Source organism: Peromyscus maniculatus, chromosome 6, assembly GCF_049852395.1.
Source record: "Peromyscus maniculatus bairdii isolate BWxNUB_F1_BW_parent chromosome 6, HU_Pman_BW_mat_3.1, whole genome shotgun sequence".
NCBI classification, from domain to species: Eukaryota; Metazoa; Chordata; class Mammalia; order Rodentia; family Cricetidae; genus Peromyscus; species Peromyscus maniculatus.
In genome coordinates, this window is record NC_134857.1 from 74,569,319 (window position 1) to 74,712,821 (window position 143,503).

A 143,503-nucleotide genomic window follows, 5' to 3' on the forward strand; every position below is an offset into this window, starting at 1 on the left:
CTACATAGAGAAAGCAGTGAAAATATTCAAGACACAAAGCAAAATGATTTTGTTCAGCTTGAAAGCTGTGTTAGTGCACGGCTGTCTCCAACAGCGTTTATGCCGAACTTCACCCACCTTCACCTGTGAATGAGAACCACTTACCGGCCTTAGCCATTGCTTGTTTCCAGCCTGCACCATCGTCCCCTTTCCTCAGACCCTCAGGGGGGTTTCATGGGCTTTTTGATTTCTTATTTTTTTGTTTATTTATTTTGTTTATTTGAGACAGGGTTTTTTGTGTGTATCCCTGGCTGCCCTGGAACTCCCTCTGTAGGCCAGGCTGGCCTTGAACTCACAGAGACCCACTTGTCCGCCTCCCTAGTGCTGGGATTAAAAATTTGTGCCACCAAGCCCAGCCTTTATTTTTTTAATGTATTTACTGGTAGAGTTTCTCTGTTTAAACTTGGCTGACCTGGCACTGACCATGTAGACCAGGTTGATCTCAAACTCATGTTGAACCTCCAGCCTCCGCCTCTTGAGTGCTAGGATGTGGTGGTTTGAATTTGAATGGCCCCTAGAAACGCATATGTTTCAATACTTGGTCCCCAGGTGGTGGAACTGTTTGGGAAGGATTAGGAGGTGTGGCCTTGTTGGAGGAGGCGTGTCACTGGGGGTGGGAGTTGAGATTTCAAAAGGCCATGCCATTCCTAGTTAGCTCTCTCTGCCTTGAGGTTGTGTCTCGAGATGTGAGCTCTCTCTGCTATTGCTCCAATGCCATGCCTGCCTGCCTGCTGCCATGCTCTCCACCAGGATGGTCGTGGACTCTAGTCCTCTGAAACCGTATGCCTCAAATAAACTCCTCTTTTATGGGTTGCCTTTGTCATGGTGTTTTGTCATAGCAGTAGAAGTGTAACTAAGACATGTGGTTTATTATCATTATTATAGACTTATTTTACTTTTACTTATGTGTTTGTGTGTGGGTCTCTCTGTGAATATATGCATGAGTACAGTGCCAACAGAGGCCAAAGGCATTAGATTTCCCTGGAGTTAGAGTTACAAGTGATTATGAGTTGCATGACATGGGTGGTGGGAATTGAACCCAGATCCTCTGGAAGAGCAGCAAGTGCTCTTAACAACTGAGCCATTTCTCCAGCCCTAGGGTTGTTTTTCATTATTGTTTTTATTATTATTATTACTGGAATCATTATTAATCTTATTTGAGATAGGTTCTCAATGGCTTCACAATCTTTTGCTGGAATCATCCTCCTGCCTCAGCCTCCCAGGTGCTGGGATTACAGGTGAGTGCTACCATACCCAGTTACATTTCCAGAGTTGTTTTGACTGATACAATTCAAGAACCACCCTTAAAATTAAATAATAATAGTAATAAAATCATTGTAAGGGAATGTTGTATGCAGACTGGAATCAACTGCCATATCCACTTCAATTCCCCTTGAAGGTCACCTGCTCATTTATTCCTTTGTTTTCTGTCCTCTTTCAACATAGCTGGCTCACTTCCTATCTATGCCAAGAGCCTTTGGGACAGGCAGGCAGAGAGGAAGTCTCCAAGCCACAAAGAAGCCCAGGCACAAAGCCTGAGTGGGTGTTTGCAGCTCCCGAAAAGTCTGTTTACTGACAACATCTATGTATTCATGCTTACAGTCCCTCAGATGTTTGCACATGAGGCAAAGCTGTAGAGCCGTACTGAGAATGGCCGTGAGGGTCTGACCCCTGCACAAATGGCTCAGCGGTTAAGAGCACACACTGTTATTCCAGAGGATCTGGGTTCAGTTCCCACCACCCATGTCAGGGAGCTTGAGGACACTCCAGACCACACTACTGAAACCCAGCCTGTGTCCCATATCCAGAGCTCAGCAAAATGCCTATCTGGCTCAGTCTATAAACCTGGAATTAGACATTGTTTACTTCAATTCAGTAATTCCAGGCAATTTTCCTAGAAAATATCATTGACTAAGACTTCCCCAACCCCTCAAACCCAAGCCCTGGTGCTTACTCTGAGAAGCTTTTTTTAGTTTTTTGGGGGGGTTTTTTTTGGGGGGGGTTGGTGGGTTTTGTTGTTGTTGTTTTGTTTGTTTTTTTTTTGTTTTGGGGTGGTTTTTTTTGTTTTTGGTTTTTGGTTTTTCAAGACAGGGTTTTTCTACGTAGCCCTGACTGCCCTGGAACTCGATTTGTAGACCAGGCTGGCCTCAAACTCACAGAGATCTGCCTCCCTTTGTTGGAATTAAAGGCGTGTGCCACCACGGCCCAGCTTTGGGTTGTGAGCCACTGTGTGGGTTCTGGGAATTGAATCCAAGTCTTTTGGAAGAGCAGCCAGCACTCTTAACCACTGAGCCATCTCTCCAGCCCCCAAAAGTTCGTTTAAATCTCTTCTGGAGTTAAAATGGGTTTCAATCAGCTTCTATCAAGTTTTCTGCTTGGTTTGGCTCTGGTTTTCCAAGACCGTGGGGCCCTGGCTGGCCTGGAACTCACTGTGTCACACTAATCTGGCACTTGGTTTTGGTTCGTGAGAGATTCTCACTACGTAGCCTAGGGTGGCTTGGAATTCATAACCACTGTGTCTCCCAACTCCCTACCCAGCTCCATCATTTCTAAATAATATGTACCCTCCAGTGCACAGACATGAAATATCGGCACTCAGGTCTCTCCATTCAGCCCCTGGTGCCAGGCAAGTGCGCCAGGGCTCCCTCCAGGAGCGATTATCTTTTCTTCAGTGATCCAGGACAGCCACCTTGTAAACATCCTGCTAGTCCCAGACAGTTCACTGTGGCTCTCCCAACACTGGTGCGGTACCCACCAGCTACTAGGTACTGGACCAATGCTGAGAGAGGGTGACAAATCACCTCTGCCATTTACGACTTCTCCTCGGCCTGGGCTAGAGGCAGACAAGACAACAAACAGGTACTGTGGAGTTGGAGACTATGTACCAGGTGCTGAGGGAGTACTGTAGAGGATGATAAACACTGTCCGGCATCCTGGGGGTGGGGTGGGGGTTCACCAACAGGCATCAGCTGTCGGGGTGTTCTTTGGTTTTGAAACAGGGTCTCACATTTACCAGGCTAGCCTCAAACTTGTCACGGAGCTTGGTTTTATGTGGTGCCAGGGATTGAACCCAGGGCTTTGTGCATGCTAGGCAAGTACTCTATCAATTGAACTGCGTCCACAGCCCTTGTTTTGTTTTTGGGGATGGGGTTTCCTGTGGCCTAAGCTAGCTTCCAACTTAGTTTGTAACCAAGGCTGACCATGAAATCCCGATCCCACTGCCTTCCCTTCTCAAGGACTGGGATTACAGGCATGCGCCATTACTGCTCAGGATTGTTTGGGTTTTTTTTTTTTTTTTAACATTATTTATTTGGGAGGGGTGTTCCTGCCGTGTGCATCTGCGGAGGTCAGAGGGCAACGTTTGGGAATCGCTTCTCTCCACCATATGGGTCCCAGGAATTGAATTCTAGTTGCCTGCCTTGGCAGCAAACACCTTTCCCTGCCCGCTACCTTGCTGGCCCAGGGTTTTGTTTGTTTGTTTTGTCTTATAGTATGAGTGTGGAGGTTAAAATTAGGACAACTTTCAGGAGTCAGTTCTCTCCATCACAAGGGTCCCCAGGATCAAACTCAGGTCACTAGCCTTGGTAACAGATTCCTCACCTCCAGCCCCCTACCCCAACCATCTCTCCTGGCCTCTGGATTGGGAGAAGGCAAAAGCATACAGCAGAAAAAAAGTGAGGAAAGGTAAACGGTATCTCAGAAAACGAGCCGCACAGTAGCAGAAGTCCGGAAAGCTTAATCGCAGCTGTCACATCTCCATGGCCAGGGGAGGGGAGCTCAGCCGTGGTTGCTGAGTGAGCAACATTATCTTTCTATACAGCTGTCACGTCCTTAAGTCTGTCCTGTGGTCTCTACAAGATTACAAGGCAGCGTAGTAGAGGAGAACTTCTCAGAGTTGCTTCTCTCCTTCTGCTTTTACGTGGATGCCAGGCATTGAACTCAGGCGGCCACACCTTTTGAACAGGTGTTTATTATTTCTTCCTTTATTTGGGAGGGGCAGGCACATGTGGAGAGCAGAGGATAAGTGATTTGACCCACTAGTCCAACCTGGAACTCCTTTTTTAAAAAAAAAAAAAAATGTATTTTTTGGTTTTGTTTTGTTTGTTTTTTGAGAGACAGGGTTTCTCTGTGTAGTCCCAGCTGTCTTGGAATTCGATCTGTAGATCAGGCTGGCCTCCAACTCACAGAGATCTGCCTGCTTCTGCCTGCCGGGTGCTGGGATTAAAGGCGTGTGCCACCACCGCCGCCGCTGCCGCCGCCGCCGCTGCCACCACCAAGCTAAAATATGTATTTATTTGTGTGTGTGTGTGTGTGTGTGTGTGTGTGTGTGTGTGTATGCATGTGTTTGCACACATGAATGGGAATGCCCACGGAGGCCTCTAGAAGGTGTTGGATCCCCTATAGCTGGAGTTACAGGCAGTTATGAGCCACCCTACATGGACGCTAAGAACTGAACTCAGGTCCTCTGTAAGAGCAGCAGATGCTCTTAACTACTGGGCCATCTCTGCAGCCCCCAACCTTAATCTTTTGATCCTCTGACCTTCGCTCCCTCACGTGCTGGCGTTACAATTATGTACGTGCCACCACACCCAGCTTGAGCTCTCAGACAGCTTGTGATTATACAAAATGTGACAGTTGATGACTGGAACTCAGACAACCTGCTATTTGAGAGAAGCAGGACCTGGGGTTCAGATTAGTGAAATGCCTTACCACGTCCCCGCGGGGTAAGCCACGCCAGCGCCCCGCCCTCCTGACCACCCACGCTGAGCTTTCCCCTAGGCATGCTTAGGCTGTGATCTGCATCCAGCGAGCGCAAGAGAATCCCGGCTACAGCATCCTCTCCAGAAAAGAAAGGGGGGCGGGGGAGCTTGACCGAGCTTTCTAGAAACCTCCAGAACCGATTCTTTCATGAATTCATTTAACATGAGCAAATGAACTAACATTTATCCAGGAACTCTAAGAAGAGGAGGTTCAACACCAAGCCTTATTAATGAGATTTTTTTTTTTTTCTTTTCTTTCTCTATGTAGCCCTGGCTGTCCTGGAACCCACTCTGTAGACCAGGCTGGCCTCAAAGTCACGGAGATTCACCTACCCCTGCTTCCCGAGTGCTGGGATGACAGGCATACACCACCACTACGCAGCATATATGAGACCTTTTTTGTCGCTTTTTTGAGACAGGGTATCATATAACCCAGCTGTCTTCCAATGTGCTGTGTAGTTGGGGATGTCCTTGAATTCTGAATTCCCCTGCCTCTACCTCTACTGCCTCCCAAGCACTAGATTACAGGCATGTCCCATCTTGTCTAGCTATAAATGAGATCTTAAAATCAGCTTTCATTGTATCAAAATGTTTGCAGCCTCTAGAATGTTCCCAGAGGGCTGCCTCTGACGGCACACGTAACCAAGCAAAACCAGCACAGGGGGACGCGTGCAGTTTTTAAATAAAATTTACTTCCCTATAATCCAGCTTCTTTTTAGGCCTGGCCTTTCTTCTTCTGGTGCTGGACCTAATTTGTAAAAATCCCTCATTTCACCCTAATTCAGCTGTTGCCCTTTGCTAAAAAATATTTTAAAGAATTAATTTGTATTTATAGCATGAAAACTACTGAGGCCTCCGGCTTGTCCCACGGGGCTCCTAGTGGCCATCTGCCCAAGGTGCTCGAGGACATGCTGCCCTCTACTGGTTTCAACCTGGAGGTGCAGGGTCCCTCCACTGGGCTCACCAAACTCTTAAATGGGACTTCAGTCTCACCCTCACCCTCTACCCTCTCCCCCCACCACCATTTTTTTTTAAATAGTAGAGAATCTGAAGCTCAGAGAGGTTAAGACTTTTGAGTATGGACACACTGAAGTTAGAGAAGGAGCCAGGCAAAGAGCCCACACTCAACAGAGGACAGGGAAGGAGAAACAGTCACCTCTTCAAATGTGGAAAGGCACAATGGCACTTAAGGACTCGGGACTTGAGGGCTGGAGAGGTGGTTCAATAGGTAGGGGCGCTTCCTGCCTTGGCAGAGGACTGGGGCTGGGTTCTCACCACTCATGTTCGGGGCTCACCCGTAACTGCAGCTCCAAGAAGATCCAATGCCCGCTTCTGGCCTCTGCAGGCACCTGCACTCTTATATACATGGGCGCGCGCGCGCGGATGCGCGCGCGCGCACACACACACACACACACACACACACACACACACACACACACACACACACAATCTTTAAAAAACAAAAACAAGGGGGTGGAGAGATGGCTCAGCTGTTAAGAGAACTGGCTGTCCTTCCAGCGCACCCAGGTTCAATTCCCAGAATCCACATGGTGGCTGACAACCATCCTTAACTCCAATCCCAGGGGATCTGTCACCCTCTTCTGGACTCTGAGGACACTGCACGTATGTGGTACGCAGACATGCACACAAACAACAAACCACTGAGACACATAAGATGTAAATAAGACCTCAAAGGAAAAAAGTTTAATGTGGTGTCACTGGGGATACAGCTCAGTAGTAAAGCTCCGCCCAGAATGTGTGAGGGTGCTGGGAACTGAACCCAGCACCCTCACACACACACAACTGTGAACTCAGGTGAGTCAGGTGATCCGAAAGGCTCAGGAGGAGCTTGGGGAAAGCAGGACATCTCCCCATCTCTCACTCTCCACACCCCAATCTTCTACAAGGGACAGTACTCTAAGCTATCCCAGAACAGGGCCAGTGAAGATTAGACAGTTATAGTTACAGTTTTCCTTGTTAAGAATTTCAGGGGCTGGCTCAGAGGTTAAGAGCACCGACTGCTCCTCCAGAGGTCCTGAGTTCAATTCCCAGCACCCACATGGTGGCCCACAACCATCTGTAATGAGATCTGGCGCCCTCTTCTGTGTATATAATAAATAAATAAATAAATCTAAAAAAAAAAGAAAGAAAGAAAGAAAATCCCTCACTGATGTGCCCAGCTGCTTGAGTTTAAAAAAAAAGAATTTCAGAAAAGAAATTCACTAAAGAGGTGTAAAATGTATAAATTTGAAAGACATTATAAGATAGTTAGTAATATAAGTTAGGATAGTGTTGATATATTTATATTTTAAATATATATATATTTTTCTTATATTAGTTATAACTTTTTTATTCTTTTTTATTTTTATTAGAAAAAAGGGGGAAATATGGTGATATTTTATTTGTATGTTAATAAATAAAGTTTGCCTCGAGATCAAAGGTCATAGCTAGCCATAAACAGAAGTCAGGCAGTGGTAGCACACACCTTAATCCAATCACATGGCAGGCAGAGTCTCTGTGTGTTCAAGGACACAGCCAAGCATGGTGACACATGCCTTTAATCCCAGTACCAACCATAGAGACCTGGAGGTCTGTATAGGCAGGCAGTGATGAGGAGGTGAGGTGGCTAGGCTAAGAGCCAATGAGAAGGCAGAACAGCAAGGCAATAAAGGCACAGGTTAGACAGGAAGTCCTGGGAAGCTATGGCACAACATGGTGAGCTAAGGTTAGTTGGCGGCTATTGCTCTGATCTCTACCGCTTTCACCCCTATATTTGACTCTGTGTTTCTTATGTTAAAAGACTGTTTAGAAATTCGTCTACAGGTCAGGACTTCTCTCCAGCTCTTTCTAGGATGCTCTTCCCAGAACGAAAACCAAGCCCCTACTGTGGATCCCAACTCTTGTCCCAACTCTAACCTAAAGTAGCCCTCAGTTGCCCATGCCCACCTGTACCCACACCCACCCTTGTGCCCTGTTGCCTTAAATCTAGATCGTATGCTTTCTGAGCTTTCTTTTAGAAATGATGTGTGACTACTTGCCTGCTGGCACACAGATGTCTTGTGGTACTACTTAGATTAATAGCAATTTAAGGACAGGTTCGCTGAATTTCCCTTGCAGCCCTACAGTTAAGCCCTATATATTAAATGCTCAGAAATATTTACTCACAATAAATCACATATTCAGTGTCCACAGTGTGCCAGACATGCTCCATGCTACACAGTGAGAGCTCAGAGAACCATCATGGGCTTTGGCTCCTACTTACTGTGTTATATCTTCTTCACCAGCTCTGCTAGTTGGAAAAGTTATTCGAACTCTCTAAGCTTTAATTTCCCCATCTGTAAAACCAAGATGATAATGTCTACTTACTAGGAATATTTACTGAGTGCTTAGAGTGAACTAGGCACCATCTAGTTCCCATTTGACAGAGGAAGAAATTGAGACACAAGAGAGCAAGTCAAAGGATGCAGATAGACAGAATGGATGGAGCTAGGTCACGGGCAGTCTGGTCCCATAGCTCCATGTGTAATGCTGTGCTTTACTCCCTCATAGCTGAAGCAATGGTCTGAACAGAGACATTTAAGGGGGCTGGAGAGGTGCCTCTGTGCTTTACAGCACTTGTTCTTGCAGAGGACCAGCATACAGTTCCTAGAACCCACATGGAGCTCACAATCATCTACAACTCCAGTTCCAGATGATCTGATGCCCTCTTTTGGTCCCTGTGGGTACTGCACACGTGTATATAAGCATACATATAGGCAAAAGCACTTGTACACATACAATTTTTTTTAAATGTCTAAATCACTGCTGCTAGATGACCAAATACAAGGACAGTGAGTGACAAATGAGTGCCCCGGCAAGCAGGGTCTTCAATGGGGACCTAAAGGGAGGGTTGGCGAATGAGAGGGACGAGATACAAAGAATGAGAGCAAGACAGGACGTCTGATCAAGTTCTGAAATTTTGTTTTCCTCTCAAGGCATATATAGGTAGGCAAAGGGGGTTGAGACCAGGAAGAGACTTAATTATGGGGGTTGCAAGCAGGAAGGGACTTAGTGATGGGGGTTGCGAGCAGGAAGGGACTTAATTATGGGCTGTTGGGCCAGCAGGGAATGTTGCCCTGAAGGTTATCTATCTACTCTTGTCTAACTGCCCAATTGCTTGACTGCAGCTCATTCACCTGATATCTGAGAAGAGGTTCTGGTATCTGTGAGAAGAGGTTCTGGTATCTGTGAGAAGAGGTTCTGGTGCTATGGAGACTTAAGCAAGGCCTAGATCTAAGAAAAGAGGAGAGAAACCCAAATATGGCAGCATGTGTGTCAAGGGTCACTTAGGCTTATGGCTCCCATCAAATGAGATTCTTTATTGCTGGTGCTTGCCACTTGATTCTTCCATAAGCATATTGGGACACACAATCTACCTGTTTCTCATCCCCTGGGATCAACTAAGAGTAGACAAAATTCTTTATCGTTTTTTGTATGTGTATGAGTGTTTTACCCACATGTATGTACACTATTTGCATGCCTGGTACCCTCAGAGGCCAGAAGAAGGCGTCAGATCCCCTGGGACTGGAGCTGAAGGCAGTTGTGAGCCACCATGTGAGTGCCGGGAATCAAACTCAGGTCCTCTTGAAGAACGACCAGTGCTCTTAACCACTGAGCCATCTCTTCAGCCCAAGAACACTCTTTTTTTTTTAAAAAAATAATCTATTTTTATTTTATGTGCATTGGTGTTTTGCCTGCCTGTATGTCTGTGTGAAGGTGTCAGAAGCCCTGGAACTGGAGTTAAAGGCTGGTGTGAGCTGCCATGTGGTGCTAGGAATTGAACCTGGGGTCTCTGGAAGAGCAGCTAATGCTCTTAATTGCTGAGCCATCTCTCCAGCTCCCAACAAAGTATTTTTTTAAAACAGGGTCTCCCTATTGGGCCCAGGCTGTTTTCCTGCCTCAGCCTCCTAAATGCTGGAATTTCAGGGATGTATCACCATGCCCAGCTGAAAAGAATTATTTAAAAAGGAAACTGAAGCTGGGCATGGTGACACACGGATCCCAGCAGTTCAGAGATAGAAGTGGGTGGATTAGACATTATGGTCAAAGCTATACTCTACATAGTTCAAGAACTGACCAGTCAGAACTATACGAGACCCTTAAAAAAAAAAAAAAGGTGTGTGGTGTGGTGTGTACCCACAATCCTAGTACTTGGGAGGCTGGGGCACGTGAGGTCTTTCTGGCTATCCAGAGAGACCCTGTTAGAACCAAAGCGGAAGAGGGAGCTGGAGGAAGGGGAGGAAAACAGGGTGGTGCAGGTGCTGAGGCACGGCTCAGCTGTTAGGAGAATCAGCTGCTCTTGCAGAGGACCCAGGTTTGGTTCCCAGCACCCACATGGCGTCCCAGGGGATCTAATGCCCTCTTCTGACCTCTTCAGTCACCAGGTATGCACCCAGTGCCTATACGGACATGCAGGCCAAACACTCATACATATCAAAATATCAATAAATCTGAAAAAAAAAAAAAAAACAAGTGGTGCCTTTGGCACAGAAAAATCCTGGTTTCTTCTAAGTCATGTGTGGCTGGGCACTGTGTGGACTAATGATAGGCTTAGTGTTTAATCACTTGCAGTCTAATTAGGGAAAGAAACAAGCAAGGTCTGGATTATAACGCAAAACAGTGTTACTGTGTTCTACAACAGGATGGTCCAGATGGTGTGCATGAACTGGGTGGGTTCCAGAGGACACAGCACAGGTTTGAGGATTCTGGCAGGACCTCAAAGAAGAAAACTCAGGCCAGGCATAGTGGCACATGCCTTTAATGCCAGCACCCGGGAGACAGAGGCAGGTGGATCTATGGGAGTTTGAGGCCAGCCTGGTCTACAGAGTGAGTTTCAGGACAGCTAGGACTACACAGAGAAACTCTGTTTCAAAAATACAAAATCGAAAAAAGGAGAAGGAGGAGGAGGAGGAGGAGGAGGAGGAGGAGGAGGAGGAGGAGGAGGAGGAGGAGAAGAAGAAGAAGAAGAAGAAGAAGAAGAAGAAGAAGAAGAAAAGGAGAAAGAGGAGGAAGAAGAAAGAAAAAGAAAAATCAGAATCTGGCATGGTGCCACACACCTTTAATTCCAGCATTCAAAAGACAGGGGTGGGAATGTGTAAGTCTGAGGCAGTCCTGATCTACATAGGGAGTTCCAGATTAGTCAGGGCTACACAGTGAGACTCTGTCTCAACAACAAACGATTCTTTTTAAATGCCTAAGAATCAATGGGCAAGGAGTGAATCTGAGCTAAGATTGATGGGTTTTGACGTGCAGTGAGACAAGGGAACTCAGGAATGTTCGTTTGCACTTATGTGTGCCCTGCTCTTTCTCACGGCTGTACAGCCGCTGACTTAGCATACTTACAACTGTGCACATATAATTTCATTTAAAAATATATTTTAATACTTTGTATAAAGGAAAATTTGGTGCATTATGGGACTTTTAATTTATACTTGTATTCTGACATACAATGATAATTTAAATTGCTTCCTCAAACTATACACACACAAATTTTAAAACAAAAACAAAAATAGTCTCCTTGAATGGAAAAGGTTAAATTATAAAGCTCTTGAATTTTTTAAAAATTTATTTATTTATTTTTTGGTTTGTGTAATTACAGTCAATTATGTTTTAATTCAATATAATATTTTTAGGGTTAATTAGGATATCATTATTTAAAATTCATCTGGAAAAATAAACAGGAAAAAAGGAGCAAAGCTTAAAGACAGTGGGACACACCGCCTCTTGCAGAGCCTTTGCCTCAAGGGTCTGAAACCCTGGCTTTGCCCACCACACAGAAGGCAGCGTAAGCAAAGCAAACCCTTTGATAAGAGCTTAAGTGGCAGAGAGCTGGGCTTGACAAACAGACATTATGCAGCCTGCACATCAATTTAGCACTCTAGCTAGACAGAATAGACCCAATTTCATATTAATACTGCAGCTCAGTGGGAGGAAAGGCATTTGAACAGTGGCTTACAATTTTGGGAAAAAAGATATGCCAATTACCTTGATCAGTACACCTTGTAGGCATGTGTTGAAATACTGCATTAAGCAACGTGAATGTATACTATTCTTATATACACAGAATTACTATTTTAGAGTTCTATGTGTATTATGTACACACAGGACTTAGCCTTAACCACACACCTAAATAAACTCTAGATAGGTTGATTAAATACTTAAATTAACTGCAGAAAACTAGAAGGAAATACAATTACATATATAAAGGTGATATATATTTAGAATGTTTATATTAAAGATCACAAAGGGGAGCTGGAGAGATGGCTCAGTGGTTAAGGGCACTTCTGGAGGAAGATGGCTGCTCTTCTGGAGGACCTGGGTTCAATTCCCAGCACCCACATGGCAGCTCACAACTGTCTGTAACTCCAGCTCCAGGGGATTTAACACCCTCTTCTGGTCTCTATGGGCACCAGGCACACACATGGTGCACAGACACACATGCAGGTAAAACAACTATATACAGAAACTAAAATAAAAAATTGTTTTATCAAAATCACAAAGGAAAACATTTTAGCCCAAAAATATAAAAATTGAGTTTTTAAATTATTTTTAAATAATGAAGTTAAAAAGACAGTTACAGGGGTTGGAGAGATGGCTCAGTGGTTAAGAGCACTGACTGTTTTTCAAGAGGACCGGAGTTCAATTTCCAGCACCCACATGGCAGCTCATGACTGTCTGTAACTCCAGTTCCAAGGGATCTGACACCCTCACACAGACATACATGCAGGCGAAACACCAATGCACTAAAAAGAAAAAGGCATCGGCAACATTTAGTTAACAAACACAAACAAGTTAATAGGAATACTAAGGATCCACTAAGAGAGGTCACAGTCTTTCTCTGCACATATTTATTAAGCTCCTCCCATCTCTGTGAGGCACCATGCCTTGAAGACTTAGGAAGGGCCCTAGCTGTAAAACAAGTGTGGGCCTGCCCCTGGGGATCTGTGTCAGGTGGGATAAGGTAGGAGGCAATTCAGAGAAAATGTCAGAACAATTGGCCTGGGAAATAAAAGCTGTCTTACTGGCTCAGAGATACTGAAGGGCTCATCAAAGACTCAGTTTCTTTCCATTTCTCTCAGCACAACAGGTTTGTTGTATGTTTATCACAATATCATAAGTAAATAGATTAATTAATTAATTAAAATGTGGTATGTTTGCTGGGGGATGGTGGCGCACACCTTTAATCCCAGCACTTGGGAGGCTGTGGCAGGTGAGTTCAAGGCCAGCCTGCCTGATCTGCAGGGCAAGTTCCAAGACAGCCAGGGATACACAGAGGAAACCATGTCTCAAAAAAAAAAAAAAAAAAAAAAGGAAACATACAAAAAAATTAACATGTTCCACAATAGGGAAATGGGTAAGTGAGGATGAACTGCGCTTGAGTATTTTGTATCCAGTACAAATGCCTGTTCTGAAGGCTACACTGCATCTGGGGAATGGTAAAAGTCAGGCATGAAATCTTATGGACACTTGCAACAGCTTTGCCAAAGGAAAAAGACTGTTTCTAACCAGGCTGAAATAAACACTCGGGTGTGTTACCCATGCTGCTGAAGTGAGTGTGTCTTGGTGCCTGGCTACTCTCAGTCTTCATCATCCTGGTTTTCCTCTCTCCAGGCTGTATTCCCCACGCCTCCTGCAGAGTCCCATCAACACATCTGCTGGTACCATCCCTTTCACCTCAAATGCCCTCCCCTTTGACCTATCAATCCATCAAATACTTGTGCATGGTAGTACATGATTTTAATCCCAGCACTAGTTCGAGGTCAGCCTGGTTTACACAGTGAATCCCAGGACAGCCAGAGCTATGTAGTAAGACTGTCGCCAAAAACACAAACCAAAACAAAACGAAAACAAAAAACTTACTTGTAGTTGATAAAAAGTATACTGTAAACCACAGCACTTTCAAGACGGAAGCAGCTAGATCTCTGAATTCAAGGCCAGCCAGGTCTATGTAGTGAGACCCTGTCTCAAAAAAAACAATAAAAATAAAAATAAAGATCAAGAGTCCTAAAGAAGGCCTATGGTCACTTCCCCCAAAGACCTTCAGCTGGCCTCCCTGTCCCCCAGGGATGCCAGCTGATTTCCACTGTGGGCTTTCCTTCATGCTTCCTCCCAGGCTCAGCTCCTCCAGGCTCAGCTCCTCCTCCAGGCTCAGCTCCTCCTCCAGGCTCAGCTCCTCCTCCAGGCTCAGATCTAGGGTCGAATCCTTTCTTGTCTCTTGGCTTTCCTCATGTTTCACTATCACCCACCTGTTCACAGGTCAGTCCAGCCACTCATCTGGAGCCTACCCACCCAACACAGCCCATCCTATAGCACTTGACTCAATGCTGCACAGATAATAGCGGTGGGTTTTTATTTATTTTTAAAATTCTTCCTTTGCCTCTTTCCCCCCATATCCTAGCAGTAACAATCTCTGCATTTTCTTTTCTTAAAAGACTTATTTTTATTATTTGTGATTATGTGTGTGCGTCTGTGCACACAGAGGCCAGAGGCATTGGATCCGCTGAAGCTGGAATTACAGGCAGCTGTGAGTGCGCTGCCGTAGGCGAGTACTTGGTATTTTTAGACAAGATTCAAATAAATCTTCGGTGGTAACTAGAGGTGCAGGGCATAAGGCATGGCTTCATTAGTAATCCAGGCTTAAGGCAACAGGCTAAGGGTGGGCTGTGACCATGGGACAGGCCACATGCGAGATTCTTCAAGAGAGGGAACTTCAGCATGTCGAAAAAGCGGCTATAATTAGATTGTGAGATGGAAAGAGGAGTCAGATGACCGGAAGGGTCTAGTCTGATGGGCTCTGACTCTACCAAGCAGAGAAACTGAAGGTTGATGCGATAGCTCACACCTGTTGTCTCGGCACCTAAGAGACCCGGACACAGGAGAATCAGGGTTCAAGATCAGCCTGGGTTACATAACGAGACCCTATCCAGGAAGGAAGGGAGGGATTGTAAAGGAGGACAGAGTAGATGAAAGCCAATTACAGACCTCCTGACCCTGAGATTATAGAGTCAAGGAGAGAAGTCCATTTTTTATTTTTTTACTGACCAATGTTTTGCAAACCTTTCCCTGCCCCCCAGTGATGTATTTTACTTAGCATGTCAGTTAAAACGCAAAACCAGACAGACAGAAGAGTTCGGCTGGGCCCAGAACTCCAGCGACAGGGAGGGAAGGGCTGGCCCTGTGACTGCTCTACTCATAAGGGCTAATGATGTCTTTTCCTTCGGAGCTTTGAGGTCCTGCGGTTTAAGACTTGGTGACCAACACCCTGTCAGGAAATTAATTATCCTGCCACCATCTACCCTCAACCTCTTCTTCCACAGGGCTCCAGGGGAAGAGATTCTAGCATAAAGGCCACACACATTCTAAAGTCCAAAGTTGGCCTCCGTGAGCCACTAAGTACTTAGCTTTAAGAAGCGCCTCTTTCATCCCCAGCCTGGAGAAGCATCTTCCTTGGGAAAGGGAGGGATATCTGGGTCTCCAACTTTTGAGTGTCAAGGCCATGTGCTTATAATTGGGACAGAATGGAGGAGACAGTTGCTCCTTGCGAAGCCAGAGCTCTAAATCAAAGCGTGGAAAAGAGGCCAAGGGCCCTAGGCTAACATCTGTTGTTGAGTCATAGCCTGAATAGACTGGGGCCCTAGCTCAGCAGCTTGGCTCTGAGGAACGAGAGAACTCAGGGGATTACACAGGCCCCACACAAAAGCAGCTGCTCAGAAGCGGGAGCTGGCTAGAGAGGGAACACTGCTTTTCCATTCCAGAGGGCATTGGCCTCCTCTCTGAAAGTAAACTACCTTGTCAAGCAGAGCATCCTTCCAGTGGGGAAACATTTCATGGTGGAACAGAGAACGGTTTAAAACCGGGACAAAGCCAGGCATGGTGGTGCACATCTGCAATCCCAGCACGTGGAGGGAGTGAGTGTAAAGCAGGAGGATGGTGACTTTGAGGCTAGCCTGGGCTACATAATGAGATCCAAAGAGAGAGATGTAGACACACACAGAAAATGAACAAATCATCTTTGAACCTTAGAAACCTGTCTGGCCTTAAACCACAGAAATCAACCTGCCTCTGCCTTCCAAGTGCTGGCATTAAGGGTGCGTACCACTAAGCTCTGGGTTTTCTTTTTTCTTTCTTTGAGACAGGGTCTTTTTTTTTTTTTTTTAATTATTTATTATGTTTACAGTGTTCTGCTTGCATGTATTCCTGTAAGCCAGAAGAGGGCGCCAGATCTCATTACAGATGGTTGTGAGCCACTATGTGGTTGCTGGGAATTGAACTCAGGACCTCTGGAGGAGCAGTCAGTGCTCTTAACCTCTGAGCCATCTCTCCAGCCCAAGACAGGGTCTTAGTAAGTTGACTAGGCTGCCCTTTTCAGTCCCCCTGCCGCATCACTGAAGTTGCTGAGGTTAACCTGCTCCACCTGGCCGGAACACCATGTGCTGCCAGGCTCTTTCCTGCCTGGCGCAAGGAAAAATGCAGGCCAGGAACATGGGCAACTGTGAAGGCAGGGAGCAAGCCCTCCTGGGAGCTCCTTTTCCCACACCAGGCCTGCAGCCCACGTTTATAGGAGGCTGGCACTGATGGCTGCGTGTCTGGACAGCTCTTAACGTCCTCATGGCAAAGATCCCAGAGCGGCAGAGCTCACGCCTCCCTCCGGCACCACACGGGAGTTGGCTTAAAACACCAGAGAACACGGGCAATAAAAATGGCCGAAGTCAGGAGCTTGCCATCTCCTCAGCCCCACTGACATCTCTAAGTGGAAACTGTCAGGATGAGGAGTGGTTGCCCAGCACTCTCCTGCATCCTCCCTGGTCTTGTTCCTTTCAGCAGCAGCACACAGTGGTATACAAAGCAGACGCCAAAGATGCCCCACACACACACACTTTTTTTTTTTTTTTTTTTTTTGTCTAAAGAATCTCTTTCGGTCTCCAGGACGTCTCCTGCCCACCTCCTATCTGCACCCATCATCTCTGCTCCTCCCAGGTAGCCCAGCAGGCCCTGCAGGGAGCCTCCCTTTCCTGCAGGGCAGCACATTCATTCCTGCATCCTCCAGCCAGGCCAGTCTTCTTGGCACCCTTGCCAGCCCCACCCTGCTTCCACCCTGCTAATATTCTGAGACAAGCAGTCTGGGTATACCTGTGCCAAGCAAGACTGCCAGGGCAAGAGAAACCCAGGAGTCAGGAGGCAAACCCAGATCTGGGGTGGAATGTTTCCAGTGCATTTTGATGCCCACGTTGTGAGTCAGCCCAGGAAGCAGGGGAAGACAAGTTACATTCTCAACTGAAAGAGAAAGGGGAACCAGAGGGCCCAAGCAACAGGAGGCTGTTGTTTCCCCGTTTCCTTGGCCCAGAAGAGTGTGCAAATTCAGGTATGTCTTGTTTGACCCTGCAGCCAATTAGCTTCCTGGAAGAAAGGGGGGGGGATCACTGTACTAACCCAGTGATACCCAGAGATTGCCAGAAACTACTGAAGCCTTGGAGAGTTGCAGTTAGTATTTCCAGGAAGCTGTTCACTTCTGCGAAGGCTGCACGCTGCCCAAGCACCTCGGCTGTGACTGCCGTCCCCCTGTGCAGTCTCAGGACCTGTAACTGGGTAGTGCTGTTCCAAATTAGGTCACAGAATGGCCAAGTTCAGGGATCCCACAAGGTCACCACCCCAAACAGGGTCAAAGCTAGGGTTAGAGATCATGGGCCCTGGTGGCTCGTAACTTTTCTAAATACCACAACATCCATACATCCTAGTCCGAGAGTTGTGACACACCTTTCAGATGCCGACACCAGGATGCTACCTTCAAGAGACAGTGTGTTATGTTCTTTCATCCTCCCCAAGAAGTAAAAGGAGACCAGGCCCATGGGGCCAAGAGACACAATAGCATAATTTATTAAAGTTACCACACAACAACTGTGTCACAGACAGGAATAGAATGTGAAGGGGCCTAGGGATCATGTTCAACGCCCTCGTTCTGTAGAGACTGAAGTCTCAGGATACTGTACAGACAAAGCCAGGCCCTGGGCCTAGTCCCGACACACAGAAACACAAAGACTTGAGGCTTCTGGTTGTGAGCTAAGTAGATTTAAGACTAAAGCTGATCCTGGGGTCCCACATTCAGGTGCTTGAATGCCCTTGAGGCTGCGAGAGCACACTGTAGGAGACACTTGGAGCTGCAGGGTCACTCGGGGGGCTGGTAGAGATTGTTATGGGGTGGGAGGGTTCTCGGAGGTTAGTAAAACCCACCCCTGCCCCCCAACAGCCCCGACTGCCCTTTTCCCCAGACAGCACACACCTGGGGGCAGACGCTAGCCTCCTGAGTTATGGACTGACTCGGGAGGAAGAGAGGAAAAGCAGTAGCTAGAGGGAGGGCCTGGGGAGCCAACCAGAATACTCCCCACGTCCAGGTAAGCCCGAACACCCAGAGAAGACCGAGGGACACGGTGACTAAACCACCTACGAGAGATAAGCAAGACCAGCAATAACTTAGCAAAATAAATACAGTGAGGGTTTGGCTGGGACTGATGAGGAACCAGTTCTTAGCTGTGGGTCAGGAAGACGGAGCTGTGCCTTCCAGACACCACAGGGGAAAACCCCAAGACGGGGAGCTTCCACAGCGCCAGAGAAGGCCCATGAACTATTCGAGGCCCTAGGGAATCTCCCTGCTAAAAACTGCTTCCTGCTAAAACCTGCTCCCTGGATGGACATTCCTTTGTCTCCAGAAAGGCAAGGCTATCTAGTTTAGGTTCCCTGGTGAGGACCAGGCCTGGCCAGCAGGCCCCCACTGACTGTCTGTGGGAAGCCCTGGACAGCATGGCACAAGGGTGGAGCCAAGCGGAAAAACAAACAGTTTGTTGCTAAGAACTGAGCTGTGTTTGCAGAAGGAACTCCATTCCCTCAGGACACGCTCCAGTCACTGTCCTTCCAGCTTTTGGGGGCCGAGACAAATTTTGTCACTTCTCTGGACTTGATGAGGGCCTGGCTGTGAGGCAGCTGGACTCCAGTGGACACAGCAGGGAAGCTCTGTTACACAGAAAAACAGTAACTGGGAATGAGGATATCGTCCTGTTCCTGCTGGCAGGAGAATGTCTTCCCTAGGCCTGCAGTGTCCCGGGGAGACAGACACTTCTGCTCCATCTGCCAGCAAGCAGAGGATAAGAGCCTGGGGCATGAGCCCAAGACCTGGGGCCACCAGGGTGCGGCAGCAGCCGGGAAGTCAGAGTCAGTATCAACAGCCTACAGGGGTGGCGGGCTTCTTCTCTGCAGGTCTGAGCGACAGCAAACGGCACCATCCGTCTCCCGCAGCTCAGGTTTCCACCACTCGGATGAGAGGCATGGGCTTCGGGCTGGGGGGCTTGGATATCCTGACACTGGAGAAAAAGGGGTAAACGCTGAGGGCTGCGCTACGGCATCCACTCCACGGAGCCTCCCCGCCACGGCGCCTCCGGAACACTACACTTCAGGGCTCGCTCATCTCCTGAGTTCTATGGAAACAGGGGTTTTCAGGACCACGGAGGGGAAGCTGCGGCGTGACATAGTTATCTAGTGGCGAGGGTGATGAAGATGGATGGGGTGGTTAAACAACTGAGAAGTGGATACAGCTGAGATGCCCGATTTTCCTCCAGGAGTTGAGGCCTTTTTGAGAATCTCTTAGAAACAACAACAAAAAAGCCTCCTCTAGAAATATGCAAATATATGCACAGATTTGCAATATACAAATACTATAAATACATTTTACATACAATTTCAGGGGTTCATATACTTCCAGAAGCCATTGCATGGTCCTCCTAGGCTAGCAAGTAGCCTGTTGACGGAACTCAGATTGGAGACTGGGGCAGAAAGCTGGGTTTCAGTCTTCCTGGCCTCAGCACTGAAGGCTTTCCAAAGTTCCTGCGCTCTCGCCTGTCCTGCCTGGGCCCCCTCTCTGCACGTACTCACCTGCCCAGGTTCTCTGTCTTGGCTCGGGTCTGCGTGCTGAAGTTCCCATGACTGACCTGCTTCTCTATCAGATGCTCCATGCGGTCATGCATCTCCAGGTTCTGGAAGGCCAGCACAGGGTTACAGTGGGTCTCTCTGGCTTGCCGCATGCCCCATTCGACTTGCATGGATGCTCCTGTTCACTCCCTCTTCACCAGCACACCACAGCCAGGGCAGTCCTCTCCCTTCATCTTCATTACAACATACCACTCTCTACCTCTGGCACTTGCTCCTCAGTAACTCAGCAACACTAGTCACGTCTAGCTCCTCCTGTTTCCTGTACACAGCTTCTTGAAACAGTCAGATGCCTTTGTCAACAGGCTGGCTTTTAAAGCAGCTGTAGTTTCTCTGTTGTTTCCAGTGCTGCTTTTTATTTCTATGTATGCCTGTGTGAGCGTATGCCACATGCACACAGGTAGGTGCCTTCCAAGTCTAGAGGAAAGTGTCAGATGCCCAGGAGCTGGACAGACAGGTGGTTGTGGGCGGCCAGATGTGGGTGCTGGGAACTGAACTCAGGTCCTCTGGAAGAGCAGCAAGCTCTTAACCGCTGAGCCATCTCTCCAGTCCATACAATTTTGTTTTTGATTTGTTTTTCCCCCCCGACATATTTTATCTTGACTCTAGACCACCCTTTCTCTAAATATCCTGTCTCCCCTCTGTCTCCCCTTTTACAGGGATCTTAACACAGTGGATTGCAAAGTGACCTGAAGGTGGTCGACAGAAAGGAAGGGCTCTGCAGCAAAGCGGAAGAAATGAGACGAGGAAGTCACGGTGACAGCTGATTGAACAGTCAGCAGAGCTGTGAGGAATGCCAACTACAGAATGTGCCCTCTCCCCTCAAAGCCTGGCTCCACCGTCAGCAAAGCCCACGTGCCCAAGATGTGCCATGGTAGGTGGCTTGCATCATGATGCTCTGCCCTCTCTGGCAGGGACAGGGTCTTACCACTGTCAGCTGCCCCCAGACACCCAGTTCCAAGCAGCTGCTGGACAGGACCAAGCCAGCCCGCCCTGTGCCCAGGCTTCTCAAGAACCCAGTTCCCTGTTGGGGGCCCGTCCCATACACAAACCTCGGCCTCCAGATAGGCAATTTTCTCCTTGAGCTCTTGAATGGTGGCATCCTTGGACTGGATCACAGCTTTTGAATTCTGGAGCTGTGAAGACGTAAGAAACATCTTGCAAAGACTCAGTCCACACTCACCAAACCCCTCCCTGACTAGAGGAAAGCCAGCAGAGTCGAAAGGAGAGCTTGCTCTTCTCACAGTTTCATTGATGTTTCTATAAAACCTTTCGCCAGGTGATGGTGGCACACACCTTTAATCCAAGCACTCGGGAGGCAGAGCCAGGCGGATCTCTGTGAGTTCAAGTCCAGCCTGGTCTACAAAGTGAGATCCAGGACAGGCACCAAAACGACACAGAGAAACCCTGTCTCGAAAAAATCAAAACAAAACAAAACAAAACAAAAAACCTTTCTTTTTATCACTAATGAAGCCAGAAGCAGGGATGGCAGAGTGAGAGGAAGCGCCATCCTTAACTCCAAAGTGCACAGGAAACCATGCAAAATCTAGTCCTCTGGGTTCTGCAAAGTGTCAATTATTTATTCGTTCATCTAGGAAACACTGAGTGCTTACCATACCATAGCTACTGTTCTAAACAATGAGAAATGGCAGTTAACAAAAAAGCAAAGGGAGCTGGCCCCGAGACAGGAAATGATCCCTCTGGGTTCAGGGAGGAGAACCTTAGGGTCTCAAAACAGTTTTGCAGCTGAGCCTATCCCAAACACACTACGCTGAAGCTCAGATGGAAGAATCAGGCAGAGGATCTGCGGGAGATGACTGGGTTTATTGTGACTCCATTACTCATTCACCAAAAAGGCGTAAGAGTGAAGTGAGACCAGCCTCTTCCCCTTTCCAACGGGAAAACAATGTCAGGGAAGGACAGAGGAAGAGCAACACCGGAACTCCATGTGTGGAATAAGTAACGAAAGCACAGGCCTGGGTGAGCACAGGGCAGGTAAAACAGGACCCCCTTTACCTGCTCTATCATCTGCCGGACCTTCCGCTGCTGGCTCTTCAGCATGTCATCCAAGTGGTGGGTCTTCTCCCGAAACCCAGCCACTTCCTTTTCCAGAGCAGCAGCCCTGGGAACAAAGACCAGGAGGCTGAGGTGAAGTCACACTTGCCACCAAGAGTAAGTCCCTGTGCCCCGGTGGCCTCCCCTAGAGATGTAGTGATGTCTAGTCCAAATGACGGGAGGCAGCGAGTCATTTGCATGCCACTAGGGGGCAGAGTGTTTTGTTTCAGCTTCTATGGGATAGGACCACAATCACACTAAGAAGCCTAAAACCTACCAGGCTAGCTCTGAACTCACAGGTATTGTCTTGCCTCAGCCTCCCAAGTTGCTAGGATTACAGGCATGCACCATCATGCCTTGCCAGTGGCAGGTTGTTTGTTTGTTTTTTTATTAACTTTATTATTAAACTTTTTCAATATTAAAGCCAGGAGAAAGTTGGTTGCCTTGCATGTTATAAGTTTCTGATTATGCCAAGATTTAAGTAGAAACTTGGATTATTCTAAGCAAACAACGCCAAGATCCTCAATAAGAAATGTTTTTTTTCTCTGTTCTTATTTTTTATTAATTTAATGATTTATTTTTTACTCTATGTGTATTAGTGTTTTACCTGCATGTATGTCTGTTGGACCCCCAGAACTGGAGTTACAGACAGGTATGCGCTGCCTGGGAATGGAACCCAGGTCCTCTGGAAGAACAGCCAGTGCTTTTAACCCCTGAGCCATCTCTCCAGCTCTGTCGTCATCATCATCATCATCATCATCATCATCATTGTTTTTTTTGTTTTTCAAGATAGGGTTTCTCTATGTAGCCCTGGCTGTCCTGGAACTCACTCTGCAGTCAAGGCTGGCCTTGAACTCACAGAGATCCGCCTGCTTCTGCCTCTTGAGTGCTGGGATTAAAGATGTGTACTACCTCTCCCAGTTCCTCAAACCCTTATAAATTTCCAATCACAGGAGTGATGGGGACATGTTTTCCTATATAGTATTTGGTCTTGTGTTTCCAGCTCCTGACAAGATGTTTAGCATCTCCAAAAATGCTAAAGGTGTCTTAAGTACACTTAGGAAGTGAATATTGGCTGGGTTTGTAGATAGCTGCAGGATGGGGCTAGTCAAAACTCCAGCCCCTCTCCAACCTCTCTGGGGGAGAGACAGACCATGCCTGCACACTGGACAAGTGTTTAAAGACCTCTGGGTCCAGAAATGCACAGGCATGTCAAGAGGACAGCATACACCAACTCCCCGGGGACAGCAGCGCTGCACTCTGGACCTCTCCCCATATGCCACTTCATCTGTTGTTCACCTGAATCCTTTAAGAACCTAATCACATTGTTTCATCAGTCCCATGAGCCACTACAACAAATTCCTGACCTGAGGAAGCAAGAATCCCACCCCCATGCAAGCATTTTGTAGGTAAGTGGAAAGGTGTATGGGTAGCCTTGAGCATACTAATTTTGACTGTCAGCTAAATGGGGGTGGGACTGAACCCTTGACACATGGGGCCTGCATTAACTCTGGGTAGTCTCAGACTTGAATTAATTGTGGGACCCAGAATCAATGTCAAGAGAGAAGCAGAAAGTTGCTTGATGTCACACCGCTGTGAGCAGAGTTTTCCTTGGTCAGTCACTTCTGAGAATGCCCAGAGGATCCTGAAGAGCCAGGATACTGGTTACCCCCAGTTCTGCCTGAAGACAAGTGCATGCTGCTAGAAAGTGGGTGGTACTCAGGGTGCGGCGGCCACAGTGCGCCTGCGCCCCACGTCCGTCCTCAACTTCCAACATTCTAAATCCTACCCTCACTCAGTTCCCCACACGAGGGGGCGCAGCTGTCAAACAGCATTCCAGAGCATCAGTGTGGGGAACTGAGGGTGGGATTTAGTTTCTTTTGTTCTTCTCTTAGTCCGCCCTGCGAATGTCCCACACAGAGGAAGAGTTCTAAACACAGCCATCTCTCAACACCCAAGGGGGAATGATTACAGAAACCCCACCCCACGTGCTTCCGGCCCTCCTCAGTATTTGCGTGTGTCCTCGGCATGTGCATCTTCCCTTACACTTCACCTCTAGGTTATTTAGGATACCTAATACACAAATGCCACAAAATAACTGTTCATTGTTTGGGGGGCCAATGGCAATGTTTGGTTGATGTCCTAGGAGGCCTGCTCTTTTCTGAGGGGAGACAGAGTGGGAGTTGGATGTGGAGGAAAGGAGAAGTGGGGAGAGAGGGGGGTGAGGGGGGGTGGGGGATGGGAGGGGGGGTAGGAGGGGGGTGGTTGGCAGTCAGGATGTAATATAGCAAAAAAAAGAGACTGTAGAGCCGGGCGGTGGTGGCGCATGCCTTTAATCCCAGCACTCAGGAGGCAGAGGCAGGCGGATCTCTGTGAGTTCGAGGCCAGCCTGGGCTACCAAGTGAGCTCCAGGAAAGGCGCAAAGCTACACAGAGAAACTCTGTCTCGAAAAACCAAAAAATAAAAAAAAAAGAGAGAGAGAGACTGTAGAGATTCAGTAAAGAGACAATTTCCCATTTTTGTTTTTGTTTTTTTTTTTTTTTCCTTTGAGACAGGGTCACACTATGTGACCCTTGGTGGCCTAGATCTTGCTATGTAGACCAGGTTGGCCTCAAACTCATGGCAATCCACCTGCATCTACCTCCTGGGTGCCGGGATGAAAGGCGTGGGCCACCACTCCCAGCTTCAACTGTTCTTCTAAAGTCACTCTGTGCGAAGTCAAACCAGAAAGGGGCTTCCACACACAGAGGCCCGCACTTCCCGTGCCCGGAAGGTCAAGCCTGGGTTGTTCTGAAGTAGAGAAAACACCCGTTTTCAGCCGGAGGGGCTGTGACTGCTGATCTTGGCCCTTCAGGTACTGTCTACTGAATTTGACTTATACAATGGTGATCAGGCCGACTATGGCCTACGGAGATTTAACTGTTTGTTTGTTTGTTATTCATTTATTTTTTGAGCCAAATCTTGTTACATTGCCCAGGCTGGCCTAGATCTCATGGTCCTTCTGCCTCTGGTTCCTGCGTACCTGGGAAAATAGGCACAGACTATCACTACTGCACCCAGAAAGTGCTTAGTTAGTTAGAGACAGAATTTCACCCTGTAGCACAAGCGGGCCTTGAACTCAAAGCAATCCTCCCGCCTCAGCCTTCCAAGTGCTTAGGATTATAGGCATGTGCCACCATGCCCTGCCAACATCTTATTCGGTCCTGAAGACTCAGGAGGCAGTCTTTGCTCTGTGGGTCCCACTGATCTGGGACCTCTGATGCCCTCTCCTCAGAGAAAAATTTTTCACATTTTCTTGGAGGCAGAAAACTCAGTAATCCCCCACAGGCCTCTGAGAGCTCTAGCAGGTGGTTCTCGGTTTCTATCTGAACTGCTTAGAGCAACAGGAAGTCTTCGTGAAGCCATGGTCCTGTCTCGTCACATGACCTTCAGGGACTTCCAGTGTTTCTGGAGTGACGTGCCCAACGAAAGCTCCTGTGGTGAGAGCTGCCAGGGCCTCTTTGGCTCTGCCTGACCTTAGCTCCAAAACCGTCAAATCCTTTCCTGTAGGTTACTGCCCCCACGTTAAAGGAGCTCCTGAAGGAGATGGCCTTGCGAAGAGCATCTGCCCGGGTGGGCTCCACCCTGTGTGAGCTCGCGGAGTTGGAACTGGAAGATCTGACCTCAGCGCCAGCTTTCTTCCAGTCCTGGCAGCCGGCTACGCGTCCCGCCCTCTTTCTTACACCCAACTTTGCAGGGAACAAGGGCCCTTACTTTTCTCTTTCTGCTTGGCAGTCAGCGTTCTTGATCCGAAGCTCCTCTAGGGCCATCTCCCCTTCCCTGACTTTCGACAGTAAGGCTTGATGCTCCTGGGTGAGACAGAAAAAAAGAAAAAGAAAAAGGCATGTAGCAGGAACAGCCGTCAGCAGAGTCTGTGCTTGGGGTGAGATGGGTACCTGAACGGGGACTTGGCTGCTGCTGGGTCTGGGACTGTTGCCAAAGAGCAGCAGGCCAGGCTGGTTTGCTGGGCGCCCTCCCCCGTCAGGGACGGCCTTTTCCACTTTCGGCACACAGAAACTTCCCAGCCTCACCCAGCTGCTGGCGGGAGACGGAGGCCCTGTGTTGTGCAAAGCCTCCTGCCAGCCCTGGTCAACCAGGTAGGTGACTGGCTGCTAAGAGAGTCTTCCCAAACCCAAAAGGGGCAGCTGTGTACAAACAGGTCTGAGGCGGGAATAGTTCCGCCTGTAGTGGAAGGAGGTGGAGGCTAGGTGTCCGACCTCCATTCCTAAAGCGCTGGAAGGTATCAGGAGGAATATGCATGGCTGCTGGGAGGGAAAGAAGCCTGGGGGGGGTCCCTTCCTGCCCCAGGGCTGGACACTGAAGCCAGAACAGCACCATTACCGTCTCCATCCCCAGCAAGCGCCTCTGTAGCTCCCCGACTTCTGCCGACTTCTGCTCCACTCGGTCCTCCTCTCTCTGAAGGGCCACATTACTCTGTTCTGCTTCTCGCTGATACTGGCTGAGTGTAACCTAGGACATGTGTTCAACAGTGGGAGGAAAAGAGGCAAACGTAGATAAACCTTAGAAAGAGAACCTGGGATGGCGTCAGAGCCACGACGGGACCAAGGCGGAGACTGACTGGCCCCGCACAGACTAACTCCATCTCCAAGGTTAACTGGCACAACAGTTCATCAAGAACCCCTGGCCACCATCTTAACACCTCCATGACCCTCCAGTGCTGACCAAGCTTAACCCAGAGTTGTGGCTTTCCTGCTAATCGGAAGCAAACGGCCCAGGAGACGCAGACGCACTCCCAGCCTGCCATTTCCCCACTCCTCCGCTTTCCCACCAAGGCCAACACACCGCCTGCACCCGGTGCTGCAGCATGCAGGTTCTGTCCTTCAGCGGGTGAGAAAGCACTTCAGAACAACAGAATTCTCGATTGTTAGAAAGAGGAAATAAAGAACTGGCCTGGTTGCCTCTTCCTACACCTCACCAACTCCTGCTTACCGCTCAAGTCTCACAGCTATCCCTCTGAACATCCTTCTAGCCCTGAGTGGGTTCTCTTCAGGTTCTGTGTGCCCCTGAGCACAGTGCGTGTTCCTGCCACACCGGCCTGGGGTCCTTCCACACTTCCAAAGAGCCGCAGGCTTCCTTGCGTGCAGCAACTGCCCGACAGGCTGGCGTGGAGCTGCTGTTCATTTAGTCCAATACTCTCCCTGTCACAAATCAAGCTAATGGCAGGGCCCGTGCGACCACCAAGAACCTCACCATCCAGTTCTCTGCTTCCCACCCACCCCAGACACCTCATCCTTTGGTAAAAGAGAATCCAGAGAAGCTCTGGAAGGCCTGGGTGAATCAGGGAAGAGAAAGGCCAATGCAGGGAGTATGTGATGGGACCTGTCTACATAACACACCTGCCCTAGCCACGCAGATTCACTGCAAATCCCTCCTGACAGCAGGCAGCCATTAGAAGAGGAATCCATGCTTTCTTTTTTCTTTTTAAAGATTTATTTATTTACTACGTATATAGTGTTCTGCCTGCACACCAGAAGAGGGCACCAGATCTCATTATAGGTGGTTGTGAGCCACCGTGTGGGTGGTGGGAATTGAACTCGGGACCTCTATTAAGAGCAGCCAGTGCTCTTAACCTCTGAGCCATCTCTCCAGCCCCAGGAGTCAATGCTTAATGACAGGTAATACTTATGATAATTATCAATCTTGCCCTTTATACCCCCAGGTTCAGAAAAGCAGACTGGACAAATCTTAAGGTTAAGAAACACCCTCAATCATGTGTGTACTAGCCTAAAACAGGCCAGCTTCTTGGGCAGGAGCTTAGAAAAAGGGTTCTTATCTCAGTACATAAACACCATGCTCAGGCTGACGTGTGCCCGAGCACAGAGTTAACAGAGCCATGATCCTAATCTCCAATGTCTATCACAGAATCACAAAGATGCACAAAAAACAAACCTACAAAAACCAACAGGCCTAAATAAAAAACAAAAACAAACAAACAAACAAAAAAAAAACCAACCCAGACTGGTTTTCTGAATCTGTCCCAGCAGTTCAGCCCGCCCTGTCACATAGGAAGGAACCAGACCTAAGAGGCACCACACCTGCTGCAGATGTCAAGAACAGCCCCACTATCCCAGCTGGCGACTGCTATCTCGGGGCCTTGTGCCTGCAGCCTAAGTTCAGGCGGCTTCCTTAGGAGCAGCAGGCTCGACCACAGGCGCTCAGAAATGACAAGCATGTTTGGAATGCGGCCACGACTTCTCAAGGCCTTCCAAGACCTGAAACTGCTCAGGGCCATGGCTTCAGCCCCCTTTCCTTGTATTCCTTCCAGGGAATAGAGGAAATAGACCGTCATCAAACGTACATAAATAACCAGACTGTCCAAACTATGTCACAGGAAAGAGACTGGGAACCCCATTAACCACAGGGCTGCTCTGCTCACAGACTCGGCTAAAAACTGTCCCAAGTCAAACTACGCATAACAGGGAAGTCTGCTAAGAAACCCAGCACTGCAAAAAACGAAGTCTGTCTCCTCTTCTAAACCACCCGAAGCAAGTGCTCACACACAGCCTCACACGGTCATTCGTGAATCCTCCCAACAGAACCTGAAATCAGCTCGAAGAAAGGCTGCGCTGTGGCTCAGTTTCCCTAGCCCCGAAGCAGCCTGTCATTCTCAGTGTTCTTCCTCTTCCTCCTCAGTCCTCCTCTCAAGAATCTCCTTGTTTGGGGTCAGTGGATGGCTCACAGGTCAAGGTGCCCGCCAGCAAGCCTGGAGACCGGCGTTTGGTGCAGACAGCCATACCATGGGAGGAAAGGACCAACTCCAGCAAGAGAAACCCACCCTCCACACACGCACACATGCACGGTGACCACCACCCACCCTCCACACACGCACACACGCACCGTGACCACCACCCACCCTCCACACACGCACACACGCACCGTGACAACCACACACCCTCCACACACGCACCGTGACCACCACCCACCCTCCACACATGCACACACGCACCGTGACCACCACCCACCCTCCACACATGCACACACGCACCGTGACCACCACCCACCCTCCACACATGCACACACACGCACCGTGACCACCACCCACCCTCCACACACGCACACACGTACCGTGACCACCACCCACCCACAACGGAAAAAACAAAACAAAACTCTTTTCTAGTTCCATGAAAACGCGTTCAGGCTGGTTCCTCCTTCCACAAGCTCCCAGTGTGCTTGTGACGAATATAATCCTATCATATTTTATTTGTGAGTGAACAAGAACGGGTAACAGAAGGCTAACGACACAGTATAGACAGAAAACTGCCCAGTGCACTTCATTTTATACCCAAAGAGTTTTTCCACGGTGAACCGAAGACCTTGAACACTCTTAATAGAAAGGGGCTTTTCCTGTTTATAGATTTTGTTTTTTATTCATTTATTTTAAAGGATTTATTTATTTACTATGCATACAGTGTTCTGTCTGCATGTTTGGTGAGTGACAGAAGAGGGCGCCAGATCTCATTACAGATGGTTGTGAGCCACCATGTGGTTGCTGGGAATTGAACTCGGGACCTCTGGAAGAGCAGTCAGTGCTCCTAACCTCTGAGCCATCTCTCCAGCCCCTGGTTTTTTTGTTTTAATTTTTTAACCCTCTAAAACAATCTAGATTATTGGGGGTGGGAGCGGGCTGGTGAGACAGCTCAGCAGGGTAAATGTAGTTCAATCCCCAGGACTCACAAGGTGGAAAGAGAGAACTGACTCCTCCTGTAAGCTGTTCTCTGACCTCCATGGCAGTCAAGTGTCCTCTACCCACTGCACAAATGACTGACTGAATGAATGAATAAATAGGCATAATTTTTTACAAGATCAACTAAAGAGCCAGAAATGTAGTTCACTGATAGTGTGCCTGCCTAGTGTGCATTCAATCTCCAGGACCACAGTGGGTGGGTGGGTGGGTGGATGGATGGATGGATGGATGGATGGATAGATGGATGGATGGATGAATAGATAGATAGATAGATAGATAGATAGATAGATAGATAGATAGATAGATAGATAGATAGATAGAATTTTTCAAAGCCAACTTTGGCTACTTGAGACCCTGTCTCAAAAACAACAGGGGTTGGAGACAGCTCATGGATTAGAGGGCTTGTTGCCCTTCTGGAGGACCCAGGCTTGATTCCCATCACCCACCTGGCAGCTCACAACCATCTAGAACTCCAGTGCCGGGGATCTAATGCTCGCTTCTGACCTCCTTAAGCACCAGGCATGCATGTGATACACATACATGTAGACAAAACAGCCATACACATAAAATAAATAACATCTAAGAAAAAAAATCAACCATAACAATAATAAAGGTGACAAAGCCCTGTGTGTCCACCAGCATAGTTATTTGACAACAAAGATTTATTCACTCACTCTGTCTACATCTATGAAAGACCTACCTTATGCCATGTATTATAGCAGGCACTTGGGTTCTGTGAACGTGATAGCAAAAGTCCCTGCCTACAAGGAGCCTCAGACTCTGTGATTCTTAATATGGTGCACACAGCAATGACTTATGAATTATCTGTGGTCCCAGGCCAGGACTACTACTCAACTTCAATAGAGCAGAAAATCAAGATCCAACCTTCAGGGGTTAGCCATGTAGCCCAGACGTAGAGCACTGCCTAACACCCACAAGGGAGACTCAGTCCTCAGCCCTGCAGGGAAGGAAAAGACAAGACCTGACCTTGGAACTGCAGCCAGAATTGGACAGCAAACACTTTAACAGGGAAAGACAAGAGGTGTGCAAGGCTTCAGAGCATTGCATTTCTTGTTGGCTACCGTCCACCCAGACAACACGAAGTCGACGCTGAGAAAGTCACTGGCACTTCACCCAGGAGCCAGTCCTTAGGGCCCCTTCTCTCCAGATCCCGGATCTTACCTCAAAAGCCACACGGTCTGACTGGTGTCGCCGCTCAGCCTCCTGCAGCTTGGCAAGCAATTCCTGCACGGTCTTCTTCAAGCTCTCAACATCTTCACTCACGTAGTTGTCAGCCTAGAAGAGGAGCAGAGAACGGAAAGGAATATTGCCACATCTGTGACCTGGTAAGAGAGGGCTGCCTCCCTGCCCAATGCTGGGATTTGCGTGACCCTGGCAAAAGAATTAGCATCACGGCAGGATACACAAAAACATTCTCCCTTAATCCCTAAGGGACTTGGCCAGTCTCAAACCACTCAACGATTTAGGACACAGTAACTTTGAAACACACCAAGGGAATGGTTTCCTTTAAAACACCTACATTTTTTACATTTATTTTGTGTGTTGGGGTGGTGGTGTGTATGCTGCTGCACGCGCTCACGCGCGCGCGCGCGCGCACGCACACACACACACACACACACACACACACACACACACACACACACACGGAGGGTGGAAGACCACCTGCTGGAGGTGGTTCCCTCCTTCCATTCTGTGGGGCTCAGAGACTTCAGGACAAACCCAAACTTGGCCACAGGTAGTGTTACCTGATCATCTCACTGGCTCAGTGGAAAGACTTCTTGGGGGTGGAGGTGGGGGCAGTGTGTGCTGTCTTTATGGGCATGCTCTGCCTTCCTCCAGATAAGAATGCTTTATTGTTGTTGTTCTGACATAAGGTCTCATTCTATAGCCCAGGTTGATCTGGAACTCACTATATATATAGTTCCAGTCTGACCTCAAATTTGTAGCAACCCGGCCTTGGCCTTCCTGGGCTAGGATTAAAGGTATGAACTACCAGTCCCAGGTTCAGAGGAGAGCTCTCTGAGAACAATGACCTCGATCCCTTTTGGACTAGGCTCCCATCACATGGAGGGCGGGCAGCCCCGAAGCCCAAAGGCACATCTTTTGCTCTTTTCACGACTCACACCAAGATCAGCAACGAAAGGGGCTGTTGGCTGGATAGACAGGTTTAGAGCAAAAGCAGGAGGCACATGGATGTGATGTGAGGAAGAAACGGGCGTCTCACTAGGTGAATGCTAGCTGTCCCTCCCAGACACACCCAGCCGTGGGCTGGCGGAAAGGCTAGGCGGGCATGCAGGGTCTCGCTCTCACTTCTGCTGCAAAGGCATGCACACAGCGTAACTCCGAGCGTCTGACACATGCTCCCAGTCTTGCACAGTGGGAAGCAGCAAACCCCAGCCTTTGCATTCCTCCGAGCTCCCGTGGGCTCCATTTCCAAATGTGTGAAACGGGGAAGACTCCTCACCACGCCCTGCCTCGAAGTCTGTCTCCAGAGTTGGGAAGGCAACTGTCAGAGCTTATAAGAATATAGTCAGACACTGCCAGGTGCTGCTATGATTTATTACCAGTAACTTATTTGCCAAACAGTGCTCCGTGGAAAGGGAACAACCCAAGCTGTATCACGTAGATGGAATCACACTTGAAATTTTGACATTAATGAAGTCACTCTGTCAATTCCTCCCTAGCCTCACTCAAGGACCCAGGCCAAGTGCAAACACTGCATGCAACAGGCTCCTGGGATGTATCCCTGACACACTGTCTTCTCATAAGAACCCTCTAATGACATGGAGATTTTTTTAAATTAATTAAAATGTCAGAGGTTCAGCTCTGTAGCAGACTGCTTGCTTAACATGTGCTCAGAGTTTAATTCCCAGCACTAGAGAGATTTTATCATGTAATACAATATAAAACAACAATAAAAGGCAGTTGTAAAACTACTTGTGAGAGGAACAAATAACAAAGCTGACATTGATCCTCCTGCCTCAGTCTCCCATGTCCTGAGATTGCGGGCATGTGCCATCATTCGTGGCTCAACAGACCAGACTTTCATACAGTAACACAAATAGACTCTAAAAATGTTATTTTGAACAAAATGATTTAAAAGATTTAAGTTCATATAAACTGAAATCACTTTACAGTGATTTTATTTAGAGTCATATATTAAGTATTTTATTGAGTTAGTGAGAAAAGAAGAAAAAACAGTACAATCAGTGATAGGCCTGGCTGGACCCATGATATGCTGTGACTCAACTCTACACATGAAGGCCAAAAAACCCAACCCAAAGAACTGTCCTTGGGGCTGGGTGTGCACTTTAGTGGTAGAGGCTGTAACTGTTGAAGAGACCCAGGTCCAGTCCTCAGCACTAGACAGACAGAAGCCCTTAATAACAAAACAAAGAAAAGGCACCCACCAAAGAAACAGGAGGCAAACAAAGACATGTAGTGTGTGGTGCAATCTCAAAACTGTAACTAAGTATTTGCATGGATGAAAAGGCAGAGGAAACTTCACCCAAGTGTAACTCTTGTCCCTCTGGAGATGAGACTGGACAGAGACGGAAAAGTGAGGGGTTATGGGAAGAGAAAGAAACCTGCATTCTGGAACCTGGCTGGGAGACAAAACTGTGAAGAGCATGGATACAGCCAAGACACACTGCTCAGTTTCCTAAGAGAGAGTTAAACAAGCAACTAAAAATAACAAATGAACTAAGCTTATTTGGGACCAAAACGTTGTCAACATGACCATATTATCACTCCTCTCTCATCCCAAACCCCAGACAATATACCTCAGAAATCGCCTTACAGGGTGATGAGATACAGGCTCAGTGGACAAAGGGGTGGCTACCAAGTCTCCTGGAACCCATGTGGTGGGAGGAGAGAACCATCTCCCTCAAGCTGTCTTCTGATCTTCACACACATTCGGGGGCATTCCCATGTACACGGGCACACACACTCAAGTGCACACACACAGTAAATAAACAGATGTAAAAAACTATGTTTTAAACCACCTGACAATTTCATTTACAAAAAGAAATTCTTTAAGACTAGAAATCAGCTCATATTTATACTCAATTTTTAAACTTAAAACTTAAGTTTTGCTTAGTCTTCAAATCGCGTTGTAAATTATGTCCTTTGAGCAACATAATCTAGAAAGCCACAATATCACAAAGCGCCACTGTAGACACCTAAGTTGACAGCCTCTCTAGGGAAGCCTGTGTGCTGTCGTTTTCCTGAGCCTCGAGCTCACCCTCTCTGGTGCCCCACACTGACATCTGGAACATGTACTGTCCCTTATCTTTACTAACAAACTGCCAGCTCTGCTTCCCTCTGACTCATCCTGGAATTATCTGCAGTGTAGTCAAGAATCTGGCTCTTCCTCCTCAGTGGCAATCCCTAAGGGAGGGTGAAGTCCTCAGGATGCTTAGAGACTACTGCTGCCACTGATGCAGAGATGAAAACTCTTTAAATTTTTCTTTTACTTTTGTTTCTGAATTTCCAAGATTTTCTACAGTTAGTATATTTTACTGTGGTAGTTTGAATGTAACTGACCCCCATAAGCTCTTAAGGAGTGGCACTATTAGGAGGTGTGGCTTTGTTGGAGTGGGTGTGGCCTTGTTGGAGGAAGTGTATCATTTGGGGGCGGGCTTTGAGGTCTCATATATGCCCAAGCCATGCCCAGTGCCTCAGTCCACTGTCCACTTCCTGCTGCCTTCCGATGTAGCCAGCACCATGTCTGCCTGAACGCCATGATGATGCTGGACTGAACCTCTGAAACTGTAAGCAAGTCACCTCAATTAACTGTTTTCCTTATAACAGTTGCTGTGGTCACAGTGTCTCTTCACAGCAATAGAGACCCTAACTAGGACACTTATTCTTTAATCACACAAGGTAACAAGTATCTTTTTTTTTTTTTTTTTTTTTAAAGCACAGCAACAGAGGAGAATGCAGTCTTATGGACTAACATGGAAAGACTTAAAGCCGGGCACTGGTGGCGCACGCCTTTAGTCCCCTCACACTCGGGAGGCAGAGGCAGGAGGATCTCTGTGAGTTCAAGGTCAGCCTGGTCTCCAGAGAGAGTTCTAGGACAGCCAGGGATACACAGAGAAACCCTGTCTCAAAAGCAAACAAACAAACAAAACAAAACAAAAAACCAGCAACAACAACAAAAACCTTAACTAAAAATCAGGAGGCTGGGAAAGCACCTCAGGAGTAAGAGCCTTGCACAGCATGCCGGAGGGAAAGCGTGCAAGGAGTAATGTGCTTAACATGATCCTGGACTTGAGAAATAGACGGACATGTGTTACTTAACGTATGTACATATTGTGCATGTATTTAAATGAGTGTCTGTGCATAGAAATAGTGGTACTCAACTTTAAACAAATATTAGACTCATCACTTAAACAGAGCTTTAAAAAACTGGTGCTGGCAATACAGAGGTGGCTGGGGGGTCAGGGTATCTTCCTGCTCTTGCAGAGGATCCAAGTTCAGTTCCCAGCACTCACATGATGGCTCAAAACTGTAAACTTAGGTTCAGGGGACCCAACAGCCGCTTCTGCCCTCTGCAGGAACCAGGCACACATGTGGTACACATACACACGTGCTGGCAAAACACTCATGAACATTTAAGAACAATTACTCTACATGTCCAAGGATGGGACCCAGGCACCACCTCCTTTAAAGCTCGTAAGGCTCGTCTAAGGGGCAGCCAAGCAGAGACCTCCTCTAGGAGGGCCCACCCACTTCAGTCTGCCAACAGTGGCTACTTTGTGAGCTTGGGGGATTTCCACTTTTTCTGTCTCTGTTGTTAGATTTTTATACCAAGTAAGTATGAGGTGGGATGGCCAGGGAGCAGGGGATGCTGCCTGCCGGTTGAACTCTGCTGACCATGGTCTCTCCCCTGTTACCTACCTCAGGTGGGCTGCTGTAGAAAGTCACGGGACCCTGACTAAAGCCATTTGGCTTCTCTAGTACCACCTGTGTAAAGAAAAATAAGGTCAGGAGTTAAAACAATTTAACCAACCAAGCAAACAATTTTGATGCAGTGTCACACCCTACAGACCAGTGAGATGGCTCAGAGGCACTTGCCACCAAACCTGACAACCTGAGTTCAATCCCCAGAACCCACTTGGCAGAGGAGAGAACTGACTCCAGCAAGTTGTCCCCTGACAGCCACACGTGTGTCATGGCATGAGTGCATGCATACACACGCTTAACACGTGCGCATGCCCACATGCAAAATAAATGTAAAACCATTTTTTTAAATCTTTTATGGAAAGAGATAAGGAAAAGGGAGGAAGAAAAGAAGTAGGAAAAGGCAGAGAAGAAAGGAACAAGAGAAGGAGCGATTTCCAGTACTCCAGGAGAAAGCAGAAAGCAGAGGGTGGCAAGATGGCCTTGAGAGGGACTCCAACCTGTGGGGTGGAGGAAATAGACCTCAGGCTAACGCTTGCAGCGGACTGGAAAACCTGTGAGGCACATCCCTCCCAGGAATACAAGCCACTGCTCGCCATAAATACTGCGCTTTCCTTTCGGTGGGGATCCTGACAGGTTTTGACAAAGCGCAATGAAGAGAGGAAAAAGTTTTTTCTACAATTCTGTCTAACCCAAAGCTAGACCATTCATCATGTGACTGCTCATTTGTGCCAACAAGGGGCTTTGTGGCCTGACTCTGACTATGCACTTGACAAGGTGCCTCTCACCAGCCAAGTGTGACATCAGGCCTCAATAGTGCTTTCAGGCAAAGGGAAGTAAATTTGGAAACATCCAGCACACGAAACCCAGTCAAGACAAGGAGGAACTCTTCTGGTACCAGCTGCTAGGCCATTATTCCCTTCAGAATAGGGAGGGGACTGCTGGAGAAAGACCATCTGACTCAAACCAAAAGGCAAACAAAGGAGACAGAATTCAGGTCTCAGGAGCCTGAAGGAGAAGTCAAGAAGAGCTTGCTCTGCTTCTGAGGACATTCCTGCCCTGGAACTTTGAAAAAGCTGGGCAGCAGAATCCCATACTACCTCCCAAAGAAGATTTATATAGTGTTTGCTCCTACATTGCTGATGCCTCTGCATCCTACATCTAGGTCAGGCTAAGGACACAGGGACAGGATGGTGAACCTCTAACCTCATGGAGTTTCCCAGCCCAGGGCTGAGATAACTGCATACACAGATAACAGACTGAATTGACTGCAGCTCTTACAGGCTTGGCTGTGATTCTCAGGACCCACATGGCAGCTCAGAACTACCTATAACTTCAGTTCAAAGGATCTAATACTCTTGGCCTCCTGGGACACTGGGCACATTGCATGGTACATATACACATAGACAGACAAACACTCATACACAAAAAATAAAATAATAAATCTAAGCTGGGTGTGGCAGCACACACCTTTAATCCCAGCACTTGGGAGGCAGAGGCAGGTGGATCTCTGAGAGTTCCAGGCCATCCTGGTCTACAGAGTGAATTCTAGGATAGCTAGGGCTACATAAAGACCTTGTCTCAAAAAAAATAAAATAAAATAAAATAAAATAAATAAACACACAAACAATAAATCTTTATTTAAAAAAAAAAAAAAAAAGACTTCCATTTCTACTTAGGCTCACCCAAGTTCGGCAAGATCAACTTACAGGAAGTTTGGATGCACAGGTGATCGTCCAAGGCTATGTGTGCTGGGAACCCTACTTCTGTGAGTTCTCAGGAAGCCAGATCCCCTCTATGCTCTCCCTTGGCCATGGCTTGAGAGTCAGCACCATTCCAAAGTACCTGTATCTCCTGCCGCTGCAGAGGGTCTCCTGGATTCCTGTCGAGCTTGCTACTTATATCCTCCCGGAGCTTCTGCAGGCAGTTCCTGGCCTGGTAAAAAGAGAGCCAAGACACTTCAGACTCAGGGCAGGGAAAGCAGACCTTTGGGTCACCCCCAACCCATGCTACGTTCAGTCTGACACTGTGCTACACAGTGGCTGCAGGTGGAGGGACTGTACTCGGGTGGGGTGACAGGCCCCGTCTCTCCTGGACAAGCAACGAGATAAATTAATCCCCTCCCCTGGCAGCACTGACATGCTAGTTGAAAAAGACACGTGGCACAAAGGACAAATAAGATGTGTGGTACGGACTCAGTGGCAGGTGCTAAGGAGAAGCAGAAGCCAGGCAGGGGCTGGGAAACACTGGGGAAGGTGGTGGACCACACAGACCAAACAGCCCAGAGAGCTGGCCAGGTGCAGGATACCTGATCCACTGTGGATTAGTGGATTAGATCCAAAAGGTCAAAAATGCTATTTGGAAACAGAGGCAGGAATTGGTCTGAGTAAAGAGTCCCAGGACAACGGGGCTCCAGAGAGAGATCCTGTCGCAAAAAAAAACAAGTAACAAATAAAAATAAATAAATACTATTTGACACATAGGAGGCCACGGGGCACTTCAGTGACATAAAAGGGACAGAAGAAAAAACTACCAGAACCCGTAAAAGGAGCCCCAGAAACTTGAGGTTTGGAATCTAGGAGTTCCCTCCAAGGAAGAAGGGTCCACACCTCCTGGATGTACTGGACCTCACTCTTCAGCTGGTTGATGTTCTTCTCATGGATCCTCTTGTCTCCAGACCTCCCTTTCAAGTAAACCTGCAATAAGGACAGCACTGTTAACACACAGCCCCATACCCAGAAGGAAGGAATACACTGTTACCACCAGTTTACTCAGGGACAGTGTGGTGATTCAGCTCAGCAGACTTAAAAATGGATTCCTACTACTCAGTGTAGGCAGTGCTGGGGACCAAATTCAGGTCTTCATGCTTGCTAGACACGTTCTGTCAACTGAGCTACAGCCTAGGCCCCAAATGCATCACCCTTGGGCCTATTTAATCTACTCCTAGAAATGTATCCTAACAACAAATTCAGCTGTGGTGATACTGTGTCCCCAATATATTGTGCATCCTAATAAACTTATCTGGGGTCAGAGGACAGAACAGCTACTAGATATAGAGGTCAGAAAATAGTGGCACACACGCCTTTAATCCTAGCATTGTGAAGGCAGAGATCCATTCGGATGTCTGTGAGTTCAAAGTCACACTGGAAACAACCAGGCATGGTGACTGACGCCTTTAATCCCAGTCAGTGATGGCAGGAAGCAGAAAGGTATATAAGGTGTGAGGACCAGGAACTAGAGCCTGGTTAAGCTTTTAGGCTTTTGAGCAACACAGTTCTGCTGAGATTCATTCTGGATGAGGACACAGAGGCTTCCAGTTTGAGGAAACGAGATCAGCTGAGGAATTAGTGAGGTGAGGTTAGCTGTGGCTTGTTCTGTTTCTCTGATCTCAGCGTTCACCCCAATACCTGGCTCCGGGTTTGTTTTTATTAATAAGACCTTTTAAAATTCATGCTACATTCAGCTAAACAATACACACCCATACCGGCACACTCAACCACACCATGTAAGTTGATGGAAAAGTGGCCGGAAGGATGCACTCTCAGCCAGTCATGCAGTTCCCACGGGAAGAGGTCTGAAGGAGCCTTTTCCAGCCGAGGAACCGGCTCTGACTGGTGGAATACATACACTTCAGGGACATCTATGTTCAGTCAAGTATTAGACATGGTTGCAAAAGAATGAAAATAGACCGAATATCCAATGATGGGTAATTAATTCAATAAATTACAGTGTTTAGTGGAATATTATGCAGCTAGTAAAATGCCAGATACCTAGAGACACGGAAGATGTTACAATGTGTCATTCAGTGTTGGCAGAGAAGATGAAACAGAGCATACTAACACAATTCCATTTGCTCTTTTTAAAAAGTACATATGTCTGTATGTCTAGGAGGATATACAGTAAGGTGCTTACAATGGTTACCCTGCTAGATTATGGGGTAGCTTTGCCTCCTTCAAGAGGCATGCAATTACTCTGAGTAAGGAAAATAAAGTAATTAAAGGCATCCAGCTTGGAAAGAAGAAGTAAAACAATGCCTATTTGCAGATGACAAGATGACATATCCTTGCACAGAGAACGGCCTAAGAAACCCGGCAGAACGACAAATGGAGAGTGGTGAGGCTGAAGGATGTCACTCCGTGTACAAACTGGTTGTCTTCCTACAGCCTAGCAATTAGCAATCCAAAGGTGAAGCCTCATTGACAGGAGCTGGGGAGATGATGGCTCAATGATTATGAGCACTTCTCTGCAATCACGAGGACTAGAGTTTAGATTCTAGCACCAAAGTAACAAGCAGGCTTCCCCACAAGTGCCTGTGACCCCAGCTTCAAGTGTGGCAGAGATGGGAAGATCTCCAGGGACTGGGGGCTTCCAGTCTAGCTGAGAAAGGATAGGTCTTAGGTTTAGGGAGAGATCCCTGCCTCAACAGGAAAGGCAGACAGTAAGAGAACACACCCAAAGGCATCTTCTGGCCTTTACACATGTGCCCAGTACACAGGTAAATGTACTCACCCACTCCCACATGTATACATACATACATACATACATACATACATAAAAGAATAAACAAAAGTTCATTTGCAGCTGGCTGTGGTAACACACTTGTAATTCCAGCACTTGAGAAGCTGAGGCATGAGTTCCAGGCTAGTCTGAACTACAAAGTGAAATCCCATCTTAAAAATAATAACAGAGGTCCAGCAGCCACCAGGCAGCAGGAAGCCACCCAAGCAAGCCACGCTGATGCGAGTGGCAGTGTAACCACCAGAGATCATGTTGAGGCTTGTAGTCCCTGCAGCCGCTGAGGGCTGTGTTTACCACTGATGCCCATGTGATGCCTGTGGTCTGGGCTGCCACGGGAAGCCATGTTAATGTCTGTGGGTGAGGGAGGGCCGGCCCCAACCCTTGCTGGCCCACAGACTACCATGCAGGTGGTCTTGTGGACATGGTCACCACTGTGGACACTGCTTTGGGCACTGCTCAGCTCTCCTCAGCTCATGGCTTCTGGTGCAAATGTAGGCGGAGAAAGACTCATCCTCCCTTGGGTGCTAGGAATATGACTATGCTCCAGTGAATATATATATGGACAACAAAAATGGACTTGTTTTTGTTTTGTTTTATTTTGGGGGGGATCACAGGGGAAAGGAGGGTGGACATGGGAAGACTAGGAGGTGAGCACAATCGGGGGTGCATGATATAAGATTCCCAAATCATCAAAAAAAATAAAATAAAATAAATGAAGTGCTGTTACTTTAAGGAAATAATAATAATAATAATAATAATAATAATAATAATAATAGATTCCAAGCCAGGCATACTGGTGCACACCTTTAATCGCAGCACTCAGGAAGCAGAGGCAGGAAAATAAAGAATTGAGACCATCCTGGGTTACAACCAAGTTCCAAGCCAGCCTGGCCTATAATGCAAGACCTTACTTATCTCAAAAAGTAGCACAATAAGGGACTGGAAAGATGGATCAATAACTGATAATAGGTTTGATTCCCAGCAAACTCAAAACCATCTGTAGCTCCAGTTCTAGGGGATCCCAATGCCCTCTTCTAACCTACATGGGCATCAGGTACCCACATGGTATACAGACATAAATGTGAGCAAAACATTCATGCACATAGAATAAAACAAATAAATTCAAAATTAATATTTTTAAATAGCAAAATAAATTCAAGTTTTCTATTTTAAAATTTACAAACTAGTTACTATAAAAAATTTAAAGAAAACCTTAAAAAATTAACTCCATGGTTAACCCTGTCTTTCTTTACAGGTAGACTCAGACTGCAATCCTTCCCAAATTGACCAACAGATTCAATACATTCATACTGAAACTCTAGCTGGCTTTTTTTGCAGAAACTGGTAAACTGAACCTAAAATTCATAAAGAAATGTAAGGAGGGGCTGGAGAGCTGGCTCAGTGGTTAAGAGCACTGGTTGTTCTTCCAGAGGACCAGGGTTCAATTCCCAGCATCCATATGACAGCTCACAATGGTCTAACTCCAGTTCCAGAGAATTTGACACCTTCATACCAATGCACATAAAATAAGGTTTTAAAAAGAAAAGCCAATAAAGGGGGGAGGGGGGAGTAGGAGGGAGTGGCTTAGAAAGATTCACAGGCCCTTTTGGATCAGGAAGGAGAGAGAGGAGGTTACTAGTCTCATCTCCGATGCTTCTCTACCAGTCAGGTTTTTAATCCCGATATTTAACTCCCGAGTTGTTATTAATAACAGAATATAAGTAAAGGCTTCAGGAGACTATGCACATGAGTGCAGTTGACTGGGGAGGCCAGAAGAGGGCATCAGATTCCCTGGTGCTGGAGTTACAGGCAGTTTTGCGCCACTTGACATGGGTGCTGGGAACCCAAGTCAGGTCCTCTGAAGAGCAGTAAGCACTCTTAACCACTGAGTCAACTCCCCAGCCTCTTCTAAAGTTACGTTTTAAAAAGAAGGAAAACTGTTCATGCCCATGCCTGGGGCCAGGCTCCACCCAAGCTGTTCACTGCAGGCTGGACTTGGGTGTTAGAACCCCTGTAGGAGATGGATGACCGGGAGCTAGCATCTTCCTGATGGCTCCAGTTGGTGTATGAGCTGTCAATCAGCAGCTCTTTCGTGTACCTGCAGGGTGGGGAAAGCAGAAAGAAAAAGGGAGAGTGGACTAAGCTCACCTTAATGATCTCTTCGTGCCCATCATGGGACTCCACCAGTTCTGAAGCCAGAGAATGACCAGAGGAGCGATCAGACACCATGGCATAAGTCGTCCTGCCCGCCTGCCGGAGAGACAGAGAGAAGGGACTCAGAAACCACACCGCAACCAGGACCTCCTGCCCTCGACCCACACAGAGATTTCTTTGCCCCCCAAGAGCAGCCAGACAGCAACCAGGACACGGGGCAGGGAATGTTAGTAGAAAACTTGGGTTAGCTTTCATTTGAGTGGGAGTCTCCCACTTCCCAAAGCACGAAGCTGAGGTAGCTGGGTGTGTTGGAAGGGAGATGCTCTCAGGCTTGCAGCAACAGGCGTGGCTCCAGGAAACACTAGGGTGAACGGTCAGCAGCAAGAAAGAACTGGCTGAGAGGAGGCCTTGCCCCGGCAGACACCGTGATACCTTCTGGGCTATGTGCTCAAGCTCATCTCCTGTCAGCTCACTCTGGAGGGTCAGCCTGAGAATGTCCACGCTGCCCTAATAATGACAATAACAGTGACAGTGACCCCTCACCTTTCAAGCCTACAAGCACAACCAGCTAAGGTGTACTCTCTGGCAGGCCTTGTCCATCACCAATTCAAAGACAAGTCCAGAGAAACGCTCTCAGCTTGCCCAATATCAGGTGACCCTGGGTACTGGCATGTTTCAGGCAGCCTGGGTGCCCCACACCGAAGGATGACTGACTATACAAGCACAAGGCTCCATGTGGCCCCGGGACCCACCTTGATTATCAGATCACAGGAGCATAGGGTATTGGGTCTCCTTCCCCAGAGAACAGAGCAATTATCCCCAGTCTGTCATCTCCAAGCCAGAATTCTTGTTTGTTTGTTTGGAGACTGGTCTCATGTAGCCCAGGATAGCCTTGAACTGCTGATTTTCCTGTCCCCACTTCCCCTGTGCTGAGATTACAGGTGTACACCAATGCACTCAGCTCTTGAAGCCAGACTCTCTACCTCTGACAACCAGCCAGGAAGGTTTTGAAGCCTAGGATATCCTTCTGGAGCCAAACAATAAGTAAGACCCTGAATCCCAAGTTGGGAATGGACACACACACATGCACACAGACACACAGACACACACACACACACACCCCTTAGGCAAGGTCTCACTATGCAGCTCTGACTGTCCTGAAATTCACTATTTAGAGTAGACTGCCCTTGAACTCACAGAGGTCTACCTAACTTCACCTTATTTCATGAGACAAAGTTAACTCACTGAACCTGGAGCTCACCAATCTGGCTAGGTTGGAAAGTCAGCAAAATACCCCCAAATCCTCCTGTCTCCACCCTCTAGCACTGAGATTACAGTCTGGTTGTTTAAAAAGGATTTATTTCTCTTTATTTTATGTGTATAAGATATATGCATGTGCATCATGTGGGTGCAATGCCCTTGGAGGCCAGAAGAGGGCATCAGATCCCCTGGAATTGGAGATAAAGACAGTTGTGAGTCACCATGTGGTTGCTGGGAACCAAACCCAGGTGCTATGCAAGAGCCACCAGTGTTCTTAAATTCTGAGCATCTCTCCAGCCTTCCTGCCCATTCTCACCACAAAAATGGTAACTGTGTGAGGCAATGCATTTGCTGATTAGCTAGATTGCATCATTCCACCCTATACACATACTTCAAATATAAATACAATTTTATCTGTCCTTAAAAAAAAATGGTATGTCAGGTGTAGCCTAGAACTTGCTATGCAGACCAAGCTGGCCTTGAACTCACAGAGATATGCCTGTCTTTGTGCTGGGCTTAGAGGCATGAACCACCAATCTTAGTCAAGATAATTAAGGCAACTGTTAGGTATACATTAATCTTAGCAGTTAATAAGGAGGAAAGCAGATTGTAAACTGATGGCTGGTTGTAATTGTCAACTTGACACAACCTAGAATCACTTGGGAAAGGAGACTCAATGAGAAATTGTCTGGATTAAGCCAGGCGTGGTGGCGCACGCCTTTAGTCCCAGCACTGGGGAGCCAGAGGCAGGCGGATCTCTGAGTTTGAGGCCAGCCTGGTCTACAAAGTGAGTTCTAGGACAGCCAGTGCTATACAGAGAAACGTTGTCTCAAAAAAGCCCAAAACAGGGCTGGAGAGGTGGCTCAGAGGTTAAGAGCACTGACTGTTCTTCCAGAGGTCCTGAGTTCAATTCCCAGCAACCACATGGTGGCTCACAACCATCCGTAATGAGATCTGGCATTCAGGCAGAACACTGTATACATAATAAATAAATAAATCTTTTTTTTAAAAAAAGAAGCCCAAAACAACAACAGCAACATGGTATTTATGTGCTGGAGATGTATGTAGCTCGCTTGGTAGAATGCTTGACTCGGATGGAAAAAGTCCCAGGTCAGTTTTCAACATTGCATAAAACCTGGCAGGGTGTAGCACGTCTGTAATCCCAGCACCTGGGAAGCAGACACAAGAGGATCACAAGTTCGAGACTGGGCTACACAGTAAAATCGTGTTTCAAAAGACCCCCTACCAAAAGATAATGAAACAGATATTTCTAAAATCCCTGTAGCTATCAAAAGACTGAAGTAATACTATGAACAACTCTGAATATAAATTTGATCCTTTAGAGTAAATGGACCAATTCCTAAAAAAGAGAAAAAGAACATCTATCACTCCAAGTCACTCAGTACAGAATGAATAATGTGAGTCTACAGCTCATAAGGAAGTCAGGTTTATAATAATAACTAAATAATAATAATAATAATAGTGTATACACACACACACATATATATATATAATCAGGCTTATATAATCTGGAACTCTCAAAGCAGAACTCTCCAGGCCTCAATGGCTCCACTGACTCAGTTCATGGACTGGAGAAGTAAAACCAGTTCTTTACAATCTCACACAGAGAACAGAAGACAGTTCTCTTGATGACGCCAGCGTAAGCCAGTACCAGACAAAGTCAATAGATGTGTGTGCATGCAGTGGGAGGGGGAAGACACATAACACGGGACGGACATGATGGACACAGGAATACTGACCAGTGTCTTTCACAAATAGAATCTATTCCCTAATATTTGGTTATAGTCTAGACAGAAACATGAAGAGGCATTTTACTAATGAAGGAATACAGAGAGCAAATAAGCACACATAAATATATTCATCATTAATATTAAGCACATGTAAATTAAAATCACACTGAATACTATTACGTATCTATCAGAATAATTGAAATAGTGATCATTTTGACAGTACATATACTAAAATTGGAACAGGGTCAGTGAGATGGCCCAGGGGCAAAGGTGCTTGCTGCCAAGCCTGAAGGCCCGAGTTCAATCCCCAGGACTCACATGGTAGAGACAAATAAACCACTCTGGCAAGCTGCTCTCTGTACGGACATGCACTGTGGCACGGAAGTACACAGAATCACACAAAATCTCAAGTTCAAAGCCAACCTGGGCTACAATGAGACTGTCTCAAAATAACAAGGGAAAGAAATCCTTAAGCGTTATGGTTCAGAAGTGAAGATCTTATCTGTCATGCACAAGGCCCTGAGTCCAATCTCCAGCATCCCCCCACTTCCCAAAAACCTCCCTTCAATAGGCAAATCGTTTAACTTGGTAGGATTTTTTACTTATTAAAAAAAAATTTATGTTATATGTATGGGTGTTCTGCCTGGCCCTACATCTGCGTACCACGTGCATGCCCGATGACCAAGGAGGCCAGAAGAGGTTGCTGGATCCCCTAGAACTGTAGTTATAGGTGGTTGTGAGCCACCATGTGGGTGTTGGGAATCAAACCCAGGTCCTCTGGAAGAGCAGTCAGTGCTCTAACTGCTGAGCTGTCTCTCCAGCCCTGGGAACCATTAAATTTGTAAATCCATTATTTTAGAACATTACTCAGCAACAAAAGGAGGCAAATACTGATACGTGTACTAGCCACATCCAGAGAATTATGTGTAGGAACAAAAACAATAAAATAGGGAGATGCCATACAGCCCCATTTATGTGATATTCTTGAATGAGCAAGTAAAGAAACGGAGACACACCTTCAGCTCGGGTGACCTAGGAAAATGGCTCGCTACTCTTTTGACCTAGAAAACACTACACAATTATGCAGTTCCAGAGATTTACATTTTTGTGCTCACTTCAAGAACACCCATGAAACCGCCCGCCCAGGCCATCCAGGGTTTGCCTATCCGAAAGCCTGGAAAACCACGAAGCACTGAAAGACGTCACTTTAAAGGAGCAAAGTGTGCCATTCCGGCAGTAGAATGGTGGAGTCGGCAGATGTGCCCAGGTCGAACAGTGGGGCTGGACAGGGTTGGCGGCTAAAAAAACGTGCTTAAAAATGGAGAGAGTAATGCTCAACTTCAGGGTTTGGCTGTGGACTCTCCAGTCACTGAACACATCGACCCACTATCAGAACTCACGAGGCTACTAATCCATGTACGAACTCCTCCTGCCCAGAGATGACTCTTCACTGACAAAAACTTGCAGCCTGGGGATAAATCCAGCACAAAACAAATGCAAAAATGAAAAAGAAAGACAGAGAACAGATTAAAGACTGCCTGAGCTAATGGAAGGGTTGGGTAAAAGGGCAGCTGTGAGACTCTGACGTAGCAGCAACGGTGGTGGTGACCAGGAAAAGTCCAGTCAGTTGGTGTCCATGGCAATACCCTGTAATACAGCATTCTGGAATCTGAAACTGACTAATAGGTATAGGGATTCCTATCATCTTTCTTTTTTAATATTTATTTTTATTTTATGTGCATTGGTGTTTTGTCTGCATGTCTGTCTGTGTGAGCATATCAGATTCTTGGAGTTACAGACAGTTGCGAGCTGCCATGTGGGTGCTGGGAACTGAACCTGGGTCTTCTGCAAGAGCAGTCAGTGCTCTGAATGGCCAAGCCATCTCTCCAGCCCCGCTATTATCTATTTTTTAAGACAGGATCTCACATGGTGACCCATCTTGTCTTTGAACTTGTGATTCTGTTGCCTCAGCAAAAACTGCTTTTAATGCTCACTAATATTCTATTTAATGGATAAATTAATTTATTCAAGCCGGGCGGTGGTGGCGCATGCCTTTAATCCCAGCACTCGGGAGGCAGAGCCAGGCGGATCTCTGTGAGTTCGAGGCCAGCCTGGGCTACCAAGTGAGTCCCAGGAAAGGCGCAAAGCTACACAGAGAAACCCTGTCTCGAAAAACCAAAAAAAAAAAAAAAAAAAAATTTATTCAAACCAACCCCTATGTAAGTTGTCAGTTTATATTTATTCTCTCTCTCTCTCTCTCTCTCTCTCTCTCTCTCTCTCTCTCTCTCTCTCTCTCTCTCTCTCTCACACACACACACACACACACACACACACTTTAGAAGACATCTTGGGGGGGGTCACAGCGGGTAAAGGTGTAAGGAGAGAAACAACTCTACAAAGCTGTCATCTGTCTTACACACACACAAACAAGAAAATATTTTTTAAAATATTGGGGCTGAAAAGATGGCTCAGATGGTTAAGAGCACTGGTTTGAGCCGGACTGGTTTGAGCCAGACGGTGGTAGCGCACGCCTTTAATCCCAGCACTCAGGAGGCAGAGCCAGGCAGATCTCTGTGAGTTCGAGGCCAGCCTGGTCTACAGAGCGAGCTCCAGGGCAGGCACCAAAACTACACAGAGAAACTCTGTCTCAAAAAAAAATAAAATAAAATAAAATGCAAATTTAAAATAAAATAACCATGAGGAGGCAGCAGAATGTAAGCCCAGAGGACCAGGAGCAGTGCTGTGAGATGCTGTCTTCAGGACACGACAAGGCCTTTGTGCTCACGACCTCACTGCAGCTACAAGATCAGCCGGCGATCTAACCAGGCAGCAGGCAGTACTAATTAGGCTCGCTCCGTTGCAGGGTGGGGGCATGAAAGTGGGAGAAGAAGGGCTGGAGAGATGGCTCAGTGGTTAAGAGCACCGAGGTTCTTCCAGAGGACACAGTTAAATCTCAGCACTCACATGGCAGCTCACAACTGTCTGTATTCCAATTCCAGGGGATCTGACACCTTCATACAGGCATTCATGCAGATAAAACACCAATGAACATAAAATAAAAATAAAATAAAATAATATAAAAAATGGGGGAAGACCTGTTAGGTCATACATATATATATATATATATATAATTTATATAACTTTTTATAACCTTTTATTCACTCCTCTTCTCTCAAAGATCTTGAACACAGGACAGTTTATTTAGCAGTGACAGGCACGGAGTAAGCTGCTCTGAAGACACATTGAATGAATTCAGGTGATCCAGCCAGGGATCTTCCTGATTCCCTTTCTTTTGAGAAGCACACACCTCCTCCCCACCCCACCCCAACAGAGTTTCTCTGTGTAGCCCTGCCTGTCTCGAACTCACTCTATAGACCAGGCTGGCCTCAAACTCAGAGAGTCACCTGCCTCCGCCTCCTGAGTGCTGGGTTCAAAGGTATGTGCCACCATCACCTGGCCAGACTCTTTAGAGGAAACAGTCAGGAACACTAGCCAAAGCCAACAGAGAATGGCTGAGGAATATCATGAGAAAGATGAGCAAGAGCCAAGAAAGGCATTTGTATTCTTCTAGGAAGAAATACAAATGGCCCATAGATGATACATGAAGGATGCTCAGCTAGGATGGACACACCTGCAGTCCAGAGCAGCAGAGAGGTCAGGGCCAGCCTGGCTACACAGTGAGTCTCAAAGCAAGGGAGGGGCGTGCTGGAGAGATGGCTCAGAGGTTGAGAGCACTGGCTGCTCTTGCAGAGGATCTGGTTCAGTTCCCTGCACCCACATGGTGGCTCACCAATGTCTCTAACTCCACTTCTAGGGCATCAAATATCTTCTTCAGGCCAACAAAGGTACTGCAAGCATGTGGCACACAGTCTACATACACAGGCAGAACACCCATATACATAAAATAAAAATTTTAGAAAATGTTAAATCACAGAAAGGCCACAAAGTGGTTCACACCTGTGATTCTGTGACCCCATAGACTCACGTGTTTGAATGCTTGGCCCATAGGGAGTGGCACTGTTAGGAGGTGTGGCCATGTTGGAGTGGGCGTGGTCTTGGAGGAAGTATGTTTCTAGAGGTGGACTTTGAAGTCTCATATGCTCAAGCTACACTCAGTTCTCCTTCTGCTGCCTGTAGATCAAGATGTAGAACTCTCAGCTAACTCTCCAGCATCATGTCTGCCCGCAGGCCACCATGACAACTATGGACTAAACCTCCAAACTGTAAGCCACCCCAGTTACATGTTTTCCTTTGTAAGAGTTGCTGTGGTCATGATGTCTCTTCACAGCAATAAAACCCCAACTAAGACAGATCCCAACTCTTTAGAGACTAAAAAGAATTTGAAGCCAGCCTGGGCTACACAGTGAGTTCATGGGAGCCTCGGCTTTAAAAAAAAAAAAAAAAAAATCAGAGACACTAATTCACAAAACAAGGCTTTTCATTTATTTAAGTACATGAACACAGTAATTGCCAACTCCTACACACAGCAATTACTATGTGTGGGACCCTATTGGGCTGTATTCCAAGGACTTTGCATGTGCTAACTCATTTAATCCTAACAATATCTTCTAGTAGGCACCAATGTTCCAATTTTAAAAGCAGGTTCAGAAGTTAAGAGTCTCGTCATGCAACTAATCAGAGACAGAGCCAGGACTCAAACCTAAGACCTGTGGCTCCAGTCTGGGCTTCTAACCAAGATGTCACATAGCATTTGTTCTAAGTAAACACACAAGAAAAGCACTGAACACACACACACACACACACACACTGGCACGCACATGGGGGGGGATCAGAAGTTCAAGGTCATCCCAGCTACATACAAGTTTGAGGTTAGCCTGGACTATGAAACCCTGGAAAGGAAGGAAGAACAGGGAAGTGGAGCTGGGAAAGAAGGGACGTGGGGGAGGGGTGGGAAGGGCCTTCTGTTCAGTCTATTTCCGTGGTATTGGGTTACCGTGTGCTCGTGCCCATCTGTGTATGGTCGTGTAGGTGAGCGTGCCCATGGGTGTGCATACACAGGGACACCAAAGGTCAACCTCAGATGTCATTCCTCAGCTGCCATCTACATTGTTCTTGCTAGACCGAGTCTCTCCTTGGCCTGGAGCTCACAGACCAGGCTAGGCTGCTGACCAGTGAAGTGTAAGGGACTCTCCTGTCTCCACCTCCCAGCACTGGGATTTCAAGGACCATGCCACCATGCCTGGTTTGTATAGACATGTATTCTTGGGACAGAAGCCAGGTCCTCAGCTTGCCCAGCAAGTACTTCACTGACTGAGCCGGCTCCCCAGCCCCTTCAGTGATATTCTAAACTTTCCTATGGAAATGCTGCCCAACACTACTATAGCGAAGAGAAGAGAAGAAAGGTACTAAGGCTAGTCAGAAGTAGAGCATGTGAATCCCATCTGGCATCAACTCATTCTGCAAGCGCTCGCTCTCTGGACCCTGTTTACAGTCTGGAGAAAATGCGGGTGATCACACCCACCCTGCTCAGTCTGGGGCATAGTAGGAGGTGTGTAAGGACAGTGTGAAAGCACTCCGTGATCCATAATATCAAAAGTGTGGAAGCAGCACTCAGGGGAGGAGGGCATCTAATAGACTGTCAAAACAGCCCTGGAGAAAAAAGTCCGGGGCTCTCTCAGGATGCTACAAAGCCACAGACCTCACCGCACAACTCCAAAACAATGCCAAGGCCCGAAAACCTAGGGCTCCTCTCTGCTTGGTGGGAACAGCTGTCCTCTGGAACCACAGTCACCTCAGGGCTGTGCTCAGGCAGAAAAGACCTTTAGAAACACCCAGAAGTGTCAGGCAGGATAGGCCCTACAGGAGCCTCTGCAAGGCTAGAGGGGAAGTGGAGTCTTCTCTAGGGGAAGAAGAGCAGTACTAATCACAAAGTGAGCAGGCCTCTAACCTCATAAACACTCTCTGGAGAAGCCCAGCTACCTCCAATTACAACAGCCTCTGCGCCTTGTTCAAACAAACCTGGGCCATGACTCACTCCTCAAAGCAGGGAGGGGGTAAACACATAGCTAAGGGCTTAGCAGATCAAGAGGCTTAGAAAGAAGTGATAGGAGATAAATAGGGAGGCCCCAAGGAGATAAACAGGGGGCCCCAGGGGTTCTCACACCACAGGCTTACGGAGTGGGAAAAGATCCATGGGAACAGCCCGGTTCCCTAGAACCCACTCTCCAGGCTTCTAGGGAGCCACTAACAACAGTGGGGAGAGAGGTCCAGGGTAAAATGCCTGGGTCAAAGAGAGAAGGGAAGTGAATAGAAATGGTCTCTGAGCTTAACACCTCTAAGTCGCCTTCGCTCTGTACCCACCGCCTGCACGCATATGTAGTCTCACAAGCTGTTGCTGGAGCCACCGTCTTAGCCACTAGCCAGCCCTGTCTGTGGCTTGTCCAGCTTATGCCCACCTGGACACTGAGAATGCCACCTTCTCATAAAACGGGCTCCCGAGAGGCCCACGTGAGGGGAGCCCCATGAAGTCACAGAAGAGGACGGGATGGAATGGGATGGCTGGGTGCCCACTCTCTCTGAGGGAAGGCTCCCCGGTTCATTGGGTGTGTCGGCTTGCTGTGCCTGGTCCTCCAGGAGACAAAGACTCTCTCTCCCTTTCCTCCTCCTCACAGGTAAACCAACAAAACAGGAGAGGAGTTTACCTTTCATCTGACAGCCTACCCCTAGCATGGGCTGGACAAGCCCCACAACGGGACTCAGCCTGATTGGGGAAATAAAACAAGAAGACTTGGAGGGACACCCTAGATGGAGCACCCATTTCTTATCATCTGGAGCCTGGCAATGAGAGTGTGTACCCCGAGGCAGGGGGGCTCCCAAACCCCAGCTCTGAAGGAGAGCTACCTGCTGCTGACCTAGTCTCCCTCCAGGACACCTGCCTCAAGCCCAGCCGGACTCACTGTCATGAAAAGCCATAGTTTGTCAAACACATTAAATGCCCTATTGTGTAGCTCTTTGAAGTGTTTGAAGACCATCTATCTACATACATCTGTGTCTAACCTTAAAAACATACCTAACAGCCAGGCAGTGGTGGCACACGCCTTTAATCCCAGCATTCGGGAGGCATGGGTTGAAGCTGCTCTGGTCTTGGACACCTTGCCTTGCAATCTGGTTTTCCTGTTCTCATACTCTTCTTTCATTTATCTTCCCCACCCTACTCTACCCACCCCATATTCTCTTCTCTTCCTGCCTCTGCTGCCCAGGCTTAAATCTGGGCCAACAGTCTTGCTGGCACACATCCACTCCCCCAACTAAGCCTGCCCACCCCTAAGAAACAGGTGTTTCACAAGACTGCACCATGACCCAAAGAGGCACATGCCATAATTACCAACAGGCGGGGAAGCTCGTCCCACCCGAGCTGAGCACAGGTCCTGGAACCGAAACCATCCGGTACACACCTCCCTCCACCCCGGAGAAATATGGACAATGTTAGTGCCACATGCCTAATGATTAGGTAACCTTCCTCTCTCACCTCCTCCCCTCCCAAACCAGGCAAGAAAGCCAAGCTCTCCCCGAATTCCTGACAGGCTTGGAGACCTCACTGAAAAGTTAAAGCTGCCAATAAAAGGGGTAGGGGGGATGGTGTGAGGAGAAACTCACACTGGATGAGTCTGGGGCCGGGGCAGGGACTGGAAGAAATGGTCCCCAAACTTGAAAGAGTCCTCCACCCAAGAGTTTCTTCCCCACCCAAGTGTCACGGAGACAGGCCTTTCGTCATTTTAGGATTCATCCCACTGGAGTAAGCACCAATGACCACAGAGCACTCTTCTTTCGTGTGTACCTTAGGCTGGCTTCAAATTCACTATGTAGCCAAAGATGAGCTTCTAATCTGCCTGCTTCCACCTCCCCAGTGCTGGGCCATCATGCCAGGTTTATGTGGTACCGGGAACTGAACCCAGGGACTTCAAGCATGCTTCTTGAGCACGCTAACAACACAGCTAAGTCTCCTAGTCTCTCAATGCTCTTTGAAAATAAGACACTCGAACAATTCCATTCCCAGGGATTTTACTAACGAGTACAAAGGAAGTATAGTCCACATCAACTTATAAAACTTCATAGCAACCATATTTACAACAGCCAAAGAGGAGAAAAAACTCAAAGGTCCACCATTTATTTCAGGGTGAACACATCTATGATACTACAGTTAAATATGGAGTATCAGTCAGTTCTAAAAATGAACGAAGAACTGCCATGTTATATGTGTATGAGCCTTTAAAGCAGCATGCAACTTGAAAGACAGTAAGGAGGACCACAGACTGCATGGCTTCATTAACAGGAAATGTAAAAATGAAGAGGCAAATTCACATGCAAAGTAGACTAATAGCTGTCTGAGGCTGGGGAGTGAGTGACTGCCGGTAGATGAAGATTTCTTTATGAAGTGAGCAAAAGGCTCTAGAACTGGTTCAGTGATGACCATGTAACTCTGAATACACTAAAAAACACAGAATTATATACCTTCAACTGGTGAATCACATGGCATAATAGTTTTAATAAAGCTTATAAAAATGGTTAAAATGCATGGTAAGCTTATGGTAAATCACACCCCAATTTTTTTCTTTTCTTTTTTTCTTTTTTAGTTTTTGGTTTTTTCGAGACAGGGTTTCTCTGTGTAGCTTTGGAGCCTGTCCTGGAACTCACTCTGTAGCCCAGGCTGGCTTCGAACTCACAGAGATCCACCTGCCTCTGCCTCCCGAGTGCTGGGATTAAAGGCATGCGCCACCAACGTCCCGCATCCCAATTTTTAAAATCTTTGTTTGTTTCATGTACAAGTATTTTACCTACATGTATATCTGGGTATCACATGAGTACCCACAGAAGCCAGAAGAGGGTGTCAGATCCCCTAGAACTAGAGTTACAGATAGTCATGAGCTGCCATGTGGGTGCTGAGAATTGAACCCAGGTCCTCTGGAGGAACAGCCAGTGCTCTTAACTGCTGAGCCATCCCTTTAACTCCTTACAGCCCCCCCCCCTTTTTTTTTTTTTGGTTTTTCGAGACAGGGTTTCTCTGTGTAGTTTTGGTGCCTGTCCTGGATCTCACTCTGTAGACCAGGCTGGCCTCGAACTCACAGAGATCTGCCTGCCTCTGCCTCCCAAGTGCTGGGATTAAAGGCGTGCGCCGCCACCCAGCTAAGCTCAATTTTTAAGTAAAGAAAAAGTAGGCCTCACGCATTAAACTATTTCAGCTTCTGAAGTCTTACAGGAAGCATCTAATCCATAGTAAAGACAAAGGTTCATACTATAGCAGATAAAACAAATTCCAAATCTACCCAGTTTTGCCAAGACTAAAAAAAAAAAAAAAAGCCAGGTGTGGTAGTATACGCCGTTAACCCCAGCACTCGGGAGGTAGAGGCAGATGATCTCCGTGAGTTAAGGCTAACCTGGTCTACAGAGCAAATTCGAAGACAGCTAGGGCTACAGAGAAAGAGATCCTATCTCAAAACATGGAAAAAGAATTAAAAGAAGGAAGGAGGGAGAGAAGGAGAAAGGAAGGATTGGGGGAAAGTACAGTGTGTAAGAAAGGGTAACACAGAGATAAAAAAAAGAATAGCCCAGAGAACGCAGAGTACACCAGCTCCCTTGGCCAGGAGAAATGGAAAGAAGTGGAAAGGGCCGTTAATCCTCAATATCGCTGTGAAAGCCCAGCCCTGTTGACCTGCACAAGTCACTCAGCTCTCCATCCTGGGTTTAACCACAGCCCCGTTACTCTTGCCACTCACTCTATGCTGGCAGAGAGACCTGACTATCAAGGAAAGGGGAAAGGAACAAGTAAGAAGAAGCAAATGTGGTGGCGCACACCTTTAATCCCAGCACTCGGGAAGCAGAGGCAGGTGGATCTTTGTGAGTTCGAGGCCAGTCTGGTCTACAGAGTGAGTTCCAGGACAGCCAGGGCTACACAGAGAAACCCTGTCTCAAAAAACAAAAACAGGGCTGGAGAGATGGCTCAGAGGTTAAGAGCACTGGCTGCTTTTCCAGAGGTCCTGAGTTCAATTCCCAGCAGCCACATGGTGGTTCACAACCATCTGTAATGAGATCAGGTGCCCTCTTCTGGTGTGCAGGCATACATGCAAACAGAACACTGCATACATAATAAATAAAAGCCTTAAAAAATAACAAACAAGATAAAAGGAAGAAGAAGAAGCAAATGCAAATATGAAAAGGAGCAAAACTTGACCAAAGTCAGGCCAGGAGTAGTGGCACATGCACTTTAGAGCCTGAGGAAGGAGGACCACAGCAAATCTGAGGCCATCCTGGGCTACCTTAGTTCTAGGCCAGCCTGGGTACAGTATGAGACCCTGCCTCAAAAAAGGGGTGAACTGGAGGAAATGGAGGTGGTTCAGTGGGTAAAGTTTCTGCTACAGAAGCATGATGATAACCAGAGTACAGCTCTCCAGAGACTGAGAAAGAAATCCTGATGTCAACATTTGGCCTCTATATACATGCACTCACATACACAGAATCCTATTTCCTCCACCCCTAGGCTTGGGTGCCCAGATGCAGTTAAAACAATCCAGTCCATACCAGGAGCAAACAGAAAATATTAGCTAATATCCGAATGCTTACCACGTGCCAAGCACTGTGTTTAATAGTTCATACGTATTATCTTAATCTCATAATGATCTTATGAGAAGGCATGACTGTTGTCTCTTCTTACACAGGAGAAAACTGAGAATGAAGAAATTAATTACCAAAGTACTCTGGCAAAGCACTTAGTCAGACTTACAAACTTATGCGCCTTTTTAAAAACTTCTTAATTATTTATTTACTTTGAGGCAAGTTCTCACGTATCCTAGGCTGGCCTTGAACTCCCTAGGTACCAAGGATGACCTTGTACTTCTGATCTTCCTGACTAATCTTCTGGGAGCTGGGATTATACGCAGGTGCCGCTACACCCGGTGTGTACAGTGCTGGTGATCCAATCCAGGGGCTTGGGCACGACAGGCATGCAGTCTAGCAGCCTCAGAGCTCATGCTCTTAACCACAACGCTATTAACAGAAATCACAGGTTAACTAAAAATTGTGATTACACTGCAATCACAAGAAACAGGTGTCTAAAAAATCAGAATATTAACCTCCTTATAATTACAAGTCAATATATTTAAAACTGATTAAAAAAACAAACAAAACAGGAGGCACAGCTCTGTGGTAGAGCACTTGCTTCGCATTCATGAGGCCCCTTGTTCAATTCTCTGTACCTCCAGTGTTTTCCTGGTGGGGAATGGGGGTGAGCTGGGCTAGGGGTGTGGCTCAATTAGAAGAAAGCTTGCCTGGCATGCCCAAAGTCCTGGTTTTGACCCCCAGCACCACATAAATCACGCACGTTGTCAAATGATTGTAACCTTGGCATTCAGGAGGTGAAGGCAGGAAGGGAGACCCAGAGTTTAAGAACATCATCACTGGGTTTGAGGACAGCCTGAAGACAAGAAACTCTGAGGAAAACGGGAGGGGGGAAGAGGAGGAAAAGAAGCTAACTAAATGGCTTAGCAAAAAGGTCTGATGTGTGGGTCTGACATGTCTCCTGACTTCCACACATGTACCATGGCGTATTCCCACTCATGCCCCCAAACAAATAAATAAATGTAATTTTTAAGAGAAAAAAACATTACTAGAAACATTTTATTTAGAAACAGAGGTTCACATCAGACAAAACAGATAAGAACTGAAAGTGGCCACTTCCATGTTGCAGAACTCAAAGTAGAGAACAATTACAGTCTTTCAAAAACTATTGGATATTAGTTTTGTTTTTTAAGTCATGCACAAGAGCAGGATGTGGCAGCACATGTTAAAATCCTAGCACCTGGGAGGTGGAGACAGGGAGACCAGGAGTTTAATGTTAGCTTAGGGTACATGAGACCTTGCCTCAAAATGCCAAAAAACAAAAATAAATTATGTATAGGTATTCTTTAATTTTTATTTACTTATTTATTTTATATGTATGCATGTTCCTACATGTATGTATGTACACTGCACACGCCTGGTGCTCATGAAGTTTAGAAAAAGGCACCTGATCTCCTGGAAGGTAGCTGGGTCACTTTGTGCTGTTTACCATAAACAAAGGAAGGTAACAGAAATGCTGAATGCGTCTGAGATTCATTTGTACTTTCTATGCCAATATAATTTACCAAAGTCACTTTCAAACAAACATTTTTGATATTAAAATACATTTAAACCAGAAACAATGGTCTGCCATCTTTGATCCCTTCAAATTCACATATAACTGGCACAATGTTTTTGTCCAAAAGACTATCCTTGGCAACACTCCAGGGATGTTAGCTTTTTTTTTTTTTTTTTTAAATGCTGTTTCTCAGCCAGGCAGTGGTGGTGCATGCCTTTAATCCCAGCACTCGGGAGGCAGAGGCAGGCGGATCTCTGTGAGTTCGAGGCCAGCCTGGGCTACCAAGTGAGTTCCAGGAAAGGCGCAAAGCTACACAGAGAAACCCTGTCTCGAAAAACCAAAAAAAAAAAAAAAAAGATAAATGCTGTTTTTCCTCCACTATGCTTTTTTCGTTTTGAGACAAGGTCTTGCAAGCTATGTAGTCAAGGCTGGCCTGGCATTCACTATGAAGCAGGCTGGCCTCAAATTCCCAGAGCTCTGGCTGCTTCGGTCTTCCAAGTCCTAGGATTAAAGGCATTCGCTATTACGCCCATCCTTTCCACTATGTTTTTGTTTATTTGTTTGCTTAGTAACAGGAATAGCGTAGTGGCATTTGCTCCGCCCATGACCTTGGGCTATACGTCCCAAAGGAGGTGGTGCTTCCTGCCACTGTAAGTGACCTCATAAGGAGAGGGAGAAGGGTCACATGTTCCTTCTCCCTGCTCCTGCCTATGAGGTGGATTTGTAACCCATGCTGGGCACCACTGATTATAATCAAGCCACGTGGGTCTATTAAATGGGTAACAGAATTTATTAAGATATAGATTGAGGAAATACACTCACGATTACAGAACGGAGTAGACAGCTGAAGTCATCCTCTGACCTGAATGGGAGCGAATCTACCTCGCAGGCAGGAGCAGGGAGAAGGGGCATGTGACCCTTCTCCAACTCCTTTTAAGAGGTCACTACAACTGCAGGAAGCACCTGCCTCCTTTGGGCCCTATAGCCCAAGGTCCTGGGTGGAGCAAATACCACTACAGAATAGAGACGGCTTACTAAGGAAGAGAAAGGCACTCCCCAAAAACAAAGGTAGGGCACAGTGAGGGGGACGGAAGGAAACTCAGAGGCCTTCTACCCACTATGTTGATTTCAGACCCACTAGTGGCTACAGTCTGCAGTTCTGAAAGACTCTGCCTTTACAGATGTCCAACAATAAAACAAACAACACAGTGTATTAGCTGTACTCCCACATCCAAGTGTGAAGCACTGAAAGACACGGGGTCCCAGGATTCTGACTCCACCTGTCTACACTCTCAAATTCTGGGGGAGGCATGAAGCCCCAGGTTCAGTCCGCCATACTTTCCTGGTGGGGGTCGGGGTTTTGTTGGAGACATAGCTCAATTTTCTGAATGCTTGCCTGGCATGGCCAAAGTCCTGGGTTCAACCCCCCTCCCCAGCACCACATAAACCAGGCATCGTTGATTCATTTATTTACTCACACCTTTTGCATCCTCACTGAGCAACGTCCAATGGCATGAGTACATGACGGGCCACCAGGGACTGTTCAGAGCCATAAATTCTATCAGGAGATTGGCTCAGCGGAGAGGAATCCAGGACAAAGCCTGTCTCCTGACTGATGGACTGTTCACCATCTGTCCTTCCTCCTCAAGAACCCAGGAATGTCTCCAAGAGCAAACCCAGGCAAAGGGTATTTCAGTCTCAGCTTTAGAGCAAAGTAAGTCTCAAGTCTGGCCTGTCTCCTCTCTGATAGAAAGCTTTCTGTTTAGCTCTAAATGTACTTATACCCGAGAGCAAATCCCTCGCTGTTTCCCATCTCTGCTTTCTGTCCCACTGAAAAACCAATAAAAGTATCGAGGGAGAGCAGCAGGTCCTTCTCTGGGCTGCCCGTGCTGTGGTTTTAGACGTCTTTCTCCTATATGACCGTCTTTTTTCTACATCAAGCAAAAAGAAGGCCACGACCCCTCACTCATCCGTTCCACATTCTTTCCCTGACTCGACCGTTTCAAAACAGCAAGTGCATGGAGAACTTGAAGCTGGTTGGCTATTGGTTTGGTCTTCTTTTTTTCCATTCGGTCAGCCTCTCTCACCTGAGGCGGGGGAAAGGCTGGGGTTCGGGCGGTGTCGAGACTTGTACTGTGGCAGAAACATTCACACTTCTAGTCAGAAATGTCAAGGGGACAGGGAACAGGCTTCAGTGATCAGCTGTACTCTCAACTTCAATGAGTACCTACTCCACAACTATTCTTTGAAGAAGAGCCATAATCCAGCTGCGGCTGGGTTAGCTTTGCCTCAGGGACATGCTGAGACAGGCAGAAGCAAAGGAATCAGATGGGGGCGGGGGGGGGGGAGGTCACAAACCCCCAACACCTCGGCTGGCTCTCATTTCACTCTCCCACAATAGCCTGGAAATAAATTAATTAGCAGAGATCTACGGTGTATTTGGATCCCCCCAGCAACGCCTAGAAACATTCAGCATCGAATTACCGGCCTTTCCCTCTGGAGAGAGAAAAATCATGCGGTCAGCTGAGGGTGCTGGAGTGGGGAGGGCACGGAGGAACAGGGAAAACTGGCTTGCACTGGAGAACGCTCTCTCTCTCTCCCTAACCTTCTCCAGGTTGGTTCCCGTCTCCGTCCACGTCCCAAGACATCCCCCTTCATCCCCCTCCCGGGGCTTGGCAACTGGACACGGAAGCAAAACCCAGGAAGCTACCGGTTGGCCGAAAGAGGGAGGGGGATCAGAAAAGCAAGACGAAAAAAGGAGAAATCCAAAAGAGGTGACCGTCGAGTGGAAAGCTCTATCCATCCCTCTTAGCGAAAGGTAGAATCTCCGACCAGTTCCTGAGTTGTCTAAAATCTACCGCCCCTCCCACGCTCTCGCCTCTCGGTTCCCAGCCCTAGGATTCCACCCTCTGCCCCCTTTTCTAGTTAAAGGATCACCCGAAGCACCATAAAAGTCTTTGAAGGGCTTCTGAGGCCATCAGGACACGCGGAAAAGCCTAAAACCCGCCTGGACCCGCACCATGTCCGAAACGGCGCAGGGCTCCGGTTCCTTGAGGGTCTCCCGCGGCCCAAACCAGCTGCCCACGAGACGCCTGAGTGACGCGCCCTGTCCCCGGGCCGGGGCTGCAGTGTCCTCGCCAAGGACAGGTTACTACTCCCCAGCCCGGGAGCCGCCAGGTTTGGTCCCGCGCCTCCCACGCCACCGTCCGCCGCAAGGCAAAGGAAGAAGAAAGCGCACGGGGCGACTAGGGGGCTGACCGCACCAAGCCGGGCGTCAGGTGATGTCGGCTGGCTCAACGTGAGGCACGGGAGCGGCCGGACTGGAAAGCCACGGGGCCGAGGCGGGAAGGCGGGGTGAGCGTGACGACCTACCGCGGTCTGGCCCTCCGGGTGCACGTCCACCAAGGTACACCAGTTCGGCGTCCCGTTCATCTTTCCGCGGAGGTCGCACGGGCGTCCTCCACTCCGAGGTGCCGCGGCTACTGGGCGGGCGCGCGCCGAACCGCCCCCTGGTATAGGCGCGTCGGGGGCGGGGCTGAAGATGGGCCACGCCCAACGCGGTATTTGTCAATGGGTTGAGCGGAAGAGGGAGGTGGGCGGTGCCCAAGAGGCTTCAGGACACGCCTACCAGCGCTATCGCAGATTTACCTAAAGGTAGGAGCTTGGGGGTGAAGGTTGGGTGGCCCCTGAAGAGTTTTATTTAGGATCCGACGTGGTAGTGTCTGTGGTGGTATCTCAGCATTCCTCATTAGTCTTGTCTTTCAGTTCTCCAGGATCGGTGCAGGGAAAGAATCTGTCTGGTCCTCTGTAAAAAGTCAGTTGGGGCCAGCACATGCTTCTGTGGTCTCTCCTCTCCCTTAAACGTAAACCAGCCTGTAGGGTTTTTAGAATTGAGTAAATCTTTCCTCTGTGGTAAAAAGGCAGGGACCAAGGGCCAGCTCACTAAGACTAGTCTAAGCCAGTCTGGCAGGTGCTTTTCCCTGGCAAGCCGCCCAGACCAAGTCAAAGCTAGCTAAGCTCTGGGTGGGGCTTCTTTTGCAGAAGCTACCCTTATATGGTGGGGAGAGGCGGGACACATTGCCTTAAAAGGAATTTACGCCATAGAGAAAAGATGACTCTCCACTGCACCAATGGCATTTGCTTAAGCCTAGGCTGGGATCTTGGGCGCTGAACTCTGGTAGGTGGCTATCCCACTGACGGGATATCCACTGAACCACAGGCAGTGTTTGTAAGGGCTGACCAGCCTGAGAAGGCGGTACTACTACAGCGAGCAATTCGTTTTGGAGTTGGACTGAGTCACTTGCCAGTTTAGAAATAGATGCAAAGCTCTATACCTGGAAGATAAAAGCTGGGGATATCAATAACCCAGGAGAGAAGAAAAACCTAGTTCTAGTCTCTTCTATCCCTCAAGACCGCACTTGTGGTGGTTTGGTGAGAAAGTCCCCCCCATCGGCTGCCACTTGAACACTTGGCTCCCAGTTGGAAGCAGTTTGGGAGTTTGCGTCTCGCTGGAAGTTTTTATCAATGGGGCAGGCTTTGACAGTTCAAAGATTCCCACCATTCCCAGCTTGCTCTCTGCTTTCCTGCTTGTGGTGTGAGACGTCAGCTTTTAACTTTCTGCCTGCCTGCGCCTCCCCACCTTCTGGAACTGTAAGTCCAAATAAACACTTCTTTTCTAGGTTGCCTTGGTCGTAGTGATTTATCACAGCAACAGAAACATAACTAATGCAGCATTCCTTGCTATTCCCAGAGGTTGCTAGGAAAGAATGGTTCTACTGTAAGTAGTCCATGTTTCCTAGATCCTGGTCAATTAGGAGACCTCTAAAAATGAGCTAAAGCCTCACTTTATTTAATAATAAGGGCTGCTTAGCAGGTAAAGGTGCCTGCTACCAAGCCTGACAACTTGAGTTCAATCCCCAGCACCCATATTGTGGAAAGCAAGGACTCTCAGATTTGTTCTCTGACCTCTGCAAGTGTAGCATTCATACATACACACACACACACAAAATGTTAAAAACAAAACAAAACAACAACTTTAGAGTAGGCCCTCAAATTAGCCAGGAAAATAAAGACAGAAATAAATTTCAATATAGATATGCCATTTTAATATTTAATTTAAAATAAACCAAAGCTGGATTGGATTAGGAGAAAATAACTGATTTGCAGAATATCTTTATTTTTAATTCATGAAATTACAAGTGATTGATGAGAACAGAACTTACTTTGGAAATAAGAGGTGAACCATCCCTATTACCTTCACCCACCAGAGCTTGGCACGCCCCAAAACTCAAAGGAGGATTACATTCTCCATTGCCCCTTCCCATCTCTACTGAGAGTCAGCTTCTAAACCCAGGCAAAGCTCTGAATCAGGGCCCACTTCCTGAGAAAGCAGGGATCTGTTGGTTCCCATCGAGCCTGGGCATATCGAGACGCCACAAGGAGGCCACAGGGACTAGATGTTTGCTTTTAGAACCTGAATAAACAGTCCTCATGGTCCCCAGGTATAACCACCTCGTGGCAGCATCCAGTCAGAGAGGGTGAGAAGGAAGACGGAAACCCTGAGCGGAACAGTCCACCACCTTACAAGGCCTGCTGGAGCCCTTCTTCTCCCAGGGGCTGGTTGGCAGAGTAGCCTGTCGCTCTCCTGCCCGGTCACTGGGGAAGGAGGACAGGCTGAGGCCCCCCATGAGGAAAGGCTGGTCTTTGGAGAGGTATGAATGTGCAGGTTTATGAAAGGCAAGAACAGCATCCTCATCTCACACTGCTAAGGCACTGAGAGTACAGCAGCAGTCAGGGATGTCAAGATGGAAAGGCAGGAGGCGCCCTGGACCCCGTGACTGGGAGAAAACAAAAATATTGCAACCGAAGAGATGCTAGGGACTACTCGTGGGCCCGTGACTGTGCAAAAAGAAGAATCTGAAGAGTGGGTAGAGCCACGCCCGCATGTCCATACCCATAATGTTCCCTCCCTTGCTCCAGAGTGGGAGGAAAAAAGGGATCCAGGGAGCAGAACATTGGGTATTTCCCTGAGACATATGGTTAAATATTAAAGAAATAAAGCTTTATATACATGGCAATATCCATCCCTTCCCGTCCTTTGCAGTCCCACTCAGGCGTATGTCGACCATTAGTCCCACCGTAAGGGAGATGGTGGAGAGGTCAGCACCAACAGGAAGGGGTCAGCAGGCCTACCCACTCTTCCAGTGCCGAGGACAAGCCCACCCACCAGCTCACTGCTAATGTGTTGATCACCGCCACTCTGACCCCTCCCTGTCTTCAGTCTGAATCCGGTCACCCATGGGAATAAAAAGACTCTCAGGCAGGCAGGACAGACCACAGCAGAGCAGGGCTGGCTGAGACAGGCTTCAAGCCTGTCTGTGGTCCTTAGCAGAGCATGCGCTGACTAACAGGAGCTGGTCTGCAGGTTGCTCTCCGTAAGCAGTGACGCAATGGATGAGGGGTCGTAGACACCGTCAAATTCCTCGTCAGAGCTCAGCCCCTCTTGTTTGAGGGCTGCCTCGGCAGCCGAGCGGGAAGCTTTTCGCCTGAGTCGGAGAGAAGAGGAACAGACTGAGACCATCACCCCTCCACGCTAAGGAAGTGATTCTTCTAAGACCTAAAGCTATTCACATGGTCCCCTACTAGTCAGGGATCTAGGGAGATAAAGTGAAGGATGGAAGCTAAGATACTGACAACTAACCATACCACCTTGTAGGCAGGGATAAGGGACTACGTGATTCTCCTTATCCAGCTTGGGGGAGCCCCTTCCCTTCCCCCCATGAGCACGGTGCAGAGGGAGGGGCAGAAAGGCAACCATACCAAGCATCCTTTTCCAAGGATTTGATCCGAGCCTGGAGCTGTTCATTGACCTCATGCTGTTCCTCCAGCTCCCGCTGTGCCTTCTTCCTCAGGCTGTCCAGCCGCTCGATTTCCTCCTCTGCTTCGTCCACCTGCCGCTTCAGAGCCTTCACCCTCAGGCTCAGCTAAGCAGGATAGGGTGTCCCCACATCAGAAAAGCAGTTACTCCCCAGGGCTGGGACCTCCCCTGCAATGACTCTGACAAGGGGCAATTGCCCCCCACTTCCCCCCATGCCAAAATGTTGTGACCGTGTATAAATCCTCCAGCCTCGGGGAATTGCTGAGAGGGGGTTAGGGAGCTGAGGAGATAGCTTAGCCAATAAAGTGCTTGCCACGCAATCTCCCTAGGGCACACTAGTGCCAGGCCAGGGAGAGACCTTGTCTCAAAAAAAAGCTGGATGGTGCTGGATGAGTAACACCCAAAGCTGTCCTCCGGCCTCCACACACATATGCACATTTGTGCACGTGCATACACATAGACACCCTACACACAAGCACAACACAAAGGTTACTGGGGATTTGATGAATTAATGTGCATATAACACTTAAGAGAAATTAGCAGACTCAATGCAGAGGCTATAACTAGCCTAGGCTAGACGTCTCAAGCTAATCTGTGTCCACACAAGCAAATTCTAAGTGTGGAAGACATGGGGGATGGTAGCCTCCTCTGGCCTTCAAGAGAACACATAACATATACTTGTCCCACAGCTGCCTGTCCACAGGGTGCCTTGTCCTCACCTGGTCTTTCTGGTCGTTGACATGCTGCCGCTCATCATCAATCTGGATAGACAGTTCTTTAACTCTCCGTTCTAGTTTTCGATTGGTGGACTGCAGAACTGTCTTCTCTCTAAGAGCGAGCAGGAAAGGGAGGTCTTTTCTGTCATGAGCCTCACCAGTAGATGGGGAGGATCCAGGGAAGTTCCAAAGAACCAGGCGCCATTCCCACCCCAGAATTTCCACCACTCTGCTCTCTATCAGAAGACAAGGGGACTCCCTGAAGACGAGGCCAGGTTGGCCAGACATGAGATAGAAGATGAAGGGAGACCCAGAGAAGAAAAGCCCAGAGGAAGAAAGGGAGGGAGAGGGGTGGATGACAGGTTCCCATCACCTCTCTTCAGCTTGCAGCCGCTCTTGTAACAGTTGATTCTGGGACTCAAGCTGAGAGAAGCTGGCACTGGGTTTCTGGAAGCCTTCTGAGCTGGCCAACCGGGTCTTCAAGTCCTTGTTCTGAGAGAGGTGGGAAGAATCCACGGTTAGCACTCTAGGTGGTCCTCTGTCTGGCCCCGAGTCTATCCCCAAAACTCCTTTTCACCTGTCTCTCCAAGGAGATTTTGTCACACTCCAAGTCCTGCCGAGCAGACCTCTCCTGCATAAGCTCTGTCCTCAGCTGATCCATCTATTAGGGATGGGTGAGAAGAATTAGCCCCGTGGAAGACTACATTAAACCAGCAAGTGAATCAACAGAAGCAGACCCCTGGAAGACAGTCTCTGAACCACTAGTCCCCCAAATTCTCGGGCAACTAAGTACTCTCATCCTAGAATTACCAGCATTCCACTCTCAATGGCCTAGCTAGATGTGAGAAAGCCATCACACATTCCCACTGCCATGAAGCTACCTGTCATCATCCCTTCCTCACTATGTTAGACTATATTCCCGAAAATCAGTTTCCTGCAAGGGGTCCCAGAAGGCTACCACATAACCTGTGAAAGTGGAGCCTAAATTTCATTGGAGAACCTAAGATGTCTAAGGCATTGGGAATGTGGGACCTTTGCAGTGGAAAGATGCAGGCAGGCACCAAGAGGCGCTGAGGAGAGGGGAGACAGGCTGTGTGTGCTCCAGGTAGCAAAGCTCAAGGGGGAAGGACTGCCCAAGAGCAGTAGAGCCAGACGATGTCACCATGAGCCCTGGATGCTGGGTGTGAGTGTGGAGCTTACGATTAAAAGACTGCTTTGAGTCTCAGAACAGATTTTGAACTTTTGAACAGTATCAGAACTGGAAGACTACAGGGACTTTTGAAATTGGACTGATAGCAGCTTGCATTATGATAACTGATAGGAGTTTTATGGGAGGGGGAACAGTGGAATACTACAGATTAAAGCGATGTTTGGAGGTGGGCATGCCTCCCAGCACTTGGGAGGTAGAGGCAAGCAGATCTCTGTGAGTTTGAGGCCAGCCTGGTCTATATAGCATGTTCTAAGACCAGCCAGAACTACATAGAGAGACCCTGTCTCAAAAAACAAACAAACAAACAAAAAAAAGTGATATGATTGGTTGTCAGGTTAAAAGAAGAAATTATAGCTATTCAAGTGGGAGGAGCCATTTGAAAGAATGCTCCCAAAATCTCACAACCGGCCCTTCTGAATCGAAAGAGTAAAGTCAGCACTGACTGGGCTGCCAGGACTGTCTCCAGACTCCAATTCTTGGCTTCCTCCTTCCACCGACGGAAATCTGTCTACCCTTTCCAAAGCAGGTGAGAACCTGAAGCAGTCTGCCTTGCCTGAACCGTCCAGGTTTTGAAAGACAGGAGCGCAAAGCTGTCTTTGAGAGAGCTGGGGTGTTACAGTGGGGAGCAGGCCCAGTGAGGGCTCGGGGGAGTCACCTGGTCCCGGCCACGGTTCACACGGTCCGTTAACAGTTCCACCGTGTTCTTTTCTTCATCTAACTCTGCTTCCAGCCGTGAGACTTTCTCCTGAGGCGGAAGGACAAAAGGTCAATCCTGTCCCAAATTCTGGGCCCTCAAATGCCAAACTCAGAGCAGGACCCCATCAAAACTTCAGCCCCACAGACTTCTTTCCCTGCATATTCCAGAAACCTTCTCCTTGCTCCGGCATGCTCAAAGCCACCATGGAGGCAGCGCCCTCTGCTGACCAGGAAGGCAAACCCTAGAATCCATTCCTTCTTTTTTTTTTTTTTTTTTTGGTTTTTCGAGACAGGGTTTCTCTGTGTAGCTTTGCGCCTTTCCTGGAGCTCACTTGGTAGCCCAGGTTGGCCTCGAACTCACAGAGATCCGCCTGGCTCTGCCTCCCGAGTGCTGGGATTAAAGGCGTGCGCCACCACCGCCCGGCTGAATCCATTCCTTCTTGAAGTACTATTTCCCTATCGGAAAAACTAAAAGTTCCCCAGCAGAGGCCAGGATAGAAATGCCCAGAAACAGCATTTCCAGAGTGTGGGGCAAATTTAAGCCACGCAGTACCATTCAGAAGTAAGAGCCTGGATTCAGGCCAACCACCTAGGCCTGCATATCAGACCTACCATGATCTCTGTACCTCAGTTCTCCTTATCTGTAAAATGGAGATGAGACCATCTACCTCACAGGGAGAGTCCCAGGATAAGATGAGCCTGACATGCCACACCACAGTGCATTATGTACTTGTTACTATTATTCTTACTTTCAAGTACAGCTTGGAAAAATTGGAGACTACCATTCACTCTAAGGGAGGAGAGCCAAGCTCAGCTCCAGCCAACTAGGGACACGCAGAACTCAGGTCTAAGAAGTTCAGTGCTAACAACTGTCCAAATGCAAAAGATGACAGAAATCCAAATTTTTACCTGACATTTATAAATTTCTCAACATCTGCCTTTAGTTCATAGCTTAAAAAAACATAGTAACCCAGCAAAACCATCAGTTGTGGCTTCTCAAAATTTATTTTCTAGTACAGAAAAAGGCATGGCATATATTGGGAGATACATTTCCCTGCTCAAATCTCCCCTGGGCCAGCCGGCCCAGAACCCCGTCTCTCCCCCGTCTCTCCCCAGCCTGCCCGTCCATGCCTTTACCTCGAGGCTCTTCAGTAGTCGAGCCTTGTCATCCTGGGTGCGCTTCTTGTTCTCAGCCTCCTGTTCCAGCCCCTGCAGTCGCTGGGCCAGCAGCTCTTTGTCCAGCCGGGCTGTGTCCCGCTCAGCCTGGGATGTCTGCAGGGCCTGCCGCAGCCTTTGCAGCTGGGCCCAAAGACAACATACAATAGCTCATCCTAGCTGAAATGTAGGGGTGGAGGGCGGGAGCAGTCCGCCCAAGGGAAGAACTATTTCACCTCTGACACTCTTTAGCGCCAGGCTGGGACCACAGCTTGGTGGCCGAGCACTTGCCTAGAAGTGCCAGCTCGTGGTGACAGGAGAACAGCTTTTCGTTCACTTTCTTTATCGCCTTAAAAGTCTCTACACAAGGGGATGGAGAGATGGCTCAGCGGTTAAGAGCACCGGCTGCTCTTCCAGAGGTCCTGAGTTCAATTCCCAGCAACCACATGGTGGCTCACAACCATCTGTAATGAGATCTGGCGCCCTCTTCTGGCCTACAGACATATGTGCAGGCAGAACACTATACATAATAAATAAATCTTAAAAAAAAAAGTCTCTACACAAATAGGAATCACTTGAGAGTTTTACTAGGGAGCAGGCACCATGGTGCCTATGTAAAGAGGTTTTAAAACTACCAAACCTGTCAGGCATGGTAGTGCATGCCTTAAATCATTTAGCACTCAGGAGGAAGAGATAAACAGATCTCTGAATTTAAGGCTAGCCATAAGTGACATCCTATCTCAAAACAAAAAACAACAACAAACAAAAAATATCTACCAATCCTAGGTCCCAAATTATGACCTAGGTAATATGAAATGATGTTGAAGCATTAGGATTTTTAAAAATCTTGGCCAAGTAGTGGTGGCACACACCTTTAATCCCAGCACTTGGAAGACAGAGGCAATCAGATCTCTGTGAGTTTGAGGCCAGCCTGGTCTACACAGAGAGATCCAGGACAGGTACCAAAACTACACAAAGAAACCCTGTCTCAAAAAAAAAAAAAACACCTTCCCAGGTGACTCTAATGTGCAGCAGAGTGAAGACAATACATCCCCTCTTTTCTGTCCCAGTCTGGGCCCTAGCACTCCAGCCCACGGGTTCAGTAAGGAGGCAAGGACCTTCAAACCAAAGAACACTATCCTGTCATTTAGGCGCCTACCTCATCCTGAAGCCGGCTCAGCCCCCCGGAATTCTTTTCGGCCTCACTGGCCCAGTCCTTGGCCTGGCGCTGGGCATCCGCTACTTCCCTCCGGGCCTTCTCCTTGTAATCCTCCATCTGGGACTGGAGCTGCTGCAGAGCTAGCTTGGAGTCATCCCCAATCTGCTCCAGCTAAAATGCAGAGACACACGTTCTTCCAGCACTGCACCTCCAAACATGTTCTGTCCCTTCTCTAGCCCCAGCTCCCAGAAGTCAACCAAGAGCCTCCTTTCTGGCAAGCAGCCCTCTCCGGCTTTCCTGTCTAGATCCCTAGTATGGCTAGTAGTTATATTCAAATGTCTGCATGGACCCTAGTTCTATCGCTTACTTATTACCATCTCTGGTCTCATTTTCCCATCTATAAGATGGGATAATAAAGTCGGGTGGTGGTGGCGGTGGCACATGCCTTTCATCCCAGCACTCGGGAGGCAGAGGCAGGTGGATCTCTGTGAGTTCGAGGCCAGCCTGGTCTACAAAGCGAGTTCCAGGAAAGACACCAAAACTACACAGAGAAACTCTGTCTCGAAACCCGCCCCCCACAAAAAAAAAAAAAAGATGGGATAATAATAGTACCTACATTGGTGAGTTGATATTGATTATGTTAATTATTTAAAGTACTTATAACAGTGGTTGGCACTAAGTAAACCTTCAATGACCATACTTCTGCAAACTCGAGGTGACATGGTTATAAAATATAAAGAAAATCTGCCAACTGAACTATGACAAACCCTCGACTACCATTTCAGAGAAAATATAATATTTTATTTTCGAAGTTGACCTTGCTAGTAGTTGGCCTTGTTTTGTAAAATAAGATCAGAGGAAGAACCTTACCAGCAGATGTAATTTAATTTCCTTATCTCCCATGTTTCCTCCTATCCCCACAATTTAAACCTTTACTAAGGAGGATTCTTATGTCTAGGTCTTCTAGACTTCTAAAGCAAACTCCAAGAACGAAGACCCCAGGACGAAACTACTGCCATAAGCAGGATTTCACACTCGAGCTGGGCACGGTAGCATTCACCTACAGAGGTCAACGCTAGTTTTAGCTACATGAGATTTGTCTCCCGAAGAAAACAGAAAGGAAGGGCTGGAGAACCGGCTCAGTGGTTAGTTAAAGTACATACTGCTCTCACAGAGGACCTGAGTTCAGTTTCTAGCGCTGTACTGGGCAACCCAAAAACTGCCTGTAACCCTAGCTCCGGAGACCTGACGCCCTCTTCTGACCTCCTTGGGTACTGCACTCATATGCACACATATAACCCCCCCCAGACACAGATACATAGACCTGATTTAAAAATAATAACAAGGGCCAAGCATGATGGCCAACACCCTTAATCCCTGCACTTGAGAGACAGAAGCAGATGGATCTCTGTGGGTTCAAGGCCAGCCTGGTCTACATAGTGACCTCTAGGACAACCAGGGTTATATAGAAAGACCCTGTCTCAAAAACATAAAACAAGATATAATAATAATAATAATAATAATAATAATAATAATAATGAGGAGGAGGAGGAGGAGGAGGCAGCAGCAGAAGCAGCAGCCTTTTCTCAAAAAGGAAGATTTGGCCCAATCCTCTCTTGAGGAAACCGAAGGTCACCCATCCTGACCCACTTCAGGGTCAGTTTCTGCAGGGCTCTCAGCTCTTCCTTAGGAGGAGTCCACACAACCTAGGTCTACCTCTTTGTTGAGCCGGTCCACAGTCTTGTTCAGCAACCGCTTCTGCTCCTCCAGCTCGGCCTTGCTCCTCCGCAGGGCCTCCCGCTGCCTGCCCTCTTCCTCTAGAGCCCGGTTCAGCGCCTGCTGTTCCTGCCCGAGGCGGGCCAGCCCCCGCTGGGCCTCATCCAGCCGGACCTCCAGAGCTCGCTTGGCTGCCGCCAGGCTCCCCTCCTCCTCCTGGGCGGCGTTCAGAGCCTCTGCCAGCTGCTGTTTCTCTACCTGGGGAGAGGCAGAGGGGGAGGGTTGGGCTGAGAAAAGGCAACGCTTGGGCTGAAGGCACCGGAGGTGGGTAGATGCTGGAAGAGTGGGGGCGTTACTGATGGAAAAGGCAGTGCTGGGTGTGATGGCCCACGCCTCCAACCCCAGAACTTGTGAGGAGAAAGCAGGCAGACCTCTGTGAGTTCGAGGCCAGCCTGGTCTACACAGGGAGTTCCAGGCCCGGTGGGGTTATATAGTGAGAGACCCTGTCTCAACACAACAACAAAGAGTTAAGTAGGCAGCGCAAACAGGCTCAGAGGAACTAGCCAGAATCAAAGCACAGAGCAAGCAAAGGGTGGGAGGTAGGTGACAAAAATACCAAAGCAAACTTTGAAACAGATAGGGTGAGGGCAAAGGAGCAGCAGGCCATGCTGGCAGTCAAACGGAAGGCCGATACTGGGGGGTGCCGGGGGGGGGGGGGGGGGGGGGGGGGGGGGACACCATGCAGCAGGCACACTGAAACAATGGCTGAGCACTGAGAGAGGAGTGTCGCCAGGGCTGGAGGGCAGAAGGGCAGGGCGGCCCACCAGGCGGACAGGAGCGCTCACCTCCAGCCGGTGCACTTTGTCCCGAAGCCGAGCCTCCACCGCTTCCCCACCCTCCGCCAGGCCACGGGCCTCCTTCAACTGCTGCTCCAGACCCAGGATGCGCCTTCGGAAGTCGTCGTTCTCCTCCTGGGTTTCCCGGAGCGTGGTTTCCACTGTTGCCCGACGCTGCCCCAGCACCATGGCCTCTGCCTCTGATGCCAGCTTAGCCTGCGGACGGTTGGGAGAATCGGCTCAGACCGTGAGGCTCAGCGCGGTAAACATGGCATATCCAGGAAAATGGGCCACCCAAGTGCCCACCTGGCTCCCAGGAGCCAGGCGTGGAGGTGTGACCCCAGCCAAGGGTCTTCCGATAACCCTACCCCTGCATAGAAGCGCCGCCCTGCTATTCCACACACACGTGAGCCTCCAGAACTGCTCAGTACATACCCATCATAGGGAACTTTGCAGGCTCTCTGGCTTCTCAGCCCTCCTGACCCCTCAGCCTCCACCTCCTGGACCCTGGGCCCACTCCCCTTGCCTTGGAAGCCTCTTCACAGTCCTGCCGCAGTTGCTGCAGGGTCTTTTGTAGCTGGAGGTTCTGCTGTTCCAGGTCTCGGGCTCGCTCAGCCTCAGCCCTCAGCACCGCCAGCTGCTTCTCTAACTCCTGGTCCCTCTGTCGCCCCGCCACCTCCCGGCTCTGCCGCTCTGCCTGAAGCTCTTTCAGCTCCGCCTGGGTGCGTCGCAGCTCCTGGGAAGGGAGAGGAAACAGGGGGGACAGCTGTAACAAGGTTCCAGCATGCGGAGGAAGTAAGACTCTCGCATGCATTGTGGAAAGGAACATAAATGATGAGGCCGCTTTAGAGAGCATTCGGGCCAATTCCCAAAAAGCTGAACGCAGACTAACCAACCACAGGACAAATCCTATTCTTAGTGACATGCCCATGAAAATTGACAGTTCTCACAAAAACTTGTTCATAAATGTGAATCTTGAAAACATGATACCAGATGAAAAAAGCCAGAAATCAAAAGGCACGTATTATAGGATTCCAATGATATGAAATGTTCAGCTTATGAAAATCTGGAGAGAAATCGTTGTCAGGGCATGGAGAGAATGGACACTAAGGAGCATGGGATGCTTTTTTGGGGAGATTAAAATATTCTGTAACTAGATAATGGTGATGGCTTCGTAATACAATAAATATACTAAAAACCACTGAACTGTCTGTTCTAAAAGGAGAAATTTTGGGCCAAGCGTGGTGGTCCATTAATCCCAGCACGAAGAAAGGCAGATCTCTGTGAGTTCAAGACCAGCCTGGTCTACATAGTGAGACCTGGTCTCAAAAAAAAACTAAAAATAAATGGAGGAATTTTATAGTACATAAACTATAACACTATTAGAAATCATGTGGAGGACGAAGGGATGAACGCATGACTAAAACAAGGCTGACAGTCTAAAAAAAATAAAAAACTGCAAAACAATAAATACTAATGCATCTTAAACTTCTTTTTAAATGGCAATTAAAATATTAATTATGGCTCTCCTTAGTCATTAGGCACCTTTGAAATTTAGAAATAGCTAATAAGGCTGAACATGCAGTGACTCTGTAATGTAGATACCAAGGAAACTCGTTAGAGAGAAAATGAGACAGAGCCACTGTCTGGTCTGTGTTGGACTTGGTGAGTCTGCTTCCCTACTCTTCCCTCATCTATATTTTGTTTAAATACTTGGTAAAATACACCTCCTATCTGAGGCATAGTAATAAACGATACTGTATGGAGAATGCTCAGGTTGGCCAGGTCAACTATACGTCAATAGGTTTCAGACTCTCCTTGGTATTTGTAACTTCATAATACAACATAGTTTTTGTCATCCAAAAATAAACAGCTGTTTTCTTTTTGTTTGTTTGTTTGTTTTTGTTTTGTTTTGGGGAGGGGGATTCTCTTTTCGGGGGAGATTTGAGACAGTCATAGCCCTGGCTGTCCTGAAACTCATTACATAGACCAGGCCTGTCTCTGCCTCCCAAGCGCTAAGATTAAAGGCATGCACCATCATACACAGCCTATTAGCTACATTTTTTTTAGGGGTGGGGGGTGGGTTCAAGACAGAATTTCTCTGTGTAGTCCTGGCTGTCCTAAAACTCCCTTTGTGGCCCAGGCTGGCCTCAAACTCAGAGATCCACCTGTCTTTGCCTCCCGAGTGCTGGGGATTAAAGGTGTGTGCCACCACCTCCTGGCCTATTAGCCACACTCTTTCTTATCCTTCATAAACTACAACACCAAGAGTACGAAACTGTGTTTATTTCAACTTTTATGACTTTCTCATGACTCATTTATAAACTATCATCCATGTATAATGAGAAAAGGATTGACTTTAAAAAAAAAAAAAAACGATCAAAGCAGGAATCTTGGAGTGTTATGTCGGCACCCTGCCAGCAAGATTGTGGCCTGGGATACTGGGGAGATGCACATCAAACACTGGGCCCCTTAAGCACCATGTCCAGACAAGACTGTGGCCTGGGATACTGGGGAGATGCACATCAAACACTGGGCCCCTTAAGTACCTTGTCCAGACTCTGTGCTTTCCAAATAGCCTTCAGATTACAATTTGTTTTTGAAAGTAGGTCAGCTAGCCAAGCTGATACCAGCATTGCAGTCCAGGGATTATATTTCTCAATGTAAATTAATAAACAGGCATTCTAACAAAACGTTTGTTTCAACATGTACTTAATGAACTTCTCCCTGAAACAGCAGTTTTTCAGAACCAAATTAAGGTTCTGAACCTGCAAAAATGACCCTGGGGTTTTACAAATCCATGTGTATTTAGCTGCCTATGATGTCGTCCAGGGAGGCAGCCAGCAGCTTCTGCCTGTATCCCAACCTGGCTGTTGACAGCTTTTCATTAGGAAACTCAATAACCTACAAGGAGACCTGTCCTGCAGAGCTGGAAAGCCACACCTGAGCTGCTAGGACGAAGCCTGAAAACCACACTCCTGGAGACAGCCCAACTAGCCCGGGCAGAGGTGCATCAGTGAGGCAGAAGTCATCCTGACCTGCGGTCCGCACCCCAGGTGCCAAGTACCTTTTTGAGCTCCTCAACCTGGTGAGTATCTCTTGCACCAGCTCGGGCCTGCTCTAAGTCCCTCTGTAAGACCTCCATCTTCTCCCCAAGTTCCTCTTCCATCTCCTCCTTCTCCATCCGCAGCTGCAGAAGTCTGAGCTCAGCAAGGTTATAAACAAAGGATAAAAGATCAAGGTCAGACTTCCCACACAGGGGAGAGTCACAGGACAATGGGAACAGCCAGCCCTCTGCAGGCCACTGCCACAGACACTCACTCTCAAGGAGTGGATCTGGAGAACAGCAGCTTCGGAAAGAGCATGTGGGAGCACCGCACGAGAGCACCGCATGAGACATGAGAGCACCACTCGAGGGAAAGGCAGTGGGGTATAAGAGTCAGGTTAAACACCCCTGCGAAAGGCAGGAGGGTCTTACTCCTGCTTGGTGGCTCTCAGCTCCTCCTTGTTTTTCTGGAACATGTTCTGCCAATGCCCTGTCTCCTCTGAGGTCTCCTCTAGCTCCCTTTGCAGCTCCCGTACCAGGGAGGACATCTTCTGCCTCTCAGCTTCCACTGCAGCATGGTCCTAAGAAGGAGAAAATGAGCACCAGGAGGCCCAGAGGGCAAAGCTCACTTTAAGGCAGAAGAGGAAGGTGAAGCCCAGAGGGTACCATATCAGTGACACACTGACAGCCTGGTAGTGTGATGCTAGGAAGCTACAGTCCTTCTCTCTGTAATCTGCAGGAAGCCCCCTCCAAGATTTCCCCCGTGGAGTTCGCCCACACATCCTCATGGTACTTCTAGCCTGTAACTCCTCCCTCTGCTCCGAGAGGTTTCCTAACCAAGGTTCTCACTACATCTCACAGGTGACCTTCAGGGAAGGTTCCTGTTGCCACCATGAAAACTCCCAAAACACAGTAATAAGGCAGCCCCGTTCCCTGGCAGGTCCTCTTCTCCCAGCCCCAGTTCTTGTCACGTGCCTGGGTCACGTCTTGCATGCTCCGGCGAAGCTGCTCCGTGTCTCTCTGGTATTGCAGCCGGACATGCTCCACTTCCTGGTCATGGGAGGCCACCTCCTCTTTCAGGGCCCCCTTCAGGGCTGTCAGCTCCCGTTCCCTCAGCCTCAGCTGCTCCTCCACTCGCTGTTTTCCCTCTAAGACCTCTTCCAGAAGTTCCCGGGTCTCTAACAAGTCCTGGAGAAAGGGAAGGTGGAAGCTTGGGGGTGACCACATTAGGACTCATTATGTCTATTAAAAAACTCATCCATTTAGCCAAAAATACTAATTGAGAGCTTGGCAGGGTGGCATATGCTTCTAACCCCGGTAATTAGAAGGCTAAGGCAGAGGAATCACACACTGGAGGCCAGAATGGACAACGTAGTGAAGTCCCACCTCCAAAAGAAAAATGTGTTGATGCTTTGTATTAGTATAGTATTAGGTGCTTTTTGCCCTCTAAACTGCCTATAAAGAACGGTCATCCCAGTCTCTAGCCTCACACTACTTTGGGTCTGCCTGAAAGCACACTGAAGAACACGGTGAGAACCTACCTGCTTTCCATACTTCCCAGAAACAGTGGATAGCAGACCTGAGGATGCTGCAGGGCACCAAGGCTAGACTATAAATAATACAGCCCTTTTCCTACCTTTAGGAGAATCTCCTTTGCAGGCTCAGGACTCTGGCCCTGTTTCAGCTTGATCTGTAGCTCCTTCACCTGGGTCTCCAGCCCATGCCGTAATCCTTCTTCCTGGCCAAGGAGGAGCTTCATGTTCTGAAGCCTAACAATAGATAGCATTACTGGATACTATGGTAGGCGGTTACAGGCTTACCATACACGGATTCATTTAACCTTCCTTTAAATCTCCATTTTTTGCACATTTGTTTTTTCTGTGCTAGGGATAGAAGGGCCTTGCCAAATTGGGCATTTCAACAATAAACTACACCGTGCTCCTACTTGAATCTTCCTTTTTCCTTTATCACACACACACACACACACACACACACACACAAAGGAGACATCTGTGTGGCAGTCAGAGGATGACTTGCAGGAGTTGAAGCAGCCATCCCCTCTTATAACAGGACTGACCGTAACAGGCCCAGTTGTTTGTTTGTTTGTTTCCAGGGGCCAGTTTGCTAAAACCTCCGTCCCATATTATCCCACCATCCTATGTTGACTCATGTCTGGCTTCAATCAGGAAGTACATCCAGTCTGGTAGCCAATCAGGGTCCTACCCAACCACAAGCAGGAATTGCTCTTTCTATTTTCAGTCAAACAGACCCCCAACAACACAGCTACAGTTGCCGACCAGACACACGAGCCGATCGTAAAATGACTCCCGTATCAATAAGGGTCTTTACCCAATCACTTCAAAGCACACTCAACCACAGCTGGAATTCCCCTCGCTGTGCTTCAAAGGAGCCTGCAGGCTTCTCTCGGGGTCGCCATTAGCCACTTTGTCAGAGGGTTGGACCCCTGCATGCTGGAATTTTTGCTCTTGAGAATTAAACGCTCTTGTTGATTACACAGGTGTCTGGTGGTCTCTATGGGACTTCTCATGAGCTGTAACAGGGGTCATTTCTCTCTTTCCAACTTGTGTGTCCCAGGGATGAAATTCAGGTCCTCAGGTTCTGTGGTAAGCACACCTTTACCAGGTGAGCCATCTCCAGACCCCTGTTCAAATCTCTCTCTCTCGCTCTCTGGTTTGTTTGTTTGTTTGTTTGTTTGTTTGTTTGTTTGTTTTTTGAGACAGGAATTCTCTGTGTATCCCTGACTGTCCTGGGACTCACTCTGTAGACCAGGCCGGCCTTGAACTCAGAGATCTGACTGCCTCTGTCTCCCATGTGTTGGGATTAAAGGTGAGTGCCACAACTGCCCGGCTCCCCCATTCAAATCTTAAATGAACATTTATACCCAACTACTTCAATTAAAACTGTGACCTGTTCCTCAATGAGCTAGTCCTCTCAGTCTGTTTCAGTCCGTGGTACTCACCACCTTCTCAAGTGAATTAACCCACATCCTCTACTTGTTTACTCTCTGTTCCCTGTCTCTGGAAGCTAAGATTCTGGAGAGGAGGGCCCTACCTGTATGGCTCACTGACGTACCTCAGGAGCCCACATCAGAGCCTGTCGCATAAACATCATTCACAGGCAGAAGATATCTGCTAAATCAGTGAGCAAATCCTCACCATAATCCTGTAAGGTAGCTCATATTTTTAGAGCCATTTTGCAAACTAAGAACCTCAGACAGGCACACCCAGGTAGTCCATCTCCAGATCACGCACTATCACCATTACTGCAGAAAGGGAAAGAGAAAACGGTCCCAACCGCTTTAGCATCTCCAGATTCCCCTCTGCCTCCTTCAAACCTGGGAAGATCGACCTCTATGCCCAGTCCAGGTCCCTGACCCATGTGCCCCCCCCCCCCCGTCCCCCGTCAGCTACACTCACTCCTTGGCGCTCTGCTGGGCATCCCCCTTCCTCCTCTCCAGCAGCTCCTGCAGTCGGTTACACTCTTCCGTCTTCTCCTCCAGCTGCCTCTCTAGCCCAAGCCTGGATGGCTCTAGCTTCTGCCGCTTCTGGGAAAGACATGAAGAACAAGAAAAGCTTGTAGAAAGATCCACTACAGTCCACATGGTAGCACATGCCTGCAATCGTAACACTACAGAGGCAGAAGCAGGAGGATCACCACAAGTTCAAGGCTAGCCTGAACTAACTACACAGTGAGTTCCAGGCAGTTCGGGCTACAGAGTGAAATCTTGTCTAAAAAAAAAAAATTTTTTTTAATGTATAATTCAGCTATCATTTGGCTTAAAAGGGCTTATTAGGAAATGTTATCATTTTTACTATTTTCTACAGAGAAAATATTTTACTGTTTAAAAGAACCCTGGACTTTTGAATTATAACCTGTTTCTATGTTCAAGCTATCTGTGTATTACTTCTCCTGCAGTTGTACATACAATGTTTTTACATTCAAAAAAGGGACAAATACTATAGAATTGTATTACATGAAATATATAGAATATACAAATATATAAAGACAGATTAGATGTCATCTCAAGATGGAGAAGAAAGGAATATAGAGCAATATGATTTCCTCAATACAGAATCTCTGTTTTGTGTGATGGAAAAGTCCCACAAATGGACAGTAGTATCAGGACATAATATCATGAATGTAATAAATCAATACAATTAATGTAATTAATGAATATCATAAATATAATTATTGAATGAATACTGTGAATGTAATCAATGAATACCACAAATGTAATTAATATCATGAGTATAATTAATGAATATCATGAGTGTAATTTAAAAAATTAAAAAAGAAAATCTACCAAACCTACTTGAGACTCCTAAGTGTTCTAGTAATAACAGCCATGAGTCAGAATTACTCAGCATGCTGATCCCTGATTCTCAGTCCTCAGACACTAAGAAATGCTTGTTTTAGGCTGTTAAGTTTTAGAGTAATCTGTTTTGTAACAAATAAATAAAGAGTCTATTATTATCTTCACTTAGTATTAAGGAAACAGGATTTGAATACTTGAGGAACTTAACTAAGATTAGTTACACAGCCAGCAATTACTAGAATCAAGGTTGGAACCCATTAAATTTGATTCCACACAACCATTAACCTGCACCGACATCTCCCTAACAAGGGGATTGCAAACCAACCCAAGCTACTCCAACGACCACGTACAGGGCAATACTGTAAAGGAGGAAGGCGCATTTATAAAGGGCTGGGGCTGGGGGTGTGGTCAGAGGACCTGCCTAGCATATACAAAGCCCTGGGTTCCATCCCCAGCAAGGCATTAACTGGGCATGGTGACTGACATTTATAACCCCAAATCCGGGAGGTGGAGGCAAGGATTAGAAGTTCAGGGTTAACACAGTGAGTTCAGGGCCAGTCCTTCTGAGACCCTGTCCTTCCAACCCCAGAAAGAAGAGTAACAAAGTGTCTGAAGTTTCAGAGGAAGAGTGGCTGCGTCCTTTCATCCATCTCTGCGACCTACTGCCACAGGCAATTCCCTTAAGCTCTCCTCAGAAAAGAGCCTTCGGCACGCTTTGCACTGCCACAGTCACGATCCTGTATTGCCCAGGGTCGTATCTGCCATAAAAATCACACTCAACACATGACATTATCATTACCATCATAATTATGAGGAAAAGACTTGAGACACACAGGATGTAAGTAATTTTCTTTTCTTTTGGGGGGACACGGTTTTGTGTGGCCCAGTCCATCTTCAAACCTGACAAATAATAGGTCCAGAGAGGACCTTGAATTCCTGATCCTCCTGCCTCTACTTCCTGAGTGCTGTACTGGCAAGCAACCACCACAACTGATTGTATTCAATACAAGGTCAAGATTGAACCCAGGACACTCCGTGCATGCAAAGTGAGCACTCTATCAACTGAGCTACACCCCCGGGCGGAAAACAAAAGCTAGTTCTCAAGCTCTCTACAAGCAGTCAATAGCAGGCCCAGGACATGGACTCCTAGGGAGAAGGAAAAGGAAGTAGATCTGTGCTGTGCTCCACCCTTTAAGTGCCAGAGACACGCAAAGGCCTGGCTGGGACGAGGACACTCACTTCTTGTCTCACTCAATACAGACAGCACTGACTCAGAAGAGCCAGGCCAGCTGGGCAGGGTGGTGCACACCTTTGAACCCAGCAGAGGGAGGACGATCTCTGTGAGTTCAAGGCCGGCCAAGAATACTCACACTCAGGAAGACACCACACACACACACACACACACACACACACACACACACACACACACACACACAGAGCCAGCCTAGCTCATCTCCAGGGCATTCATTTTCCCCTCCTATACCTCTAACCTGCCTTACCTTCACCTCTTCATCCAACTTCTTCTGGAGCTCCTCCACTTTTCGGGTAAGCTCACCCTGCCCTGCCAGGGCCTTGGTAGAAGCAGGAGAAACCATCTGCCAGAGTATGGGGGAACCAATGGGGTGGGAGGTGAGTCCACATCCAGATCCCTGGCGGCCCTCAAGGTCCGGGACCTGACCCCAAGAAGGTCACTTACCCCCAGAGGCTGCATCTGCTCCAGCACCAAACTAACTTTCCTCTTCACAGAGGCTTCACTTTCTGGGCTTCTGGGGGACAGAAGGACGGAAGCAAGGGTGAATGGAGGGGAGGAGAGACCAGGAAAGAGATGGGAAGGGAAGCCAGAGGGACAAGAAAGGAAGTGTATGCTCCCACTACTGGGTGGACCCCACTCACCCCTCCCTTAGGATGCCATAGATGGTAGCTTTCATATGGTCCACACTGCCTGGTGGAGCTGCCTCCCGCTGGTCTCGGAGAAGGTCAGGAGTTGATTTGAACTGGAGGAAAAATGAAGAAACAAAAAGAAAGGAAGAAGAGGGGAAGGAAGGGACGATCAGGCCAGGGTGCCTATGTGGTTCAAACGGAACACAGGCAGCAGCTGAGAGATGAAGTCTCTCAGCACAACGAACAACACTACTCAGGCCTGAGGCACAGCCCCAAAAATGTGCAAGCAGGAGAGACGTCTGCACTACTGCTGCCAATCAGACTTTGCTCAGTCACCAGCTGTGAGCTATGCCACAAGCAGTTTGTCATTAACACCAACAGATGTACTAGAATTTATGAACGCACATAGAGTTCCAGAATGCACATAAGTGAGTCTCCCCACGTAAGTCACATCCCTGAGTAAAAAAGGAGAAAGCATGGACTTCCAGCAAGACTCTCAGGGGAGCTTTCCCTACCCTCCAAGGATGCATTACAAAAGGTGCTAGACCTAGCAAACTAGTATTTGCTGATGACCGAAGAATGGCTGCCTCTCCGTGCTCACATCCATTTTCCTGAGACTTTTACCCACGAAAGCATGTTGTGTACTTAGTGGGTAAGTACGTGGGTACTTAGTGGATAAGATGGAGAGCAAAAGGCAGACTTTCTGCCCCGTGTTATCTGAATTAGCAAAGGATTCCGTGGGCTGATGCAAAGCCGGGGTTGGCAGTGGGGAGGGATGACATCTGACCTGCGCAGCCATGGTGGGATCGTGTGCTTTCTCCCGTGGTTCCTCAAAACTCTGAAGGACCCAGTCTTGCGTCTGCCGGGAACGGCTAAAGCTGCTGAGAGAGCTCTGGCTCTGAGACGGCTGCTTTGAGCTGTCCACGTGGTCGTCATACTTTGTACCAGGGCTCCAGTGGTTGTGGGGCGGGCGTTCCCGATCCTCGCGGTTCTCCCGGGAGAGCCGGCTGTCCAGACTCTGGCTCCGCTTGCGCTGCTCGTGGGGAAGCGTCCGCGTGCGGCGGCCAGTCCGGCCTCGGACCTGGCCCCCGGTTTGACTATCAAACTTGTTGATGAGTGAGTCCACGGAAGACAATGGCGCGGTGTCGATGGTGTTAACCGGGGGAGTCTTTTGAGGGGCTAGCTCCAACAAGCTGGCGCTCCTGTTGCTGGGACCCACAGACGCAAGCCCTGTCAGAGAGGCTTGCGACTGGGAGCGGAGCAGTTTTCCATTCCAGTGGTCCCTGGGCTCCTCATCAGATGTGCTGCCCTGAGAAGGGGCAGGAAACCCCTGGACTTGAGAGTAGGGGTTCTCAGGGGGCTCTGAGTCGGAGCTCAGTGCTCCTGGGGACCCCCGGTTGCTGGTCCCCTTGATTTGGACCCCAAAGGAGTCACTCCCTTTCTCTCCACTGTTAAGGACCACAAAGGGCTGTCCAGCAATGCCCTGCACGCGCACAGCAACCCCATAGGTACTGGCTCGGGCATCCTTAGCGGGGCGTCTCCCACCGCGGCGAAGGGTGCCCACCTCGGCAGCACCCTCTGGCTCTGTGATAAAGCGAATTTGGACTCCATGGTCTACCGGGCCCCGCGGGTCAGCCATCATGTGTGCCTGCTCCACATGTAGGAGGGGTCCTAGAAGATAAAGAAAACAGTTTTAGCTGAGGAGCCGGAAGTAGAAACCCAGCTTTAGGGAAGCTGACTGCCTTGCCAGGTCCTTCTATAGAAAACGGTTCTCATATTTTTAATCTGAGCAACAGAAATGTAGTATATGGGCGTCTACCCCCAGTTTCTGAGTTATTAGTCCTGGGGCTAGACTGAGAATTTGAATTCCTCAGCAACTTCTCCCGGGTGAGGCTAATACTCCTGGTCCAGATAGCACACTCTGAAAAGGCTAGGGAGGTAGTTCATGAGTGGACAGCTTGCTAGTATGTACAAGGTCCTTCCAACATAGGAAGAAAAAAAAATCAAAATAAAATAAAGAATATACTTTGAGGTCCACAGACTCAAAATAATTCATTTCCTTTGATGCAATCCTGGGGAGTGTGGCTTATAAAGACTTTGAAGATGTCTACTGATCTTCACATACAACACAGATAGCCTCTCCCATGTAAAGATAGCTCCTCAAACCTGCCAATCTGATTCCTCCACTCCTGTGAAAAAAAGAAGCCTCCTACTGCAGAGTTTGCTAAAATATATAGGTCACAAAATGTGGCATCCCATTTCTGGGAAGTCACTTAAACTGGTACTGAGACAACAGCGATGTCTCTGAAGGTACTGAGGGCGAGACAGACAGAAGCGCTGTATGTACTCTCTGGGCTTCCCACCGGGTGGCTTTCTGTCCCTTCTGACCCTGATACCATGTAGACGTACTGCCTATTTGAGAAAGGACTTCGAGCTGGGTTGTGACTCAGTGGTATAGCATTTGTCTAACTTGTGCAAGATCTGGATTCAATCCCCAGCACCGAGAGAGAAAAGGAAGAGGGGGAGGGAGGACTGAATTATGATTTTTTTTTTTTTTTGAGACAATGTCTTCTATAGCCCAAAGCTGGCCTCACACCCATTATGCAGCTGAAAATGACCTTCAATCCTGATCCTTCTCTTTCCACTTGTGAGTGCTGGTATTACAAAGGTGAGCCCCTGGGCTTGGTTTTATGCAGTGCTGGGATGGGACTCTACCAAGAGAGCTTCAGCTCCCGCCCTTGAAATCTGGGTTTTAGTGTGCTAGTCCAAGGACCCAGAATAGGCAGGCTGTGGGAGAGAGCCAGGGCCATCCACAGGCCAACTTCCTGGTCCACATTGCCCAAGCTTGGAGTCAGGAAATGGAATGTGTTCCAGGTGTGCTCTGGCTCCTGGAACTTGGGAGGGAGGTTTTGTTCCAAGCAAATTAAACAACAAATGCCTTCCTCGCTCCTTCTGCTGGCCTCTACTGGAGCCCAGCACCGAGCTGGAGGGAGGAACCTCAGGTGTGCCAGACAGAAAAACAATCATACCCAGTTCAACCTCCCTGTGGGGCTCTGGGCCAAGGAAACTTGGCAAGGGCCCTCTCAGAGATAGTAGAAGGTCTAGGAAGCCAGAAAACCAGGGCAACTGAAGGGAGGGGATGGGCAAGAGGGGCAGAATCCAGGTGGGAAAAGGTTTGGAGGAGAAATGGACACTGAGGGCATTCTTAGCATTCCCAGACCTTCCCAACTGGAAAAGGAAGCGCTTTATTGGGAATGATTCACTTTGGGGGTCCTAGGACTGTGTACCTCCTCCATGACACAGCCCACACAAACTTCTAACAGAATTTTTAAGTTTGTGAGGACAGTGGAGAGAAGCACTCCAAATTACTCAAGAAAAAGAAAAGGCACCAGAGCAGTGGTGGGTGGTGATCTCTTTGGAGTCAAAAGGATCCTTTCACAGGGGTCACCTAAGACCATGGGAAAACACTGGTATTTACATTATGTTTCATAACAGTAGCAAAATTAGTTATAAAGTAGCAATGAAAATGCTTTTATTGTTGGGGTCACCACAACACGAGGAACTGTATTAAAGGGTGGCAGCATTAAGAAGGTTGAGAACCACTGCTCTAGAGTCAGCACTTGTGGGGCTGAGGCAGGAGGATTGCCATGAGTTCAAGATCAGATGCAGTTGCATAGTGAGACTTTGCCTCAATAAAAAGGCTTAATAAACAAACTGCTTCCCTTCTTTCTTCACATGCAATAATTTTATAATGTGTATTTTTTTTTTTTGAGACAGGGTCTATGTAGCCCAGGCTGGCCCTGACTGAACTTACTAAGTAGCTAAGGATTGTTGCTGAGGACATTGAGGTTCCTTCTTTGGGGTCTTAAGTTTCATTAGTACAAGAATTTATAAATGGACCCAGCAGAAAGCTTAAAAACAATTTTATTCGAGCTTGAGAGACAAACAATAGGGCAGACAAACTGTCGATCTCAGCAGTTGTCAGGAGGAGGGAAATGGAAAGAAGCAGCCAGAAGTGGGGAAAGAGAAAGCCACGCCTTTAAGAAAGCAGGCAGTTTTGGTAATGGAGGTCAGCACCCAACCACATGGCAGACAGGCAGCTGCATGGCAGAGGGGCTTCAGAGGGAAGGAGAAAGCCCCGTGTGTACGGGGCAGCATGCCCAAGCTTTGGTAGGCATCTAAAAGAAAAAGAGGCCAAGTCGTGCTTCTCTCACTGGGAAAAGCAGATAGTTTCTTGCAGAGCTTCCATCATTTACACAGACTCCCAGCAGGTTTACCTCAGTTTACCTCCATACATCTACTGAAGAGATTAGTTCCTGTCTCTTCCACTAGACAATAAGCTCCTCCAGGGCAAAGACCAAGACTCTCAGCTACCCTCTGCGTGGCCCATGGAGACTGGAAAGGAACACTCTTTGAACCTCGGCAGGCTCTCCCAGCAGCAGAAAGATATGCCCATGGATCTCATAGCATTCTTTGTGCCTTAGTAACGAGACAGCTTCCTGGTCTGGACTCTCTGCCCCACACAGTCCTGATCTTACTTACAATCAGGTGTACCTAAACTGCCAGCTCTCAGAAGTCACATGATTTATTTATGATGACGTTCTGCCCTGTCAGTCTATCTGCAGATCACCCAGATCAGGTCAAGGAGCTCCCCTGTAGGCACAGCGAAGTGCCCAGCCCCTGGGCCCAGAGTGCCAGACCAAGCAGGGGTGCTATATCCAGTGTTCCCCTAGGTTCCAAAGACACTCCCCCCTCCTCGATCACTATCAGCTCCGGGACATGTGGGTCAGGGGCCAGGGTTGAGAGATCTTTAGGGTGGGTCAGAAAACAGAGCACTAAATGATTCAACACGGAAAACCCGAAACCTACCCGCCTTCAGTTACCGAGGACGGTGGGGTGGGGCCCGGGGAGCAGGGCAGCGCCAAGGCCTTGCATAAGCCCTAGGCAGGTAAACAGTGACCGTGACATGAAGTCCAGGGCCGTGCTCTCACCAGATGCCTGACCCTCTTTTCCCTCCCCTGGCACATGCCCAGGGCATTTCTCCCCAACTGTACTCTGGGAAAGGACCAGGGCAGAAGTTAATTCAGCGCCATCTGTCTGCCTCTGCCATCCCTGCCTGAACCCAGGGCGAAGGCTCGGTACACCTGCACCAGACAGCCACTTCTCCCCGAGTTACTCATTAGCCTGCCCTGCCCCAATTCCATCACCTCTGGCCCAGCCATTCGCATCTGGCTTCCAACTAGGAGTGACAGGGTCCCTGGACTTCTGGCAGGAAGTGGGGGTGGGGTGGTTTCGGGTGTGTGGAGGAAGGGCTGATGTGTACAGGGCCAGGCGGTAGGCTGGGTGCTGAATAACTGGAGCGTTCGGAAAGAGGAAGAACTAGGAGACCCGTCAATCAGAACCACCTCAGTGGTGATACAAAAGCAGCTAAATGGTCCAAATAGGAAAGGAAGCTCCGTGGCCTTAGCATTCGATAAGAAGGCTCCTTGCAGCCCCACACAGAACCAACCCCACCAAGTGGACTCTAGACTAGGTCCACTCAAAAGCAGAAACCTGAGAGCCAAGCTAGAGTCGCTTGGCCAGTGGGGGTAAAAAACAAAACAAAACAAAACAATGAAGAACTGGGCCCTTGCAAACAGGCTGGACTGGTTTGCAGGCAGAGGGAAGGGAGGCCGGGGAGGTGACTCTGGAAGCTTGCAAAGCAGGCGCGAGAGAGGTTCCCCGCCAAAGGCACAGGGACAAGACCAAGAGTGGAAGCTCTGTCCAGCCTACATGCCGGGGGCCCGGGCGCTGGAGGGGGAGGCGAAGGTGGAGAGGGAGGCGGCAGGGGTTACAGATCACAAAGGACTTGGTGACAGGCCAGTGTGAGACAGGACGCTTTGTCTCCCTCCACCACTCCCTCTCAAGTTCCCAAAGTTGCATTCCTGGCCTTACACCTACCTTCCTCGACTCCCAGCGCTGGGTCCTCCCCTCCCAGGCACAAGGAGAAGCAGCCCTCCCCCCTCTCCTCCCACGAGGGTAAAGGCAGGCAGGCTCGCCTGGGAACCACAGGAAGCCAGAATCCTCTTAGAATCAGGCAAATCTCTGCATCTGCGGTCTCCCAGAGCCAGACCCCAGCTCCCGAATCCCCGGGATGAAAGGAAAGGTGCCCTGGAACGTGTAGGCAGCCTGTCTACACACACACAGCGGTTGCTAATTATTCCCCAATTACAGCAAGTGTCCTCAGACAGAGCATCAAAGGGGCCCAGCCAAGGTTGACCCTGCTTCCACTGCTGCCTGAGGCAAGGAAATTCACCCCAGAAGTTGTCTGGGGCTCGGCGTAGCCCTCTCATGTGGCCTGGGAATCTGGAGATGCCATTCCCCTGGTCCTTTGGTCTCCTGGGGAGTTCTGCCTGTGTGTCTGCACCACCAGTGCCGACAGTGAGTTATCACAGGTCATGAGTCAGGGATGCCTGCTAGGGCTTCAGGGAATCAAGAGGATTCTGTGGCCTCAAGGAAATGAGCTGCACCCCCAAATCTCACCAGTGTCCCCCAACCTAGAACTAAAGAAAATATATATATATTTGTTGGGAGGAAAGGTGTAGCAACAACCCCAGGAAGGAAGACAATTTCTAGGTGGGCGTGGTGACACATGCCTGTAACCCCAGCATTGAGAGCTGGAGGCAGGCAGACAATCAGTTCAAGGTCAGCCTCCCTGTACAGCAAGTTCAAGGCCAGCAGGGACTACATGAAACCCACTATCAATCCACGGTCCCACACTCCCGAAAAAGCAAACATTTTTAGCCATTTTGGGGGGGGGGGGAGGTCCAGAGATTTCATGTTCTTGGTGCCCCTCTCTTAGAGAACACACACGGTTCTTTCTAGAGGAAGAAGGAAAAATTCTCCCTGGCATGAAAAGACAGACAGAAACAGCCTTAAATAATCTCACACCTAGCAAAGAGATGGGGGTGCTCTCATAGTCTTAGCGTCTGACTGGCAACCGCTTCACCTGTGGGCAAACGGCGAGAGAACGACCCCACATTTCAGAGCACTTCCAAAGCCAGCAGGAGGGTGTCGGAGGCCAGCGTGAGCTGACCAGCACCTGCGGATACCTCCACCTCAGTCTCTGAACCTATGGCGGCACTTCCCTTGGCTTCCGATACGACGAACCCTCCCCCGCCCCCACGCTGGTCTCCAAGAGAAATTCTGCCCCAAGGGCTGGCGCCTGACCTCCAGAGATCGGCGGCGCCGAAACACAGGCATGCCCTGGGAATAACCTTACCCTCAGGTGCCCCACACCTGGCACCTTACCCAGTCACTCGCTTCGGACCGTGGAGTAGGGGACCAGCCCTCCGTTCGGCCACCGCACTCTGACCGCCCCTCCTCCTAAACTCAGCACCTGTGCCCAGGAGGAGGGCATCTGATGCCGCCACCCCGCCCCTCCGGCATGCTCCGGAGGGCCCACCCACCTCGCAGGTGTCCTCGCTCCCCGCGGGCTCACTCACCGGGGTCGGGCTCGGCGCTCTCGGGCTCGCACACCCCGCAGGGGCTCGCGCTCCGTCAGCCCCGCGCTGCACGCGCGGCCGCAGCCCGGCCCCTCCGAGCTCTGAGCTCCCTCCTCCCCCCCCTCCCCCCGCCCACCAACCTGTTACTCCCCAGGAGCTCCGCCCCCATTGGCCGTCACCTCCCGCCCCGCCTCACCCTTCCTCCTATTGGTCTGCTTCCCGCAAGGGGCGGGGCAGCCACCGCGGGAACCTGGAGCCGGGGTCCCCAGCCCGGTGGGCGGGAGGGGCGGCGGGGTCACGTGGGATGGCGGGGCGCCAAGGGGCCTGAGAGGCCATTTTGGGGGCGTCGGGGCTCGGCGGACCCGGGTGTCTTGGCGCCCGAGCATCCCCTGGGCTCTGTCGGAAGCGCCGCCCGAGTGCGCTTCTCTACGCAGATCTCGGTCCACAGCCCTTTCTGCCCTTCATCTCCCTCCGCCCGAGCCGGAATATCGTTCTGTCACTTTCTGCAGAAAAATTTCTTCCTAGTCTCCCGACGTCAGCGCGTCCTGCATCCCTGCTCGCCTGCCTTATCGGCGACCCGAACCAGAACCCCAACCGTGGATGCTCATCCCCGGACTCCGGGCCTCCATAATCAGTTTGCAACCTTTGTAATATTTATCATCTCATTTACATCATCCTAAAAATCATCTTCATCGTTTTGTCTCCACCAGAGCCGAGGTCTTTTTCTTTTGTTTTGTTCGCTTCGTCTCCAACGCCTATAACAGAGGCCGGCACATATTTGGCTCTTAATAGGTGTAGAATGAATGAATGACCTGGGAACCGAGTGTTGTAAATTTACATGTATCAGAATGACCTTCGTTATAAGCAGACAGGGATTCGGTCCCAGACTGTAAATCTACCTTTTTGAAAGCCTGTCAATAAATAGGGCTTTTGGTCCCACGACACCGAGAAGAGTCTGGGGTGCTTTGCCTGCAAACTGAGGCAGTTAACATTAAACCCAGCTCGTGTTAACCGCCGAGGTACGTTCAAAGAAGGTTGGCTTAGCTTACCTTGCTGGGCTCTGAATAGTTCTCCCCTTTATTTGTTCAGTAAATATTTATTGTAATATATTTAGGTTTGAAGAGGAATCTTCGGTATAGACAGCATTCCCGCGGCGTTCGCTGGAGCTTATTTCCTCCCCCTCCCCCAAGCCCTCGGAAGCTGGGCGTGGACCCTGGAGGGGAAAGTCCACCTACCTGTTCTGTAGCTGGGTTGCTAGGTCTCCGCATTCCAAAGGAAGCTTTCTATGAGGGATAGAGCCCTAAGGAGGAACGGAGAGAAAAGTTGCGGTTTGGGCGACCTTCTGCAGAGATGGTGTCTCTCCTGGATCAGGTTACTTCCAGACCAAAAGGTGGTTTGGAAAAGAGATCTTAAAAATAAGTAAATGAATAAATAAACAGATAAATAAATAGATACATAAATAAATAAATGGAACTGGTGAACTGGCCCAGTTACTGGGAAAAATGAAGGTAAATTAACTCTCTAGGTAACCCCTTAAACTACAGTAAGTGTATTTGTAGTAAACAGAAGTATGGTAGTTACCCAGCACTAAAGCACGGGAGTGGGAGTGGGAGCCTCTGAGTCACCCACCATCAGCCTTTCCTCTTTGGGGAAGCACTCAGGGGGACATTACCATCAGCCTCATGTCAGGAAAAAAAAAAAAAAAAGCTTTTTCCCCAGAGTTCAAAAGAGAAGTTAGCTTGGTACACACCTTTAATCCTAGGCAGAGACAGGTGGAGCTCTGAGTTTGAGGCTAGCCTGATCTACATAGATCCAAGCCAACTAGAGATCTACACTGAGACCCTATGGGGGAGGGAGAGGAGAGGGTAGCATCAGGAAAGACGCTAAAAAGGCCCAACCCCGGCCCCCCCCCCCCGGACTTAAATAAGGTGAAACCCCTTTTCTGGAAGAGCAGGTGTAAAAGAATAGAAAGGTGAAGAAACTGAGTCAGATAACTTTAGACACCAGATGGCTGGACCTGCCACAGAGAAGAGTGATTCTCTCTCGTTGAGGCTGAAATTTTGGAGCTGTTGAAATTATCAGCAAGCCTATAAAAAGAGTATGATAGAGGCCAGTCAAAAGGCACAAATGATTTACTTATGGGAAAGTCTCCTTTCAACCCAACTGAGGTGAAACCTAATCTGAACCTTTAGAAAACAGGTAAAATTGGCCGGGCGGTGGTGGCGCACGCCTTTAATCCCAGCACTTGGGAGGCAGAGGCAGGCGGATCTCTGTGAGTTCAAGGCCAGCCTGGGCTACCAAGTGAGTTCCAGGAAAGGCGCAAAGCTACGCAGAGAAACCCTGTCTCGAAAAACAAAACAAAAAAAAAAAAAAAAAAAGAGAAAACAGGTAAAATTATACTTCCAGGGGTCATTTCTACAGCTCATTTCTAGAGAAATTTCTCTAAATGTATAGAAAAGAACAGAAAACAGGTATGTTAGTGGGGTGGTGGTTCAGAAGAGGGCTTGCCTAGCATGTCCTGGGGATTTGGCTCAGTAGAAATTTGCCTATTGTGTCCAAGACTCTAGGTTCAACCAGTTGAAGGAAGAGTGTCATGGGGGAGCACTTGCCTAGAAAACAAACAGGTAAAGGAGAAAGATGGATAGATGGGAATAAGAAAACGTACAAAGGCCAGGAGAAAAACCTGTTGACTGTGAGAACTGGAAGGAGAGAAAGCCTATGGAGTGAGCAAAGGAACAGGGAAAGAGTGGGAAGATAAAAGGAGTTACATATGGAGATTAGCCTGGTGGGTGGTGGCGCATACCTTTAATCCCAGCACTTGGGAGGCAGAGGCAGGCAGATCTCTTGAGTTTGAGACCAGCCTGGTCTATGGAGTGAGTTCCAGGACAGCCAGGGCTACACACGGAGAAACTCTGTCCTGAAAAAACAAACAAAAAAGCAAGATAAATTGTACAGTTCCTATGTAGCCCAGGCTGGCCCCCTCAGTCCTCTAACCTCAGCCTCAGAGTGTGAGATTACAAGAGTACACCAAGACACCCCAAGTACAAAGGCTTTTGAGTAAGACAGTGGCCCGGCAGAAGACTAATCTGGGTCTGTATTACAGATACAATGACGAAGCTTAGTGGAGGTGGCCAGCCTTGTGTGGTCGAGCAGCGCAAACAGAAGGGGACTGTTAATCCGCAAGATGGGAGGAGGAAAAACCACTGAGCCAAATCGTCATGGTCACATTAATTAAAGCAAGCAATTAACTAAAGCAAGCCTTTTTATTCATGGACATGGGCTGCACCCACTAAGGTGCGGTTCAAGGGGTCAGCATTGCAAATGAGAAGACAGGGCTTTTATAGATCAGGGGTAGGGGCTTCCAAATGATGGATTTGGGGGGTCAAAATAGGTGGAGTTACAGGATCGTAACATAAATATAACAAATTGGTCCCTCCTGAAACAAAGACACGGTTGCAAGGTGGGCATAACAGCAGGTGGACATAATGAGGTAGTCATAGGTGGTCACACAACCTTTTGAAACAAAGGTAGGGTTGCAAGGTGGTTATAAACAACTTTTGAAACAAAGACATGATTTCCATTCCTGGAACAGGCAGTTCAGAACCATTTGTAATTAAGGTGATACGTGGGGCATAGCCCAATCCTTGAAAAACAGAGGCTTAATCACAAACAGGAGTGAACCTCATGTCTTTACTGTAAGATGGCTTTTAGGACTAAGATGGAGGCAGGCTGGTTCCATAGGACAAGAGACCACTACCTTGAAACGTTTTCAGCAGGCTTCTTGTTTAGCTCTTGAGTTTTACTTACATATTTTAATTTTACTTACATATTATTTATTTAATTTGTGGAGACAGAGTCTCAGTATATAGCCAAGGAAAAACTCAAACTCACTATGTAGCTCAGGCAGGCCTTGAATTCATGACAATCTTCCTGCCTTTCCCTCGTGGGTCCTTAGATTATAGATGTGACCCATCATGCCCAGCTAAATACTTTGTCTTTAACAATAGTAACTTATACTAACATGTGGGCTTTTCCCAGTTGAGTTGAATTTCTATTCTGGGTGTGGCTAGGAAAGATAATTTTTTAAAAAATGGTCGCTGATGAGCCAGGCATGGTGGTTTATGCCTATGACCTTACCATACAGGAGACTGAGGCAAGAGGGTTGCCACAAGTCCAAGGCCGGTCTGGTTTACATAGTGAGTTCTCAGCTAACATAGGCTACAGAGTAAGAACATGGTAGTTTGAATGAGAATGGCCTCTATAGGCTCATATGTTTGAATACTTGGTCCCCAGTTAGTAGAACAGTTTGGGAAGGATTAGGAGGTGTGGCCTTGTTAGAGGAAGTGTGTCATTGGGGGCAGGATTTGACGTTTCAGAAAGACTCTGGCCACTCCCAGTATCTCTCTCTCTCTGCCTCATGCTTATGTGTTGTGGAATATTATTTTAACTGGGCAAAGATGCGTTACAATTGTTTATGCTGCAGAATATTACTTTAACTGTGTAAAGTAGTGTTACTTCTGTTTATGCTGCATTTGTTTGATTATGTAAAAATGTGTTGCATTTGCTTCACCTTGCCTGCCTAGGGCACCTGATTGGTCTAATCAAAAGCTGAATGGCCAATAGCTAGGCAGGAGAAAGGATAGGTGGGGCTGGAAGGCAGAGAGAATAAATAGGAGGAGGAATGGAAGAACAAGGGAAGAAGGAAGAGGGCAGAACAGAGGAGAAAGAGATGAACACACCTGGGACAAAAAGCCAGGCAGGCACCAGCCAGCAGACATGAGAAGCAGTGAAGGTAAGATATACAGAAAGGAAGGAAAGAGCCCCGAGATAAAGAGAAACAGGTTAATTTAAGTTAAAAGATTTAGCCAGAAATGAGCTAAGCTAGGCCAAGCATTCAAAACCAATAAATCTCCGTGTCATGATTTGGGAGCTGGTTGGTGGCCCAAAAGAAAAAGCCTGGTACACTTACTTAAGCATCAAGATGCCAGCTCTTGGCCACTGCTCCAGCATGATGCCTGCCTTGCTTGCTGCCATGCTCCTCACCATAATGGTCATAGACTCTAACCCTCTGAAACTGTAAGGCCAAATAAACTCTTTCTTCTATAAGTTGCCTTGGTCATGGTGTCTTATAGCAATGGAAAGGTAACGAAGACAGACCCTGTCTGGTAATCAGAAAAGGAGGGAGGGAGGAAGAGAGGGGGAAGAAAGAGTGGCCATGCAGCACTCCATATGCTCTTCCAATTGTGGGGTCTAGGAAGTCCAAGAGTCCCCACAGGCATCTCCTTCTGACCCACTTCTCAGCTCTCCTCAGCATAGCCCGGGAAGCAGAGCTGTGGCAGTTTCCACAGCATTACGCAGAGCGCTGTGTCTAGGGTCAGGAGACCTGTGTTCTGACTTACCGCCGAGAGAGCTATAGTCGAAACCATCGCAGTCCTTTGAATCCTGCCACCTCCAGCTTCTTCCGAGAAGGAAGCTAGATGAGCCCCAAGCTAGATGTGGTGACACATTCCCTCAGTCACAGCACTCAGGAGGAAGAGGCACCTGGGTCTCTGTGAGTTCCAGCTGAACCAGGGCTATACAGTGAGACCCTGTCTCAAAAAAAAAAAAAATTCATATCCACTTTTTTTAAGATTTGTTTATTTATTATATATACAGTGTTCTGCCTGCATGTATGCCTGCAGGCCAGAAGAGGGCACCACATCTCATTACAGATGGTTGTGAGCCACCCTGTGGATGCTGGGAATTGAACTCAGGACCTTTGGAAGAACAGCCAGTGCTCTTAATCTCTGAGCCATCTCCCCAGCCCCTCATATCCATTTTGTTGTTGTTGTTGTTGTTGTTGTTTTTTGTTTTTGTCAAGACAGGGTTTCTCGCTTTGTAGCCCTTGCTGTCCTGGAACTCATTTCCATATTTTCATTCATTCGTTTATTTATTTTTGATGTCACGGGCCATCCCCTGCCTTCCTTTCCCAAGTACTAGTGTGACAGTTTGTGCAGGCACACCGAGCTCACAGTCACATTGTTCTTATGAACTCCTGGGGTCTGGGTGCCGCGCTCTCCCCTAGCTCCTCCTTCAGCTAGCAGCATGAGAAAATACAACAGTGACAGGATAACTCTTTGGGACAAAGAACTCCAAGTCACCTTTTCCACCCTAATCCCTGTCCAGGGAGAGACCCAGCTGGAAGCTCCATGGATTGCCTCACAACTTCTGACCTCTTTGTCCTCCAGCACCCACCCAGGCACCTCTAAGACACTGGGCAACCACAGCCAGTATCTTCAAAGTTTCCAGTACAAATTGAAAATAAGGGTGTCCTTTGAAAGGAAAAGGAATAGCAAGAAAACCATACATCTCCAGTTCTGATGGTATTAAAAGAAGCCAGCTCTTTCCACATCATTTTTTTTCAGAGTTGTTAAAACAACATTCTGAGCAGAGAGCCAGCTTTCCCCCACACACCCAAACAACAGCTGATTCCACCTCCCATCTCTTCCCATCTCCTGTCAGTGAAGGAGAAAAACTTGGCACCTTAAACCTATACACACATTCCCAAAGCCTCAGGATTTTTCCATCCTTCTCTGGCCACTGTGTCGAAGAGTTTTAGCAGAAGCATTGATTTGCTTGTATCTGATTCCTTTTCAAAGTTTATGTTTTATAGTATGGAGACAAGATGACATGCAGAAATAACACTGCACTGGGCTGAGGAGATGATAACTCAGTCGGTAAAGCACTCACTTTGCAAGTGGGAGGCCCTAAATTCAATCCCCAGAACCTAGATAAACAGCAGGGTATGGTGGTGTATATACTTGTAATATCAGAGATGGCAATATGGGAGACAGAGCTAGGCAGACCGCTGGAGCTCACTGGCCAGCTAGCCTGGTCTACTTGGTGTTCCAAGTGTTCCTGGACAATGAGAGATTTTGTCTCAGAAGGAGGAGGAGGAGAAAGAAGAAGGAGGAGGAGGAGGAGGAGGAGGAGGAGGAGGAGGAGGAGGAGGAGGAGGAGGAGGAGGAGGAGAAGAAGAAGAAGAAGAAGAAGAAGAAGAAGAAGAAGAAGAAGAAGAAGAAGAAGAAGAAGAGTGATGGGCTGGAGAGATGGCTCAGTGGTTAAGAGCACTGGCTGTTCTTCCAGAGGACTGGAGTTCAATTCCCAGCAACCACATGGTGGCTCACAACTGTCTGTAACTCCCGTTCCTGGGGACCTGACATCCTCACACCAATGCACATGAGATAAAGTTAAATAAAAAAATTTTTTTCAAAGTGAGGCTTCCTGAAGAACCACATGCACCCAAAGAGGTCCTCTAAGCCCCACATCCATGGGCATACGTGTGCTCGCACACAAATAACACACATGAAAGAGGAGTGGGGGGCACTAGATTCAGAGAGGAAACACCTGACAGAGCTGCTCCTTTAAGAGAGAATCTGCCCTTCGCTCCAGCTTCACTGGCTTTGGGATCTACTACAAGGGTCAGAGCTAAGGTAGACAGCGTGATTGCCAGGGACCTGAAGGTTTCTGCTCACTGCTGGACTCCCCTAAGGGGTTCTCTTTGCTCTAGAGCTTTCCATTGGTAGGATCTGCACTGTGGCTGGAGGTCCACCTTGCCTGATTTTGTTCGCTTCCCATGTCCATTTCTGTGACAGGTGTCAGGTCTGCACCACTACCCAAAGGCTCTGTCTGTTTCTGCTTCCTCTCTGACCCACACAGGCAGTATTGCCCAAACAGCCTGTTCATTCATTCCCAGTTCTGTCTCAGCACCTGCTTCCAAAGACCACCTGAATGGATTCAGTTGTTTCCAGAGCGGTCTGAAAAAGCATTACTCATCTGGTCTACCTGATGAGTTCCAGGACAGCTCCTGGTATACACTTATTGTCTCAGCTACTCAAGGAGGCTGAGGCAGGAGGGTGCCTGTAGACCACGAGTTCAGGCTAGACAACATAGTGAGATTCTGGAAAACAAAAAACAAAATGCTTCCTGGATAGTATGAGGGACAGGTAGTCCCTGGGAGGAGGTCGGCCCTCCTGCTAACCCATGGAGGGGGAATGGGAGGGAGCCCCATCCTGCAACAATTCAGGAATATGAGCCAGGCGGAGAGATAGCAGTGAACACAGAGACCTTGGAATTCGCTGTTATTAAGTTGCTTTGAGCCTTGCCAGGAGATAATGAAATGCTGAGAGTAGTTAACAAACATTGAAAATTAACTGTGAGGGCCAGAGGGCCTCTTTGATGGCGTACAAAGAGGCCCTTATCTCCAGCAGTGGGAGAGTGAGAAACATCTAAGACCAAATTCCCGACTCCAGGGTTCCCAGAGGCCATCAGCAATCAAGCTCAGGGCCTGGCTGGGAAAACCAGGAAGCCTGGTGCATGGGATGAAGATCTAAAAAGACACCAAGAGGATTCTGGTTCCCTACATGCCTCTGAATCCTTGTAGTCTCGAGAGGGTGTCTACCCCTGTCTGTTAAGACCTAGCTCTCCCTCCATGGGGAGAGGACATTGCAGAGGCCTCTTCTGCTCAGAATCTCCTCTGGCCCACCAGAATCCTAATTTGGGCTAAGCTGCAGCATAGTTCAGTGAGGCTATAATGGGCCCTGTAAGGGAAGGAAGGGACTAGACCTCAAAATACCTGAGTGATTAGAATTAAGAAGTGGCTAGGGATCTGATGGGAGCAGTGCTAGACCTCCTGAACGCTGCAAAAACAAGCTGACACCAGCCAAGGCTTAGGTCTCAAATTCAGGACAAATGGTTGAGGCGCCTAGTTTAACATATCAAAGTAGACGCCAGCTGGCAGATTCTCCCGGCATCCCTGGCTGACACCCTACTGTAAACTCTCCAGCCCTGGGACTGGGCTGCACTCCCCTTGCCCCGGATTCTCTGATTCCTATATAATCTTTTTGGTTACGAAGTGACTTGGCCAATTGGTCCACACGGCTCCTTTTCACTCTCTCTTTACTTCCTCTCTTGCTGTCCCCATCCCAACCTCCTCTTATGGCCTGGTTCAGTCCAGATGCCTCTGGCTGTTTTCTCCCTCATATCTACAATAAATCTCCTCCTCCACCACAGCTAGGAGCATTCTGTCCTTTGTTTGTTTGCTTACTCACTAAGGCCCTGAGGTTGGATTTAAATGTGTGTGTGTGTGTGTGTGTGTGTGTGTGTGTGTGTGTGTGTGTGTGTGTCTATAATTTATTTTATTTTAATGTGTATGTGTGTGTGCCTGAATGTATGTTGTATATCTGTGCACCAGAAGAGACATCAGATGCCCTAGAACTGGGGCTACAGATGGTTGTGAGCTGCCATGTCGGTGCCGGGTTAAGATGACTCTTTACCGCCAGGCCATCTCTCCAGCATCCCAGGGACTGGATTTTGATGAGCTTAATTAAGAAGATGAAATATGAGTGCCTAAGGGAGAACTGACATTGGTGTAGCTATCACTTTCTTTTGTTGTTGGGGCGTTTGTTTGTTTGTTTGTTTGTTTTTGAGAGGGGTTTCATGTAGCCCAGACTGGCTCAAGAGGAAGTGGCAGCCCAAACACCTGAACTGCCTAGTAACTGGGGAAAGAAAAGACTAAATACCCCCATTGAAGTCTGCAAACCAGAATTGATCTTAAGAGGCCAGAAGCCTTAACAAAGAATGTTCCATAGACAGCCCAGTGGAGCCCTGGTGACTAGTGCCCCAGGAATGTGCTGGTAAGAGAAGTACCAACAGCACCAAGAAGCTTGCAGTAGCCTCCATCTACAAGCCAGAGCAAAGAGGAGGAGGCAGTGTCAGAGCCGGTCCTTTGTACCAGCAGAGAGAGTAAGACGGTATGGTGTGGTAGAAGCTGGTTACAGCATTTAGTTACCAGAAGCCTGAGGATGCCGGTGACAATGACTATAGTGATTAGTAAGGCCAGAGTGACGGCCAAAAGGCATCATAGATGGTTAATAGAACATGGCGTCCCTCCCAGCAAAACAGATAGTGCTGGATATTGCTGAATATGTAAAGTGCTTGCTACAAAACCTGAGGACCTCAGTTTGGATCCCTAGCACCCAGGAAAACAAAACAAAACCTGGTAGAGTGGCGGATTGGCATTATACCGATGAGCACAGCAGCCTCCCAAAAACCCAGGCACAGCAGCAGACACCTATGATCCCAGCACCAGGGAAGCGGAGACAAGGAGCAGCCCTGAGGCTTGCTGGTCAGTCAGCCTAGCTTCAGTGACAGATGGTGTCTCAAAATACAGGGTGATGAACCAGGGAGATGAGATACCTGACGTCAACCTCAGGCCTCCACATGTGTGCGAGTGTACCTTCAAACACAAGAAAAGAAAAGCAAACAAGGATGGATAGGCAGAAAGACAAGGAGAGATCCTGAGTTTCTGTTTATTTTTTATTTATTTGTTTGTTTGTTTTTTGTTTTTTCGAGACAGGGTTTCCCTGTGTAGCTTTGTGCTTTTTTTTTTTTTTTTTTTTTTTTGGTTTTTCGAGACAGGGTTTTTCTGTGTAGCTTTGCACCTTTCCTGGAACTCACTTTGGAGACCAGGCTAGCCTCGAATTTACAGAGATCTGCCTGCCTCTGCCTCCCGAGTGCTGGGATTAAAGGCGTGTACCACCACCACCCGGCGTGTGCTGTTTATTTTTTAAATCATACCCCTCTGACTAGTTTCCTGACCTGAGTCACTTTTCAGACCCCCAACGCATTGACTGTTCATAAAGACTGGTAACCCTAACAACGTACGAGCGACACATTACTGATTTGGTCACTGTCCTTCCAGAATGGGGCTTGTGATATTTCCTCTTGATTATGCACAGAGGACAGGACCCACAGGCATTTTGAGGGTTGTTGAACACAGAATCCTAAACTGTCCCTGATACCCTAGAGCCCTACTGGGCACGGTAAACAGTGCCCTAGCCAAAGGGCAGCTGCCTGTGAGGCCCCCCTACTTAGAACAATCTTGTTAGGACATCCTGTGGATGGCATCATACTAAGGAGTCAGGCTGAGCAAAAGTGGTTGGCATTGTAAAATATATGACCCCTGAGCACAGAAATAACTGGAACCTTCAATGTCTTTTTTTTTTTTTTTCTTTAAGAATCCAGTGCTTATGGGACATCTGCTCTAAAGTAAAAGACAATTGCTGATAGGCATTGTGGTACCCACCTGTTATCCCAAAACTTGGGAGGCAGAGGCAGGAGGATCTCTGCAATTTCCAGGTCATCCACAGTTCCATAGTGAGACCCTGTCTCAAACAAAGACAGACTGCTGCCCCTTTGGTCCCCTGCCCACAAAGAAGAATTCACAGCACCAGGCAGGGCCCTTTAGGTTCTGAAGGCAACCCTTTCCTCACCAGAAACACTGCTCTGACCCATATACTTGGTCACCCAAAAGACTGTCACTCACATACAGGTAACTGGAGAGAACCCCTCATGAAGTTGTCCTCTGACTTCCACATACATGTCATAGCATGCATACTCACACATGAACATTATGTGTAGGCACACACTAATAATAATTAATAGATGCTAAAGAAATAGGTGTTAAGGAAAAAGTCTACCAGTCTAACGGGGCCTGGTGCAGGAAGGAAGTCCATGTTCATCACTCCTGATGACCTCCTGCAGGACTTTGTGCTTCTGGTTCTGTGGGGTTAGAAGTGCTAATCCTAGCCGGGCGGTGGTGGCGCACGCCTTTAATCCCAGCACTCGGGAGGCAGAGCCAGGCGGATCTCTGTGAGTTCGAGGCCAGCCTGGGCTACCAAGTGAGTCCCAGGAAAGGCGCAAAGCTACACAGAGAAACCCTGTCTCAAAAAACCAAAAAAAAGAAAAAAAGAAAAAAAAAAAAAAAAAAAAAGAAGTGCTAATCCTGCTGGACAGTGGTGGCACATGCCTTTTTTTTTTTTTTTTTTTTTTTTTTTTTTTTAAATCTCAGCACTCAGGAGGCAGAGGCAGGCAGATCTGTGTTTGAGACCAGCCTGGTCTACAGAGTGAATTCCAGGACAGCCAGGGCTACACAGAGAATAAACTGTCCTAAACTACAACAACCAAGAGAGAGGTGTGTTATGGGTTTGGATGTGGTGGTACACACTTGTAGTTCTAGCACTTCAGTGTTTGAGGCTGGAGGACTGTGAAGCCAGACACACACACACACACACACACACACACACACACACACGCACGCACGCACGCACGCACGCACGCACGCACGCACGAGCGCACACACTCAAGCACGCACGCATGCGCGCATAGGAACACATGACAGTACTCTGTTCAGCTATGAGGAATGTCCTTATCTCACTTCTCCCAGAGCAACCCTGTTGGCTAAGTCGAGACTGCACTCTTCCCACTCACACCCAAGAAACACGTAGACCCGGAGTGCACACCTAGGCCTGGCCATTTCTAAAGACCATGAGACTGCTCTGGAAACTTTGTACCACTTTCCATGGGGTTGACTGAGACCTTGTTAGATCCACGGGATGAGTCTCTGCCTTGTCTAGCTGCTTCTGCTTTTAGCTGTCATTCCACAAACCCTAATAAACTTCTTATTGTGTTCCAGTGAAAAAGTAATGTAATTCAAAAGATAGAGAGAAAAAAAAAAGAAGAAGAAAGAAAATCACATATATGGTTTTGGTTTTATTTTTATTTATTTTTGAGAGGGGGTTTCTCTGTGTAGCCCTGGCTGGCCTGGAACTCACTCTGTAGCCCAGGCTGGCCTCAACTCAGAGATCCGCCTGCCTCTGCCTCCCAAGTGCTGGGATTAATGGTATGTGTCACCACACCAGGCTAAAACTACATATATGTATATGTGTATACATACAATGTATCTGAATGTGTACACATAGTTTTAGGGATCAGGTATTGTCTGGTGGTAGGGCTTTTGTCTACATGTGTAAGGTCCTTAATCTAGTCCCTAGCACTAGGGAAGAAGATACATGTGTAGATGAGGGCTAAAAGAAGACAGGCACAAGCCGGACCGTGGTGGTGCACACATTTAATCCCAGCACTCAGGAAGCAGAGGTAGGTGGATCTCTGTGAGTTTGAAACCAGTCTGGTCTACAGAGGAAGTTCAGTCTGGTCTACAGAGGGAGTTCAGTCTGGTCTACAGAGGGAGTTCCAGGACAGCCAGAGCTGTTATACAGAGAAACTCTGTATCGAATCTCCCACCTCACCCCTCCCAAAAAGACAGGCGCAATAACAAGAAATCTGGTAGAGCAAAAGAATCATAAGTGAGTTTTTTACATGTCTTTATTGTTGGAATTAGATAAAAATAAAAACAAAGAGGGCTGAAGAGATAGTTGAGTGGTTGAGAGCACTGTCTGCTCTTCCAAAGGACCTGTGTCTGGATCCCAGCACCCACATGATGACCTATAACCAGCTGTAACTCCATTTCCTGGGGATTTTATGCCCTCTTCTGGCCTCTGTAGACACTACATGCAGCACCCAGACATAGACCTATACACATATAATAAAATAGAATTAAAGACCTGGGCAGTGGTGGCACACGCCTTTAATCCTAGCACTCAGGAGGCAGAGGCAGGCAGATCTCTGTGTGTTTGAGGCCAGTCTGGTCTACAGAACGAGATCCAAGACAGGCACCAAAGCTACACAGAGAAACCCTGCCTCAAAAAATAAATAAATAAATAAATAAATAAATAAATAAAAATAAAAAATAAATAAATAAATTAAATGAAAAAAACTTGGAAAGGCGTGTACCTAGGAACTTTAAAAAACATATTAAAGAATAAGAACGGGGACCAGGGGCTGGAGAGATGGCTCAGTAGTTAAGGGCACTGGCTGCTCTTCCAGAGGTCCTGAGTTCAATTTCCAGCAACCACATGGTGGCTCACAACCATCTACAGTGAGATCTGGTGCCCTCTTCTGACCTGTGGACAAACATACAGAATACTGTATACATAATAAATAAATAAATATTAAAAAAAAAAAAAACTGGGACACTACTCGATGTACTATCTTCTGCCCGTTTTGTTTGTTTGTTTCCTTTGTATAGCTGGCCTCAAACTCACAGAGATCCTGCCTCCTGCCCCTGCCTCCCAAGTGCTGGGACTAAAGGTGTGAGCCACCACTGCCCTCCAGCTTTATGTTTATTTCATTGTTGTTGTTTTGAGACGACAAAAGTCTGGCCTTTGTCTGGTCTGAATTTGTGATTCTCCTGCAGTGTCTTCCTAAAGTGCTGGGGTCCTAGACATCACACACACACACACACACACACACACACACACACACACACACACACACAAGCTCTTTTCTACCTCCCAGCAAGTATGCTCATTTAAGTCCCTGGGCCAATCCTCTCTGCATGTACACATACACACACACTTAAAAATAATAATAAAAATTGCCAGTGGTGGTAGAACATGCCTTTAATCCCAAAATTTGGGAGTCAGAAGCAAGAGGATCTCTGAGTTCAAGGCTGGTCTACATAGTGAGTCACAGAACATTCAGGATTACATAGAGAAATCCTGTCTCAAATAGATAGATAGATAGATAGATAGATAGATAGATAGATAGATAGATAGATAGATAGATAGATAGATAGATAGATGAATGGTTGGATGGATGAATGAATTGTGAAGGTGCACACCCTTAGTCTCAGCACTCAGGAGGTAGAGGCAGGCAGATCTCTGTGAGCTGAGGTCTGCCTGGTCTACATAGTAAGTTCTAGGATGGCCATGGCTACAAATGAGACCTAGTCTGGGTGGGGAGCAGGGGTGGGGAAGATGAAAAATAATCTTTAAAATGTTGGCTGAGATCCTACATATAATAAAGTTAGTCAAGAAACACAAACACCTGTTTATGAAGTACCATCCATTTGTCAGGGACCATTTGCTTTAGTTTTCTTTAGTTGCTACTACAACAAATCATCCCAAATTTAGTGGCTTAAAAAAAACCCACAAATTTATTATCATACGTTTCTCGCCAAAAATCCTAAACCCCCACTTTTAGCAGGGCTTGGTGCAGTCTGGACATTCTCAGGGAGACTGGTTCCCTGCATTCCTTGACTCCTGGTCCTTCTAAACATCTTTAAAGCCAGCAAGGTAGCATTGTTAAATTAAATGGGAGGTCATTAGCCTCGGGCTGACTCCATATTCTGACTACCTACATAGTGACAAACTGGAACCTAACTTAGCATGTAAGCAAACTGAATCTTAAATTAGGAGTACACAGTCCGATCTCAGCTAATCACAGGCTACCAACTTGTCACACCTTACCCGAATAAGGCAGACACCTGCCTCTGGCCAATCAGGTGATTCTTCTAGTTTGCCTCTGTGAGCAGCCTATAAAAGCTTGAATGTCTTCTAGTCCTGAGTACTTCCTTATTCACAAATTGGTCTTTGGTCAAATAAACTCTGCTAAATTTAATTTGTCTGAGAGCTTCAGAAGCATCTAGAAGTCTTCTCTGAGTGTGGAGCTCCTTCCTCCTGGGATAACCTCGTCATCTCAAGATCCTTTTATTTTTCTAGATAGGGTCTCAGAAGTAGCCTAGGGTTGCCTTGAACCCACCATGTTTCCTCAGACTAGCATTGAATTTATGGCAATCCTCCTGCCTCAGCCGCTCAAAAGCTGGAACTATAGGCATGGGCTACCACACCTAGCTTCAAATCCTTAACTTAATCACATCTGGACAATACCTTTGTTCATAACAGATAAAGAGCCCCCTGAGTTTAGGGTAGTGACATCTTTGGGAGGACAATATTGTGCATTTTTTTTTTTTTTTTTTTTTTTTTTTGGTTTTTTGAGACAGGGTTTCTCTGTGTAGCTTTACGCCTTTCCTGGAGCTCACTTGGTAGCCCAGGCTGGCTTCGAACTCACAGAGATCCGCCTGGCTCTGCCTCCCGAGTGCTGGGATTAAAGGCGTGCACCACCACTGCCCGGCAATATTGTGCATTATTGTTGGGATACAGGAGGTAAGATCTCAGCTCCTGGCCTAGTGCAGGGGTGCAGCCTGTAATCACAACACTTGGGAGGCTGAGGTAGGACAATTTCGGAAAGTTCAATGTTAGTGTCTCTCTTTTCTTGCTTCTTTCTTAAGAACTTTTTTCTTTTTTTCTTCCTCTTTTTCTTTGGTTATTGGTTGTTTTGTTGTTGTTGTTGTTGTTTGGTTGTTTGGTTGGTTGGTTTTGTTTGTTTATTTTGAGTCAGGTCTCACTATATACCCCTGGCTGACATCAAACTTCAGAGGCCACATGGAGACTGTATTTTTTTTTTAAGATTTATTTTATTTATTATACATAGTGTTCTGTCTACATGTGTCCTTGTAGGCCAGAAGAGGGCACCAGATCTCATTACAGACGGTTGTGAGCCACCATGTGGTTGCTGGCAATTGAACTCAGAACCTCTGGAAGAGCAGCCAGTGCTCTTAACCACTGAGCCATCTCTCCAGCCCTGGAGATTGTATTATAAAAGGCAAGACAGAAACACAGGTAGATAATTAATACTTTCAGAGGCTGGTAAGTGCAATGAAGGCATCTTAAATCAGGAGGACTTGGTATAGAGCAGGTGGGGGTGGTGGTGGAATGGGGGTCTGTCACTGTGTGGAGGTGGCTTTTGAGCCAAAGCCTGAAACATTTGAAGATAATGGGGCACCTCTGGCCCTGTGCCTCCTGGAATTCTTTGTACATTTTGCTAAGTTTAGGCCTGTTGATTCAAGAAGTTAGTTTTACCTAGGGCTCCGTTTTACCCTCCACAGTGGTGAATGAGCTAGATGAGGCAGACAAGTTCCAACGTACAAAGTAAACATTGACTTACCACCCTCCTCAGGAAGCTGAGTTTCTCAAGCCTTTTCAAATTTCAAGTCAAAAATAAGAAGCATCAGGGCATGCCACCTAATCCCAGAACTCAAGAGACTGAGGCAGGAGGATTGCTACAAGTATGAGGCTAGGCTGGTCCACTGATTGAGACCCTGCCTCAAAAACCAAAGCAAACAACAGTGAAAAAGATGAGGTACTCAGCTGCCTAGCCTGAGGGCCTGAGTTTGTCCCCCCTAGACCCACATGGCGGAAGGAGAGAACCAATTCGTACACGCTGTCCTCTGAGCATCCCATGTGCACCATGGCACACCTCCTTCCACAAATAAATGCATACATGTAATGGTTTAAAACCCTTTTTTTTAAGCTGGGTGGTGGTGGTGTACACCTTTGATCCCAGTACTTGGGAGGCAGAGGCAGGCAGAGCTTTGTGAGTTCGAGGCCAGCCTGGTTTAAAGAGTGAGTTCCAGGACAGTTAGGGCTACACAGAGAAATCCTGTCTTGAAAAACAAAAAACAAAAACAAAACAAACAAAAAAAATTTTTTTTTTAATTAGAACTTTTTGTTTTGAAGTGTGCAAGAGCAGCCAGGCTGGAAAGATGGTTCAGTGGTTAAGAACACTGGCTGCCGGGCGGTGGGGGCGCACGCCTTTAATCCCAGCACTTGGGAGGCAGAGGCAGGCGGATCTCTGTGGGTTCCAGGCCAGCCTGGTCTACAAAACCAGTTTCAGGACAGCCAGAGCTACACAGAGAAACCTTGTCTCAGAAAACCAAAATAAGGGTTGGGGATTTAGCTCAGTGGTAGAGCACTTGCCTAGCAAGTACAAGGCCCTGGGGTCGGTCCTCAGCTGGGGGGGTGGGGTGGATTAAATAAATAAATAAAATAAAAACATAACCCAGAAGTGTTTGTGTTTGTGATCTGACATAAAACCCTGAAGACCACAATGATGGAGCCATTTAAATCCTTGGCCACTGAAGTTTAAATTTGGGAGGAATAATTTACAAAAACTCTTGAGAAAGTCTAAAGTACACTTCCCTCAGGCAAACTCTGATTGCTCACTACACCCTGGGCACAGGGGAAGTGGGAACTGGACCTTCTAGAGGTGGGTGGGCAACATTGCTCCTTCCCATCCGACAGCGCATCAGGACTAAGCAGAAGGGCAGAGTCTGGCTTCCCCAGGAGAAAGCCGTCCTTCCCTCAAGGCTGTGAGAGGGAGGGCATCCTGTAGATTAAAGAAAAGACTGCTATCAAGGAGGAGGCTAGCCAGCTAAATGAAAAATTACAAAAAGTTTACAAAAAGAACAACACATTCTCACCCCAATAACAAAATTCTCTTCTTCTTTGATTCTCTTCTCAGGGGAGGAAGGGGTCCTTATCCTGGTATGTGGCTAGAAATTCCACAATGACATGCTTTATATCTTGTCTTTCTGGGCTGTCCTTTGTTTTCCCCAAAATAATTATTTACTTTTAGGACTATGGTGTAGCTCAGTGGCAGAGCCCTCATCACCACAGGAGAAGCCCTCACTCACTTTCTTCCTTTGCACCAGAAGAAAAAACAAACTTATTTCAAAACAAATTTCTGTTTGAGCAAAATATAAATTAGATGCATTCTTATATGCAAATAAGCATATATAAATTAAATATCCAAGCTGTGTGATTTAAAATTTTTACATAGTTTTTTTTTTTCTCTTTTGGAAAACAATTTATTAAGGATGACTGACATATGGAAATCTTCAACTGTAAAGTGTCCTGTGGGAGCGCTCCCATGTATATACGTCTATGGAATCCCTCCTACCCGCCGGATAACAAGTGTAGAATCTGGAGGTGCGGGGTGGATCTGTTTTCCCTGGGTTCTGACCTCTTATCAGCTCACAAGTTTGTACTCTGAGTAATGCAACAAGATGAGTCACTTACAAAAAATTTTCCTGCTGAAGTAGTCAGGGAAGAAAAGCGGCTCCCTCCCCACCCACTTGGCGGGTGCTCAGTGGCTCATTAACGCAATCTTTCACTAGGCTGTCATTTCTCTCTCTCCACTGTACACAGGGCTCAGCGGGAATGCAGAGGGCTGAGAAAGGGCTCAGTGGGAATCCCTGGCTGCTCGGTGTGGAATCGGGAGGGGTTTCTGTCCTTGGTTCCCCAATAGCTCTGGCTCTTGCTCCGGGCTGTCAGCATGAGTTCTTCCTGTCTCTAACTCAGTATTCCCTGTGGACTGGGAGAAAAGGACCAACATCATGCTAGCAGCCTGCCCTTCTAGCATCTAGATTTCAGTCCTGTTCTTCTCCTTGTTCAGCAGTATTTACTGAATTCTTTCTTACCAGGTGCCACACTGTTTCAGGCTCCAGGTATAGAGCAGAAGTCAAAACAGACAGTGCTGTCTGCCTGCCTGAACTGAGCTTTTGGGCTCCTGTTGGTGGGGAAAATCTAGACCCTTGGTTCCACCTGTCAACGGTAACTTGTGGGTTATTCCCAGGTGTGTGTCCTCTTTCCTCCTTGGCTTTGCAACTGCTGCTGTGTCTGTGATCTTCTCCAGCTCCATGCCCTCCCTGAACCACCTGTGGGTGTTTCTCCCCTGTTCCCTAACCATGCATGGGAGACATCTTTCCTTTGTCTGTCCCTGGCTCCTTTCCCTCGGGGGCTCATTCACTTTCATACTTTGCACTTCTGCTTCTAAATCAAGACAACTCTCTCAACCCTGACCTCTCATCCATAAACCAAGTCTGCTTCCCACTTTCTCCAGGCCTCTGCACCTGTGCATCTCACCTCTCATTAGGGCACAAACTAGGTGCAGGAACTTCCCCAGTCCATCAGCTCTCTGTCCCAAAGTTCCTGTCTTCACTTCTCACCCAAATATGAGGAGTGACTCTTTGGTTAGAATTATACTAGAGACCAGCAATTAGGAAAACCAGGTGGGCACTGTGGATCACCTGTAACATCAGAGGACTGCTGTGAGTTATAGCAGTCTGGGCTATGGAGTGGAGCTCTGTCCCAAAATACCAAACCAGAGGACGTGGAGAGATGACTTGTTGCTCTTCAAGGGGATTTTCCAGGTTCACTTCTCAGCACACACATGGTAGTTCACAACCATCTGGGACTCTGGTTCCAGGGGATCTGATGCCTTCTTCTGACTTCTTTGGGCACCAAGCATGCATGTGGTACACATACATACATGCAGGCAAAACATGCACATACATAAAATAAATAAAATCTAAAATAAAATCCAACAACAAAATCAACTATAACAATAGTTAAGATGACAAAGTCCTATGAGTTCTTTCTTTGACAACATAGATTTATCCACTCATTCAATTCATCTTAAGTACCTACCCACAGTTCCAGAATATCTAACGCCCTCTTCCGGCCTCTGAAGGCACCAGGCAGGCATGTGGTGCACAGACATACATGAAAACAAAACACCATACACATAAAACAAGATAACAATGAGAAGAGGAGGAGGAGGAGGAGGAGGAGGAGGAGGAGGAACCAAGCCAGGTTTGAAGGGATGGCTCAGTAACTAAAAGAGCTCACTGCTCAATCATGAAGACAGGAATTTGGATCCCAGTACCTACATCTAGCTGTTCACAGACTGCCTGTAACAATAGCTCCAAGGGACCCAACACCCTCATCTGGCCTCTGAGGGTACCTACACACATATGAACATATAACCCCACTCCCAGCATGCACACACATGTACGTGCAGACACAGACACACACACACACACAGACACACACACACACGAAATAAAAATAAATTAAAAAATCAAAGAACAAGCCGGGCGGTGGTGGCGCACGCCTTTAATCCAAGCACTCAGGAGGCAGAGGCAGGCGGATCTCTGTGAGTTTGAGGCCAGCCTGGGCTACCAAGTGAGTCCCAGGAAAGGCGCAAAGCTATACAGAGAAACCCTGTCTCGAAAACCCGCCCCCCCCCAAAAAAAAAATCCAAGAACAAAACCAAACCTTAGCTACCCTGAATATGGAACATTTAAAACAAACAAATACTTGAATGCAAAGCACCTTTATGGACCATGTGGAGTAGTCCCAGCCTTGGGCAAAGCAGGTTGGGAAGTAACATGAACTTCGGAGGGAGATTTGTCACTGCTGGACTTGGGTCAGGCTGTAGGGCACGAGGGTAGGGAAGAAGGGAGTCTCTGGGAGCCTAGAGGGGAGCAGGAGGCAGCAGAGGCCTGGCAGCCTGGACTCTGGCTGATTCTGTGGCCCGGACAGGGCTGGCACAGAGGGGTTTTGCTCTGGCCACTCAGTGAACTGACAGGAAATGACAACTGTGGAAATCCATCTGTTCCAACCGAGCAGTAGAAACACATGTAAATAAGTAAAATGAAAAACTGCGATGTCCGGGAGAGGATCCTGGAACAGAAAAAAGACACTAAGTTAGCAATGAAAGGGGTTGGAGAAGTGCTCAGGGGCTGAGAGTACCCGGGTTCGATTCCCGGTACCCATACAACAGCTAAACCATCTTTAACTCCAGTCCCAGGGAATCCAGTGCCTTCTTCTGGTCTCCACAGGCACCAAACACACAGGGGATGTGTAAACATACATGCAGGCAAAACACCCAAACACATAACATTTTAATAACAAATGAAATAAGGTATGGCCTTTAGCTAATCGTAGTAATTGTTTACAATGTGCCATACTACCAAGATTAAGATATAAATAATTGGAAAATGGAGCTGGGTATGGTGGTGCATGCTGTAATACCAGCACTTGGGAGGCCAAAAAAGGAGAATTTTCATGAATTCAGGGCAAGACTGGGCTAAATAATGAGGCCCTATCTAAAGAAGACACACCACAAAATGATAATAACCTCGGGGTGGTGGCACAGACCTATAATCTCAGCACTTGGGAGGTAGAGGTGGGACAATCAGGAGTTCAAGGTCATCCTCGGCTATAGTTTTGAGGCCAGCTAAGCTACCTGCTCCATCCAGTTCCTAATGAAAATTTTTTGGGGAGAGGTGGGGGTTTTGAGACATAGTTTCTCTGTGTAGCTTTGGCTGTCCTGGAACTCACACTGTAGACCAGGCCTGGAACTCACAAAGATCTGCCTGCCTCTGTCTCCCGAGTGCCGGGATTAAAGGCGTGCGCCACCACTGCCTGGCTCCTAATGAATTATTGATTGTAAGACTTTGTCACCCTAAACTCCAAGGGAGGGAAGGAAGACCTGTCACTATCAAATTCTTACTGGGGGAGCCTGATCAAGGCACTGTTGTTGCCAAATACATTGTAGCACAGTGGTAGAGTACCTGCCTATCATGTACAAGGCCTTGGGTACAGTCCCTGGCACCACCACCACCACCACCACCACCACCACCAACAACAACCAAAGACAAGCACTCTAAGAGAAAAATGAACAGAGGGAAGAAACAAGATGGGATTTGTCCCTACTCATAGTTTAACAAAAAGAACACAGCCAATAGAGAGGAACAGGGCGAACCATTCCCATTCACGCACAGTCAAACAGATGCAAATTACAACAACAACAAGAAGATGTCTTCTTTTTTTTTTTTTTTTTTTTTGTCTATCAGGCTTTTGGCAAGTTTTATTTATTTATTTATTTATTTATTTATTTATTTATTTATTTATTTATTTATTTATTTTAGGTTTAGAAATTTCTGGAGTTAGCACACTGTGAGAAAATAGGCATTCTCAAATATTCTTTTTTTTTCTTATTTTCTTTTTTTTCTTTTTCTTTTTCTTTTTTTTTTTTATTATGTATACGAAAGAGGGCACCAGATCTCATTACAGATGGTTGTGACCCACCATGTGGGTGCTGGGAATTGAACTCAGGACCTCTGGAAGAGCAGTCGGTGCTCTTAACCTCTGAGCCATCTCTCCAGCCCTCAAATATTCTTGGTAGGAGTAAAAATCACAGTCTTTTTGGTGAGCAACAATCCAATAACTATCATTTGAAATACAATTATGTTTTGACTCAGTGACAAATCCCACTGCTAGAGTAGTAGATGAATATAGTTTTGAGGCATGACAAAGTGCATACTGTGTGTGAAGATACATGGTCCTTTCAGTGTAATTTCTTTTTTTCCCCTTTTTTAAAGAAAAGATTTATTTATTTTTGCTTTATGTGTATGGGTGTTTTACCTGCATATATATCTATGTACCATGTGCATACCAGTTGCCTGTGGGAGTCCAAAGTCGGTATCAGATGCCTTGGAACTAGAGTTACAGATAGTAGTGAGCTGCCATGTGAGTGCTGGGAACCAAACCTGAGTCCTCTGCAAGAGCAAAAATTGCTCTTAACTGCTGAGCCACCTTGCCAGCTTCCCTTCCTTTTTTTTTTTTTTAAGACTGTGTGTCGCCGGGCGGTGGTGGCGCACACCTTTAATCCCAGCACTCAGGGGGCAGAGGCAGGTGGATCTCTGTGAGTTGGAGGCCAGCCTGGGCTACAGAGTGAGATCCAGGACAGGCTCCAAATCTACACAGAGAAACCCTGTCTTGAAAAACCAAACCAAACAAAACAAAACAAAAAAGACTGTGTGTCTTTATATGGTGCTGGCTACACATACTAGACTTTCTTGAGCCTGTACTGATCCAACTGTCTGCCTCTAAACTGCTCGGATCACAAGGTGTATGCTTCCATGCCCAGCTCAATAATTTCCAAAATCAAAAGAAAATCTCTGAGCAAAGTAAGGGTCATAATAGGAGAGTCAATAATACATTGTACTATGTACTATGGGTGTTGGGCTGTTAGAAGGAAGCAGATTTTATGTGTCAATAACAGAAGGTCCCAGAGTCCTCTAAAGAAGGAAAAGACAGGGGCTGGAGAGATGGCTGTTCTTCCAAAGGACCTGAGTTTAATTCCCAGCACCCACATGGCAGCTCACAACTGTCTGTAACTCCAAGATCTGACACCCTCACACAGATATACATGCAGGCAAAACACCAGTACACATGAAATAAAAATAAATAATTAAACAAACAAAAATTTTAAAAAAAGAAGGAAAAGACAGAAGAACAGATAAGAGAAATTTAGTGATATGTGTATGATCTCATTCATGAAATCAAAGAGACCAGAATAGTTTCATAGTTTATAGCTCAGTGAAAAATTAAATGACAGGAGCCCCTTGTTTATAAGAGTTCCCATACCATAACACTGGTGAAAGCACTGAGACAAGCCTGGGACCCTTTGGAGTGGGGCATCGATGCAATGGCACAGGTCATGTGCCCATGACGCCAGGCCCCTCCCCATACAGAGTTGATTCTTGGTATTTGAGTACATATTTGCCAATTCATCTAACTTGCTAAGATTAATTTGTAAACCCCCCAAACAAGACTCAGAATGCTTGATTGGTCATTAATAGACATGCACAGAGCAGAAAAGAAATGTTGCTGGCTATTATATTACCAGCTGAGGTCAGATAAGGTGACTCTGCCTCTCACTCTGGCCCCTGGCTTACTTCATAAATAAGCATCTCTTTCTCTGGTGTATTATATTTAGTGACACATGCTTGGCAGGGTTGTTATTTAAAATGATCCTCATGATCCTGTGGAAGTGCTGTCTAGAGTTCCTGAGCCCAAGAAGGCTTCAATTTGTTGGATAAGCTTCCTTCAGGCATGAGTTACCTATGAGGTCAGCATTAGGGAGCCAACAAAATGCAGAAGGTAAGTCTAAGTGGAAACATATATAGGACAGCTTACATACTGATCAATTGAAAATACTTGCACCCTTGTGATCCCAGCACTCAGGAGGCAAAGGCGCAAAGTGTTATGAATTATTATGTGTGTGGGGGGGGACAGGGACCCCGAGGGTATCCCATGCATGCAGGGAAACATACTGGGCAGATGCACACCATGCAGCATGGTGGTGGTGGCCAGTAATTCACAATCCAGAGGCTACATCCATGTGGAGAGTTTATTATTATTATAGAGAGATGAAGGAAAGAGATGATAGAAAAGAGAGAGACAGAGAAAGATAGAGAAGGAGAGAGAGAGAGGTCGAGGGTACACATGCCATGAGAGGAAAAGCAGAAGAGAGAGATGAAGGGGAGAAGTTTTTCCTTAGAATGAGGCTTTTATGTCAGGACACAGGGTAGAGCCAAGGCGTGGGATTTCAAGGGGTGGATCAGAATATTAATATTCCTCTGTTTTGATTATTATTAAAAGAGGTGGGTCATGGGCACAAGTGGGGGAACAAGGGCCCTGAATTCTCGAGGCTACCTCAAGTTGACAAGGGGTGAAGTCGGGAGGGAGGAACCGGAGTCACAAACACAGTGGAAGATCTCAGAGACATTCCTTGAGGGAGCTGAGGAGGCAGGTTGCAGCAGTGGTGTTCCAGGAGCTTGGGGGAAAATGGCATGCCAAATCAGGAGTATAGAAGCCATGGCATCTGCTGTTTCTCTGGAGGTCAGGTGGGAACAATGAATCTGCAAAATATGCTAAAAAAAAATAGGTGGGGTCAGAAATAGGCTCTGGAGGTTGTTAGTTTTCATCAGACTAGATTTCTTGATGCAGTAGCAAAACTTTTCCCAGGAGCCTATAGGTATCTATAAGACATCTGGAATGGATTTACATCATGGCAAAAGGGTTAAAAATCCACTTAAGGATTCTTAAGAACTCTGTAGTCAATGTTCTATCAGTTTATCAATGCTGCATTTATCAGTATTAAAACTTTGAAATTAATTAATTTTAAAAAAGAAAAAAGAAAAGAAAAATTTGAACTATTAAAAACAAACAAACAAACATATTTTACTAAAGTAAAAAGGGGGAGCTAGGGACTTATCATTCCTCGCCACATCCTATTCTTTCCCTCGTTTTACATATTTTAAAATTTTTATCAGTAGATTCTGCTGGAGTATCCACTACAGATAAGCACTGGAGGGCAAATCACCCTCTGGAGTGATGGAAGGATCTTTCTACTGGCACTTGGAGGGGACCCGATCTGGTGTTGGTGTGGGCCCAGGGTTCTGTTTATGTTTTTCCTCAGGACAATGAGGTTCCTCTTTGGGTTCCTGAGTGCTGTGTGCACCCTGTGGCTGCTGCTGAAGCCCAACATGGCAGAGACCTATTGGGCCTTCATGAAGAACTCTCCCCTTCTGATGCCAATGGGGATTGAGAGCCGAATATGGCCAGCTTTGGCAAGCATTAACGTAAGCCTAGGAACTGTAGCCATGCGGTTGTATTCTCCAGAAGGTAATGTGTGGTAACTGCCTTTTCAAGTATATTTGAGAAAGTGTCACCCAGACACCTTGGAGATTAAGGATAACCCTGAAGGTCACTGACCTCCATTTGTTAACAATAGCATGCCAGCTAAGCCTTTTCATTTTCACAATCCTCTTCAAGCTGGTGTAGTACCTACTTTCCAGGAGTGGCTCTGTGCAACATTTATTGGCCTCCTGAAATTCATTTAGCCCCCTTTGAAGATACCTTAAAATTTGTGAGCCTGAATGTAGCCATTATGAGACCATTAGTTCTGCTCCTTGTGAGCTGCCTGTTTTTTCTTTATGGTTCTTAGTTGTTCTTTTGCAGAGCTGCCAGCTTAAGTCGTGCTGGGATCAAGAAAAATGGGCCTTGGTGGTTTGTGTTCTTGGAGTTGTGTCCATGCCAGTGGATGCCCACACACTCCAGAAGAGAATTTGACATCGCTGCTGCTGTTGTTGCTGTTATAGCAGTGGTGGCCACTGCTGCTACTGTTTCTGGGATTGCCATTTCATAATTGGTTACTACAGCTAGCACAGTGGAGACCCTGGCAGCAAAAGTAGCTACCACAGTTAGTTAATCTTTCATTCTATTGGGCATGATAAATTTAATTCAATAGTTATATACATTTTTATTGGCTTTGAAAGTTATAAACTCAAGTTCCATTTGCTTTGGGGATACCATCTTACAAGGACTCCAGTTTGCAGTAAGGCTCGTTAAGGAAGGGAATGGCTCAGTTGCCTTTAGCCTACTGGCTATGGGTGGGTTAGGACCTCTGTGGATCTTTTCTGTGTCGAACACACAAATTGCAAGCCCAGCCCCACTTTGAGATCTTTGGCAGCAGTTAACTCTGCAGCTCACACATGATTGAGCCTGTATGATAATGAGTATTCAGAAACAGGTAATGTCTGGGGGGAGCTCACCAACCTAAGACAGAGCGCCTGTGTGGCCTGGGCAGGTGTCTCCATGATGGGTAAGGTGACCTGCTGATGTCCCACACAACCTAAGTCAGAAGCTCATTTTTTAGTAAAAGGAGGGACCTGTAGGGCCCTGGGCCCCGTTTTAGGTAACTGTTGCCTTGCTTGCTGACCTTGACCTTGATATCCTCCCTATGCTAATTCCCTGCCGGGTTCCACCCTCCTGAATGCTTAAGGGAAGTTCCTTGTCTGTGTATCCTGCATAATGGGTGTTAACAGCTTAGATGCAAGATTGTAAAACATCAGTAGTGAACTTCTGCCCTCTGGGGTTCTCCCATTGTGCTATAAGCCTGTATTTAAGACCTCCTCCCTCCTTCAATAAATGACTTTCGGCATTCAAAAAAAAAAAAAGTATTTCTTTTCCAAGGACTTTGGACTGTCTATAGGAAATATCAAGCCTTGCAGCACCTACATTTCCAGCTGGCCCCCGATGGTCCATTTGGCCATCAATACCTCCTTCCTTTCTCCTTATACCCACACTATGTTACTGTCAGTATCTGTGAAGTTCTTTTTCTTTATTCACCTTTATTCTTGGGTTTCCTTTGGTTTTGATTTTGCTTACTCTGATGGTTGTTTGGGGGAAAGGGCTCATGCTGTGTCCTTGCCTTAGCTTCCAGAGCACTGGGATTACAGGCATGAGCCACCATAACCATCACGGTCATCTTTATTCCTACTACCTCCGTCGATTCTGCCTTCTCTTTCTTGATTTTTAGATTGTGAGTGTTGAGGTTTGTGACACAGTATTTTGCCATAGAGAGCCCATTAATAAAATATCCATCCTCCACAAGATAATCCTAAAAAAAGAATAATATTAAACACATCAATTGCAATTAAACTAACTGTTTTATTTTACTCCATATGTGTTAAAACCTATTTGAGAATAAGGATTTATTCTCAAACAAACAAATAAACAAAACTTTGAATCTCTGGAGTTATATCTGAAACTGGTCTATCCTGTATCATGAAGTCTGTGAATGAGGCATACCTGTCTGTAATTGGACAGTATATATATATATAACAAATAATATATATATATTATAAATAATCTTGCTATCTTGCTTGGGATTGGGGCTGTTAAACTGATACCCTAGTCATCAAACATTATCAGATCTGAGAAATATAAATTTAAGAAATGAGACAGATTTCCAGCTACTTAGGCAACAATCCTAAGTCTCTCCATGGTCGTTGGGGGACAGAAGCCCCCAAAGGCAGCACTTGTTCAGCTGCTAAGCCCAGAAGATCTGACAGATTTTGATTTTTTCTGTGGAGTAGAAGTTTGGGAAGACTGACCACCTTGACTTTGCAGTATGGGGCAATCGGTCCTCCATTGTTGCACTTATTCACAGTCTGGACAGGGTCTCAGCTTCTCTCTGCATGGCCAGCTTTGCCATGAGCTTCTGGGTGAAAGTTCTTCTGAGACCATCTATCTTCTTGGAGGAGATACAAGATGCTGCCAAGAGCTGACATGTCTCTTCATCATAAAAACACTTTTATATTAAATGCCATATTCTCAAATCTCTACAGGTGTTTGAGGACTGGGGGAACAAGATCTGTTAGATGTATTTATAACTTTGAGAGCATATATATGCCTTAAAGCTGAATATACAGTTTAATGAAGTTAGCAAGGACAGGGAGGTTCACATTCTTTTTTTTTTTTTTTTTTCGAGACAGGGTTTCTCTGTGCAGTTTTGCGCCTTTCCTGGAACTCACTTGGTAGACCAGGCTGGCCTCGAACTCACAGAGATCCGCCTGTCTCTGCCTCCCGAGTGCTGGGACTAAAGGCGTGCGCCACCACCGCCCGGCTCACATTCTTTTTTTATAATTTTTTTTTAATTTTTTATTTTATGTGTATTGGTGTTTCGTCTGTGTGAGAGTCCCCTAGTCCCCTGGAACTGGAGTTACAGACAGTTGTGAGCTGCCATATGGGTGCTGGGAATTGAACCCGGGTCCTTTGGAAGAGCAGTCAGTGCTCTTAACTGCTAAGCCATCTCTCCAGCCCCAGATGTTCACATTCTTTTTTTTTTTTTTTTAAGATTTATTTATTTATTATGTATACAGAAGAGGGCACCAGATCTCATTACAGATGGTTGTGAGCCACCATGTGGTTGCTGGGAATTGAACTCAGGACCTTTGGAAGAGCAGTCAGTGCTCTTAACCTCTGAGCCATCTCTCCAGCCCCAGATGTTCACATTCTTAAGCTGAATAGTCCTTGAGTAAAGAGAGACATTCTGTTGGTAGTGATATCTGAATCTACTACTTTTTTCCCCCCTCCAGACAGGGTTTCTCTGTGCAGCTTTCCACTTTTCCTGGATCTCACTCTGTAGCCCAGGCTGGCCTCAAACTCACAGAGATCCGCCTGCCTCTGCCTCCCGAGTGCTGGGATTAAAGGGGTGCGCCACCACCGCTCGGCTCTACTACCATTTATAAGGCCCTGTAGCTGTAGTTCTGATCTTTGAGTACAGTCAGATTATAATCCTGAATGACTTATATAGAAATAATTATTTTGTAAGCTGTCTCCTGAGATGGCAAAGAAGAGTGACAGGGGAAAGATCCCAAAGCCGAATGAGAACAGAAGAAAAGAGGCTTGTGAGTTAGAATGCAGCCCAATTTCGAGAAAAGGACCCTCTGAGAAAAGGAAAAGGACCCTCTGAGAAAAGGAAAAGGACCCTCTTGGTGGACTCTGTGCCAGGGTTTCCATCCCTAACCTAGCCCGCCAGCCTGTCCTGGGAACAGGGAACATAAAATGGCATATTCTCCATAGCTGCAGGTGGTCTGGAGGACTCTGGCTAGTTAAAGGAAGGAGGGAACCCAGACATGTGGTCATCTGACCTGGCTGTAGAGGCAGGGAACAATTACGTTTGGCTGGGCTGGGGTCCACATCACATATCCAAGGATCTCTGCTGGCATCCAGGTTGTGGTCCACAACTGTTGCTTTGATGTTTCTGCCAGCCTGCTGAAATACATAGACTAGAGATGAGAGTTAAAATTTTATGAATTTATTTGGGACCTCTTGGCCCATGGTCTTAGTAATTGGGAAAGGAAGACCAGGAAGGAGAGAAATACAATTCTCAGGAAAAGACAGGTGAGGAAAAATTTTTTTAGATAAATTAGTATTGTCAATCAGTGCTGAAATCCAAATTGTAGAAAAGCAAATAATGAGTAACAAAGGAAAATTTAAAATCCTGAGCTTGTGACCCAAAGTGTATCAGAATTGTATTAATGTTAAAATCTAAAATTAAATTTTTTTTTTTTTTTTTTTTTTTTTGGTTTTTCAAGAAAGGGTTTCTCTTTGTAACAGTCCTGGCTGTCCTAGAACTCAAAATCACAGAGATCCGCCCACCTCTGCCTCCCGAATGCTGGGATTAAAGGCATGTGCCAACACTGCTCGGCTTGAAATTTAAAATCTTTTCTTTAAAAGACTTATTTATTATATATACAGAGGAGGGTGCCAGATCTCATTACAGATGAGCCACCATGTGGTTGCTGGGAGTTGAACTCAGGACCTCTGGAAGAGCAGTCAGTGCTCTTAACCTCTGAGCCATCTCTCCAGCCTGAAATATGTGGTTCCACTGATGCCTCAGAGGGGAGTGCATACCTCTCCAGCACTCCATCCACATAAGTGGCTGCAGAGGAACTAATGGCAGGCGAAGACTGGACCTCCACCCTGCCCAGACGGCTGGAGCTGGGAGAGGCAGCTGGAGAATCCAGGCCAAGGCCGGAAGACTTTTCCTTGGCCCATAAAACAATGTTGGAACAATACACGGCGGGAGGCGATTCTCTAACCTTCCTCCACACAGACAACCTGAGCACTGGGTGCCCCGCCCCTGCCGCCCCTAGTAAAGATGTCAGTGAGGTCACATGATCTGCCTGTTTTGACCTCCGCCAAGATGGTGGCTAGACCACTTGGTTACCCTTACTTAAGATGGCAGCTTGACCATGTGGTTGCCCTTCTTTAAGATGGTGCTTTGTTGCCGGGCGGTGGTGGCGCACGCCTTTAATCCCAGCACTCGGGAGGCAGAGGCAGGCGGATCTTTGTGAGTTCGAGGCCAGCCTGGGCTACCAAGTGAGTTCCAGGAAAGGCGCAAATCTACACAGAGAAACCCTGTCTCGAAAAACAAAAAAACAAAACAAAACAAAACAAAAACAAAAAAAAAAAAAAAAAAAAAGATGGTGCTTTGTTCATGTGATCGCTCTTACTTAAGATGGCACCGCCTGATCACGTGATCATGTGGGGTTTTTTTTGTTTGTTTGTTTGTTTTTCCCCAAAAATATAAACTGAGCAGATAAGAAACAGATAAATTGAAGCATTTAAAAGTCAGTCACAGCTGGGAGGTGGTGGCGCATGCCTTTTATCCCAGCACTCAGGAGGCAGAGGCAAGCGGATCTCTGTGAGTTCGAGGCCAGCCTGGTCTCCAAAGTGAGTTCCAGGAAAGGCACAAAGCTACACAGAGAAACCCTGTCTCGAAAAACAAAACAAAAAATATATTATAATAATAATAATAATAAATAAATAAAAATAAATAAATAAAAGTCAGTGAGCAAGCCAATAAGCAGCACCCCTCCATGGTCTCTGCATTAGCTTCCTGCCCTGTCTGAGTTCCTGTCTTGACTTCCTTCGATGCGGAAGTGTTAGCCAAATGAACCCTTTCCTCTTCAGGTTGTTTCTTGATCAAGTGATTTTGGTTTATCACAGCAGTAGTAACCCTAACTAGGCTGTGAGGTGGCACTAACGTGTGGGATGTGGAATTGTAATGGGTCTGACAGAAATAAAGATATTTTAAAGAGAAAAAACAAAGTCAGAAAGAAATACAGATGGTCATTGACAAATCACACATTTCCATTCGCACATAGGAAACAGACTTTGGGAAAGAAAGATGGAGAAGCAGCGGTGCGGTGCAGCTGGGCAGGAGAGAGGAACCTCCCGGGCTTTGACATGCTGCGAGCAGCCACAGGGGAACGACCCCAGGCCACGGGTCGGCAGCAGTGGTGGGGACTGGGGGTCACAGGCGCGTTTTTCCACAATGAGGTGTAAGGCCCAGAGGACTGACCTGCAGCACCCCAGAGGGTCGGCGAGGGCCAACAATAACGTTCAAGATAGACAATGGACCATCATCACAAAGGCTGTGAGCCGGGGAACTGAGAGGGCACAAGCCGTCTCCATATGCCGCCGCAGAGGGATGGGGGCCGGGGGTTTAGAGCCCGAGAGACACGAGGTACCAGTGAGTGAAACCAGACGAAGCCTCACTCGTGGGAAAATGGCCAGAAGGGAAGGGAGGAATCTTACCAATCCAGTAGGGTGAGGAGTCCTGGCAGTCCTCCAGAGGGGATATGGCGGGTCGTACAGGGTCCTAGAGCTCCTCGGACTGCTGGCAGGCAGGAGAAAGCAGTGGGATTGCCTGGCAATGTTGGGCACCAATGTTAGGAATTACTGCGCGGGGAACCCCCGGAGAAGATGCCACACATGTGCAGGGAAACATGCTGTGGCTGGGCAGATGCAGCAGCGGGCTGGGCAGATGCACGCCATGTGTCATGGCGGCAGTGGCAGTGTTCAGTAATACACACCCCAAACGCTGCATCCACGTGGAGAATTTATTATAATAGAGAGATGAGCCGGGTGGTGGTGGCGCACTCGTTTAATCCCAGCACTCGGGGAGGCAGAAGCAGGCAGATCTCTGTGAATTCGAGGCCAGCCTGGTCTACAGAGTGAGTTCTAGGCCAGTCAAGGCTACATGATGAGACACTGTTTCAAAAACAAACAAAAACAAAATACCAAAAAAAAAAAAAAGCCCCAAAACAAAACAAAAAACAAAAGAAAGAATCCAATCTCGAATTTTCTTTAAGAGAAAAATGTGCTAATTTAGTATTGGAGGCAGACTTATAGAGCAGAAATGCTGCTTGTAGAACTGACTGACTCCAAGGTTCTCGGGAGACAGTTCAGTTAGTAAAGTTCTTGCTGAGCAAACATGAGAAGCTGAATTGGGATTTCCAGCCACCCACATAAAACTCAGATCTGATGGTGTGCTTAATCCTAGCACTGGGGGTCAGATGTGGGGACAGGGGGGAGGATCCTTGGAGTTTGCTGGTCTGCCAGTGTAGCCACATGGGTGAGCTCTAAGTTCAGTGAGAGACCTTTTTTTTTTAAGGTGTTAAGGGCTGGAGATGGCTCACTGACTAAAGGGGCTTGCTGCAAAAACTTGAGGTCTTGGGTTTAGATGCTGAGCACCTACTTGAAAAGGTGGACATGGGCTGGGTGGTGGTGGTGGTGGTGGTGCATGTTTTTAATATCAGCACTCAGGAGGCAGAAGCAGGTGGATCTCTGTGAGTTCAAGGCCAGCCTGGTCTACAGAGTGAGTTCCAGGAAAGGCACCACAGCTACACAGAGAAACCCTGTCTTGAAAACAAAACAAACAAACAAAAAAAGGTGGACATGGGCATGCATGCTTGTGGCCTCAGTGATGACACAAAGACTCTCTCTCTCTCACACACACACACACTCACTGAGGAAGACATTGACTGTCAACCTCTGGTTTCTACACACACATGCAGCATGCACACATAATTACACACACACTTTATGTCAGCTCTGAGTGTGTATGTGCTTGTGAGTATATGTATTTTCAGAAACGGACAGAGAGTAAGAAAGAAAAATTGGTTTTTCATCATAAATATTTAATAACAATAATTTTTAAATATTATTATTATAGGGTTTTTTGAGACAAAGTTTCTCTGTGTAGCCCTGGCTGTCCTATAGACACTCACTCTATAGACCAGGCTGGCCTGGAACTTAAAGATCCACTTGCCTCTGCCTCCCGAGTGGAGTGCTGGGATTAAATGCATGCGTCACCATGCCCAGTTTATTTGTTTATTTTTTTACTTTCGTGTGTGTGTGTGTGTGTGTGTGTGTGTGTGTGTGTGTGTGTGTGTGATAGAGGGAGAGAGTGTAAGTCATGTGTGTGAGTGTGCCCACAGAAGCCAGAGAGCATGCCTGATTCTCCTATATCTGAAGCTACAGGGTCCTCTGTAAATCAGCCAGTTCTCTTAACTGCTAAGCCATCTCTCCAACCTTGTTTTTCATTTTACACTTTAATGTGCTATTTGGTGTTTTTACTCTAAGTAAAATTTAGTTTTTGAAAATAAGTGTGTAAAAGCATGTATTTATGAAATTCTTTCCCTCTCCTCTGTCCAGTGCAACATTAAACAAGGTCCCACCTACTTCAGACCAGAATTAAAAGCAACCTCCTAATAGTCATCCTTCTCATCTTTTCTCTGTTCTTTCCAGAAGAGCCACTACCAGACGGATCTCCTTAAAACACCACTTCCATCATGTCATTCCCTCTGGGAAGTCTCAAAATGTCCCCACCACCAACTTAGCAGATCCAGCCTGCCAAGTCTCATGTAATCAGGTCTCAGCATTGGCACTTCCTGCTGCTCCCTGCCAACCCCACTGCGATGGTCTCCTCACCTATCTATGCCCAGGCCCTGCTCATTTCTGCATCTGAATGTTTGCCTGCTGAACTCCAGGACCAGTCCTCACCTCTGCCTCTGGCGTAACCCTGTCCATCATCCAGTTTCACTTCATCAGTTACACTCATTTCTCTATCATCTCCTACATTTGAATATTGAACCCGGGGTTTAGTACAGGCCTATACCCACAGCCCCCATTTTCTCATTTCTGAATTCTTTGTGAGCTAAGTCACCTGATGAGCGTCATTTTAAAATCTCGGTTGCTCTGTGTTTACTTCTTTAAAAGTAAAGCACTTGCTATTTTAATTACAATAGGAATTACTTTGTAAGTTCTACCTTTTTGATCTTTTTTAAAGATTTATTTATTTATTATGTATACAGTGTTCTGCTTGCATGTCTGCCTGCATGCCAGAAGAGGGCACCAGATGTCATTACAGGTGGTTGTGAGCCACCATGTGGTTGCTGGGAATTGAACTCAGGACCTCTGGAAGAGCAGTCAGTGCTCTTAACCTCTGAGCCACTACTCTAGCCCCCCTTTTGATCTTCTTAATGACCTTATGAGGTAGGTAATAACCCCATTTTAAAAGAAATTTATGTATTTATTATTATCATCATTATCATTATTATTATTGGTTTTTCAAAATAAGATTTCTCTGGGTAGCCCTATCTGTCCTATAACTCCCTCTATAGATCAGGCTGGCCTCAAACTCAGAGATCTGCCTGCTTCTGCCTCCTAACTGCTAGGACCAAAGGTGTGCGCCACCACCACCTGGCTTTAATTATGTTTTTTATATGTATAGGTGTTTTTCATGCATATCTGTGTACCTGGTGTCCACAGAGGTCAGAAGTTGGTATTGGATTTTCTAGAACTGGAGTTATAGATGGTTGTGAGCCGCCAAGTGGGTGCTGGGAATTGAACCCAAGTCCTCTACAACAGCAGCCAGTGCTCTTAACTGCTGGGCCATCTCACCAGCCCCAACCTCCCCCCCCCCTTTTTTTTAAGACAGGGTCTCACTATGTAGTCCTGGTTGTCCTGTGTGGTGATATTTTGTTCCCCAATATATTGTGCACCCTAATAAACTTATCTGGGGTCAGAGAACAGAACAGCCACTAGATATAGAGGCCAGAAACTGGTGGCACAGACAGACCTCTGTGAGTTCAATGTCACACTGGAAACAGCCAGGCATGGTGCCACACGCCTTTAATCCCAGGAAGTGATGGCAGAAAGCAGAAAGGTATATAAGGCGTGAGGAACAGGAACTAGAGCCTGGTTAAGCCTTTAGGCTTTTAGCAGCAGTTCAGCTGAGATCCATTCGGATGAGGACATAGAGCCTTCCAGTTTGAGGCAACAGGATCAGCTGAGGAATTGGCAAGGTGAGGAAGCTGTAGCCGGTTCTGTCTCTCTGATCTTTCAGCATTCACCCCAATATCTGGCTCCAGGTTTGTTTTTATTAATAAGACCTTTTAAGATTCCTGCTTTAGTCCTGGAATTCATCATGTGACCAGGCAGACTTTGAACTCAGAGATCCACCTGCCTCTGCCTCCTGAGATTAAAGGTATGCACCACCATGTCTCGCTGTATGAACCCCATTTTAAGTGAAGAAACACGTATGTATATATGCATGTATGATGCGAGGATTGAACCCAGAGCCTTGTACATGGTGGGCAGGTGCTCTGCCATTTGACCTCAATGAGCAGGACATTCTTCAGTGACAGGTCCTGAGAGAGAGGATCAGGGAATCAGAAGATACGGAAATAGACAAGTTTGGAATGGGAAGTCTTGCACAAGCTATGCTTTATGCCAAACAAGCTTATTAAGAAGTCCGACAGCTTATATACTATTTCCAGCAGAGAAATGGGACACAGTCAGCAGGAAATATCATATAATGGGACCAAGTCGGAGGGACGTTACTCAAACAACGTTGCCCAGAGGGAACCTAGGATATCTCAAGAACATTACAGATGAGCACACAGCAGCCTTGGGACTGATAACCAAAGCTCCATACAGTGGGAAGCCTTGTGTTCTTAGGATCTGAAGCCATAGCTTCCCTGAGGCCCTGGCCCCAGGCCATTACTGGCTTTGCCCTGCAGATTCCTGTATTTAGAGAAGGAACTGTGTTCTTTCTCCATAAGTCAGGGCCTCGGGGAAAGCCTGGGTCAGCCCAGCCCTCAACAGCCATTGAGCTATGTCCCCAACCCCAAGGTGAAGAAACAAGTGCCCTGCCTGAGGCCACACAGAGAACAGGATTTACAAAACACGTCATTCTGTCCCTTGATTGCTCAAGTGGATTCATTATGTGGTGAATTTTGGGAGGGAGGGGACTAATTTCTTCTCTTGAGAACCCTATATCACCCTTAAGAAAATCTTAACAAGCGCCTAGCATTTTCTGGGCCGCCCCCCCTCCCCCCCAGGAGCTGAGGACCAAACCCAGGGCCTTGCGCTTGCCAGGCAAGCGCTCTACCACTGAGCTCGATCCCCAACCCTGGGCCTCGTTTTTATGGCAGGCTGACTTGACACTGCTAGCCCTGTAAATGAACTTGGGACTCGGAAGTTGGGCACTGAGGGCAAGCGGTGGTGGAGTGTATGTCTAGCATGCGTGATACCCTGGGCTGAGTCGCCAGTATAAAAGGAAGAAAGAGGGAGGGAGAGAAAAGAAGTAGGCATCGGGCATGGCCCCCTTGAACTTGCTAACTGCTTCCCTTCTGGAGGCCCCCACTCTCCCCCAGAGGAGCAGAGAGATTGCCTATCCCTTCCCGCTTTTCTCTAAAAAACCAGCGTCTACAGCGAGCCCTTTGGCCACAAGGGGGCGAGAGGGACGACGCTCCTCTGCTCTGAACACTGGTGCACAAGAATGAGAGGCGCTGGCCGTTTTCGTTCATCCTGCATCGTCTCTGCTTTGCCTCAGATTCTTCCAGGACGCCGTGCGGAAATACTCACTTTCAAACATCACACAGGCTTTGAATCTTGCCCTGCTTAGCGTGCGGAGGTCAGGGGATAAGTCAGTTCCCTCCTTCCACCATATGGGTCCTGGGGATTGAACTCAGGCTACAGGCTTGGTGGCAAGCGCCTTTACCCACTGAGCCATCTGGCTGGCCTCCTACTATGTGACTTTAAACAAGTTGCTGAGGCTTTCTGAGCCACACCGGGCTTCTGACCACGACTGTGTTGTTGACAATACAGCAGTGGCTAACACCGAGCACTCCGTGTATGCCGAGCACAGTTCTAGCGAACTGTGTATATGCACAAATGCAATTTTCACGGCTGTATGCACAGGAGCTACTATTGTCTTCATTTTACAGGGATATGAAGGTGAAGTAACTCAGCTGCTAGTGACATCTAGCTAGTAAAGAACAATCTGTCCCACTTTTGTGCACTGTCACAAAGATAAAAAGAAGAGATATGTGTACAATGCCTGACTGAAGGCATTCTTATGCCAAACACCCCAGGCATAAGAAGGCTCTCTGTACAAACTCTACTAAGATTAGGTTTGGACAAGTGAAACTGAAAATCTAATCAAGAATAGTTTAAGGATGCCGGGCAGTGGTGGCGCACGCCTTTAATCCAAGCACTTGGGAGGCAGAGCCAGGCGGATCTCTGGGAGTTCGAGGACAGCCTGGTCTACACAGCAAGATCCAGGACAGGCACCAAAGCTACATAGAGAAACCCTGTCTCGACCAAAAAAAAAAAAAAAAAAAAAAAAGAATAGTTTAAGGGTGGAGGAATGACTCAGGGATTACGAGCACTGACTGCTCTCCCAGAGGACCTGGGTTCAAATCCCAGCACCCACATGGTGGCTCACAACCATCTGTAACTCCAGGAGATCTGACCCCTCTTCTCCTTGGGCACCAGGCACACACATGATGCACAGACTTGTATGCAGGCAAAACACTATGCCCCTAAAATTAAAAAGAAACTACTACCACTGCTGAATTTTTTTTTTAAACAAAATTAAAGAATGGTTTTAAAGGAACTAAAAATGATTCCCTTCTCATGTGCAGAGGTTTGAAACAGGCAAATCAAGTTGGCAGAGTGCTTCCCTCTCAGCCGGTTCAGGCTCCTTCCAGCTCGTTGTGGTGAACTAGCTCGTAACTGCCAAGATGCACAACTCCAGACCCCATATTCATGTTCTGGATGGCAGAAAGCAGGAGGCTTCTGGGCACAGTCAGTTTTCCTTTTTTTTTTAGACAGGATACAGACCAGGCTGTTCACCAGACAGATCCACCTGCTCCTGCCTCCCAGCGCTGGGATTCAAAGTGTATACCACCAGGACCAGCAAATCAGCCTTTTAAAAACAGTTTTCCAAGAGCCTTCAACCAAGTGCTCCCACCCACCTCTCCTGTAACTCCCAACTACAGCAGAGTCTAAGAGATACAGTGTTTCTAAGGGGGACATTGCCACCCTCAGTCACATGAGGGAGCTAAGTTATTAAGAAAGCATGAGGGAGCCAGGCAGTGGTGGCGCATGCCTTTAATCCCAGCACTCGGGAGGCAGAGGCAGGTGGATCTCTGTGAGTTCAGGGCCAGCCTGGTCTCCAAAGCGAGTTCCAGGAAAGGCGCAAAGCTACACAGAGAAACCCTGTCTCGAAAAACCAAAAAGAAAAGAAAAAAAGAAAGAAAGCATGAGGGCCTGGAGGTGGAGAGATGGCTCAGGAGTTAAGAGCGCTGGCTGCTCTTGCAGAGCAGAGGACCAGGGTTCAATTCCCAGCACTGGCATGGTTGCTTATAACCATTTGTAATTCCAATTCTAGGTGATCTAACACCCCCTTCTGGTCTCCTCTGGCACTGCACATACATGTCTGGTGCATAGACATATAAGCAGGCAAAACATACATGTGCCTAAAATAAAAATAAAAGAAAGCATAAAAATAAAAGAAAGCATTGAAGAGCTGATGTTGAGCAGGAAATTGGCACCTCCCTTCTGTAGACACTGAGATATCTCACCCCATCCCACACTCACATTAAAGAGCATCATTTGACAGTCTTTCTGAGCTCTAGCTTAGGTTTCTTCTGTTATTATTCTCATCTTTTGTACCACTTTCTTCAACTCTTGGTTCTTAGACAGGAAACTAGCAGGAAATAAAGACATTATCCTACTAGCAACCCCAAAGTTTAAAAACTATTCTTTCATTCACCTATAACTATTCACTAGGTGCCGAATATTGGCCAGAAACCACGAGGTATGATTTTTAACGACTTATTAGATTATTTATTATGTGTATGTGAGTGCCTGCCGAGGCTGGAAGAGGGCATTAGATCTCCTGGTGTTGGAGTTACTGGCCGTTGCCAGTTGCCTGAGGTGGGTTCTAGGACCTGAACTTGGGTCCTCTTGTAAGAATAGCAAATGCTCTTAACTGCTAAGCCATCTCTCCAGCTCCAATTCGTTTTTATTTTGTGTGTCTGTGGGAGTGCCTGCTGCCAGGAGAGTCCAGAAGAGGTTGGTGTTAGGTGTCTCTCTCAGTCCATCCCTACCTTATATCTTGAGAGATGGTTACTTCCTTACTCAGCTAGGCTAGTCAGTCATTTGGTTTGGGGGTCCCCTGCCTCCACCTTTAGGGCTCTAGGATTACAGGTCAGTCACCATACCACCAGCATTTATGCGGATACTGATGACCCCAGCTCTAGTACATGCTGAGCCATGACTCCAGTCCCAGGGGGAAAAAAAGTATATATGATATATATAATGTTAGAATTCTGCCCTCACTCCAGCTACACGACCACACATGCGCAGTTCAGGAGTTAGGCAAAGGGTCCTGCATCTTACCTTACCAGTGTGCACTGGTGATTATGAATGCACAGTGTTGTCACACAATCTGCCCATGCCTGGTGTAGCTCTGTAAGCCCACCTGCGCCTTACAGAGCCGCGACTCTGACCCCACCCTCCCTCTCTCTCTCTGTTCTGTTCTCTCTTCCCCCCACCATTTCTCTCTCTGCACGTGCTCCTTCCCCAGGCCTGGTTCAATTGTTTTCCTCCTCCTCTTCCTCCTAATAAAGCTCTGATACTGATACTGGGTTTTGTCGTGACCTTTCCCCTCGGTAGCCAGCACCAGTAACCAGCGCCGCTTATCATTCTTACAACTTATCTATATGTTATATCTAATTACATAGTTATAATAACATTTCACTATAATTTTTATATATTTATACAGGGTCTTATGATGTATCCTGGCCTGGCCCCCAACTCTTTATGGAACCTCTGATCCTCCCGTCTCCACCCTCCTTAGTGCTAAAAATTACAGATATACACCTCCTTGCATTGTGTATGTGATGCTGGGGATCCAACCCAAGGCCCTGTTCATGCTATGCAAGTATTAGACCAACATGGTCTACAGATATACATGCAGTCAAAACAGCTGTACACATAAAATAAAAAAGGGGAGGAAAGAAAAAATGAAATGACTCAAGTCTCCGAGCTCTAAGCCCATCCCAGTGACATACTTCCCCAGCAAGGCCACGTCTCCTAAATGCTCCCCAAACAGCACCACCAACTGGGGACCAAGTATTCAAATGCTTGAGACTACGGGAGATGGTCCTCATTGAAACCACCACATTCCGGGGCCTGGACGCCACAGTCTTGTGGCCATATCATATTACAAAATTAGCCTAATTTCAAAATTACCCTAGTCTTTTACAGTTTCAACACAGTTTAAAAGTTCAGCCGGGCATTGGTGGCGCATGCCTTTAATCCCAGCACTCGGGAGGTAGAGCCAGGCGGATCTCTGTGAGTTTGAGGCCAGGCTGGGCTACCAAGTGAGCTCCAGGAAAGGCGCAAAGCTACACAGAGAAACCCTGTCTCGAAAAACAAAAAACAAAACAAAACAAAAAAAAAGCCGGGCATTGGTGGCACACGCCTTTAATCCCAGCACTTGGGAGGCAGAGGCAGGCGGATCTCTGTGAGTTCAAGGCCAGCCTGGGCTACCGAGTGAGTTCCAGGAAAGGCGCAAAGCTACACAGAGAAACCCTGTCTCGAAAAATCAAAAAAAAAAAAAAAAAAAAAGTTCAACATCTCTTTTGAGACTCAGGGCGACCTCTTAATTGTAACTACCTGTAAAATAAAAAAGCGAATTCTATGCTTCCAACAACAGTGGAACAGAATATACATTATCATGCCCAAAGGAGGAATGGTGGAATAATAAGAAAATACTAGACCAAAGCCAGCCTAAATCCCAGCCGGGAAAGCAGCGTGTCCAGCGTCAGGTGGCTTAGATGGCTCTGCTTGTTAGTACCAGCCCCATCCTTTCCCTCCCTTGAACAGCTTCAGGACACTAAAACGGCAGCAGGCTGTTTCTCCTTCCCAGAATGCACCTGGGTGCGCCTTCCTGCCTTTCCCACAATGCGCCTGGGTATATGTTCCCATTCCCCTTTCCACAATTCTCCTGGCCAAGGAAATCTTGCCATCTAGACTACACTACGGCTTCTACTCCTCCGTTTCCTGCCTCCCCTCTCTGGACCATGAAACAGTCACACCTAGGCCAGCTGCGGCTGTCTGTGTCTAGTCCAGCCCACGTGTCCCCCTGGAGTAATAAATCTCCTTTGTGCCGAGTGGCTGGTGTCTGGTCATATTTTGTGCCGACTCCGAGGTCTTCGTTGGCTCTCCAGCTTTGCTGCCTGCCACACACTTCTCTCTCTTGGGCTGGTTCCACACATGGCATGCAGATCTCTTTGGCAGGTGTCCCACAGCTCTGGCACCTTCAACACCTTGAGGTCTCCAACACAATCCAGACTTCACTCCCACAGTTTCACACGATGACCTCGAAGGGCCTCTTGTCCTCTCAGGTCCTTCACTCTGGAACTCCTCTGCCATACATTACCTGGCCTCAGTAGCCATCTGAAACCTCAGACAAAGATTCTACTGTAGAGGAGCCCCAAAACAGCTTGACCACACAGCTGCCATGACAGGCTTAGAGGCCCAGACACAGCTTCTGTGACAGGCTTACTGGCAGGCAACACCCAGACCCAGGAAAAGCCATAAGCTGACCCCACCCAGGGAGGGCCTGCGTCTAAGGGGAAGTATCTGACATCCCAAACATTCCAACCATTAGAAGGTGGCCAGATGTCCTGGAGTCTAGCACACACCTATTTTTGTTTTACTGATACCTCTAGACAATTGTCAGCCAATCAGGGTCCTGGACCCTGGAAATCCTCTTACCCCAACCACTGCTATGATAAAAACTGTACCCAACCTGGGCTCAGGGCTCTCTGTTCTCACCACTGTGTTGGACAGACAGAGGGACCAAGCCCTGGAGCTTGAAGATAATAAAGGCTCTTTGCTTTTACGCATGGGATTTGTTCTCCATGGTGGACTTTTGGGGGTCCCCACAATCTGGGCAGAATACTACAACTGCCTGACGGTGGTGGCACACACCTGTTATCCCAGTCCTCGGGAGGCAGAGGCAGGTGGACTTCTGAGTTTAAGGCCAACCTGGTCTATGGAGCCAGTTCCAGGACAGCTAGGACTGTTACACAGAGAAACCCTGTGGAAAAAAAAAAAAGATTCCACAACCCCTTTTCTCATGAATCCTTTATAACTTTAAAGTAACACTATGTGGACAACACTGACAGACTTGGCTGCCAGCTTGGATGGAGCCCGGCCTCCCTGAACTACATTAACAGCAGCTTTTGAATGAATGCAGTTGCTTTCCAGGGGCAGAAAATGCCTTGTGTGCCTGTGGGGGTGGCACATGCCTTTAATCCCAGCACTTGCGAGGCAGAGACAGGCGGATCTCTGTGAGATTTGAGGCCAGGTTGGTCTACAAAGCATGTTCCAGGACAGCCAAGGATACACACAGTGAAACCCTGATTGGAAACACTGCCCTCCCCCACAAAAAAAGGGGGGAAAAGGAGCTAATCTCCTTAACAATGACAACCTCTCGCCAAGCACAAGCCTTGGTTTTAACACTAAGCTCCCAAGTGTCCTTTTTCTTTCCAAATTATATTTTGTATTTTTTCTTCCCCATTTGCTCTTTTTCATTGTAGACCTGCATAAGAGTGATCATTAATAACCATTCAATAGAATCAATACTAGGCTGCCTTGAAATCTCCTCTATCAAATAAAGTAATCCCTTAGTTTAAAATTTAGCCTCAGGCAAGTTCCTAACCCAAGGACAGAAAGCAACTACATTCTTTGCCAAAATATCACTAGGATGGCCTCTAGCCTACTTGTTAATATTGTTCTCTTCTGAAACTTCTTGAGCTGGGTCTCCAGTCTGCATGGCTCTCTGCACTACCGTCTGTTAGTTATTTAGCTGCGTTGTGTTCTTACCCTGCAAGGAAGTGTCACGAAACACGACAGAATCCGCTTATAAGAGTTTATTAGAAATACAGGGATAGAGAGTGCGCAGGCCTGTGGGAGAGACACATGCGTGGAGAAGAGGAAGAGGAGAGAAGAGAGAACTGGGAATATGGCACTCCGCTTTAAAAACCGGCTGGGGGCGTGGCCAGGACACGTCACTACTCCATATGCGTAGATCACATGGTCACGTTGTGCACTTACGTAGCCATGTAACATCACGGATTCTGGTCACTCGAGATGCCTTGGCCGGAACTTGCTAGGCGGAGATGTCTGGGTCCGCCGGGTATCCTGGCTACGAGAGACGCTTTGACCCGGAAATGGCTAGGCGGAAGTGTCCGCCTGGTAAATGGGACCGTGGGGGGCGTGTTGTAAACCCTTCACCGTCTTCCAGGATCCTACTGGAGGTGGTGGTGGTGGCAAAGCATCTTGACCATACAGCTGCCATGACAGGCTTAGAGGCCCAGACACAGCTTCTGGCAGGCAACACCTGGACCCAGGAAAAGCCATAAGCTGACCCCACTGAGTGGGGCCTGCATCTAAGAGGAAATACCCAACATTCCAAACATTCCCTAACCCCTAGACAAATGTCAGCCAATCAGGGTCCTGAACCCTAGAAATCCCCCTCACCACACCCTCTGCTATGATTAAAAACCCCACCCTGCCTGAGTTCTGGGCTCTCTGCTGTCATCATTGTGTGGGAGAGTCCAAGCTCTGAGCTTGAAAATAAAGGCTCTTTGCTTTTACATACGGGCTTTAGTCTCCATCGTGGTCTTTTGGGAGTCCCCAAGATCTGGGCATAACATTACCAGGATGGCCCATTATATTCTGCTTAGTGTTTAACTTTTCTAGTCCAAAGTTCTAAAGTCTTCCACACACCTCCAAAACACAGAATGGTCAGTTTCTTTACAGCAATAGCCCACTCCTGGCACGAACTTCTGTATTAGTTCCTGTTCTCTAGCTGTGCTAAAACATCATGATGAAGGTAACTTGTAGGAGGAACTTACAGAACCAGAGGGATGAGAGTCTATCATGATGGACAGGCGTGATAGCAAGAGGCAGGTATGGCCGCTGGAGCATCTGGCCAAGAGAGTGACACCTTGAATAGTAAGCACAAAGCAGAGGAGTGCACTAGAAATGACATGAGTCTTTCAACTGCAAGTCCATCCACAAAGATACGTCAGCAAAGCCACACCTGTTAGGATTCTGCCACGCCAGCCAAGTTCAGTAGCTAAGCAAGGGGGTCTTACGTCTTATGTCATCAGTGCCCAGTGTGATTGTGCAAATGCACGCAGCATGGTCATGCAATCAGTGGATTCGTGGCAGAGCTCCATGAGCCCACCTGGGCACGCGCAGGAGAATCCTTAAAAGCTGGACACAGACTCCTCCCCTCTCTCTTCTGCTCTCCCCCCACCCCCACTCTCTCTCTCCTGCACGTGTCTCTGCCCCAAGCCTGGCCATGCTCTCTTCTGTCCCCCCACCCCCTCCCTCCTAATAAAGCTCTGATACTAGGTTTTGTCGTGCCACTGACCTTTCCTCGCACCGTAAAAGTGCTGCATTGAAAACCAACAACACTTCCCCAAATAGCACTACCAACTGGGGACCAAGTATTTAAATGCCTGAGACTATGGGAGACTGCTGTGGGACGGTCTGTATGTCAAATTGCTCTGATTGGTCAATAAATAAAACACTGGTTGGCCAGTGGCCAGGCAGGAAGTAGGTGGGACAAGGAGAGAGGAGAATTCTGGGAAGTGGAAGGCTGACGCAGAGAGACACCGCCAGCCGCCGCCATGACCAGCAGCATGTGAAGACACCGGTAAGCCACCAGCCACGTGGCAAGGTATAGATTTATAAAAATGGGTTAATTTAAGATAAAAGAACAGTTAGCAAGAAGCCTGCCATGGCCATACAGTTTATAAGTGATATAAGCGTCTGAGTGATTATTTTATATGTGGATTGTGGGACTGCGGGGCTTGGGGAACCTGGAGAGAAGCCCTCCGGCAACAGGAGACGTTTTCTAAACCACCACAGTCAGTTTACGTTAAATAGCAACAACAGCCGGTGGTGGTGGTGGTGGTGGCGGCAGCAAAGGAGACAACAGCAGCAGTGATGGTGGCCCATTCCTTTAATCCCAGGACTCGGGAGACAGGTGGATCTCTGTGAGTTGGAGGCCAGCCTGGTCTACAGAAAAAGTGGCAACATCTGCATCACACCCAAGGCTGAGAACCCTGCAGTTGCCAAGCCCCTGAGGCTAGAACCTCAGCCTTTTGACTAGTCCCACAATGGCTGATTCTTCACTAGGAAGTCTCACAACTGGGTAGTTGATCAGTTCACAAGACTGGATGCCTTGGCAGTCTGGTAGCCTAACACTGAGAGGTTCCTGAAAAGCTGCTGGTCCCTAGTCCACAATGAAAGCTTGGAAATGCTGGTTGTGATATCAGCAAAGGAATCTATAGCAGTGGCTAAGGGGTAAATCAACATGACAAGATTGAAGCCAAAAGAGCAAAAGCCAAGTAATCAGGACTGGAGAGATGGCTCAGGGGTTAAAAGCACTTCTTCTTCCAGTGGACCCAAGTTTGAATCCCACACTGTTGTTGGTGTTTTTCACTCTTTTTGGGGGGCCCGCCACCCAGCTCCCAAATAAATCACACATGGAGGCTTATTCTTACTTATAAATGCCCAGTCTTAGCTTGGCTTGTTTCTTGCCAATTTTCCTTAACTTAAATGATCCTGTCTACGTTTTGCCTCTGGGCTTTTCCTGTTCTCTTACTTCTGTAAATCTTACTCCTACTCTGTGGCTGGCTCCTAGGTCCTCCTCCTTCTCTGGCTCTTTCTTTTTCATCCCAGATTTCTCCTTCTATATATTCTCTCTGTCTGCCAGTCTTGACTGTTTCTCTCTCCTACCTCACTTATTGGCCATTTAGCTCTTTATTAGACCATCAGGTGTTTTTTGTTTGTTTGTTTTGTTTTGCAACAGTTATCCAAAACAGGGGCCAGGGCCCTACAGGTCCCCCTTTTACTAATAAATGAGCTTCTGACTTAGGTTGCATGGGACGTCAGCAGGTCACCTTACCCATCATGGAGACACCTGCCCAGGCCACACAGGTGCTCTGTCTTAGGTTGTTGAGTGCTCCCCAGGCATTACCTGTCTCTGAATACTCATTATCATACAGGCTCAATCATGTGTGAGCTGCAGAGCTAACTGCTGCCAAAGATCTCAAAGTGGCACTGGGCTTGCAATCTGTGTGTTCGACACAGAAAAGACCAACAGAGGTCCTAACCCACCCATAGCCAGTAGTTTAAAGGCAACTGAGCCATTCCCTTCCTTAACGAGCCTTACTGCAAACTGGAATCCTTGTAAGATGGTATCCCAAAGGCAAATAGAACTTGAGTTAATAAAATTTATAATTTTCAAAGCCAATCCAAATGTATATAACTATTGAGTTAAATTTATCATGCCCAATAGAATTAAAGATTAATTAACGGTGGTAGCTACTTTTGCTGCCAGGATCTCCACTGTGCTGGCTGTAGTAAGCAATTATGAAATGGTAATCTGAGAAACAGTAGCAGTGGTGGCCGCCATTGCTATAACAGCAACAACGGCAGCAGCAATGTCAAATTCTCTTCTGGAGTGTGTGGACATCCACTGGCATGGATACAACTCCAGGAACACGAACCGCCAAGGTCCATTTTTCTCATCAGGTGTTTATACAGGCATAGCAACACAGTTTTACAGAGTTAAACAAATGCAACACAAAAGTAAGACACCTTAAAATAATATTCTACAACATAGCACCCTCATGACAGCCCAAGATCTGATGCCCTCTCCTGGCCTTTACCAGCACCACACACCTATGGTGGTGCACAGACATACTGGTGGGCAAACACCTATACATATAACAAAATAAATAAAATTTTAATTTAAAAAAAAGTGAGTATACTTGTTCCTTATATAATCAAACTTCACTAGCTACAGGAAGTAAACCAAAGAGTATTCAAAGACAAAAAAAAAGAAGGTGAGTAATTTTTTCCTGTCAAACTCTTTTTTGTCTGAACTGCTACCAGAAAGTGCCACTAACAATTGGAGTGGATCTCCCCCCATCAGGACAGTTCTGAGTAGAGAGCACACCTGAAGAATTAATTTTTAGGGGCTGGAGAGATGGCTCAGCGGTTAAGAGCACTGGCTGTTCTTCCAGAGGTCCTGAGTTCAATTCCCAGCAACCACATGGTGGCTCACAACCATACATAATGAAATCTGGTGCCCTCTTCTGGCCTGCAAGCATGCACATAGGTAGAATACTGTATACATAACAAAAAAATTAAAAAATAAAAAAAGAATTAATTTTTATTTCACTTTAATTATTTCAAAATTTCAAATCAATTATTAATTATTTAAAAATGATAAAATTTAAAAGTTTGGATTCAATAGACATTAAAGGTACTCTACTAAAATTACTATAAATTTCTCTTTCTTTTTTTTTTTTTTTTTTTTTTTTTGGTTTTTCGAGACAGGGTTTCTCTGTGTAGCTTTGCGCCTTTCCTGGAGCTCACTTGGTAGCCCAGGCTGGCCTCGAACTCACAGAGATCCGCCTGGCTCTGCCTCCCGAGTGCTGGGATTAAAGGCGTGCGCCACCAACGCCCGGCTAAAATTTCTCTTTCTTTAAAAAAGTTATTTGTGTGTGTGTTCGTGTGTGTTTATGGTGTGTTTATATGATGTCTGTTCATGTGAATGCAGCAGGCTGATCTCTGTGAGTTCAAGGCTAGCCTGCTCTACAAAGTGAGTTCCAGGACAGCCAGGGCTACACTGAGAAATCCTGTGAAAAACAAAAAGAAAAAGAAAATAGATTTTCTTCCGTACAATATAGTCTGATTATGGTTCCCCTCCCCCAACTCCTCTTAGATCCTCCCCACCTCCTGATCCTTTCTTTCTCTCACTCATTAGAAAACAAATAATGACAATAACAACCATAATAATAACAGAAATAAAAACAGAGAAACCAGAATAGGGCAAAATAAACAACAGGAAAAAAAAGATTAAAAAAAAAAACACAAGAAACACATGCAGACAGAGATACATGCATTCATACACAGAGAAAACCTATAAAAACAAAATCAGAAACCATAATATATAAGCAAAAGATCTGCAAGATTTTTTTTTTTTTTTTTTTTTTTTTTGGTTTTTCGAGACAGGGTTTCTCTGTGTAGCTTTGCGCCTTTCCTGGAACTCACTTGCTAGCTCAGGCTGGCCTCGAACTCACAGAGATCCTCCTGGCTCTGCCTCCCGAGTGCTGGGATTAAAGGCGTGCACCACCACCGCCCGGCAAGATTATTTTTTAGTCATCCAGACATAGCATTTTGAAACAACAATAACAAAATCCTCCAAAAATACCATCAAGTTCATTTTATGTTGGCCAACCACTGCTAGGCATGGGACCTGCCCTTAAGTTTGGTTTATGCACCCAGTGAGAGCTCATTGCAGAAAATTAGTTTTTTCTTTACAAGCAGTTCCCAATTGGAGATAGCATCTAGCTTAGGGATGGGGCTTGTGTCCACTCTCCCTCTCAGCACTGGGACCGATCTGGCTTAGACCCATGCAGGTTCTGCACATGCTGCCATAGGCTGTGAGTTCATGTGTGCATCAGTCCTGTTGTGTCTAGAAGGTCTTATTTCCTTGGTGTCTTCCATCCCCACTGGCTCTTAGACTCTGCTCCTCTTCCACAGATTTCCCTGAGCCTTTTTAGTTTAATTTAATTTTTTTGTGACAGGGTCTCACTATGTAGCCTTGGCTAGCCTGGAACTCACTAAGTAGACCAGGATGACTTTAAACTCAACAACTCACAGAGATCCACCTGCATCTGCCTCCTGAGAACAAAGGTGTGCACCATCAAACCTGGCTTAGGTTCAGAATTATTAAAATAATATAGTAGGTGTGGAGAAGCTGCTTCGTATGTGGCGTATATACTTAACAAATCTGGTTGCTGTTTTTGGTTGGTTAGCTGGGTTGTTGGAAGCCTTTTTTTTTTTTTTTTTTCTTGGTTTGGTTTTTCAAGACAGGGTTTCTCCTGTAGTTTTGGTGCCTGTCCTGGACCAGGCTGGCCTTGAACTCAGAGATCAGCCTGGCTATGCCTCCCAAGTGCTGGAATTAAAGGCGTGCACCACCACCACCCAGCTGGAGCCTTAAACTCAAGATCTTCTTAAGCACCAGTAGCCACTCTTCACTCTCAGCTAGCTTGTGGATTCTGAAGCTGAACTTTCCAGCCTACCAGAACAGACACTTCCCCAGGTCAGCCTTGAGCCAAGGAATTTCTTATTTCTTTCTGTCTCCCCCAACCCCTCTCTCAGAAAAAGATAACAAATTTCAACATATTTCATATATGCACTTACATGGTTTGCGATCATTAAAACAAATTAAAATATGATTCGTGATATAAAGAAAATTCTTACTATGAAGAGCCATATTAGCTTAAAATGATGGTCTTGGCTTCATTTCCTGTGGCTGTGATAAACACCCAGATAAAAGCATCTTAGGAGAGCAAGGGTTCATTTTGGCCCACAGTCTCGGGTCACAGTCTGTCATAACAAAGAAGTCACAGGGTCATGAGCGTGAGGCAGCTGGTCACCTCTCACATCACCAGGAACAGGAGCAATCATGAACACATGCTAACACTCAGCTCACTTTCTCCTATCTTAAATGCGGGCACACCCGCATTTAAGATAGGGTTTCCCAGGTAAATTAAGGTAATCAAGAAAATCCCACAGGTTTGCCTAAAGGTCCCACTCCCAGGTGATCCTAGAGACTCTCAAATTGGCAATACTAATCATCAAGATGACCTTTAATATACCGCTTGAGATATAGTTACTAAGGATTTTTTTTTCTTTCGAGACAGGGTTTCTCTGTGTAGCTTTGCGCCTTTCCTGGATCTCGCTCTGTAGACCAGGCTGGCCTCGAACTCACAAAGATCCGCCTGCCTCTGCCTCTGCCTCTGCCTCTCGAGTGCTGGGATTAAAGGCGTGCACCACCACCGTCCAGCTGTTACTAAGGATTTTTAATAAGTAGTTATACTTACTAATATGTGATAAATAAATAGATATACTTACTAATGATTTTGAAATATACTTACTAATGATTTTTGATGAATGTTGATAAAGTATGATTTGTCTCTAGTGAATTATTTTGAAATTAATTTTTATCATAAATACCATCTACAAATCACATACTTTTAATTCTAGTAGGAATCTTTCAGTTAAGCTACAACCTGTTTAATAATAATGTATTATTATTGAATTTATATATTCAATTGAATATTATTGAAATATATATAAAATATCTAACCTGAATAGATAAGATAATCAGTTTACCAGAATCCCAATAGGATACTACATTTCAAGTATCATGATATTATTTTAGAAGCAATATATGTCACTTTTAAGTATGCTACTTCTTTTTTGTTTGTTTGTTTGTTTTGTTTTTTGAGACAAGGTTTCTCTGTGTAACTTTGTCCCTTTCCTGGAACTCACTCTGTAGCCCAAGCTGGCCTCAAACTCACAGAGATCCACCTGCCTCTGCCTCCCTAGTGCTGGGATTAAAGATGTGCCCCACCACCCAGCTATAATTCCCATTTCAATTAAGCACATACTTAAAAAAGAAATAGTGCTGGGTGGTGGTGGCTAGTACACACCTTTAATCCCAGCACTCGGGAGGCAGAGGCAGGTGGTTCTCTGTGAGTTCGAGGCCAAGTTTGGCTACAGAGTGAGTTCCAGGAAAGGTGCAAAGATACACAGAGAAACCGTGTCTCGAAAAACTAAAAAGAGAGAGAGAGAGAGAGAGAAAAATGGGAATTATATAACTTTCTCCCTCACTTTTCTTCTTCCAGCCCCTCCAAGCTACCTTCCCTTACGCTCCTCCCATGTTCCCATCACTTTCAACTTTATAGCCTCTTTTTCTTTTATTATTATTACATATACACACACATACATACACACACACACATATATGTGTGTGTGTGTGTGTGTGTGTGTGTGTGTGTGTGTGTGTGTATGTATGTGTGTCCACAAATATATATAGCTACAACCTGCTAAATCGATTTTTGGTTTTGGTGTGTGTACAGTTTCAAGGCTGACAACTCTACAATGAACAACCAATAAGGGGGCTCATCTCTGGGAGAGGCTAATTCTCATCTCCCAGTAGTCACTAGTTGGCTATAGTTTTTTGTCTAGGGGAGGGAGGCCATGAAAACGTCCCCTTCCACATGTCCAGGATCACTATTCCAGCCTCCTTTATGCAGCCATTTCTAGGAGACTGCTTCACAGCAGGCTTCCTGGGCCTCTGGATCTTACAGTCTTTCTGCCTCTCTTCCATGATGTTCCTTGAGCCTTAGATGCAGTGATTCCATGTATCCATTGGGGTTTCTTCTTTATACAGAGAAATCATTTCTGGGCTAAGATCCTTCCCCCTTTATTGTTGTTTGTGTGTTTGGACAATCTTACACTAGCTCAGACTGGCCTGGAACTCACGTGACAGACGGTCCTCCAGCCTCGGTCCTCTGGAGTACTAGGATAGTAGGCATGCATCACCACGCCAGAGCGGCCCTTTTAACTAAATGTTAACTGTGCCTTGACAAAAAAGTCCCTTCTTTGCTGTTTATCTTTTTGTTTGTTTTTTTGAGACAAAATCTCATAGAACTTAGAATAGCCTCCAACTTGGTATGTACCTGAGGCTGGTCTTAAATTTCTGATCCCCCTGCCTCCACTTCCTAAGTGCTGAGATCATAAATGTGCGCTCCTATGCCAGACCAGGAAGTCGTTCTTAGTTATAACTTCCATTCTTCCTTCTGTAGTTACCCTTGGCGTAGGCAGAAAGCATTTGGGTCACTGGCAGTATTGTCCTGTCTGTGACAGAGCCACACACAGAAAGGTAAGTACACAGTAATTTGAGAAATTCACAAGAGTGTGCTTAAAGGTGTCAGGTATTTATTAAAATATGAAATAGGGAAGTATACTCACAAGCAAGAAACAAGTAAACAGCTGAAGTTGTCCTCTGTTCTGTCCATGAGGGCATGCACCTGGCTGCCCAGTGTCTGACTATGCCAAGAAGAAAACACTGTATGCGCCTTGCTGGAGAGACACTTTGTTTGTTTGTTTGTATTTGTTTTTCAGACAGGGTTTCTCTGTGTAGCTTTGAAGCCTGTCCTGGAACTCACTCTGTAGACCAGGCTGACCTTCACTCACAGAGATCTGCCTAGCTCTGCCTCCCGAGTGCTGAGATTAAAGGCGTGAGCTGCCACTGCCTGGCTGCTGGAGAGACTTTTTTTTTTCTTTTTTTTTTTTTTAATGCCAAATGCTGTTTATTGGAAGAGGGAAGAGTTCTTTTTTTTTTTTTTTTTTTTTTGGTTTTTTCGAGACAGGGTTTCTCTGTGTAGCTTTGCGCCTTTCCTGGAACTCACTTGGTAGACCAGGCTGGCCTCGAACTCACAGAGATCCGCCTGGCTCTGCCTCCCGAGTGCTGGGATTAAAGGCGTGCGCCACCACCGCCCGGCGAGGGAAGAGTTCTTAAATACAGGCTTACAGTACAATGGGAGAACCCCAGAGGGCAGAAGTTCGCTACAAATGTTTTACAATCTTGTATCTAGGCTGTTAACACCCATTATGCAGGATACATAGACAAGGAACTTCCCTTAAGCATTCAGGAGGGTGGAATCGACAGGGAATTAGCATAGGGAGGATATCAAGGTCAAGGTCAGCAAGCAAGACAACAGTTACCCAAAATGGGGACCAGGGCCCTACAGGTCCCCTTTTTACTAATAAATGAGCTTCTGACTTAGGTTGCATGGGACGTCAGCAGGTCACCTTACCCATCATGGAGACGCCTGCCCAGGCCACATAGGCTCTCTGTCTTAGGTTGGTGAGTGCACCCCAGGCATTACCCATCTCTGAATACTCATTATCATACAGGCTCAATCATGTGTGAGCTGCAGAGCCTACTGCTGCCAAAGATCTCAAAGTGGCACTGGGCTTGCAATCTGTGTGTTCGACACAGAAAAGACCAACAGAGGTCCTAACCCACCCATAGCCAGTAGGTTAAAGGCAACTGAGCCATTCCCTTCTTTAACAAGCCTTACTGCAAATTGGAGTTCTTGTAAGATGGTATCCCAAAGGCAAATGAAACTTGAGTTTATAAATTTATAATTTTCAAAGCCAATCGAAATGTATATAACTATTGAATTAAATTTATCATGCCCAATAGAATGAAAGATTAACTAACTGTGGTAGCTACTTTTGCTGCCAGGGTCTCCATTGTGCTAGCTGTAGTAAGCAATTATGAAATGGTAATCCCAGAAACAGTAGCAGTGGTGGCTGCCATTGCTATAACAGCAACAATGGTAGCAGCAATGTCAAATTCTCTTCTGGAGTGTGTGGACATCCACTGGCATGGATACAACTCCAGGAACACAAACCAGGCCCATTTTTCTTGATCCCAGCATGACTTAAGCTGGCAGCTCTTCTGGAGAATCCAACCTCATGGCTACAGTTCCTAGGCTTACATTAATGCTTACCAAAGCTGGCCATATTGGGCTCTCAATCCCCATTGGCATAAGAAGGGTAGAGTTTTTCATGAAGGTGAGGTCTCTGTCATATTGGGTTTCAGCAGCAGCCACAGGGAGCGTTCAGTGCTCAGAAGTCCAAAGAGGAACCTCATTGTCCTGGGGAAAGACATAAACCAAACTCCAGGGCCACACCAATACTAGATTGGGTCTCCTCCACATGCTAGTAGAAAGATCCTTCCATCACTCCAGAGGGTGATTTGCAACAGGAGCCCTCCAGTACTTATCTGTAGCGGATACTCCAGCAGAATCCACTGATAAAAAATTTTAAATATATAAAACAAGGGAAAGAATAGAATGTGGAGAGGAATGATAAGTCCCTAGTTCCCCCTTTTTTTTTTACTTTAGTAAAATATGTTTGTTTGTTTGTTTGTTTAATAGTTCAAATTTTTATTTTTTTTATTTTTTAAAATTAATTAATTAATTTATTTTTCTATTGTCAGCTTGATATAGTATGTATTCTTATCTTAATAGTGAAATGTTTCATTGAGGCTTGCTCAGTAATTGAGTAAAACCAAAATTTATTATAAGCCACAGTTGTCCTAGGGACCTCCATGCTATATATATAGCCTCCATGGTTCTGTGGGTTGTAGTCTGATTGTTCTTTATTTTATATCTAGAATCCACTTATGAGTGAGTACATACAATGTTTGTCTTTCTGGGTTTGGGTTACCTCACTCAGGATGATTTTTTTCTTGTTCCATTCATTTGCCTGCAAATTTCATGCTTTCATTGTTTTTCTCTGCTCAGTAGTACTCTATTGTGTATATGTATCACATTTTCTTAATCCATTCTTCAGTTGACGGGCATCTAGGTTGTTTCCAGG

At 47.1% G+C, this 143,503-nt stretch overlaps 2 protein-coding genes and 1 long non-coding RNA gene across 7 annotated transcripts; 1 reads left to right on the forward strand and 2 right to left on the reverse strand.

Moving 5' to 3' along the window:
- Nucleotides 1–17,693: 17,693 nt before the first annotated feature.
- Tuft1 (tuftelin 1) lies at nt 17,694–60,868 on the reverse strand. Of its 2 annotated transcripts, XM_006994795.4 has the most exons (13): nt 60,724–60,864; nt 42,643–42,717; nt 42,205–42,306; nt 38,148–38,234; nt 37,384–37,473; nt 35,536–35,601; nt 30,793–30,906; nt 26,247–26,375; nt 25,620–25,714; nt 21,828–21,933; nt 20,864–20,947; nt 19,758–19,858; nt 17,694–19,189 (listed from the first exon to the last, which is right to left on the reverse strand). In XM_006994795.4, the coding sequence occupies exons 1-13, from the start codon at nt 60,781–60,783 to the stop codon at nt 19,126–19,128; spliced, it is 1,173 nt and encodes a 390-aa protein (XP_006994857.1). In that variant the 5' UTR covers nt 60,784–60,864; the 3' UTR covers nt 17,694–19,125. The 2 variants fall into 2 exon arrangements, with proteins under 2 accessions (XP_006994857.1, XP_006994858.1); XM_006994796.4 differs by lacking the exon at nt 42,643–42,717 and having other exon boundaries at nt 60,724–60,868.
- A 1,565-nt stretch (nt 60,869–62,433) lies between these two features.
- On the reverse strand, nt 62,434–89,533 carry Cgn (cingulin). 4 transcript variants are annotated; one of them, XM_042279487.2, is made up of 21 exons: nt 89,513–89,533; nt 81,767–82,650; nt 80,992–81,092; nt 80,795–80,864; nt 80,598–80,693; nt 78,200–78,327; nt 76,399–76,531; nt 75,738–75,950; nt 75,195–75,343; nt 74,784–74,916; nt 72,243–72,452; nt 71,726–71,932; nt 70,881–71,138; nt 69,165–69,335; nt 67,988–68,149; nt 66,810–66,899; nt 65,522–65,605; nt 65,318–65,436; nt 64,948–65,056; nt 64,171–64,334; nt 62,434–63,896 (listed from the first exon to the last, which is right to left on the reverse strand). In XM_042279487.2, exons 2-21 carry the CDS (start codon nt 82,619–82,621, stop codon nt 63,755–63,757), a joined length of 3,594 nt encoding a protein of 1,197 aa, XP_042135421.1. In that variant the 5' UTR covers nt 82,622–82,650; nt 89,513–89,533; the 3' UTR covers nt 62,434–63,754. The 4 variants fall into 4 exon arrangements, with proteins under 4 accessions (XP_042135421.1, XP_042135419.1, XP_042135418.1 ...); XM_042279485.2 differs by lacking the exon at nt 89,513–89,533 and adding an exon at nt 88,464–88,584; XM_042279484.2 differs by lacking the exon at nt 89,513–89,533 and adding an exon at nt 88,428–88,582.
- A 215-nt stretch (nt 89,534–89,748) lies between these two features.
- LOC143273911 (uncharacterized) lies at nt 89,749–91,716 on the forward strand. The gene is made up of 2 exons (XR_013052218.1): nt 89,749–89,882; nt 91,567–91,716. It is a non-coding gene; the product is annotated as an uncharacterized LOC143273911 (long non-coding RNA).
- Nucleotides 91,717–143,503: the final 51,787 nt, after the last annotated feature.

Bases quoted from the DNA above. Each gene is read 5' to 3' on its own strand.
- Cgn (XM_042279487.2), bottom strand. From the start codon at position 82,621: ATGATGGCTGACCCGCGGGGCCCGGTAGACCATGGAGTCCAAATTCGC. The intron at 69,336-70,880 runs GTAGACCTAGGT...TCTGCATTTTAG, and splicing joins TGGACCGGCTCAACAAAGAG to CTGGAGCAGATTGGGGATGA. The intron at 65,606-66,809 runs GTGACTCCCCCG...CATCCCTAATAG, and splicing joins TGAACCGTGGCCGGGACCAG to ATGGATCAGCTGAGGACAGA.
- Tuft1 (XM_006994795.4), bottom strand. From the start codon at position 60,783: ATGAACGGGACGCCGAACTGGTGTACCTTGGTGGACGTGCACCCGGAG. The intron at 42,307-42,642 runs GTATCACGGTGT...TCTCTCCGGCAG, and splicing joins TTGAGCACATAGCCCAGAAG to GCGGGCAGGACGACTTATGC. The intron at 37,474-38,147 runs GTGTGGACCCTT...TCTTTTTACCAG, and splicing joins AGGTCCAGTACATCCAGGAG to GCCAGGAACTGCCTGCAGAA.